The sequence below is a fragment of the Salvia splendens genome, chromosome 16, assembly GCF_004379255.2.
Source record: "Salvia splendens isolate huo1 chromosome 16, SspV2, whole genome shotgun sequence".
In the NCBI taxonomy this organism is placed as follows: domain Eukaryota; kingdom Viridiplantae; phylum Streptophyta; class Magnoliopsida; order Lamiales; family Lamiaceae; genus Salvia; species Salvia splendens.
In genome coordinates this window covers 13,698,394-13,803,725 of record NC_056047.1, presented here as the reverse complement: position 1 = coordinate 13,803,725, position 105,332 = coordinate 13,698,394, and the positions used below count along the sequence as shown (strand labels likewise).

The following is a 105,332-nucleotide window of genomic DNA, read 5'->3' as shown; positions in this document are numbered from 1 at the left end:
CCTTTTATCTTTCTTATTTTGTTCACTCTCTTATTCTTTTTCTCTTTCTTACATTGTTTACTCTCTTATTTTACTATTATAAATTTAATTTATTAAACACTATTACATAAATTATTATGTCAAAATAGAAAAGTTCACTCAAGTCGGGACGGGGCGAATTGAGTACTTTATTCAAATCAATTCAATTAATTATGCTCAATTTTAATAAAAAAAACTCATTTCACTCACATTCTATTATAAAATTAATATAAAAAAGTGGACCTCATATTTCACTTAATTTTTTCCAACTCGCTATTCTTTGTTAAAACACGTGTCCACATCAAATATGACACCTATTGTGGGATGGAGCTCCCGTTCCACGATAAGAGTCTTATTTTGCCATTTCCGTCCATCACACAATACGAGTCATATTTCATTTTTACCATAAATGGTATGTAGGCCCCACATTCCACAAATTTATTCCACTCATATTTTATTATATAATTAATACTAAGTGAGACTCAAATTTTACTAACTTATTCAACCTACTTTTATTTACATTTCTTAAAACCCGTGCCCAAACGAAATTGAACTCATATTTTTGGTAGAGGGAGTAAGTAGTTCACATAAGTGCCCATTCAATCAAACAATGAAAACTTATAACCTGGGTTATTCCATCACAAGTGATCCAATTCTTTTTTAGATAAAAAATAAAATTTTAACTTTCTCTTACTTTATTTTCTCATTCGTAGTTTATTATCTCTTTATCTTTTTTACTTTTTTCTCTTCAATTTAACTCAATACATACTATTTTCTTAAATGTCGTGCCTAAAAAAATCCATCAGTTGTCGCCTGATCGAATAGAATATTTATAATGGTGCAAAATTTATTTGGTAAGCCAATGTCTCGACATTGTGAAGAGTCAGGACTCTATATTGGGGCTGGAAAAATTACAATCTTTTTTGTTGAAGATGCAATGAAATGATCCGATCAAGAACTCTTAAGCAACAAGATGAATATTAAACTCCACCTTTGGAAGAATGAGAAATCTTATTGAAAATGATAGAAAACTTTTACAGAAGCGTGTGTCTCTCTCTCTATGCTAACAACGAGCTCTCTCTCTTTTATATGAGAGATTGAAACTAACTACCTAACACTATCTTGATCAAGTGCATGAGCTTGCACCAAATCAGTTACAACACCTTCTAACGGCTAGTTTACTAACTAACTCTTCTTGCTTCTATTCTTGATCCCCTACGCTGATGTTCCACCTTATGGCTCCATGCACGCGTCCATTATATTGCTGCTGTCTGACCAAAAACTCCAACAATCTCCACCTTGGTCACCGCAGCAGCTCAAGAACTAGAAGTCTGTCCTAAGCAAGTTCACTAGCCGACAACAATACTCAAACTTATCTCTAGTTAAGGCCTTGGTAAGCATGTCAGCCGGATTATGGGCCGTATCAATCTTCTCCACCTTAACTCTTCCATTCTCCACTTCATCCCTAATAAAATGAAGCCTTACATCGATGTGTTTGCAACGTTCATGGAACATTTGGTGCTTTGACAGACAAATGGCTCCATTATTATCACAGTGGATTGTAACTCTACCTTGCTCCACTCTAAAATCGGATATCAAACCCATCAACCACTTGCTTTCTTTCACAGCCGAAGTTAGGGCCATGTACTCAGCTTCTGTGGTCGATAGGGCCACCACACTTTGCAAGCTTGACTTCCAACAAACTGCTGAGCCGTATAGGGTGAATATGTAGCCAGTCTGGGACCTTCTTGTGTCCAAATTTGCTGCGTAATCTGAATCACAAAACCCCTTCAAAGCCTCCTTTTCATCCTTATTCCCTCATGTGAACAATATTCCCAGCTTGTCTGCTCCTTTCAAGTATCTCAAGGCCCACTTTAAAGCACTCCAGTGCTGCCTCCCATAGTCAGTCATATACCTGCTTGTGGTGCTGATAGCATGAGCTACATCCGGCCTCGTGCAAATCATCATGTACATTAAACTCCCCACTATGTTAGAGTATGGAATTAGCTCCATTTCCCTTCTTTCCTCATCACTCTTAGGCCTCTGATCCTTTGAAAGCTTGAAGTGTACAGCCAGCGGGGTAGCAGTTTCTTTCATGTTCTTCACCTTGAACTTGTTCAATGTTTTCTGAATGTAGTCAGTTTGAAACAACCACATCTTCATCTTGTCTCTATCTCTGACTATGTCCATTCCTAGGATCCTCTTAGCCACTCCAAGATCCTTCATTTCGAAATCCCTTTTGAGCTGAGCTTTCACTTTGTTAATCTCACTGATATCTGCACCAGAAATTAGCATATCATCTACATAGAGTAGAAGATACACCGACTCTCTTCCCTTCTGCCTTTTAGCAAATACGCAGCTATCATATAGGGACCTAGTGAATCCCAGCCTTGAAAAACTCTCCCCAAACTTCAGGTACCATTGCCTACTACTTTGCTTCAATCCATATAGGCTTTTCTTTAGCAGGCACACCTTTCCTTATGAGCCTGGAATCTCGAAGCCTTGGGGCTGTGTCATGTAGATTGTTTCCTCAAGATCACCATTGAGGAATGCAGTATTCACATCCAACTGCTCAACCTCCCAATTCAATCTGGTAGCCACTGACAGCAAAACTCTAATAGAATTGTGCCTAACCACTGGAGAGAATACCTCATTGAAGTCAATTGCTTCTTCTTGATTGTAGCCCTTAGCCACAAGCCTGACCTTGTATCTTACTTTCTCTGAGCCAGCCAACTCAAATTTCTTCTTGAACACCCACTTACATCCAATGAGCTTCCTGAATGCCACTTTGTCAACAAGAATCCATGTCATGTTATCAATCAGAGAATCAAACTCTTCTCTCATAGCTTGCAACCACTGCTTGCTCTCTGATCCTTTAATAGCTTCTTCATAGGATGTAGGTTCATTCAAATCCATCTGCTCTGCAATATGAAGAGCAAATGACAACATCTCAGAATCCCTGAACCTAGCTGGAGCTCTCACATTAGTTATTCTCTGTCTATCCCTGGCCAACTGATAATCAGCCAAATCATCCTCAACTTGCTGAGGTTGCTCGAACTCCACCTCCTCAGCATCACATCTGCTGGAGTTTCACAGATTTCAGTTTCTGGTTCCAAGAATTCACCTGACTCCACCTGAAACTGATCAGTGGCCACATGTTTGGTGTTATCTGAAACTTCCTCTGGCTTGAGCTTCAAGAAAGGCATAAGATCTTCTATGAAAACAACATCTCTACTCACAATCACCTTCTGGTTCCCAGCTTCAAAACACCAAAGCCTATATCCTTTCACACCCTTTGAGTATCCCAACATTATGCACTGAACTGCTCTAGGATTGAGTTTTCCTTGCTTTTGGTGTGCAAAGGTCTTACACCCGAAAGATCTAAGCCTTCCATAATCAGATTTTCATCCATACCACCTCTCATCTGGGATATCACCCCCAATACCAGAGGCTGGACATTTGTTTATGAGAAAAGCGGCTGTAGCCACAGCCTCTGCCCAGAAATGGCTCTTGACCCCGGATGAAGTTAGCATGCATCTTACCCTCTCAATGAGTGTCCTATTCATCCTCTCAGCAACCCCATTTTGTTGAGGGTTTGCTGGGACAGTTTTGTGCCTTTTTATTCCTTTCTCACAGCAAAACTGATCAAATTCCCTTGAGAGATACTCAAGGCCATTATCTGTTCTTAAAACTTTTGGTGAAGACCCTTTCTCTACTTCTACCTCCTTACACCATATCTTGAAGTATTTGAGAGCCTCAGATTTTTCCTTGAGCACATAAACCCAAACCTTTCTGGACCAGTCATCTATCACAGACATATAATATCTCCCTCCACCTAATCTCTTCACAGGAGCAGGCCCCCACAAGTCTGAATGGACATAATCAAGTGGGGAAGTGGAGGTGTGCTTACCGGTTGGGAATGAGAGCTTCTTGGCCTTTCCAAGCAGGCAATCCTCGCATACACCGAGCCTCTCTGATCCATCACCATCTATGAGGCTTCTCTGCATCAATGCCTTCAAGGTTCCCTCTGCCGGATGGCCAAGCCCGAGGTGCCAACTCCTCATGTCAGTTCTGATAATTGTGTTGGCTTCTCCATTCACCACGGTTGCTTGAAGATAGTATAGACTTCCCATTCTCTGAGCAATCATCATCACTTTAGAATTTTTACAGACTTTCATCTCACCATTCTCAGAAGTAAAAGAGAACCCCTTCCTTTCAAGAGTTCCCAAAGAGATGAGGTTTCTCTTGACTTGAGGAATATACCTTACATCTGATAATTTCTTCACAGAGCCATCATGCACCTTCACGAAAATGCTCCCAATTCCCTTGATAGAGCAAGTTTGATTGTTACCTAGCAGCACGGTTCCATTGGTTTCATTCAAATCTTGAAACCAACTTCTGTGAGGGCACATGTGGAATGAGCAGCCCGAATCCATACTCCATGAGCCCCTCTCATCCTTCTCCACAACGTTCAACACCTCGTGGATCTCATCTGCTTCAGCACTGACCACATTGGTGTGAGATGCACCTTCAGACGCTTGCTTCTTCTTCCACGCGTAACAATCACGCTTGAGATGCCCAGGCTTTTTACACCAATAGCAATTCCTACTCTCTTTGATCCCAGAGTTCTCAGCCTTCGCATCTTCTGGCTTCCTTTTAAACTTTTTCTTGCTGAATCTTTTAATGTTCAGCGACTCTGGTTGGGGATCTTGATGTTGCACACCGCCTCTTTGCAGCTCCTTCGCCATGAGTGCTGCATGAACCTCCGCTAGGGAGATAGCCTTGTCCCTGCCATACAAAATCGCGTCACGCATTTGATCATAGGAGGCAGGCAACACGTTGAGAACGAGGATCGCTTTATCCTCATCACTAATCTTGACGTCTATGGCTTCAAGATCATCAATGGACTTTGAGAAATCCTCCAACTGCTCCATGATCGACCTATCTTCAGAGAAACTGTATGAGTAGAGCCTTCTCTTCATGTATAGACGATTAGCCAGAGATTTATCGAGATAAACTTGGTCCAGTTTAGCCAAGATCGCCGCCGCTGTAGTTTCTCCCTGCACCTCCCTTAACACCTTATCTCCGAGGCACAGTATGACGGCACTATGAGCCTTCAGTTGCATTTCGTCGAACTTAGCCTGCGCATTTTCATCGAGGGCAGGTTGCTTCCCTTTCCCAGCTGGATCTTCCGAAGGAATCACGGCCGCAAGACCTTGTTGTATCAACACGGCGCGCATTTTCATCTTCCATAGGCCGTAGTCATTCTTCTCGGTGAACTTCTCAGCCTCCATTCGAGCCGCCATCTCTCACTTTTTCTCGATCGATCAACTCGCTTTCCACAGACGGCGCCAATTGTTGAAGATGCAATGAAATGATCCGATCAAGAACTCTTAAGCAACAAGATGAATATTAAACTCCTCCTTTGGAAGAATGAGAAATTTTATTGAAAATGATAAAAAACTTTTACAGAAGCGTGTGTGTCTCTCTCTATGCTAACAACGAGCTCTCTCTCTTTTATATGAGAGATTGAAACTAACTACCTAACACTATCTTGATCAAGTGCATGAGCTTGCACCAAATTAGTTACAATACCCTTCTAACGACTAGTTTACTAACTAACTCTTCTTGCTTCTATTATTGATCCCCTACGCTGATGCTCCACCTTATGGCTCCATGCAGGCGTCCATTGTATTGCTGCTGTCTGACCAAAAACTCCCACATTTTTGCTCAAGCTTTGAATATGCACAGTGTTTCCCAATAAGTTATCAGCGAACAAGATCTATATATGATGCAAAAAAAAAGAGATATATATGATGCATAGATATAACATGTATTAAATATTTTCATGATGTTTCCAGCCAAAAATGTGTCAGAATGACATTTTTGTGAATTTCTTCATACTCGTACAATCGTACAGCTCAAGTAATTTCTTCCTACTAATTTGATATTGTCAACAAATTAAATTTATAAATTAAATACTGACATAAAAGTTTTCACAATCAATATATTTATTTTGCCAAATTCAAATTCAACACATGACATTATATATACACGTAATCCATATTTTGAGAAGCATAACAAATGAAATAGGAGTCAAATTTTTAAACAATAAAATAAAATAAAATACTAGTATCTCATATATAAATCAAAATCAATTCAATTTTAACTATGTATACTATATATATAGTAATTTAAATATAAATATGTTAATGGATTATAACTTGAACATTAAATATAATAATTAAATTTATGTAAAAAATATAAACCTCGAATAATTTAATATACTCAAAATAGTAAAAAGTACTACTAATACTATATAATACTGATTTACTTAAATAAAAAATAATTTAATTTTAAAAATATGTATACTAATATCATATAAAATCAAAGAAATTAAAATCCAAGACACATGTAAGTCCAACAGATAAATCTAAACTAAATTTCATCAATTGGTATACACACACCAATACGCATAAAAGCCCACACTAATCCTAAATCCCTAATGAAATCCTTCCCTCTCTCATAACGGCGAAACCCGATCCGGCTACCTCACCCACAGCCCCGCCGCGCCGCGCCTGCCTCGCTGCTCCTGAGAAGGTCAGTGAGATCACTATGCGATGCACACATCTTTAGAGTAGTGGTATTGCACAGTGCAGTATTCATAAATTGAGACGCCAACGCAGCCCTTTCCCCCAACCCAAAATGGACTTCGCTGAGCAAGCCATGAATTTATTCGGCGATTCCGAGGAAGACGAAGACGAAGAGAACACCACCACTACCCACGCCAACAGCAATTACTCCAACGATGAGCAAGACAAAGACCAGCAGCGGAGCTCCTCCTCATCCTCCGGCGCCTCCTCCTCATCCTCCGGCGCCTCCTCCTCCGCCGCATCTTCGTCTTCCTCCTCATCTTCGTCCAATCGAAGCAGCAGCGCCGACGAAGAAGAAGAAAACGACCCCAATCGCGGCGAAGTGAGGTCTTCATCCTACAATAGCCACGATTACGTCAACAACAACGATAGTAACAGTCACTCTTACGAGCATGATGAAGAGGTCGAGGACAAGGATCTCTTTGGCTCTGATAATGAGGATTATGTCAAAACTCCTGCCAACAGTGTTCACCCGGTGCCAGGTATTTATCTCTTTTCGGCGTCTCTCCTTCTTTTGATGCTTCGATTGTTATTTTTGATCTTGAAGATATTTTCAGTACTGATGTTCGTTAGCAGTCTAGTTGGAATTTTGAAACTCAGGAGTGCCTTTTTTCAGTATTCTGTATACGTTTGCCTGATTTTCTATTGGTCTACGTGCATAGTGTTTGTTCTCAAGATTCGGTTTTAGTATTATCTATTTATCTTTCTCACTAGCTAGTAAGCAGGTTCGTAGCTCCCCTCATTGGTTTGGATATGTTTTGATGTATTTTTACCATTGAAGAACTTAATTTTTCTAGTTCATTCTTAGATTTTTGTTTGCGGGGGTTCCGGTAGCTATTGTATTTTCTGACTATAAAAACTCACTTTAATATTCTCTGTAACATTTTTGTTTTATGCATATATTATACTCCATCTACTACTATCAACTCGTATGAAACTTTTATTGAAAAGCTTTTATTTTTCTATTATCTCTGCGTGGAACAGCTGGGCCATGAGATCAATTTTGTAAAGAAAAAGTTGCTATTTGAACATGTAGCTGGATCAGATTACAGTTCAATAACTTTCTTGATTCAAAATGGTAGTGTAAGCTTAGAGACGTGTGAATGAGCTAACAAAAAGGAAAGTAGTAATAGGAATTCGTTGTGAGATATGCCTTTGAACCACTTCAGGAGTCAGGACCCAGAATTTTGGAAACCATCAACATCAAGTATTGGAAAGTCGGAGATAGGTTCAAATTTTGAGCATTCTTAAAGGAACATAGATTTTTTGTGTGTTGATTTTGCAATATCTGAAAAATTATATTTCACCCTTGTTTTCTCAGAAGTAATCAAGATAAATTTGAATGTAGTCCTTACAATTAAAACATTCTCCTTCCATAACATTTCAATGGGCACCTTATTTGGATGTCCCATTTCAATAGGCCACTACCTAAAATGAAAATTCAAATATTCAATGCATAACAAAGACTTCAACGTAATTCATTATTTACACTGCCATCGTGAGGTCCTCTTGTTCTGTCTCACCAACTTTATTAAATAAAGTTAATCTTCCTATCTCCTACCTACTTTTTGGATGGATTAACTCCCAACAAAAGTTACATTTTATTCCATATTTTAATTCTGAACTACTCAATTTCTTAACATCCACGGCCGGACCTTGTGGCCTGTTCCAATGTGACAGAGGGAGTAAGTATTAATATTATGTTATATCTCAAGTTATGTTAGAATACTTTCCTAATTGTTACTCTTCCATAACTAATTTATGCGACTTGCCTAGTTTTACCCCCCATACGTGTCATGAATAACCATCCAAGAGGAGGTTTCGGACGTGGCCGATGGCAGAATGATAGAGGACCTGGTCTCCTCCCCCGTCCCGGGCCTTATCCACAAAGGCAAAACTTTGGTTATGGTCCAAAGTTTTTCAATGGTCCTCGTGATGAACGATTTGTTTCTGAGTTGAAATTTAAAAGCGAAGAAACATTATCCAGAAAGGCCACCGTTTTTCAGGAGGTAATACTTGCACTATCCTTTTCCAGTGACGTCTAATCTTCACAAACTCAAATGCATAAGACATGGATTGTGCCTATTTAATACTTTGCATGGTATTGAAAAGGTTAATCACAATCTTATTTGTTCAGTATCTTTGTGATCATGTATGTAGACTGCGAGTCCACTTGGGGATTGGGTCTCATGATTTGTTGGTGAATGTACAACATTTTTTGGCCTGCTATTGTCTGATGCTTCAGTATTGTATACATCACTGCATGATGTGGCAGTAATTTTGTTTGCTAGCTAAGATTTTGTAGGCCTAAAATGTGCGAGAAGTGGAGTTAGTATATTGCAGATAGCCATGTGAAAAGGGCATTAGTTGATGAGGGTTGTATTTGGCTTTTCCATATTGCTGTCAATAATAAGAAGCCACCCAAAAATGTAAAAAAGTTAAGCTACTGGAAGAGGCGAACTCTATGGATTTCAGAATTTACATGGAGAATGTAATTATAACTCATAACATTTGAACTGGTGCCCTGATGGGTGTTACAGTGTCGTGCTTATTCTAGTTTAACTGTGAAGCATATTGGTGTAGATCTCTTGTTCTAGTAAGTAGTAAATATGAAATGCACATATCCGTGCCTTCATGATGGATTGTCTCTAGTTTTTCAATGCTGGCCTCTTTGATATCCTACTCACACCCAACTGAATCAAGGAAAGAAATATGAATTGTAACTGACCGGAAAAAACTTTGTTGTACAATAGTTACTATATGTCCACATGTATGTATATTGTGAAAAATGTATTTACTTATATTTTCTTATCCAAGTTAGCTTGTTTATTTTGAAACTAGCCATGTGAACTTGCTTGCTACAGTCGTGTAGAAGGTGGGGATGTCTACTTTGATGATCGCAGTTTGGTGAGCCTTCCCTTTTCCTTTCCTCAGATTTATACTACATGTTGTTTGTTGGTTATCTGCTTATCTGGGATCGTTTTTTCACATTTCTAGAGGCTTTTTAAGAGGCTTATTACCGAAGATGTTGGAACCGATCTTAATGAAGGTTTTGATACTTTTATTCCAAAGAAAGGTATGCTATATTAGAAGAGACATTTGAAATCACATCCTTACTAAGTGAAGCTTTTATTGCTTCTCATCCCGGCTGCATATATTATTATTAGCTTTTAAAAGTGATCAATTGCTTGTTTGTCATAGACCTGGGCTCTCAAGGCTTTGGTGACTTCCTTTCTACAATAAGAAACAAAAATATACCGCTTCAGAACATGCACTTTGTGGTAATAGTTTTCAACCCACCCAGCTTTCTTTAAGCTTAACAAGGTGCCCAGATAATTAACAATTTATCTTCCTTTGGCTTCTTCCCTTTGCAGACGTATCGTAACAATCTCAACAAGGTAATTTATGGTTCTTTTGGCTGCCGATGTGCTTGTCTTGTTTGGATTCATGGTAGGCTCCAAGGGACTATCCTAAATGTTTTGAATAGTTGAATTTATGTGTTAATGAAACTATTAAAGAAATCTTGTATTGTATTTTTCTTCTTCTCAAAGGGAATTAAGAATTAAGAACAGTTATAATGGCAATCTTTTTCTATCCTGTGTAGAGATTAAGCCTCATTTTTATAAAGTTAAAAAGCAATGGTTAAAGTGTAGGGCCTCGAAAACAATTTATGTGCAGAAAACAAACAACAAAACACTGAAGAACACATTTTTTTCAGATGCATGGAGGTTGTTGAATGCATTATATTCATACATAAAGTTCTGTTGCAAATCTTTGGAGCATCTGAAAATCAAATTAGTTTAATGTCTATCTCAGTAAACTTATTGTTCCTCAATGTTATGTCACACTGAATCTTGTTCTGTCAAATAGAAAGAAATAGAAAAAGGGATGTGCAATGTCACCAGACTAAGAGTAAGGCACTTGTAGTTTTTTGCTAACTCACTGTCGTTTAAGTGACCTGTAATTCCATACTGCAAGAAATTTGCGTCTTTCCAAGATTGTTTTAGGCAGAGGACTTAATATAATTAGTGTTTTCTAGGAAATTGCTTCTTTGGAGCATTTGATTACCAAAACAAATACTTTTTTTTGCAGCTCTTTCTTTTATGGAAAGATGCTTAGTACTCCCTCCATCTTATTTTTCATGGCCCAAAATCCATTTTGGGTTGTCCCATTTATAATGGTCCAAACCCCAACAAGTGTCATGCCAAGTGGGGTCCCTATAATTTATAGCCAGAAAACTGCATTCGTTAAATATGCATGCCTAGAAGTTTAGGGCCATGTTATGTGGGACGAAGAAAGTACTTAACTTTTCACTCTACTCATGCCCCCTTTCTTGTGAAAAGAATTGGAGAGAAGGAAATAAAATATTGAATGCCATCTAGGAATTTTATCATGGAAAAGGATTCGTTCCTACTAAGCTTGGTTGTGACGAGGACTCAAGCATCTAATCGTTGGAGTTATGTATATTTGGCTTGATGATAACATCACTGATTATCCACTACCCATTGTTAGACAAACTTACTTTTTGTTAAATTTAAGATAATTTTAGTATTCTTTGCGCATGTATAGTTAGCCATTCCCTCCATAGTTCTGGTTCAGCCTATTCTTAAAAGTTTCACTAATCGATATTATAGTCAAACTCAAACAAATTGTATTCATGCAGTTTCTATAAACAAGATGTCAACAAAATTCAAATACAAGATGGTCCAATTGTAGGAACATGCAACTCTTAATGGACTAGGTAGCTGGTGCTTTTCCCAATTTTCAATTTTCAATTTTGACCTTTCCTTTTCTCTATCATATTTCTTTGCCCCTCCCCTTTTTTTGGTATGCTGAGATTGTCATAGTGAAGATTGTGTTGGATTGTTGGTTTATAAACTACTAATTTGGTGAGTCACCAAAGTGAATGGGGAGAATAGAGAGTCTGAGAAAGTTGTGGTCAATTTAGAATTTGATACAAGCTTGTAGAAATTATAAGAAAAATGGCATTTTCATCTGTAAATTATACAGTAGAATTTGAAAAAAGGCGTATTCAAAAACAGTAAATCTATATTATTTTAATTATCAATTAATTTTTTATTTATGTTCAAATATTTTCTTTGAGTTCCACTGCAATTAAAATAGAAAATCTTCCTCTAGTATGTTACTTCTGCCAGTTTCTGTGTGGCAAAAGAAAGCTGTTTAGTGGTTGTATTTTACTTTCCTTTGCATAGCTTGACATCTTATTTAAGCTGATTATCAAGCTATTTAAGCTACATATGCTAACAGTGATCTATTTCCAGATTTTGGGGACTGCTTATATGAGGCATGAGCCCTGGGAAATGGGGGTACATAAAAGGAATGGAGTAGTCTATCTTGATGTGCACAAATTGCCAGAAAGACCACAGAGTGAACTGGATCGCCGAAGGTAAACTATTAGGTTCCATTTAAAAGTTTAAGCTTATGCCTTAAGGTCATTATGCTTCTTGGTTACCTCCTGCTCAATTTGGATATAGCTTGATTGTATGTTAGGGTTTCTTGTTTTGGAAACATTTCCAGAAGTTTTCCTGTCTGGTTCCTTTGCCTAATTTCACTAGTGACTGTTATTTAATGTCTTATATTTTATCCGACCCCTTTGAGATAGATGTTACTGGGGCTATTGTTTTGAGACTCTTGCCACTGAAGATCCAAGAAGAGCTGATGGAGAAGCAATACATCATGTTGATGCAAATGTTGAATACTGCTCTGTAATTAAAACAAAATTAGGAGCTCATCGAATACTCATGGGTGCTGAAATGGACTGTTGTGATTCAACTGATGAGGGTAGAAGATTCTATGTGGAACTAAAAACAAGTCGTGAGGTTGGTATTTTCTTGATTCGTATTTTTATATTTTTATGACCTTCCTCTATAGTTTGCATACCCTGGCTTTATGACTTAAAAGTCTTTCACTTGTGCTTCTACAGTTAGAGTATCACACTGAGGAAAGATTTGAGAGGGAGAAATTGCTCAAATTCTGGGTAAATACCTTGCTAATTCTGCTCATTTTTTCTGTTTCTTTAGACCGGAGTGCTTTTGGGCTATTTGGATGGTATCCGAATAATATGGAATGCTTGTGCCGTTAGCATGTATTTTTACTATTTATTTGTATTTGGTACATTATATTCTTAATTTATAGTCTTGAATTTGTAATCTGCTTCAAATTTCTAGACCCATCCTATGAAATACATGACCATTTATGAGATAAAATTTGATTCTTGATTCTAGACCACATCCCTATTCCCCAGAAGTGATTTTTACCAGAGAATTGTCCCATGGGCAATAACTTTCTGGTGGATGAAATTGGTTCTTGCATATAATAAGCCCTGAAAACTAAACTACTATCATGTTATCCTAGGACTTCAAAATTATATCGTGAAGTGTGATCAAACTTACTAAACCAAATTTTTGTACATTCTCTGTATAAACAATTGCATTTCATGTTAGATGCACATTTTTTTCTTATGCTTCTTATCAAATGGCTACATTCACATGTAAATATTTAATGTATATCTGTATAAGTGGTTGATGTAACATTAAAGTAAACATTAAATTATGCTAGACAATGACTCACATTATGTTTTGCTGATTGACTTTATTGCACTGAAAGTACCTATTTTGTGGCTTATGATTATATGTTATATACTGAAGATGCACTTGGATAAATTAATGTTTAATTCTACATATCTATTAATAATTGCTGCTGATCTTTGGTTCAACTATGTGTTTATACTCAGCTTATCATCATTTTTAACGAGTTTGTCAATTCAGAAAGTACAGTAAACTTTGAATTAATATTTCAGTACAAATTGCTGAAGTATTTATCTCCAAAGTATTAGTTACATTCTCCTTTCTAAATCATTATGAGATGCTTCTACCGCTATTAATTGGCGAAGATTTACTCTAACTGGTCAGAAGAATTACTATAAGCTAGAAGTGCTTATTGCTTGTATATGCAAATATGATGTCATGACGACATTCTCTGTCCCACTATCAAAATGGAGCACACTCATTTTGTTGTTGGGACAGTTGGAACTTGTAGCAGAACTTTTTTCCGTGTACTGAATGATATTCTCTAGGTGTTTTGTTAATGCAACTTAGTATGGTCAATGTTCCTTTATGTGAATCTGTCAGGCTGTCTTTTTATAAAATACAATATGGGTTCGTTGCCATGTTTAGTTGTGACTAAAGACTATATCTAATTTTCTCTTATTCGGTTGCCTTTTACTTAAAAGCTCTGCCCTTGAAAATGTATCTTGGCCCGTCTCAACAATATCAAGATTAAATTGTGTGTCATGATTAACTATCTTTCCCACCCCTATAACTAATTAATCCTAGACAATACCCATTTTAGCTTATATGTTGATCTATGAGTTCTTTGCGCATATGTTGATCTTGATATTCTTTATTTTTCCATTATGCTGTTACTTGCAGATTCAGTCATTCCTCGCTGGTGTACCATATATTGTGGTTGGGTTCAGGTATTGCCTTAATCTTTTTGGATGTTTCTTGGTTCAACTTTTTCTTTCATACATGGAGAGTGATAAATGAAATGGGGCCTTTTTTGTATTTAAAGATTTTGTGGGATTCTTATCTGTCTTTTGTGTTGCAGGGATGATGGTGGTCGGCTTGTTCGTACAGAACGACTTAGGACCAAAGATGTAACACACAGAGTAAAGATGAAAAATTACTGGCAGGTATGTTGGTAACTGCCATTATCTTAAATAGGCTTGGAAATAGGCCACCTATTTTCTTCCTCTTTCATCATGTTTTTCCCTTTCTTCGGCAAGTGATGGGCATGTATTGGCCTATGCATATATGCAGTGTATAACAATTATACTTATTCGTGCACCAATACTATTGTATGGGCATTTTTGGCAGGGAGGAGTGTGCTTAGCATTTGCTGATGAGGTGCTATGCTGGCTTTACGGGACAGTGAAAGAAAGTAAGAATCCCAATTACACACCGTTTGAGTTTTGACAATAGGAATTTGATAAATTGTTGGAAAGTAGTACATATATCGTCTTAGTGTATCTGTATGATTTCGACCTTCTCTCTCGATGGTCACACTGATCGTATCCTTTGATAGTCTACTTACACGTAATTTCATTGCCCCCGTGCAGATGAGGACTATATATTGCAGTTTGCCCATCCGTTCACGCGATTGGAGCTTCTTCAAGCTCAAACATGCCCCGATTCCATCACAGAGCATGTTCAACAATTGTAGCTTCGCAAAGCTGTGTCACTCTGCCTAACCGGAATCATATACTACTACTATTATACAATTTTGAACATTGTATCATATGTTAACCTTTGGGGAATCAAGACTTACCAACTGGTAGGGTCCCCTTCTAATTAAATGATCATCCTCATAATCTCTTATGCTGTCCCAGCTTCCAGAGAGATCGATTCATCTCTGAGTTTGCGGTCCCCTATGGGAGTTTACTACATACTAGTATTGATTATTTTATCGAGGAATATCTGGCTCTATTAAGTTCTTGATTCTCCAAATTTTCTACCACTGTCGTTTCTCTGAAATCTTAGCTAGCTTTTAAATTGACTATTTTTTTTCCGCTCCAAATTCAAATGCAAACTATACAGGAATAGGCCTAGTTGTGCTCAAAATCCTAAGAGCACCCACAACCGTGCTATTGCCAACGAGCACGGTTGTGGGCCCGACGCCACTATTCCTGCCTGCTCTTAGGCATGAGCACAACACCCACAGCTGTGCTCTTCCGCAAGGATGAGCACAATTCATTTTAAATAAAAACATTCCCATAACATTAAAATTCATTAAAAAAAATTGAAATAATATTACAAATAAAATAAAAAAGACATAATTAAAATCCTAAAAAATAAAAATTACATAATTAAAATTCTAAAAATTAAAAATTACATAATTAAAATATTAAAAATTAAAAATTACATAATTAAATTCGTAAAATTTAAAAAACCCACTACGCGTTGCCGAATTTCGCCCACATGTGTTTGATTAGGTCTTCTTGTAGCTCAACGTGGGTTCGGGTATCACGCATTGTGTGCCTTGTTTGGACCCTCTCACCCACCGTCGTATGCGCACCTCGGCGTGGGGGAGAGCTCACGCTTGAGCTTCCGGCTTCATCCTCGTCGTAGAAGCTAGCCGCCCTCGGTCCTTCGTCGGCTATAATCATATTGTTCAAGTACCACAGCCGAGCCGGGGCCTTCACAATGTTGAATCGGGCTTGAAGGACCCCAAAGACTCTTTCGACGTCTTTCCGCGTGGACTCTTGACGCTGCGCAAAAAGAACCCGTCTCGGGCCTTGCGGGTTGCTGAGCGTCTTCACGAAAGTCGACCACCTTGGGTAGATACCATCGGCGAGATAGTAACCCATGTGGTATGTATTTCCGTTGACGGTGAAGTCGATCGCTGGTGCTACACCATTCAACACATCATTGAAGAGGGGTGAAGAATAGAGCACGTTCAAGTCGTTGTTGGATCTGTCAACGCCGAAATATGCATGCCAAATCCATAGGCGGTAGTAGGCGACCGCCTCAAGGATAAGTGTTGGGCCGCCGCCTTGTGGCCGCTTAAGTGTTGCCCCCTCCAAACAGTCGGGCAATTCTTCCACCTCCAATGCATGCAGTCAATGCTGCCAAGCATTCCGAGAAAGCCATGGACTGATTCGTGAAGACGAAGCAACCGTTGGCAATCATCGGTGGTGGGTGCCCGAAGGAATTCATCACCGAAAGCTGTACGAACGCCCTCGCAAAAATTTTTAAGACAAAGGATTCCAGTTGACTCATCGATATGCAACTACTCGTCGAAGAGGTCGGCCGTTTGCTCAGTAGAGAGTTGTCGGATGGCACACGTACACTTCTGCAACGGCGTGATACTTTGCCGGCCGGCTACATCTAGACCTGTTTGGAAGAATTCAACACGGGCGGACAATGTGTTGACAATACGCATAAACAGGCGCTTTGACATGCGAAAACGACGCCTGAAGTAATCCGCCGGAAAACGCGGCTGGTCGGCAAAATAGTCGGCAACGAGCCTTTCGTGGGCTCCCTCCCGGTCACGATGGATGTAGCGACGAGTTGATCTAGTTGGTTGAGGAGGAGGGACGGGGGTATTCGCTGCGACATATGCAGCATAAGCGGCACGGTGTTGTTCGTAGTATTCTTGTTTTTCGCGCTCCGCTTCCGCAATAATATGGGTGAAATCCATTTGAGGTTTTGAGTGAGAGATGAAGGTGTAGATAAGTTGTATGAAAAATATGAATGAGAGATGAATGAGAGATGATTTGATGTGGAAAATGGATGATGATTTTGGGGAAAAAAAATAAAAAAAAATACAGAAAAATGGGCAAAAAAGCGGCCATTTTTTTGGGATTGGGAATTTTTTTTTTATTTTTAATCGATTTTTATAATTAAAAACCGAATTTTTGAAAAAAAAATAAAAATATTCAAATGCAACGGCTATGCCGTTGCCCAATCAGCCGTCGACACGTCACCTGCTCGCTGGCACGGACGTGCTCGATGCATCGAGCAGAGCCGTGCCAGCAGCGCGAGCGCAGCGGCGGACGACGTCTTCCGTGCCGCTGGCAAGGACGGACGCCGTCCGTCCACCGTTGTGGGTGCTCTTATGTTCACGAGTAATAGATGGCATAATGAAATATAGTTATCTAACAAGAGAGGCAAACCGTCAAGTGACCTATGCAAATCTTGTCCATGCTTCCATGGCCAATTGTGTGAAGAAAGCAAACCTTTAGGGGTGTTTATTTTGAGGGTAAATGGTCGATTTTTTTCATTGTTTGGAGTGTTTATTTAAAAATGTCTTACTACTACCATTTAGGAATTTTTGTATTTAATATCCGTTGTTTCAGTTTTGGAATAAAATGTCTGCAAAAAATTTCCAATGATTAGGACAGTGATAGCGAAAAATACACATTTTATTTGATTTGTTTGATTTTTTTTATATAATTTAAAACTATACTAGTACATCATACCCTTCCTTTACTTGAAAACCTCTTGACATGAGCATTGAAATGTCTCTCCTCTACTGGACTCTGTCAAAGGAGCTCAAGTATTGGCTGCTTTCCGACCGAAGTATTTCTCTAGCTCAACTCTATAATATTCAATCTCTATCAAAACATATCTAATTTGTGTTATCTCCAACATTTGATAAATAAAGAGAAGTATTTATCGTGCCACGCAACCAAGGGCATTTTAGCTCATCTAGGGCAAAGGGCTTCATGCTCATCTGAGAAGATGATTATGGAACAGTGTGATACTAATGTTCATGATAAATTGAAAGGGTGATGGAAATTGATTTTCAAACTAAGAGTTGGAGATTGAAACCTGCTTCAAAGTATAGCTGAAAATTGTCATTGGTTAACAAGAATTTGCAATTGCAAAGTCCGTTTCTAATGGAGAAGTGATGCTAACTAGTTAGGCCGGAATCTGATGATGATAATTCTTGCTCCAAAAATCTGGTCGTAGAGTAGACAGAATTATCTTTTAAGTGACTAGATAACTGCATATCCCATGACAAAAGAAAAATGAAGGGAAAAAGGGAAACTATATACTGATATAGCCGAAACCGGTGACTGTCAGTAGTCTAGATATAAAACTATCATCTTCACACTCTCAAACATCATCAAAATATTTTTCTTCAGCGTCTTGATTGGCTTCTTTCATCCAATGATCATCCAATGTCACATCCTCATCGATTTTTGAGTAGTCAAGATGCTGATGGTCTTCCCCTGACAAGAACTTCTGCTGCATTACATACATGAATTGCTCCATCCGATCTTGCATTTCCTCAACTGACAAACTGTCCATCACCGCAGCTCTCATCTCGGCGTTGTGATTCTGTTCCACCTATAGAATGCGATGAAACAAGCCAATGAAAGCATTAGATAACATATACAAGATCAAAATGAACATGATCCAGATTATGATCACATATATCTATCTAGGCTGGTGACTGAGTTGGCATATGATGAAAAAATGAACCAATTTCAAGATTCAACTATCTTCGGGAAAGCTAAAGAATAAACTATATGGTTTGCACTTTGCATTATAGGAGAAGTAAGAAATCTAACAATTTCAAGAAGATTTTATTAAGGAGAACATGCAAAAGCACATCAATTAGAACACCACCACAAAACTACCCAGCTAGAAGTAGAATTTTGTTGGTAACATATTTACTCAGAAAAGTTCACTCCATTGCCCGCCAACCAAATCTAACGCAGTCATAACCCCAACCTAATGTGATACTGGATGAATGGGAAAAGGCTGGGCCAGAACCTACCAATTGAGGCAGGTTCAAAGCCCGATCAGACAGGCCCTAGGTTTGGTTATTGTATTCCTTCCTTGTAGTAATTACATTGTTCGCATGACTTAACATGGAACATTTTTCAAGGTTTTTGGAATATTTCACGGTCTTTTAACTCACTATCTTTCTCCAGCGAAATCTGGATTGGACTTTTTAGTGTACATTAAAAATCCACTGAACATTTTTTTGTCATGTATCACTACAGTTTTCTGGTCCCAGTAAAACTCAGGCTATAATATGCATGTTGGTAAAACTTTGGCAGTTCTGAGTGCAACACTCTTTAAGAATCAATTAAGATGGTATTTGGCTATGCTCCTAAGCTCTTGCAAAGTGTTTGGAAAGCCTAACTACTTATAAACTCCAAAAATATATGTTCCTCAACTCCATCTTCTTCTTTTCACAATCTTATAAGCAACAAAAATAACCCTACCATGTTTTGTTATTTCTAACATGAAACCTTCCACTTTCATACCTCACCATCTTCTCTCTCAAATTCACAATTCACCCTCTAAATTATAAGTTCTATTATCCAAACATTTTGACAACTTATGAGCTCTTGAAACGTCATCTTATAGGTTGGTGGAGCTTATAAGCTGTCTCAATTAAGCTTAGCGAAATAGCAAAGTACCCTCAAAATCTTGGGCTCTCAACAAGAAGGAAGAAAAGCATAGCAATAATTATCAATAACAGCAACGGAGTAGAAAAATATAGTGCTGCAACATAAACAGTTGAGTATGAGGCGCTGAAAAATAAAATATTTTACCTCAGTTGTCTGTGAGCTCCTAGAAGGGTGGTCTAATGCCATGCATCCCACTTCCTTCTCTACTAAAACTTCTCTTTCACTACCATCTTCTTCTTCTTCTTCTTCCTCCTCCTCTTGTTCCTCTTCCTCTTCTTCTTCTTCTTGCTTTTCTCTTTCATTTCCAACCCAATCACTCTGAGCCACACCCAACCTCTGTTGCTCTCCTCTAATCTTCTCCACCAATATTGCCTCTTCTGATCGCCTCATAAGTGTTTCCGACCACCGCTCACCAGGCCTCGCCATGCTCCTACCACTTGGATCCTGAAACTTCCCCACATACTCATGATGCAGATAAGGTTCTCTTTCCCTCATAGCATCTTCTGAAAAATAATGTCCATCCACCATCAACCTATCCATATATGCTAGCCTCCGATTCTTGATCTTAGCTGACCTCGACTTCTTCTCCTTATCTGTCGGGCTCAAGATGCTCCGGAGATTTTTAAGGTGCCAATTGATTTCATAATCATCCCTCAACACGTCAAAGTGATTAAGCTCCTCCATCGACAATTTTGACCCATACCGCTCTGAATTCATCAGTTTTGGCAAGCTCAAATTAGTTTTGGTTTTTTAGCAAAGCAGAACTCACAATTAAGGGAAACATAAATGACCTAATCCCTTCCCCATTAAACGCCAACCAAAATTGATACATAAAAAGCATTCTCAGCAACACCTAATTAAATCGGATATAATATCCAAAACCGAAATTCGAGGGAGAATCAGAGTTAAAAAGTGATGAAATGAACGAGCAGAAGCATGCAAGATGCAGTGAGGAAAAGGACGCACCGAGGAAGACGGGGGCGTCAGTGGAGAGAAGGTCGAGGAGGAGGGACTTGCGCCGAGATGGGTCCGCTGCATCATCAGGTTGTACCTTGCGGGGAAAGTACAAGTCCTCGATGAGAGACAATCTGCCTGTTATACTCTCCTTGGCTTCACTGCCGATTGCAGTTGCATCACTACTGGATTTCGCCATCTCCAAACTTACTTTCTCCTTCAAATTCACTTCTATTGAAGATTAATGGAATACTAAATATTTATGGGAAAATCGGGTTTATGGGGCACTTTACACTAAAGATTACGTAAATGTACCCATTTTGTTATCTATTCCAAAAATGGGAAAAACGCCAACCACATTGGCGTTTCTATTAGTAAAAACGCCAACCTCATTGGCGTTTATCTTCGCGTCGTATTGGAGGTGTATTTTCGCCAAATACAGCGGCGGAAAAAAACGCCAATGAAGTTGGCGTGTTTTAAGCTAAAACGCCAATGTAGTTGGCGTGTTTAATTAATAAAATGCCAATGCAGTAGGCGTATTTACTAATAAAAACGCCACTGAGGTTGGCGTGTTATTCTTAAAAACGCCAATTTGAGCGGCGTGTTTCTGTTGAACCATATCCTTATCAGATCTCCCCCAACATCGCGACCCTAAACACTTTCCCTCCCCAAAACGCGAAAACCCTTCCCAAACGCATAAAAACCTTTCGCTCGGGTCGACCCGGTGGTGGATTTAAGCGTGGATATTTTGAATTTGGCTAATTCTTTCAACCATTAGTCCTTCTAATCGGTTAGTCTATCAAATTTTAGACTCATTCTTCTAAACATTAGTCTTCCAATATTTGATTGATTGTTGTGATAATATATATTGTAGTGTAATTAATATAATAGTTTGACCAATTATTATGGGTACACTAATATTTCGATGGATTATTATGATAGTATATATTTTAATGGAAATATTTTGACCAATTGTTATGCTATTATATGTTATAGTATATTTTATGGATTGTTATGATAATACATATTGTAGTGTATTTAATAGAATTATTTTGTCAATTTTTTGGCTGACTCTACATAATGATGAATGTAAAAATAATACATATTTATTTGTGTTTTACATTATTGCAGATAGTATGACGTGGTGTGTCAATTTATATTGGGGTGGAAAGATAATTCCCGGAGCAGTTATTTCGTATGATCCTCCTTTTGCTAAAGGATTCATTATGTTGGATGAAACAATTTCGTACGATGACCTTGTGGAAAAAATTTGTGAAAGGATGGGGATAAGCATATATGAAAACAATATTCAAATAATATGGAAACGTACTATATGCTTTGGATCCGGAGTCACGTTTATAGGTGTTCAACTAGAAGAAGTATGCATGCATCTAATGTTTAGTGAGAGTATGGTTATTGGAGGTGTAATTGAATTATATGTTGAGTATTCGGCAATTACTCAACATCATAGTCATCATGTCATAAGTTATGATGCTGGTACGTCAACGAGAGCCCAAGAACCATATTTTGCTGCAACACAAGATTTTGATGTTGGTACGTCTACGAGAGCCGAAGAACCATATTTAGCTGCAACACAAGATTTTGAAGCTGGAGGCGTGCATTTAGGGGATCGTGACAATTGTGATGTGGTGGAGGACATAATAGGTCCTGATAAAGCCGACTTTCTTGATCCACAATCACCTTATAATTCTGAAGATTCCGACACGGTTAGTACAGACTCAGATGGTGATCCGTCGGATGATGAACAATTTGTTGCTTCAAGACCATCCATTCCACTTGGAGAAACAGCAGTTGGAGAAACATCAGTTGGTGGAAGGGCAGTTGGAGGAAGAGTAGTTCCACAGTTCCCACAGCCTGGAATCAACTACTTTCGCACCTTACCAGGTCCATATGATAGTTTTGATCCCAAAAACTTTGAGCGTGATGATCCCAGTGTGCATTATTGGAGTGAAAAGGATCCTACCAATGTCGGTTTGCATACTAAATTTAGAACGAAGTTGGAATTGAAGGCAGCTGTGACTCATTGGCATTTGGAAAAAATCCGACAATATACAGTTGTTGAAAGTAAAGGAAAGAGATGGCATGCAGTTTGTAAGTGGCCACGGGGAAATCCGAAAGATACGTCCTTACCTAAATGTTTGTGGGAGTGCCGAGCAACACTGAGGAAGCATGATGAACACTGGCAAATTAGAGTGTTCAGCACTGCTCATACTTGCATGGGGGATCGTAACTATAATGGCCACGCTAATCTTTCGTCGGGTATGATAGCGTTGAGTGTTCGCCATCAGATAGAAAACGATCCTTGCTACAAGGTAAAAGCAATTGTGGCGGATATTGAAAATAGATTTCATGTCAAAGTTAGTTACAAGAAAGCATGGTATGCTCGGAGGACAGCGATTGAGCTTGTATACGGTGGATGGGAGTGGTCGTTCAAAGTTTTACCAGCTTATTTGAATGAAGTGCAAAGACAAAATCCTGGCACAATTGTGGAATGGATGCACGATGACATATTAAGCAATGGTATGAACAAGGTATTCAAGTACGTATTCTGGGCTTTTGGACCAGCTGTGGAGGCTTTTCAACTATGCAAACCAGTTTTAACGGTTGATGGAACTCATCTACGTGGACGATGTCGAGGTAAAATTCTTATTGCCGTTGGATTTGATGCTAATAAGAAATGTTTGCCTGTTGCATATGCCATTGTTGATGAGGAAACCAAAGAAAGTTGGAATTGGTTTATGGAACGCATTAGACTTCATGTAGCAAAGCATGAAATATGTGTCATATCTGATAGGCATGTGGGAATCATAGATGCAATGAATTCTCCCATATGGAAAGAAGAACCCAATGTGGGTCATCACAGATTTTGCTTGGTACATGTTAGAAAGAATGTTTTGCAGAATCACAAAGGTATCATGGTCAAAAGACTTGTTTGGAAAATTGGTATTGCTACCAAGAAGCGCAAGTTTAAGATCAGACGTCGTTTACTTCGAAACGTCAACAACGAGGCTTTGCAGTACCTTGATGCCGTGGAGTTAGAAAAATGGAATCTGGCGTATGACAAACACAAAAGATGGGGTGAGGTTTCCACTAATATGGTGGAATCTTACAACAATGTGTTGAGAGGCGCAAGACAACTCCCAATTAAAGCTTGCATTGATATGATATTCTGGAGGACAATAGAATGGTTCAATGACCGGTCAATTGCATCAACACAGTGTGCCACACCACTTACCCCGTGGGCGCATGAAAAGGTGTGCAAAAATGATGCAAAAGGTCAATTGCATAATGTGAGAGCACCCAACACAATTGCAGGGCATTATGTGGTTCGAACAAAGCGTCGAATTGGTGGAAAGGGCGCTAATAAGTGGAAGGTAAAGTACTTGGACTCGCACTGCAAATGTCAAAAGTGGCAGATGTGGAGACTTCCATGTTCACATGCAGCGGCAGTTGCGCGTTTTAGAAACGACAACATGCTGTCGCTTGTTGATCCCGTATACCGCACAAGTGTTTGGGTACACCAATATTCTACGGTGTTCAATCCACCCAGACACCAAGATTATTGGGCCGTGCCTGAATGGACTTTGCAATGTTCACGAGCTCAGTTAATGCCTAAAAGTCGCGGTCGATACCGTACTACTAGGATTCCTAATCAGATGGATGTCCGTGAAGCTGACCAGCCACGAGCCCGACGCCGATGTAAACATTGCCATCAACCAGGTCACGACAGGCGCAACTGCCCGAATGCTCATTCAAGGATGGATACTCAGTTGGTAGATGATGCCGCTGACGATTTTATGCATCCACCTCCACCTCCACCAAGATATGCAGTTCGAGGTCGTCATTCTGTCAGTCACACTGATGATGTCGATCACGATTTTATGCCTCCACCTCCACCAAGATCTGCAGTTCGAGGTCGTCACTCTGTCAGCCACACTGGTGGTACAGGCGAACACATCGGTCTCAGTGATGTCCCACATTCTCCACCTCGGTCTTCTGTGCGAGACGAATATTTTGGGGTTGATTTAGAGAATGTCGTTGTGCGAGAGACTCCTCCGTCTAGACTCTCAACCGCCAGAATCGGGAAGGGGATCCGTAGCTTTTTTACGCGGAAAAGGCGAGACAATTGAACGTATGCATTGTGTAATATTGGATTTCTGTATTTAGCAAGATTTGGACTAATGTATAGGGTAATATTTGTATGTACTTATATATTGAATAATGATGAAATGATTAAAAACTCTAACTGTGGGAGCGTTTTTTATAGGACACGCCGATGTGAGTGGCGTGTTTAAAGAGACGCCTACTTAATTGGCGTCTTTTCACTTTAAAACGCCAACGTGAATGGCGTGTTATTGCTGAAACACGCCAACGGGACTGGCGTGTTTGTTCAGAATGTCCGCTTTCGGCGTAGAAAAAACGAGCAAAGAAAAAACTAACTTAAAAACGCCAATGGCGTTGGCGTTTTTAAATAACACGCCAACGGGAATGGCGTCTTAATTAAAAACGCCAACGGGAATGGCGTGTTTGTTCAGAATGTCCGCATTCGTTGTAGAAAAAACGGGCAAAATATAAACTAACTTAAAAACGCCATTCATATTGGCGTTTTTAATGAACACGCCAACTGGACTGGCGTGTTTGTTCAGAACCGTTGTGAAAAAAACTAGAAAAATTTCTTCTAACTTATAAACGCCAATAGCATTGGCGTTTTTCACAAAGACTTACATTCACAAAAACGCCAATATCTCTTTATTTGCCTGTTTTCATTTTCATTTCTACTAGGAAATAATAATTCAGACATCCAAAGACTTAATCATAAAGACTTAAAATCAATGAGTTCAAATCAAATGAAAAAACATCAATATCAAATTACAGTAATATCAAGAGTTCAAATTAGTTCAATCGTCACGACGTTTCCGCATAAACAGACGCCGTATCCCCTTCCCAATAGTAGATGTAGATCTAGGGATCCTTGAGGGAGGAGTATCTTGAACAACAGCGTTCTCAAGATCCTCCTGCACAGACGACCGCGGTGGAGAAGCGGGGACATCACTGAGGCCAATATCTTCTCCGGTACCACCGGTATGGCTAATAGAATGACGGCCTCGAAGTGCAGAGCTCGGTGGAGGTGGGTCCTCAAAATCGTCATCGGAGTTGTGTACGAACTGCGATGACGACTCTCCGCGGACGGTTTTCTGCTTGGTTCGTCGTTTTGCCTTTTGCCTTATGGGTACGTCCACGTCCATTGCAGAGCGCTGCGAAGGAGGGTAGTCCATCAGCTGAGGCTCCCCGGATATCTGCAGTCCTTCTTCAACCATCCTCGAAATGGTTTCCATATCCGGACAGAAATGTCCTGTCGCAGCTCGGCCACTTAGAAAGTGGCGTATTTTGTGAAGCGTCTCCACCTACAATTTTTCAAAGTTAAGTACATATCATAATATGAATTTGAATAAGTAATCAGGGTTTAGTTAAGTATAAATAATGTACCGTAAAGTTATGAGAAGATGCGGTTTCGTGGAATCCCTCTTCAGCATGCACGCCGGGTTTGGTTAAATACACCACAGTGATCTGGCGAAACCAATTCATATATTCTTCCGTTGCAACAGGCTCAGTACTGTCCTCCAGATCAGTCCATATCGTAAAGTGTCTGTTGTCCCACTCCTGTATATAATTGGCGTGCCATTGAACCCAATTCCGACCAGCTTTTCCACGGCGATCCTGTTTCAAAAAATCAGAACCGTGGAACCGGGGGAGATCCGGGATATACGGTTGGACAATCCCGAATTGGCGCAACACTCGGTGTGGCAGGTGTGGCTCAGCCAGATTCCAACAAATAAGCGTTGTGATCGACATCCATATAGGACGACCGGCATCACAACTTTCCGGCAACTCCCGGTGGAGATAAGGCCTCCAAATAAACTACATGTGATACAAATTTTTCAAAATAATTTCCATAAAAACAAAAAACAAAAAACCAAAAACATTTTATAAATATATGAAGTACCTGATTAGGATGCATCATGGAGAACTGATCTCGGAAATTTTCAACACAATGTCCGGGTGCTTTTACATATGACGCCGGGCCATTCCATCTAAAAAATTTAAATTATGAGCGAAGAACACGAAAATTGATGAACATTAAGTTTAAAAACGCAATTAATGAACAACTTACGCGCTTGCACATGGTAGATAGTCTGTATGCACGGGATCTAGCATCCTCGGTCTAATATTTGGGATTCTCTCCCAAGCCCAAAGTTGTAATAGAGTTAAGGCTCCCCCTACATCCGTCCTCTTACCAACGGCCGCTTCACACAAATTGTGGTACAAGCAAGCAAGCGTCGCCCCACCCCAGCTATATGTAGAACACCGTTCTATATCCATGAAAAAGTGTAGGTAGAAGAACGGAATTTTATTTCCGGTGGCGTTGGGGATCATCAGACCACCAAGTAATAGCAGACAATAGATACGAGCCCGCTGAGCATATATGTAGTGTTCGTGGTCATCAGACAGCTCAATCCTCAATTGGCGCGATAAGCTCGTCTGCTTAAAAGCCATTTCCTTCAACTCGGATGCTTCCGGTATGAATCCTAGAAAATCCATACACCTGTCCGTCCAATATCCCGCGTCCGTCGGGGGGATGTAAGTTGTCAGAGCCTCTCCATCAACTTTCAGGCCCCATAAGACCTCCACGTCTTCCAGTGTCACAGTCGCTTCACCGACTGGAAAGTGAAACGTGTGAGTCTCTGGCATCCAACGTTCAATCAGAGCTGTGATAAGATGGTGGTCAATTTCTTTTGGTTTACCACACCTTAACATACCCCCAAACCCCATCTGGTCCACTATTGCCAAGACATATTGCTGGATGGGAACATCCCAAATTTTTCCTTCAAATCGTCGGCAGCGTACATCTTCGGATGGAACTCCTGCCCATATGTTGTTAGAGACGTGTTGTCTCTGAAAATATAATACAGATGGATCCGCAGGACCACATGCAAGCCGACGACGAGAGGTTGAAGATGATGCCATAATTTACCTACATAATTCAAATTCAACAATAACCAACCATAACATTTAATCCAATTTCATAAACCAAATTCAACAATAACCAACCATAAACCATTTCAATAATTAGATACAATTTAATCCAATATCACAAAATTGAACACCAACATCAAATAAGCAAGTTACACAACATTGCACATTCAAAATCATAAACCAATTCACCTACACAAAATTAACAATTTCAATTAACAATTCGCCCAACCTACCAATTTCAATTTTGCCTAACCTAACATTTTCAATTTGTCCAATTTCAATTTGACAAACCTAACAATATAAACAAATTTAACAATCTAAACTAATCAACCAAAACCCACATAAATCAAAACAATTTGCCCAATTTTTTAGCTATAAAAACCCTAGGGTTTAGGCTTATAATCAAATTTATACACAAATTAACTTAAACCCAACACAATCCAACATAATAATCAACAATAATATCATTCAACCAATCCAAAATGCATAATATTTCTACTCAATTCACAACCCATTACAAACCCTAGCTATCCACCAATTACTATAATTATGTAAAAGGTAAGCATACTAACCGAATAAAATAGATGAATTTGGGGGAGAATAGCACCGATTGATGAATGTAGGCCGAAATCACGGAGAGAAGGCGCGCAGCTGGAGAAATCGCGAAGGCTGTGTGTTGTGAGGTTTTCGCGATTTGGGGGAGGAACGCCTGGTATATCAGTCTGATTAAACACGCCACTCAGGTTGGCGTTTTTTATGATTAAGTAAATACGCCACTCCGGTTGGCGTCTTTTACAAAACGTCAATATGTTCGGCGTTTCAACAAAGAAAACACGCCATTTACAAATGCGTTTTTTTTATTTATACACGCCAACCAAGTTGGCGTGTTTAATCGTAATTACAATCCGAGAGCATACACCCAAAATACGGCACAAGTATAAAACGCCATCATCGTTGGCGTATTTACCTTAAAACACGCCAATGACGTTGGCGTATTTACTAATAAAAACGCCAATGTGGTTGGCGTTTTTCCCATTTGTGGAATAGATAACAAAATGGGTACATTTACGTAATATTTAGTGTAAACTCCCCCATAAACCCGATTTTCCCAAATATTTATATTGCTAGTATTGGTTCACTATATTATTTAATGAATTAATCCTATTTAATCAATTGATTAATTTTAAATCTGTAAAATACTACTAGTATATATATTGGATTATAGAGCGAACATTTTTTTTTCTCCAACAAGCAAAGTTCAAAATGCAGAAACGCAGCTTCAGTCTCGTACAGACCGTTGCTACAGCCGGTATCTTCTCCGCCGTCTCCTTTTGGTATTTCTTTAATCGCTTATCAACTCTCGTATCTCTCTCTTCATTTTAAAACAACTATAAATGGGGGAAAAAGAGAAAAATATGTGTTGTAATTTGCTTCGTGTTTAATGGCAGGTATGGGTTCATGTTTGGCAGAGAATCAGCGCGCAAGGAGCTCGGTGATCTGATTGAAAGCCTCCGCGGCACTGGCTCCGGTCCTTCTCCGCCCTCGCCGGAAAACTCCTAGAATGGTTACCAATTGCAACTCAATCTTCCAGAATACTAATTTTCTACCAATAACAATGTTTGTATTTAGTACTCTGTCATTTTCATGTGTATCTCATGAATTAAATGGTTTCGCCTCTCTGAGAATTAGAATTCGATCCTGGAAGTAAAGTAACTTTAGATTGATTTTACCAACATTTTACACGGGGTTTGGTTTCTCAATCTGGAGTATTGTTTGCGATTTTCCGTTGTATATGCTGCTAAACGTATACATTTATACTCCATCCGTTCCTTGTTAGTTGAGTTACTTCTTCTTTTCGGCATGAAGATTAAGAAAAAGATGTTTAGTGTTAAGTGGAGGTAGAATAAAGTAAGAGAGTTGAAAATAGAATAAAGTAGGAGAGAGTATTACTCTTTGCCAAAAATAGAAATGATTCAGTTATCTTGGAACTTCTTGAAATGGAAAAACGACTCAATTAACAAGGCACGGTGAGTATTTTATTAGAATTTGATGAGGTAACACTGAAAATTTTGGCTTAGCTCAAAGCATCAGAATCAATTTTCCAAAACACAATTGTAGAAAAGTTTCATTTTCACTGTTTTGTGATGGAGGGTAGCACAGACACGCCCTCACGATGTTGCTGTTTTCAACATCATGTTAAAGTAAAATGATTTGGAAGTGATTTGAGTTTCAGATCTCCTTGTTTGGAGTAAATATTCCTTTTTTAATTCAGGGATGAATATTTTATTCAAAAGACAGGGCTGATTGTGGCCTGATTTATTTGAACTAAGTTTTCTGAAAGGTGTTTTAACTTCTGTTCCTTTCCTCCAACACATTCTATACATGCCATGATATAAAATAATATCATTGGTATACATTTGGTTGCATTTGTACTACTGGAATATGAGGTACCGTAAAACACTGTTCACAACTTCACTATTTCATGGTAGACGACCTTGCTGTAACAGTGAAATTTACAAGTAGTGCCTGTTTTGGATATTTATATAGTAGACCATGTATGATTTTTGGAAACATTGGTCTTAGTATGCCCCTGCACTGTAAATGTACCATGTTTTTGACAGACTTAAAGGAGTAAACTCTACCCTTTGCTTTACTTACAGTAATAAATACCATCCTTAGGTACCGTACAAGTTCAATGCAGTTAGGTTGCATTTGGTTTCAGATCACTTGAGGACTTGAACCATCTTCAACGCCATATATTGTACTAGTGCAATCATCATGACAATAATGTCCAAGTCCATGCATGTTACTCTTTTGACTCAATTAATCCCATAATTCATCACTTTTGTGTTTGATTATTTTTATCAAATAACTTTCCAGGTATTTGGTTGTTTGCATTGCAGAATAATACTGAACACTATGATCATTGTTATGCGGATAATACCAAAATAGTACACATTTAACAAAATTCTACTAGCATCAAGAAAGAACAATTAGAAAAGCATTATGCAGGAAATAAATAGCCATGCCTTCCTGGAATAAGATATAAATTGGTTAGCCGTTGAACTTCTCCAGTTCTCACTGAACACTTCTGGTAGTTACCTTTAGCTCTAACCTTTGTACAAGAGTTGTGTATTGCTTTGAGCACGAATAACTCTTTACCAAATTTTAATCGAGATAGGCATGTAACCATTTTCAGTGTGACTTATGCTTGATCTACATAGATCTGTATATTCTTGTAATATTGTTTCGGTATGGCTTCTATTTTCCGTACTCATGCACCTATACATATACACATGTGCAATTATACAAGGGCTGCTTCACTTTCCTTCCTCATATTGTTTTGCTTGATAAATCCCACATACAGGTCAGTTCCGACCCTATCACTGTCCGGAAGTCTCGTGCTTCTACCACCTTCAGACATGCTTTTGACAAATTCAACCAAATTCCTCCAGTTCTCAGCTTCAAATAATCTCTTATTCATCCTTAAATAAGTAAATGCACTCAATGCGTTTCCTGAATCTGATCTACTTGTCGCCAACACTTGCGAAAATGCTCCTCCATCATACCTCTCCAGTGCATTCTCTCCTGCAAGTTCTGTTCCTGCAAGTTTAGTTGCCATCTTGACTTGCCTGACTAGACCTTCTGGCGAGCAGTTAGCTTCGTTCGGCTGCTCTCCATCCCTCATCTCCATACAAGTGAAGTTCAAGACAACACCGTGTTTTGCCATCATTCTTGCTATCGGTAGGTAGCCATCTCTATGCCTTGTATTGTAGTATCCTGCTGTTAGCTCTGCTGCGTGAGATCTTGTTTTGTAATGCCAATGAATTCCCGCCACTTTTCCAGATAGTTTGGCTCCAGTCCCTTGAAATATTATATTTGCTGCGTTGAGCATCTTTTCTCCATGGTCAAGTAGCTTACCGGAATACCACTCCATGAAAAACTGTCCATACTCACTATTCCACGTACCATCCCTCTGAAAAAAGCCAGTATCTTCAGGAAACTGGTTGTATTGTCCAGCATCATGAGGCCCTTGCTGTCCCCAGTCATCTTTCCCGATTGCCTCTGCTGCCGCTGCCAGCGAAGCTCTCATATACTGTTTTGGATTAACATGTCAGTAAACTAATGATGCATGAACACATTGAATCCATTTTCTGTGGTAACTGGTAACCATTAAGTAATTACCTTGTCATAACACTGGAATTCTCCTATTCCTGGAAATCTCCAGGTGCCATTGCTTTCTGGATAGGATGGATATCTTAGCTCTCCGCAGGGTCCCATCCCCACTTGGACCTCCTGATTATAAAAAAAGAAATTTGGAATTGTTTCAGTAGGTGAAAGCTATTGTCTGTACTCTATATTATCTAACATTAATATGTTATGAGACCTTAATACTCCCTCCGTCCACCAAAAAGAGTCCCATGGGTGGACGGCACGGGTTTCAATGAGAAATAAGTACAGAGAGAGAAAATTAGAAAAAAATGGGTAAAGTATGAGAGAAAAGAAAAGGTGAGTAGAATAGTGTTAATAATTTGAAAGAAACTTTCCATTTTTGGATGGGACTATTTTTTGTGGACATCCCAAAATGCAAAGATGATACTATTTTCATAAGCCTAGAATGATCTACTAGTCAATTACATAGATATTATCTTAAGCATAGCACATGAACTATTCGAGGTCATAAGCAATACAGTTCTTCTTTAAAGATCTTTATCGTTGGGCTTAGCTTAGTTCTTTTCAAGCGGAATTGTAGCTTCATAACATATGGAGCTTTAATGAAACATACAGAACTATTAAATCACTGAATATTAAAAAGCACCAGTTGAATATCTTGATCTTGATAGTCTCATATAAAAACCTGTGTATTCCATCTAGTCCCAACATTTTTATTGTGTAGTGGAACTCAGGTACCTTTAAAATCCTTTTCATGCTACTCCTACTCTTACAGGAGTATATGCCATTTTCTGCTATCTGAGTTTGTGGTTATTTGAAATAACACTCTTGTCTCTTATTTCATTTTGTACTACCATTGGAAATCTTAATCTTTTGAATTAGCTTTACTAATGCAATAAGCTATGTAATAACTAATAAGTGATAAGGAAAAGCTAGAATAGATTTAGAAGCCTTACCACAACAACGTCTCCAATGTAGTCCTTGAATATCTTTCTGAAACTCCTCATAAAGTCAGAATAGACTTGGATTGGTGTTCTTCCTCTAAGGACAGCTAGTGAATCACAACCCAAGGATATATACTCTGGGTTGCGGCGACCTGATTTATCTGTGTAGACAAGGTCAGGATTTTTGCTAATCTCTTCAAGTACCCATGGTGGTAGAGGAATACTGCAATGACAATGTCACAAGATAAGTTATGCTATTAGTGAAGATTCTAGAGCAGGCTTCTTGTTTGATTTGAAAATTTATGCCTTAATAAGTAGACCAGAAGATGCATATTAACTGTTACAGAGGGAAAGAGGTCATATGATACTTACGTGCAAGAATCTCCAACATTTCCTCCACACTGATGAAAAGACATGACGACTTGAAGCTTCAAGCCGATCTTCTTGACCATCTTTATGAGTTCAGCATAGCCTTCCCAATTGTATTTCAGAGGTCCATCTTTTTCTACCAGACCCCACCACACATCAACCATAACTCCTTCAACTCCTGAGCTTTTCAAGGCCATCAAACTAGCTAACATTGCTCTAGGTTTGTTAAGAGTCCCCCCTAGAGATATTGTGTCAAGCGGTAGCATGACGAAAACAGGCACCCTCAAATTGTCATGGCTATGGCTGTGAGGAACTGTCATTCCATGAAGTTTCTCCCCCAGCTCATTCACTCCTTCTGAATATGAAGAGATTCCTTCTGCCGGTGAGAGTTGGGCTTCATGCGTTGAATTCTTTGCTCGCTGCTGGTTTGACGGTGGTTTGATCTGAGAAAAACTAACTGCACCAGTGAAATCATCAGAAGTTCTAGAACTCCTGTTATCTTTAGATTTGATAAAAGAGGTGGAAGAATGAAGTGTTAAAGCCATTTTTCTCTTTTGCTGAGTTAAGAGATATGGAAAGAATGGAGGCTGCTGGTGTTTATATATAAAGATTACCAGTTGCTGACACTAACAAGACAATTTTGGTGGGCTCTAGTTTGAAAAGGTAAAAGTGCAAAAGATCAAACCAGTCGCTTTACGCTTTCAGAGTCTTTCTTGGGACGCGCTTACACTTTTCACATCTCAGAACCCTCTAGGGTGAAAGAATCTGCTGTAATTTCAAGATTTTCCTAAATAAGATGCAGGATTGCAAATATGTTGTTTGATTTGATTGTGGTCAAGCAACAGCATTTAGATGCATCATTTTAAAATGTGATGATCCTACTTTATTACTGATACTCTAACTAGAACTCCGCATGAAAGATTTGGTAATCTCATCTTTGCAGGTCCACTCAGATTATTAATATCTCATTGATGTGGTTCTACTGCTGCATCCCCTTAGTGTGGTAAGAAAGTAGAAAGTCGCATTGTTATATTACGATAAATTCTACCGTTGATGCATAATTGTTGCTGCTCACAGATTTGCATGAACAGGAAGAAAGGTTAACTCTCTTAAGTGTCTCTAATTAGTCGAATGCAGATGTTGATCAGTTTGCTTTCACTATTGTTATATCACCAGTAGGCAGTAACTAGCAATGGCGTTAACTTAGCATCATGTGTGTTTACTTCTTCAAATGATATGAAGAAAGATATTTATGAGTACCCCCAGATATTTGTTAGCATAGCATTATTTATGGTTTTGGTTGAGGGATGGTGATCGGATATTCTAATTTTTGATATTTTTTTAATGGAATCTACTTGGAAAGAGGTTAAATCAAAGTGTTGGAGTTAAATTAGCAAATGTAGCTGTTCTGAGTGTCAGCCACATCTGTTTGATGATTAATATGTGGCTTTCTTTGTATGTGCCCCACCGACTTTTCTAATTTGGCCTTTGTTAAAGAAGACACACTGCATGAGTGGATGTGAATAATCTGCAATTTTGTAATTTCTTTTGTTAGTTTGTTAAATTGTGTGTTAAGATAAGCATGAAAAAATGATCTTCTTTTGGGCTGGAATTTGTGGTTGTAGGCAAAGTCTATGGTTGGATAATTATCAGAATTCCTTCTTTGTTATTAGAGATAACTACTGCATCGATCTATATGTCTAAGTGGTGTAATTGATGGTTCTAATTGAGTTGTTCATTTTACAGGGCTCATGTATCGAACCGAACTTCAAATAACTCTTGTGATGGCTTGGTTCATTTACTACTCAAACATCTTATCCTTCAAATATTCGATACTCCCCCGCTAGCCACTCCACAGAGGATAATAGTTCTGAGTGAGTGATATGAGTTTTAAAAGAGTGAGTTGGACTTTTTCTTGTAGACTGATGTAGTATTGAATATTTGAGGATAAGATGATCAAAACATGACAACTGATTCTCTTTCATTTTATAAATTTAGAGTTGATTTTGTTATATAATTGACCAAAAACTTAGATCTTCGCACACATTTGGCATGGTGCTAGAACCTTGGACATATACCACTTAGTTTAACAAATTTCAGTTTACTTACCATTACTGTGGCAGCAGGTACAGGTTTCTCCACATTAATACACACACTATGTTCATTGTGTTTCATTATTTTCATGTCTCGAGATAGAGATGTAACAACAAATTTTTTCATGTGCATTTAAGTTTGTTATGACTTAACGAGGTTGACATTTCTTTTTTTTTTCTGAGGAATTTGATTGGTTATTCCATTGATAGGTTTTTGATCGAAATATATTCATATTAGCACAAGAGTATTGTTTTGACTAAAGTCTAAAATTGGTCTCATATATTTGTGCAAATATTTTTGATCCTACACATTTGTTAGTTTATAATCCTAAATAATAGTATATTTTGGTCCATATTTAATAACTCCGTAAAAAAATTAATGATCAACTATATTTTAACTTGATTGATGGATTAAATATCGATCAAAGCATATTGTTTAGGACCAAAAGCTAACACACTTAAAATGAATAAGACTACAAAGATTTTTATGCAAATGTACGCAACCAACTTTGGACTTTAAAACGCTATTGATTTTTACGAAATTATTAAATATGAACAAAATATATTATTTAGGACCAAGAGCTAACACACTTACTATAGTACTATAAGACAAACTAAATTTTGTTTGAATAAATGTTAGGATTCAATTTTGGACTTTATTTTTAAAATTTTTACATTAATATCTTTTGATAAAAAAACTACTGATATTTTTTAATGTGTATAGTTTATATAGTACAAAAACTAAAACAATTTTATCTTAAGTAATGTACGAATTTGTCTATAGATCTGTATTGTGGGCTTAAATTAGATAGACATTAAAGACTACAAAATAAAGTATAGATTACGTTTCAAATTTTCAATATGGATTATAACTACAAATGGATTCAAGAGAGTCAAACATGCAAAATCTAGTTGTAAAGAAAATTTAACATATGCCCCTGAAATAAGAAGAAAATAAGGTGGTACAATGGGTTCAACGAAAATAGGCGGTACAATCATATTGTTTTTAGATGGAATGAGTATTCCTAATATCAAATATCTTAGGTTCGAGTCTCACCAATATTCTATTGGTCTGAGTCCATCACATCGAATTTTCTAAATATGGCTTGTAGACTTTTGCACGAGGACATGCAATCAATATAATGACTCTCAATTTCCATGAACACTATAAAATGTCAAACTGAAAGCAGTCGTTCAAACTCAGCTGTAAGAAAGTTAGGTTTTGATGTATTGCAATGACAGCAACTCAGCTAAACTAGCAAATATCTTGGTATATTCATAAGATATTTTCAGGTAGCACTGCGTGTTGTTGTCATTCATAAGATATTTTCACAAGACATGTGATCCAACTTCACTCTGATATTTTATGCAACAATTATAGCTTTTGCAGTTGATATTTTAACGAAACAATGATATAGCATCAGCATTTGTCTTTTTCATTGCATTGGACGAGAGAGATCACATATTGGCTGAATACATATTCAATAGTATACTGTCTGGCTTGAAGAAAATACTTTGATAATACATCATTAGATCCTCACTTATTCTGACACACTAATATAAGATCTAATGTGTAGTAGTACATAACATTAATTGGTATCAGTAAGCAGCCCCAAGTAGAAGCACTTCGATGTGAATTTAAGAATCTGCGACAGGAAAAGCAGAGCCAATTCTGTTGCCGAGACGATAGCACTTGATATTCACAGGGTATGGACCAAGTTCAACATGGTTTTCTTCCTGTCCAAGATAGAAGCATAGAGTGTAGATTGCAAACTCAAATTCAGGGCTCACTCCCACCAATGTGCTTGACACCGACTTCAGAACACCATTCCATTCAAACTGAATGGTAAGCAGATGCGATTCAGAGTCCGGCTGCAACAAATGGGAAAGAAATTACAATTTTCGAAATAGAAAAAAGGGCAACAGTTCGTCTCAGTTATACAGTTGAAGATTTCTTACATAGAACGTGTGAATGCTAAACACCTGTCTGTATAATCAATCAATGCAGCACTCTCAGAATCTAGAAATGTGAGTCGATTCTGCCCTCAATGCATATATAGCCAAATAACTTCTACAGATAAAAATGATTTACATCTACTATGCCCTTAGTATTAATGATCAAGCTAGCAGTTTGTTGTTGATAAAGACATCCAACTTCAATATAGTTGGAGAAGCTTCTGGATAATGTTTAGAAAAGCAACATCCAACACTTCATCCACAACTTGAGAGATAAATAACACAATCGTAAAAAGGAAGGATAGAAAAGGATCAAAATGGCGAGAGAACAGAAACATTCAACACTTCAGCCACAGCTTATGCATGATTGTCTTAGTTATCTAGATTGGGAAACATCATTCGTGATGAGCTGAGAGCTTTAGGGAAATGGATATGGGGAATAAGACAGCTGATGGATATTCACATCCAAACATAGATATCATGGTAGACAGGGGTTTGGGCTATGCAGTTTTTCATAGAAGGGAACTTACAACAATATTTATCCACATTCCATAATCACAATTCAAGATAGTATTTCAAGATTTTATCAGTAGAGGAGGTTAGTGAAGTAAAAATCAACAGGACATTCCATAAGGTATGGTTTCATATTGCACTACCTGCTCAACACACAGAAGTTGGCTGATTGAAAGTAAATTACTTACTGTGTTCCCACGCCTTCGAGGAAAAATATAGCCCTGATAGTTAACTCTCCCCTTAGCCTCTTCTAAGTAGAACTGAAGAGAAAAAAAGCAGCAGTTAGAAGAAGATACTAAGTTATAGAATGAGCGTAAGGACATGACTGGAATTCGAAGAACTGGAGCTAATGCAAGCAATGTGGTTACAATATTCATGTGCATGGATTTAATGGTAGCAGTACAAGAGAGAGGTCATGTTTTATTTTTTGAAATTCTCAATCAATGGTGGAAAATCAAAGAGTTAGTACTCTTTCTGGTCTTTTGATTCATTAACTAAAACTATAGTATCCGCCTCGAATTACGCTATAGTCACAGAAATGATCTTCTTCTACAAAGAAATTGTCATAGTACACAAATGCATTTGCATCATCCATGTAAAAGATTTAGTAGACCAGATAACTGTAGATTGTTAGTTGTTACCTGAATCCAGTTATGAAATCCTGAGACTTCTTGCTCTCCCCGTTGTTTGATTTCTCCAACAAAAACATGCTCAAAAGCCGATGAACTACCAGATGTACCTCCTCGGCCATAAAGATCAAACCAAAAACCTGCAAGCATTCTCTTAAAATCCTCATAGTTCTCTGATATAACCCCCTTTGCTGACAGATACTTGTAAAGGTATTTAATTACAGCAGTTCGGCTTATCTCTTCTATGAATGCCTTTTGCTCTTGCTTCTCTTCAGAAGTCACAACTTCTTTGCACCCCTGCTCTGGATTATAATTATCAAGAAGAGCACAGAAACGTGAATATGTAGGCCTCCTGAAGATATCTTCGCTCAGCCAGGTAAATAAGCTCGCATCTGCCATGTCTTCCTTTTGATAAACCTTCTTTCCTTCGCCACAATCAATCTCATAATCCTTCCCAGGAACTAAGCGATTTGAATCAAGATCCCACAGTTTGTTAAGAGCCTTTCCTATATCAGCAAGTTCTTCTTCTGAGGGTTCTATGCCAGTGCCATAATCAACGTCACCTGAATATTCTTGCTCATCGATGGGGCGCTTGTAATTATTCCACTGGTTTTTAGGAACCTAAACAACAGAGATAAATAGTTCATGAAATATGGTATAACAAAATGTTTTCATAAAATGGCTACCATGTGACTATTTGTGCTTCTGTGAGACTTTCAACAAATATAGTAAGAGAATTGGGTACTCAATGAACTCATTCTATTATCTTACTATTATTCAATTTTGTGCACAAGAAAGTCACCTTCTGTGCAAATGGTTACTAAAATATAAGCATTAAACCACAAAGAAGTGCCAATACAATGCTGACTCCTACAACAAACAGACTCCAGTCTTTTACTAATATCAATTGAAACATCAACAGTCTATGTTTGTTAAAGTTCTAAAGATACCTTGTGATTCTTCTTTGAAGGCGGCTTACGGCCCACAGTCTCCCAACCATCATCATTTGTCTCTCCATACTGCAACATAAAACCAAAAGTAAATGTAAAATATTTGAAGTGAAACCTACCTTGTCAAGATATTTTGATTTCCGAGGTACTAATAAAAAGTGCCGTTTTGACTAAGACATTAAAGATGTGGCAAAGAACACAAAGAATGAAAGATATATGCCCAAATTTGTGAATTGACATATGAGAAAATAAAGAGACTAATTGTAAGTTAGGTGATCAATAAAGCTAGAGTAAGAAGGGACGAACAGTCCCTTTTGGGGATGGCCTAGTGATGCAATGAGTGGTTGAATCTAACCAATGTCTCTATAGGTATAAGCATGCCATACCATCTGCAGACAGGAGCCGATCTAAGCTCGGACCCTGGGATCATCCAGGAAATTCACATTTTTTATTATTCTAGTTTAGCCAAATCCTAGCTCCTTCTCTGTTTCAAATTATTTCATAAAATGGTGGTTTACCAGTGCACACATTGAATGTAGTAGTTGTGAATACTCGTAAACACAATAAAAACAAAAATAAAAATAAAAGAAGAAAATGAGACCTCTTGGGTTGTAGCTGCAGGGCGCGATCCTCCCGATCCCCACTCATTCTGTTCATACGTCTCCTTTCTTCCTGATTGCCGCTGCTCACTCATCTCCTTCCGCTGCATACAGTTATAGTACTACATTTACAACAATCTGAGTTCTACACAATTCAAGGAAAGAGGGGAGATTAACTACCGGCGCGTGGTGCGAGGCAGGTCTACGATTAGTCTGATCTTCTTCTTCCTGCTCCCCGCCCACCACCTGCGCAATTTAGTCCGGATCAGATCAATAAAATCTCCACAGATTGATAGATGAGTAGAAACCTCAGCCCAAGTGGATCTAGATCGCTCATCGCGACTGTCATCATCATCATCATCATCATTATCACGACCGCGATTAGGATTCAACACTGCATCAGCGAGTCCGCGTATTAAACCCTCCATTTCGGATGTGAGATTTTGCTGTGTGTTTTGGTGATGAAATGATTGAAGAAGACTCATCCAATCATGTGAGCTAAATTAATTATAGTATCTGCCGACGCTTCCTACTTAACTGTCTATTTGACTTCACCAACTAAACTAAGAAACATAAGGCATATAAATAAATGTATGCGTATTATACAGGTTATTGATTTTGTGATCCATTATTTTGCACACTTATTATTATTATTATTATTTGTGAACTTAATTGATTGATTAAAGTAGATGCAAAACTAATATAGTTGAATAAAAGTAAATGTCATATTCTAATAGAGTTTTTTCCGGCAAATAGTCTAGTGAAATTTTATTTTAGTCGAATAGAAGTAAATGTCATATTCTAATAGAGTTTTTCGGAATATTCGATGAATAGATATTATAAATTGATAAAAAATAATATTGAGTATTTAATGAATAATTAGGGATGCCAATCTAACTGAAACCCGTAGGTCGGCCCAAATAGCCAGATAAAATAGCGAGTTAGAGCTGTAATATCACAACTAGGGATGTCAATGTAACCCGAACCCGCGGGCCGGCCCGAATAACCCGATAAAAATACAGGGTTAGGGTTGTAATTTCGCAACCCGAATTTAAAATCGGGCCATTCGGGCTGACCCGTTCGGGTTGTCGGGTTAGGCGGGCTGACCCGTTCGGGTTACGGGTCGGCCCGTCGGGTTGGAGGCTTCTGCACAGCGAGCAGTTTTTATAACGGTCATAACTTTCTCTACAAAGCTCCGATTGAGGCGTGCAATATATCCACGCGAAGCTCTTTCGAAGACGAAGAGAATGATATGTATTAGAGGTTTATCAGACTTCAAAATCGCGAGAAACATTGACTCAAACAAGGCTGCTGCACATCCACATATTTTGTGTGCATTTTCTAATCAATTTTCTATCATTTCTCAACAAACATGTAAACATACCAAAATATAGAAATATAATCAAAATCATCCAAGACAACCTTCTAAAACCATGCAAAATCCAAATGCGTCAACCAACTATATAAGATCACGAAAAAATCACTATGTAGTTCGTGGATTCATAAATACTCGTATATAAAAGCTTTCTTTTAGTATATTTCCAATATAATAGTGCAAAGTGTTTTGACTTCGCTTTGTCATTGATTTATGTAGTTCGTGGATTCATAAATACTCGTATACAAATTGGCATATTTTTTTGAAAATATTAAAAGAATTAAAAATACGCATTGGCCCGAATAACCCGGTGGGTTAGCCCGAAACCCGAAGGGTTAGGGTTAGGGTTAGGGTCGAACTTTTATAACCCGAAAAAATCATAACCCGAATAGCCCGTACCCGAATGGCCCGACAACCCGAACGGGTTGGTCCGATTGACATCCCTAATCACAACCGAATAGGAAAACGGGTTAGCCCATTAGGTTGATGGGTTAAAGTTTAAATGGGTTAGCTAGGAGGGTTGTGGGTTGCCTGGATGGGTTGTAGTTTTTAATTAAAAATACTATACAAAGTTAATTTTAAAGTTTTTCTTGTACTTTTAGATTTCATTTACCTCAATTCACTAATCTTCTTCAATCTTCATTCCACATCACCACCTCCAAAGCCAATCAAGACAAAATTGGGAATGTACCCATCTACATCCTAATATATTTATCATTTTAATAGTGATTCATGTAAGATACGATTTCTAATTTTCATAAAAATTGATTATGAACAATGCCAAACTAATGACAAGTTTTCAAATTGATTGCTCTAATTCTGATTTATCTTTGTTTATGTTGTAGTTGATATCATGCAAATTTAAAAATATTGTATGATTTTAAAACTAAGAGAGAAAATATTTAAAATTTAGAATGGTTTTATAGAAAAAAAAATAATTACTAGTGTTTGTTTTCGAAAGCTTTTTGGCATGAATAGCGCCCAATAGGTTTGATCGAAACTTGGTGGATTAGAGTTACGGTTGAAAATCTATAGCCTAAAAAATCATAACCCGAATAGTCCATTAACCCGAGTGAGTTGACCTGAACCCGAACGGGTTAACCCAATTGACATCCATACTCAAATCAATCAATCTATAATTTATACGTATATAAAAAGAGTGTTTTGAGAGAAATAATCTGAAAGCTATCGGAATAATGATAAAATTATTATATATCTATCTCATTAAAAATGAAATGTGTTCTTTTTTAGATTGTCCCAATAGAAACAAACTTTTCCAAAAAAGAGACAACATCACCTCTCTTACTTTATTCTCTCTTGATTAACTCACAAAACAACACTACATGCAATCTTGTCTCTAAAAGGAATGCTTCTATTTGGTGGGACGAATTATAACTTGAATTTTGATTTGTAATGAATAAATGATTTTTTGTTTTTCCTATCTTAACTATGAATTGAATGCACATCTGAAATATATCATTTAAATTTTTCTTAACTTCATAATCATGTAAAACTTCGAATAAAATATATACATATTTCTAAAAAACATATAATTAAGAATAAGTTATTTTTAGTAGAATAATATTATTTTAAAACCATTAAAATGCGCTCGAATTTAGTTATTAAGTGATAATAATATATATATATTTTATAATGATTAGTTTAAAGATACACCAATAGATTGGGCTAGAGTATTACTTTATTTGCCCCAAGGTACATGCACTTTGCATTGTACTATTCGTTTCATGTCATCCAAGCTACTTGTATCATTTTCTTTTTTATCAAAATTTTTGCCTCTCATATCTTTATTCCTTTTTATACTTTATTCTAACATTTAAACATTAACTTTTTAAATATTATTAATATAATTGCTCTCCAATATCAAATCGTTTTATAATTAATATATCTGTGTTTATTTTTTTATTTATTTAACCATATTTTTTCTATTACACAAACTTTTAGTACTATCTATATTAATTAGTACTATATTTCAAATTCATATAATAATAAAGTAATATTAAATTAAATTTTGGAAAAATTATTAAGTCATGCATCGCACATGATGGATACTAGTAGTTGATAAACGAGTAAAAAGAGGAATGTAATTGATCATTTTTATAAATAAATATAACATTTTAATAGCCAAGAAAAAAAGTGAAAGTAAACAGTATTTAACTTTAGGACTTAATTGATTAGTGTGACTCATAAAATGTGCAATGCACAACCACTGCTAGTAATTACTCCCTCCGTCCCAACTAAGTTGAGACGTATTCCTTTTTGAGATGTTCCAACTAAATTGAGTCATTTCATTTTTTAACAAAAAAACAAAACATCCAATCAGTCTTACTTTATTCCACCATCTACTTTACTAGCATCTCTTTATCTTTCCTACTCCCTCTGTCCCCAAAGAATATGCACTTTGAGATCAACACACGTTTTAATGTAAAATTAGTGAAGTAAGAAAAAGATAGAGAGAAAAAGTAAATAAAGTATTGTTAGTGGAAAATAAATCCCAGCTCATCAGAGAGAAAAGACTTTCTAAAATTTAAAAAATACATATTCTTGAGAGGCGGAGGAAGCATTTTATTCATCTCTCTTAATTTTCAACACAATTTCTTCATCTCCGTGCCCAACAATTATGTTTTAACTTAGTTGGGACGGAGGGAGTAGAAAGTACTACTACAACTACTAAGTTTACAAAAAGTTGCCCCAACAACTAATTTAAAAACATACGGAAACATTACTGTATAAGCTGCACTTTAGAAAATTAATTATTGAGAAATCAATATCTTTACATATGAATGTAATTTTGGTAGCTCGAGGTAAAAATCGCTAGTAATAATATATACTACTACAAGCTTAACTCAACCATCAAAATTAACCGGGGGGTTTTTCAGAGTGAAATGCAATTCGTATAAAATAAACCAACTGGATATTCACAATCACAACTTTTGGATCTCCTCAAGCATCTTTCTCGCATTCAAAATGTAGCAAAAATTTTCCGAAAACCACAGCTCTACACATCCGAAATCTATGATTAGACGAAAAATATGTAATCTGAGGAAATAAAAACTCCAATTGATTTTATGTAAGAGGAAAGCCTTATTCAGTTTGAGACATCAGCACATGAATGTAGTTGGGGGTTATCAATAACCCTCTTGGGCTTCCACTCCGTTTCTTCCCGAGGCTGCCTTAATGCAATAAAATGAAGAGCTTCGCTGTTCGATTGGTAAATATGACACCCCCATGGATAAGAGTCGGGAGCTGACCATATCTTCTGTTCTTCCAATGACGTCTCTTCACAAAGAGATTCAGCTACGCAGTAGACATAGTCGAGTTCTGGCTCTGCAAAATATGGCACAGCAACACATCCAAGAGAGACATACCCCTCGGGAGCACGTGGATGCCAAATCGATACAGGATTTTTGTAGTCGTCAATACAGTTTCTCCATACCTGCAAGGGATATTAATGTGAAAATCAACATTTCATTTTCAATTTTAATTCCACTTAGCATACAACTAACGTAAAAATTAAGTAAACTTGGTTCAAACTTATATAGCCAGCCTATATGGTAACAAGAAATAGTTTACTAATGGAAGAAGCAGATTCTACTGAACTAAATCATAAATTTGATGTAATTTCACCATAGAGAAAAAGATTGTGACTTTCAAAGAGACTTCAAAAAATCGCATGATATAAAAATAAACAAAACCAAAAGTTGGCGAAAACAAAGTCTGGGTGGTTATTATTACAAAGAAGGTTTAGGGCTGGGAAGAATTCAAATCCTTGGCCATCTCTAGTGAAGGTGGAAATTTGTTGAAATTCATAAAGGCCAACAGAAATCAAACATAACTTAAGCACCAAAGGATGTCTTACCAGATCATAACCAACTGGAGAGGCAAACAATTTATCACAATTGTTATATACTGCTGCAACATTTGGTGGATGACAGCCAGGACGAGCTATATCACCAATCGATACATACCTGAAGGATAAACTGTGTTAAGCAAGGAGGGTGGTAATAAATTAATAATCATTCGAATACCTTCAGAAGAAAAGCTTTTTCTAATCATTCCTTAAAGTATAACTATTATTACATCCAAAATTTTTGGTTCCAGTAAGAGCAAGCCATAAATATTTTACAAGAGACCTTGTAAAAGAAGAAATGTAGAATATTTATGAAAGATATTTTCATATAACAACCTTCTATTATATCCTTGATGTCAGAGAAATCAGAGTACTGAGATATCAGAACTTACCCATCAGGACAAACTGGCCGCCAGATACTACAAATTTTGTCACTGCCCATGCTCTAAAAAATTGAGTAAAATTATTAGACAATAGAACTTGATTTACAAGTTATTCTACAAATTAGATAAGGATGATCCGATATTTTATAGCACTGACCTGCTTTCGGCAGAAAGTACATCGACCTTTCGGTTCTCGCTCGCTGCTCCAAATCCTTGAAAAGTTAACACTGTGTTCCACAAATTTCTGTTCACTGGAAGTGGAACCTAAAGAAGAAAGTCGTAATGATTTGATGATGGCTATATTCTTTTTATGATGTTCTCTTGCACCAACTTCTCTCCTACCAGAATATCCCTGTCTTTGGCTTGAGGGAACCTGCAGAAACAAGAAAACATTAAACAACAATACGAGCGGCATCATGGTACATATTAGCTTGATAGTCCAATAAAGACCTGTTTTTCGTTGTTCTTATGTGCCATCCACATCTTACACGCCACTGAGCAGATTCTAACTGCTTGTGGCTCTCTGTCTTCTGAGAGTTGTTCAGTGCTACACTTTATCACTCGAACAAAGCTCTCACCTTTCCTGAAGGTTTTGAGATGGATAATCAAATGAGAAGGGCTAGGGTAGCCAGCTTTGGCCAATTCCAGTGCCATGACTTCTTCCCAAGGCGCATCCCACATTATTTTGCAGGGCTTTTTATCCATCGCATCAGGGGCCATACACTTCACACACAAGATATTATGGAATTTCTAAAGGTAAGTACTTTTATGATGAGGGTTAAACTCTGAAGGACATAGGATCAAGCAATTTACCTGGAGAAGCATCACTCGCCTATTTGTCACTAAAACAATCCGTTGATAGGGCACCGCAAAGTAATCTTCATAGTAATCTGACCATGCAAATTTAGATGGCTCTTTGAATATTTCGGTACATCCCAAATTCCGACTTGCTTCAGCAAGGTAAAGTATCATCTGAAACAGAGCATGCCAGGTCAGTGTGTTCAAACAATATTCAATGCCTGTTCGCACTAGGTTCATAATTCATCATAAAGAACTCCGTTTTTCTAGTTAAATTGTAATTCTATATACGTATTCAACACCCTCTAGAATCTTTAAAAGTAGAGGGAGCTACAATTATTGTTCATAGAATGCATCCATAATATCAGTATATAAAGAATGCAAAAGTTCAAGTTTAACACTGGAAAAAAATTGTGATATCATGAGCTAGAGTGGTTCTCCAGCTGAAGGCAATTGGCATTAATCGAATCAGATACCGAATCTAAGAGAGGTGTATAATACCTGACCAAGTGCCTCCCTCTCAGAGTATTCTCTTAGTATATTGTCAGAGTGAAATGCCCGTGGGTTTCGTATTCTCTGGAAGTTTGTCTTGTTGTTTATAATCTCGAAACACCTGGAGCAACTTGCACCAATTCCATCGACAGTTAAAGAGAAAAAATCAAGTGCCCCACTCATTGGCTGTACAATAAATCCCAGGAAAGCTTGTCCAAGTCCATGGGCAAGGCCAAGAACACCATTTTGTCTGGCACTTTCTACGGGTTTCCTCACAACCCCTGACACCCCAAAAACTACACCTTGTGCAAGAGCTTCAGTTCCTTGAACAAATCCATCACCAACACCAGTAATCCTTCTTGACCACACCTTTGTCCAAAACACAAAGTCAAAGAAACATCCACATACTATTATTGAGATATACAGAATGTTTAATACCTGCTTCGAGCGAAGTTGGAGAAATTGCCCATCAGTTGACAGCTCTGCAAAACCTTTGCTTAGAGAAGCCAAAGTGGAACTTGTCATGCCAAGTACATCTACTGAGAAGATTAAATGCAATGGATTGTGGATCAGATCTCTCCATAAGCGGTTCCCAATTGCAGAAACCACAGAACTCTTCCTAAGAAATCTGTCCTTGTGTGTTACTTTCCGCAGATGAACCTGACATAGTTGAATTACAGTTGATATGGATTCATGTTATTTTAGCTTGAACTGAGAAATTAATGATTTTTGAAACAAACTGATGTTGTATCCACATTCGCCTTAAAAGGGAAACAATATTTTAAAAAACGATCACAAATAAACAAGGTTCAAGGAAGACAGAGGACAGCTGCATGAGTTTTGTTCTTCCATTGTGTCAGGATCTATAAGTTAGTGCAACTGGAACTAGTTCATCACAAAATAAGCTCAAAGCGCTAAATCTAAGGGAAACCTAGTACTCTGGTATGATTAGAGGACACATATTTAAATTGAAAAGACACACAACAACCTCAGACCTGAATTTTAAATGCATTCCCAACAGCTGAAAGAACAGGACCCCACACACCAAGAAGTCCATGAGGTCTTTGGGCTGGTGCAGTCTCCAAAGCAATCTTCAATCTTACCTCAGAAATGTCGATCAAGCTGAAACAAGGATAAGTACTCAATCACACATTTAGTAAAAGAATCCATTGTCTTATATTACTCAGAAGTAATAAACTTATATACTTTAAAGCATTAAGCTTGGACTGTTGGTATTGGAGATCTTTTGGACATCCATATGGTAGACATAAAACAGCTAGGCTCAAAAGATAGTTGAACAACCACATTAACATTTGTTTGTTCTCTCTCCTCATTAAAATATTCAACACAATACACTCAACAACTACCCCTAAAACCCCATGCCATTCAAGAAAGTTGTCATCTTGAATGAGACGGAGAGAGTAAGAAATATTATTGCCTAGAGGATTCTATTTTTCTCTTGTTTATAAATACGAACACCTTGGAGATCACCAATTGGTTTAGATCAGTTGGATTATTTTCTAGTGTTTCTGTACCCTATTTTTTCTTGTTAGTTAAGTAGAGGGCAGATAGTAATTTAAATTGATCAGGAATATTTTCTAAGACAGGTGAGGGTCGTATTATGTGGCATTTTATGCTTGGGAAGGAAGCTCATGGAGCCTTCAATTCAAGTATTTTCATGCATCTCTCTTTTTATAAATATAAGCACCCTTGACTCTATCAAGCATACCTGAAGCAACTGAAGGTACCAACAAGTGGCAGAAAGTAGATGCAAAGGGCCAGATAGCAGCCAATAGAAATTTAATTTAATTAAATGAATAAATGATACTTACTCAACGCGTATTTCAGGATCAACTTGAGTGACACCCGAAGTTTGTGGAATACGATCTAGTTGGATATTATTGAAGAAATCTACAAAAGCCCAAATAATTGGCTCATGGATATTAAGCCTCCAGATTTTATCAATTACCTGTCAACAAATAAGAAAAATAAACAATAATCTGCAGGAAACTTCACCTCTATACTGAAATTATCTTCAAAGGCAATACCCGTATGTAAACATAAGGGTAGATCTGGAGACCATCAAGGCTTTCATTGCGTATAGTAATGGTCATTTTGAACACTGGATGCTGCACGTCAGGAGTCTGGTCAGGTGCAAGAAGTACTGGCATCACTGTCAGAGGAAGCTGATTGTCTAACTGCATGTAACCAAGTATAAGCTTGAACCTGACAAAAGGGCAAGTAAATAATTTAAAAACCAGTGAAGATCACATCGCTATTCAAATATACCATTGGATCAGTACGTCTGTTGGCAGTTAAGAAAGAAGTTTGTAAAAAGAATGAGGAAATACTTGATAAGCAGATTCTCCAACATTGAATATAAGTTATCAAGCTCAAACATCAAACATATATATATATATATATATATATATAAGACTATAGGAGGAATGCTCATCTAAGTAGATGTGTACAAGAAGAATGCACATCCATGACATAATGACCAATGAGGGAAAAGGCAACAGCCAAGCAAAGTGATTATTCTGTATCATGCCAGGTCAAGTTCTTCTGAAACTAAACTATTTTTAAAGTTAACCAAAACAAAACAACAAGGTAATATTAAACCTGCTTGTTGTTCCACCATCATAGCCAGTCGAATAGGATATGAAAAATTTCTCCATGTACAAGTAGGCAAGCTCTCTTGGTCTATGGTCCATGACGGAGACACCAACAACACCCAACTCTAGTATAATCTCAAGTGGAGATCCTTGTTCTGTTGTCTTGGCATGTATATCAGTATTTCCCCAATTCCCCCCCAGCATTGGAGCTCCACTTCTTTCATTTGAATTTGTATAATGTCTGTTCATAAATCTAGCAACTTTAATATCTCCAACATTTGCAACATGGATAAAGAAACCACAGTTGTCATCAATAGAGGACACTCCAGCTTTATCCAGATCAACTTTGTAAACCCCAGTATGAATGCCGGTATAGAACTCAGCGTCAATATTTTTTTGGCCATAGGGATCCTCCCAAGAAAAGTTTACCGTTGACAGTGGCTGTAACTTAATCCAAGCATCATCACCAAATCCAGTTTGTCGAAATCTTATTATACTACCTTTCGTTCTGTTCTCAATCCTGTTCAAAAAAAATAATGAGAACAGCAGGAAAAATAAAGAATTTAAGCATCCCGTAAACTAGTGTAAATACTGTAATGGCCACATTGGTCAATGCCTATTGCCTTGGTTTCCAAAAATAAATTTCGGAGCTAATGGAGAGAGACTTGTCTAAGCACTTAAGTTAAAACAGAGTTCTCATGATTTAAATCTATATAACCAACTATAATCAGCCTCTTAATCACATTCCACTCCTCTCTGCCAATGCAGAAAAAAATACAGAAAGGTCACCGCAGGTTCCTAAAGGTGTTCATAGCACATGAGGAATCATTAAAGCTGAACGGGATGCTCCAAACTAATTAATAAGGCATGGAGAACAACAGAATGTAATCATGACAGAAGAACCTGCATAACTTTCTTGAAACATTTTGTGTGTATAGGTTCATGGATACATCCAATACATTTCATTAACCTGATCCCCCAAAACTGCATTCTCGTGAGAGATGGGTGTATGATGATTATCAACAAGGGAATATATAATATATGCTCATATTTGCTTAGCCCACCGTATGGAATAGGTTAGGAAACATTGTAAGGAATAGGGACTAGGCAGGTGGTTTCTGGATGATCAACCATACAAGGGTGCCAGCTATGAGGACTTGGATGGCCATCTCTCTTCACTCATGTTTTCCTCTCCCAATTCCACATGTGCATTCAGTGAAGCTAGTTGTAGGCGTATGACAACCAAACATCTCGAGTATGAATGGCTACTTGCAAGCCCAACAACAAGGATATCCAAGCAATGCATTAATGTTGTTGGTCGTTCTCTATTGTTTGGCAATCTGGATTCTCTTCGAAAGCACGAGTACGAGCCTCCACCGATCAAAGCAATGTGTTTATGTTTCAACTCCAGCCTTGTGGGCAAGGCTGTTTTGACAGCGAGGCAATTGATAGAGATCAAGCTAATGATCTCCATTATCTCTTGAGATTATTTTCATTATTGTGGAGATTGTTGAAAGGTTACTTTAAATGTTGAGGATTTGTTTCTTTGTTTATCTATAGGTTGATCCTTATAAATAGCTCCTCTTTAGAAGAGCTAGATATCTCGGAAAAATAAAATGTATTAGGACGGTATCAACCGTAGGCCTCTTCGGAGGATTATCTTGGCCTCTTTAGAGGATTGTTCTTCTTTTATATTTATTGAATCCCAGTTCTTGTTTTACTTCCGCCTTTCACTCCATATCACCCTCCGTCCCCCAATATGTGTCCCACTTTGACCAGGCACGGGTTTTAAGAAATGTAAAAGAAAGTGGGTTTAAAAAGCTAGTGGCATGTGGGTCCTACTTTTGTATATTAGTTTAATAATAAGATGTGAGGGAACTGAGTTAGCAGAATGTGGGACAATAAGGACCAGAAAAAAATGGAAAACTGGGACACACAATGGGGGACGGAGGGAGTATTAGTTTTATAATAAAATGTGAGTGGAATGAGTTAGTGGAATGTGGGGTCTACCTTCCATTTATAATAAAAGTGAACCGGGACTCCTAATGACGCACAGAGGGAGTATTAATTAGCATTCATAGTTCTTCAGTGTTAGGACTTTTGTATTATACTACCTCCGTCTATAAAAAAATAGACTAGTTTTACCATTTTGGGCCGTCCACCAAAATTAGACCAATTTCTAAATACGAAAATTTTTAAATATTTAAATACTACTAATAATGTGGACCCCAAAATCTGCTAACACTACTTTTCTCTTACTTTACCAATTGCTCATTAAAGCCCGTGTCATACACAACTATGTTTATTTTTTGTGGACGAAGGTAGTATAAAGGTGTATTATGAGTTGATGAACATACATAATAATTAGTCCCACTGTTTCTCACATACGATTAACATGGTATCAGGTGCAATAAGATCTACGAATTCAAAATTAGAGTTCTAACAGTTAAAATTTATTTTGGTAAAAAGGGCGGGGAGCCACCCATTCAGATTTTAAGCACAACCAGTGGGAGCCACCCGGCCAGGGAGGTGCGCCTCCATTGGAGTGACCTTTGCCTGAAGTCCAGCGGCCAAAAGCAGTGAGTGTGACTCTCGTGCATAATGCACGAGGTTTTCTGTCCAGAACCTGCTTTTTGCGAACGCAAGGGTGCGTGAGTTGCCGGGATTTGCTTCGTATGGTCTCGTTTGAATCATCTCGACGTCCGTTATCAATCTTTGTATCTGTTTGGATCAATACCTGGTTGGTATTGTATACCAGCTTCCATTTGAGGTTTATATCGTTTGATTGGTTTGTTGCAACTTGTCTTTGGCAAGTTGCTTAGTTTACCTGTTTAGTTGGGTCAGCATCAAATTGGTGTGATACTGTTTTGGTTAAGGTTCAGATTCTGTTTTTGGTAAAAGTTGGTTCTGTAAATCCTTTTCTGGTGGGAAATTACGTGCGAGGAGGAGAAACATATTATGGTCCTGATGTGGTGCCCGTGATGCTAAGAATAGCGGAAACCAAACTTATGCTTTGAATTATTTGGACTCGCATACTATACAAGTCAATCGACCATCATCATCACCTTCTGATGCGTCCAAACTTTCTTGTCACAAGAGGATGCTCCTTTGTTAACTCAAGTCACCATTTCAGCTGATGAGTATACATAGTTGCTTCAAATTCAGGAAATTTCGAGGTCTCAACTGACTTTTGTCGCTGTTGTTGAGTTGAAATCTGAAGAGGAAGAAGATATTGGAGAAGGGAATCGGTCTTCCCATTTTGAAAGCAATAAATTTGTCAATGCTGACGAGTCCCAGTTTTGAGTTAATAATTATTTTGATGCTTCTTCTGTGACAAGCTAGACATGAATATCTATGTTCTAGGTTGTTGGGGAGTGCTGGAGTTATATATGGTCATTGAGTATTAGATTTTAATAAGCTTTCCTAGTTATCTTAGTGTTAGGACTCTGGTATTATATATAGGTGCATTAAGTTGATGAATAATTGAATATACAGAAAATTGGTCCCACAATGTATTTCTCACTTATGATTAACACATCTCTATTAGCACTGAGGAATGCATATTAAACTTGTAGAAGTCTGTCTATATGAAGATGTTAGCCATTAAAAAAGTAGAGGGCAGCATACCTTATAGGACCATTAGCTGATCCAAGGCGGAATACGATTATAAATCGAGAGCCCTCCTCATAGCCTCGAATTTCTGCTCGTATGAATATCCGTGTACCATCATGTTTCATTAAGACAAGTGTGATAGTATCCTCCTTCACTATTTGAATAGGAAATGTCCAATCTGTATCGTGTAATCGTACCTATACAGTATGACCAAAATAAGTTAAACAGAGCCAGTAAACATGAATTAAACATTTAATATATGAATATTCCCACCAACCGGATATTAAAAAAACTGTGAAATGCATATGAGACTGATCTTGACATGGAGGAGGTTTACAAATATGCACGAATTCATAATCTGATTAACTACTGCCTGGTCTTTTAAGTTGTGAACTCAAGCTACTGCCTGTGAGATGTGATTAACTGCTTAAATGCAGCCATTAACATTGAATCTTAGGACTACATAATTATGCATCATTCAGTACTATTGTCAAAAGAGCTAATCATACTTAAAAGCTGAGAACTGATGCACTGACCTGAATTAGATGAGGTCCTTGTGTTTTATTATGTACAAAGGAGACTCTGGCATCTGACACCCGCAAAGTCTTAGGTTCATCTTCACTGCTGAACTTCAAGAACATATTTTGACCAACTCTGTTCGTAAACGTCATAAACGGTCGAATGGAGATTACCTAAAAAAAGACAGGCACAAGTTACACATAAAAGCAGGAATCATTTTAATGAAGAGATTTAACCACCTTTGTTGGGGCAGACTGGTACGGGGAAGGTTTTGTAGATACAAAGAGTTGCATACACTTCCCGTTGGCATTATAAGCAAAAATGTCCAGGGATCCATCCTAACGATAAAAAAAATCATGATCAGATAAAACCTAATATAAATCAAGGTGCAGAACTTTCACGCTGTTTACCATGTCCCCAAGTGGAGAAAGATCCTTAACAGGTCCAAAATTCTCTTCTCCAGAGTGACCAATAGATGCAGACAGGCCAAGAGATTTGAAGTTCAATGCAGATGCAAGTGTATACCCTTCATGTATATCCTCCTCAGTAATCTCCTCGAGAATGACCTCTTTGATCTTTTTGGTGTGAAAAGACAGTGGTTTCTTCTTCATTTTTCTAGCATTGACATCAACAAGCCTGAAACTAAGTGCCGGGCATCTTGCAACTCCGAACCAATATGGAGAATACACTTTAATAATCTTTGGCTGCAAAGGAACTTCATTGGAATTATTCTGCTCAATAATGATTTGAACAATCCTGCACATGAAAAGTATATTGCACGAATTAGTTCTGGTCCATAGTAAACGAAAAGCATAAGATATGGAGTAATAATAATTTCAAACCTTCCAGACACAGAGCTTCTCAAATTTATTGTCTTTGATGGTGAACTGTTAGGATGTGATACCAAAACGGCCTCCTAATACAAAACTATGCAAGTTAGTTACCCTTGAAATAGTCATATTTAGGAATATTTGTTCTCCGAAAGAGAAAGAAAAATGAAAAATTGATAGACTAACATGTAATGGCAGCCATCCTTTCTGGGGAAGCAAAGAGAAGTACAATGGATTTCTTATGTCAGCATCATACACCCTGACACTTTCCCCTGGACCAGACACCCCTCTGTAGCAGGAAAGAAAATGACCACTTGCTTGCATCTCAAGAAGTGAAATTTCAGCCGCAAGTGGGAGATAGTTAGCAATTGATACAGGAGGTTTAACAACAATAGTCCAATCCTGTATTGAATTAAACTGGGCATCCTTTGCAATTTCAGTGGCTTGGATGCTCAAGCAAAACCACAAACCATGCGAACTATTTGATGAACTTTCACTTATTTCAGTGCAACACAAGAGTTTTTCAGACTCCGTCAGATTGGAGACACAAACTTCTCGGATTTCACCTGATCTCTCCAAATCCTGTGACTGAGAAGATATGTCCATGGCAGAACTCCATGAATATTGGTTAGTAGCTTCTATTATTACAGGTTTCAGATGCAACAGATAAGAGGCTGACTGATCAAGGCAAGGTAAGGGAATAGGAATAGTTTCACCAGGTTTTAGAGACCCAATCATTATTTGCGACTTCAGACCCTCAGCTACGTGTCTCCTGTTCCTTGTCCACCTCCTTTGCCTAGCGCGATTCACATATTCTGGCGAACTGTATGAAACTGGCCACTTCAAACTTTCATAGTCTGGAGCATATACCCATCCATCAACTTTGTTGGCAGATGTATTATCAACATGCCATTCATCAATCCATTCCCATCCTGAAGGCAAGTCGACCCTGGACAGTTCCTGCAACACGTATGTAGTGACTAGTTAATCATTCACCATATCCAGTCAATATAACCACTTTCCTAGACAAGAAACTCACTACCATAACAGGTCTCTCTCTCTCTCTCTCTCACCACATGCCAATACTACATCTGTACATTCACAAACCCATGTTTATATAAGAGTATAGTTAACTAATGTGTATATTCACATATAGTGGCTTCAAGATAGGCAGTGAATTTGGAATCTGGAGTTAAATTTCAGATAACTTTAGGGAGAGATTGTGGCATGGACTATTCAGACCAAGTCATAAAACACAACCATAAGCTTCCACAAAGTTGAGCGTATATTGAGTGTAGAAATGGGTGGGTCACTCACCCCCTACAAGGGCCTTATAAGAGGGTAGGGTTGTCCAAACTTATAGAAGTCAATGTGGGACCAGAAACAAGGGTCTTAACACCGAGCATGATACATAGTATTACCATGTTCTCTGTCATTTAAACAAATTGACTTGAAGATGAGATATAATTCTACAATCTCATCTATATTTAAGAGTACAAAAAACATTTACTCATTATTTACCTCCTCAAAGTTGGAACATGCAAACCAACCATTAGTAGTGCTGTAATTCTGAGATTCAAACAGTTCCTCAGTTGCCAATTTACTCCCGTCATACTGAGGCATCTTCCTCTCATCACTTTCTGACTTTGCATCTGCGTTTGTAGCCCTGAGCTTGAGGCATAAATCCAGAGTAAATTCGGTATTATTACGAACTGATACCAGAGATCTAATGCTGACATATCTGTTTCCATCACATACACGGACTTCACTTGCAACCAGATTATTTCCTAGTTTCCAACATGCAACAGGTGAACCATAATTTAACCTCATTGTCGTCCATGGTCCCTCTGGGGATGTGCTAATCTGAATTGAACCAGATTTCCTGAATCCATTTATTGGTTTAGGACTTTCAGTTCCCAGTCTAGGTCGCAAGAATGCAGCACATTTGATTCTACCAACTTTTCTGCTTCTGCTTTCCAGCTGCATAACAAAGGGATATCAGGTTAAAAATGTAGCTGACAGAGGAGCTCCCACTCAGTTCTATTTGTTGAACTCCACAGACACTCCAATAACGGAAAAACAAGGATTGTCATCCATTTATGTCTACAAAAGAAAGGGAAGGGGATAAGGGAAGGGGAAGGGTCACCGAAGATTCTCTAGATGACAGCTCTAGCCAGAACTCATTCAGATCATTAATGGAATTCGAGTTGGCCTGAGCCCTAGTCAACTCTTTCAAAGAACAGGAACATGATCCAACTGCTTCATCTGCAACGCCAAATCAAAGTGAATAATCAGTTTAGAACAAGGTCTGTGAGAAACTCTATTTTGGAAATCTGAGCAAGGTTTCTCGGCAAAAGAAAGGGGAAATCTGAAGGAAAATGTACATTTAATTGTTTTTTTTGGTTTAGCTCCACATATTCCAGGACAAGTAAACAAAAGTCAGAAACAGTCGGAAATTTTTTATTTGACAAATCTATCCAGGAAATGATTGGATGCAGATAAAGCATCTATTGTTGTGGGAACTGTGCTTTATAAATATATAATTCAGCTGGTATAAGTTTATATATAATGAATATTTTCACTAGAAAAGATAACTAAAGATAAGCTTAATTTATCTCATGTGCATACAATGGTGTGTATAATGTTATAGATGAAGTGCCACTAAAACAATGTTCTCAACTTTGCAAATACACTTTATTATTTAATTGGTCATTGTTATGTCAATACATTGAGTCCATAGGAAACAAAAAAGTTACCTTTTCCAGTCTCAGTTACAGTAAATTCCAGCATGCAGCAGTCCTGTAAAACACAAAGTAAGATGTGGCCACTAAGCCGATACTCATACTGCGAATAAGAACTGATAATCTCAAATAGCTATGTCCATGGCTAGCAAGATGCAATGCCAGAAGGAGTTGATATGTGAAATATAAACATAACGGTGGAGCCAGGAGAGATATACTAAACATCAAAGCTTATTAGAGAATCACAAACGACACCAACAGTTTCAATGATCATTCAATCAGAACGGTCAAAAAGCTTTGCACAAGATATTGCCTGGCCCACGTTCACGATTAGATTATAGTACCAACTGGCACATGGTATGGGCTCAACTCAATGATTAAAGCAGGTCAGTCAATTCACTGACTCATCAATAGAGATATAAACTTCTTTAAGTATATCTGAATGTACACTTATACAAAACCTGTGATAATTACACTTAAAAAATATTTAGGGGCTTAGTCCATCTGAACTTGCAGGCTCTTTTGTTCGCACTTAATCATATGAACTCTCTTTTCTTGAAACTAAACCCCAAAAACTAGTTAATTTTGGCAGTTTGTAACATATTCCAATTGGTGGCTGACTAATCCAGCAAGATTTGCATTTTCAAGCATATTTATTTGCACGTAACATCAAACATAATATTTTGCACTTTTTTTGCTTAATAATATGAACTCTTTTTTCTTGGAACTAAACCCCCTAAACTAACATACTGAACTTCATGTTTGCACTTTTTTATTTAATAATAGGACCTCTTTTATCTTGGAACTAAACCACCTGACCCAGCGGATGACAACATATTTCCATTGGCAGCTGAATCATCCTGCAAGATTTACATTTTTAGAATATTTCTTTTGCACTTAACACTCCTAACTTGTTATTTTGATGCACATTATGCTCCAAAGTTTGGACGGGATACATTAAGTACCCAAAAGTGTTATTTCAAAGAACTCGAGGAAACAAACTGACACAGATTGGACTTTCCTTTTTCATAACGAGAAAGCTGAGAATATTCGGGCTAGCAAGTTCCTTTTTTACTCAGCTCTGGTGCAAATAGGTGTTTCAGAGGTTTTTGACTCAAAAGCAATCCACATTATAATTTGAGTGAAAAACTGGCAATAATTAAGGAGGGAAACTATGCCTTAGGGATAACTCCATTCAAAGGGAAAGACTTCCTTTTCTATCAAATCCATAAGCCATGCCCTCCTTTCCAGCACTTCTCTCAGCCCTCACCAAAGTTACCCAGTGAAATCGGGGATGGAAGGCTGGAAGTAAAATATGGGAGGTATAGGGTTTCAGGTATGGCTATTATCCCTTTCAGTCTTTTTAAACAGAATTTAGCTCTAATGGTACAGATCCGGGGATTATTCAAGATATATTTGAGCAGCTTAATGCAAGAAACGAGAAAATGCAATATGAGCCGCTAAGGGGGTGTTTACTTTTCATGGTTGATAAGATAGATGATTGAGTATTTTATCCATGTTACATGAATTCCTCTAATCCCACCTTTTGAATGGGATATGAATCAAATAAAATTATCCAAATGACAGGAGTTACCGCGGGCTTTGGGATATCCCAAAATTCCAATCCATCTAAGTAAACAAGAGATTAGCCTATACCATTTTTTATCCAACTAGGCTGATCCGCTAAGTAAACGCCCCCTAATACAATAAAGGCAATCCACTTCAAGAACTTATATGTACATGTGCATGTACTCAAAGATCCAAGTACATATGAGAAATATATTTAATAAATCCAAAAATCAACTAAATGAAGTCTATATAGCACATGCGGGAGATATACCAGCTTATGCATAATTTATCATTCAATCAGTTTAGAAACGAACCACTGAATCAGTTTTGAAGAAGAATACTTCATTCCACTTCACAAATATAATCTCTGAAGATTCAGAACCTCTTGGCTCAATTCCACAAGTTCGTGCACTTTGTTGGTTTAGGTGTGATTGACTAAGTTGACTCTGATCTTTAAAAACATGGACAGCAACACTGAATTGATGTGAGAACAGACCCTCAAGCTTCAAGAGCTGCGCAATCAAGTAATAGACAGAAGCATTATGAGAAATATCAATAACATATATGGATAGTCTGATGTTGCATGGACCCTGCAACTCATAAGAACTGAGACCCAAAGTTTTAAAAGCCTTCAAACCTCAAGGCATGAATCATAAAAACACATAAATTATATTTAATGTATAATAAAACACATAAAAACATGCTCCTTTCTTCCCATAAAAACATGCACAAACCTTTTGGGCACAAGTGTTAAGAAATTTAGTGTTGTTTGTATTGTTAGTGGAGAAAGGGTCATACTTTAGTGTTATTTGTATTGTGAGTGGAAGAAGGGGGCCACTTTAAAGGTATTGTTATGTAATGTGATAGCTTTGAAGGGGTATTATTGCAAAAAAGGGAAAAAAGGACGAATTGGACATGTTTTTATGGCACGGACAAATAAGGAATATAAGCATGTGTTTATGGGACCAAGGGAGTAGCAAATATATGAAAACACATAATTAGACAGAGAGATGTGAGAGGAGCGAGAGTACTGAATCAGAACGTTGGGTTTGCGTTCCAATTTATAGTCATTTTACCTTTAATCCTTCTAATTAGAGCTATTTTTACACATGCCACTTTAAATTGATGCTTGAAACCTAAAACGTGAAACCCATTAATTTTCGATCCACGCAAAACCCAATACGAATGGAAAAAGAAATTCATGTGGTTTTTGTGCGACTTGTGCTCCTTATAAATGCTTTCTTATACCATGTTAAGAACTACACTTGAGGAAAATCCTCACATCAAATCACTGCCCCGAAAATTGTTAACCAGGATGACAACCAACTAGTACATACAACTTGTATATGGTATCATTGCATGCTCAAGTCAATAGCTAAATCTCATTATGGCAATGAAGACGTTGAACTCAAACAAACAGCATTTCCAAAAACATGCATCAGTTATCACCAAAATGTTGGTAGGGACCATAGTTTAGAACCACATTTCAAGAATGTATGTTTTTCAACCAGAGAAGGAAAATCCATGATCAGATGATAATCACAATTAAATGCACATGCTGATAGCATGTCCATTAATTCATCGAGTGATCTGAGCGCCAATTAAGCAGTAAACTAGACTCGATCTACCGTCATTAGAAAATTTGGAGTATCGTGTTAATTTACATATCCAATCTACTTATCTTTAAGTACCCCCCTACTCCCGCTACACACATTGAAATTTAAGCAAAAATATGAAACTTTGTACTGCAACATAAGTCATCAGTAAATAAGAGTTCAGTGTTGCTCAGTCACACAAGTTAACACTCGGACACAAATTTTCCACTCATAATCCTCATAAAAATATTCATCTTCGTATGTCCATTTCAAGTCATCAGTAACACCACATGTATAAATCAGAAGAAAATCCAGATAGGAACGCACCTCAGCTTCAGCCACAATTACGGTTACCATGAGTCGGAGCTTCTTAAGAAGATCTCCTTTCAGATGAGAGTCCAGCATGTTCTTTGGAACAGGCAGTTTTAGGGCCTTCCTGTCTCCGGCTGGCATCTCAATAATGTCAGGGAGTCCCCGGACTCCAGAGGCCCTGATAAAAATGTCCTTTCCAAGCTTATTCTGGGGTACAATGTAGTGATGTTTTCTTTGATGGACAGCGGTCATTGATCTGGTTTCACTAGAGGGAGAACTTGCTTCCTGTTAACAAATTTAAGACTTTCACCGGTAATGGTAATATTATATGATAAGTCTCCCTCTCTGATGCACAGATTGCTCAGTACTCTACCAAGTTACAGACATCCTATATCTAGCACTAATGGACATGGCAACAAAAAGAAACCAAATATCTAAAACAGGAGACGAAGAAATATACCTCCCATGATTCTTGGCCATGACTAAGATTGTTCCAGCTTGCATAGGCTTGTAAAATCATATTTGCATTTGAAACAGACACATTCAGGTTGAGATCTCTTGTTGAAGTAATTCGTAACTCTGAAGCCACACCAGGAGCATTAGGATTATATTGGTACCTATGAAAAGTGAAAACAATTGTTAATGATAACCCTGCCGCCCCCAAAGAATAGATAAAGGTTAAAAAAGAAATAGAACAATATTAGATAGACGAAGGATGTGCATGAGAGAATAAAGAGACTAGAGAGGCCATGACTATAGTTACCACCATTATATCCAACAGCTTTATACGGACACACTACATTTGAATAATAGATTAAAAAATTAGGGGGAAATCGTTATCCACATCACTATGAATGTCAAATGCATGACAAAATGTACATAATGACAATTTCTTACATGCAAGAAATTACGAGAGTGAGTGATACTAAGTTCCTCTTTTAACATTTCCTTACCATATGAGGCAATATAATTATCTAGAGGACAGAGAAAAGGAAAACATGCATGATGGACATTGTAATCCCAAAGACAACTATGCACAGTTATTCCATCTGTATTAATTAGTTTATGCTACATAATTCCACCGCCAATTAGGGAAGGATGATGAAAGATTTAAACTGGCAAAAGCTTACCTCAGTGATCCATCAACTGGTTCGATAAGAGGCTCCCATGAATCATATTTATCATTGAATGACCTTGCAGCTAAAGAGAATGTAACACTCGAATTCTGGCTATCGGGTCTCCCATGCAAGGTGAATCCTATGCCACTCATAGAAATATTACAAAGTGGGACTATCTGCAGAGTCAAAACAATAGTTAGGATGGCAAGCAAAAAACAAATATAGAAATAAATAATCCGGCCCCATAGATGGAATCTATCTCTCACACATATAGAGATCTAACATGTGAAATTTTAGGAGCACAAATGAACAAGCACAGTTAAGTACAAATAGACAAGAATGAACATGTAAAGGCACAAGTCCAAGTGCATGTGAGAATGTCAGTAGACAAAAGAGTAGATGAAGACTAAACATGATTTAGGATTTCAACTCATATTCACAAGCACATATTTCATTTAAGTATACAATTCAATAAGTATATATAAAAAATATGTGAAAGCAAATCAACTTTAGCATTTAATGAAGGCTTGAATGCCACAGCATGATATGTTTTACTATTAAAGGGAAATAAAGCTGCAAACATACTCGGAACTCATGCATAATACAAGTCACGAACTTACCACACCACCATAGTCATCAAATAGTGCTGCAGAGAAAGTTCTTATTTCTGCATCGATCAAAGTATCATCTGAACCACTTGGTATGTCCGGACCACTGAGTTTTAAAGCAAACCTCTTAGGAGGTTTTTTCAATCCACTCCTCACAATGAAGGTTCCCAATTCATTTCCAACTGTCCATATGCTAAATTGTGCTTCGATATACCTGGAGTCAGATGTGTCCCACATACTTGCATCCAAAAACTGATCTGTTGAGACCATATCAGCACGAATGCATCTTAATGATGTGAAATCGGACTGCTTGGGTTTGCCTTTACTAGCAACACATCCTAATGTAACAAAACCAGGTGGAGCCTGAGGCATCCAGAAAGATATATTATCCATTTTCCTTTGCTTTTTTATTTGTCCAACAAGCTGAAAATCAGAAGGTGATTTATACAGGTCATAATCTTCTGAATCTTGGAGAACAATGCAAGTATTAGGTGGTTCATACCTGAAAAGAATTGAAAGAATAAGTATCACTTTGCACTATAATGCAAAGTAGATAGGGACTTAGTGAGGTTTAAGAAAAGGTGAGTTAGTACCCTTGAACTGCAATATCACCAAAATATACAATTCCTTCTGAAACTACAGGACGCCAGATAGATAACTTTTTTCTTGATCCAGAACCTTGGTTCCACCATATTAACTGGAAGGAAGCAACCGCTTCAATCCTCCTCCTGGAATTTACAGTTGATGACCTTTCTGATTCAATAGTATTGTTACCCAAAGAGCTAGAGCTAGAAGCTTGATCAGAGCCTTTCAGCTCTTGAGGAGAATTTTCCCGATAGCCCAAGTAAAAATGACGTAATTCATATGCTCTGTTAGTCAAACTCAAAGTGGCAGGATCAGCAGATAGAAATGTTCCAATAGAATTATCAACCCGCCAGAATGCCAAGTTTGGGCACCTATAGTCAAACCTCAAAAATCAATAAGTGGTTACACGAACTGAGAAAAGAGCATAATTAAAGTGGTCGGTTATCATAAAATTAGGATCCATTCCTTGTCACAAATATTCACTTGTAGCATACCATATTTCAGTGGACTGGCATTGTTTTCTACTGTGTGTCCATTCCCACAATCATGGTTTTTTTCCAAAATAAAATTTTGTTGTTCAGCATCTTGAACTAGCCACCTCTTCGAGGGTATTGTTAAAATATCATCAATTAATGAGAGCAGAAGGTGGCACTTTGTTACTTTTGAAATATTAAAGTACAGACTATGATCTAAGCTCAAAAGTGAAAGGTGTAAATCAGGCTTTACTCAAAAAGATATACCATACCCAGAGAATGACCCAACAACAATGCAATCTCTCAATCCACGAGGAGAAACTAAAGACTCCGAAATACAGAAGACTGAAGAAACAGGAGGCTGTGCCCTTCCTGGAGAAGCCACGCAACCCATTGCAACATAGCCTTTTGGGGCTTCAGGAAACCAAATTGAGCACACTGCTTCTCCCTTAGAGCAGCCTTCATCAACAGTCAATTCAGTAATACCTGAGCCTTCCGGAAGGACGTGTGAAGGAGGCCAAATCAGCTTAAAAGATTTTGGCCTCTTAACATGTATTAAGCTAGTATTAACAGCAACGACACCTTTAGTTGGTGGCTTGTCACTGTCAAAGGAGGAATCAAGACTTAATGTTTTTGTATGGATTATAAAGGGTGAAAGTGAGGGGAATATAGAAGATTAGAAGTTGACTAACACCGGAGTCAAATAGTCGCCAAGCACAGCAAAACCAGATGGAGCCTGAGGTCTCCACAATGTATAAACTTGTTCACTGGCAGGACCTGCATTGTACAAATTGGTAATTTGAAAGCTAAAAGAGAAACAAAATGAAATGTATACAAATAACACAGAGATCAGATACCATTCATACAATAAACTTACTTTTTATGGTTCCAATTTTGTCAAATTCTGAACATAAAACAGTTGATTTCTTTGACGTGGTTCTTAAAAATGACAAGATATCCTCTTCAACAGCCAAAAACAATCTCAAGATGCTGAATGAAAAATTCATGAATATGTCTGAAACCACCAACTTTACGTTTGTTTTTCCAGAAGCATTAGTGAATTTTACAGATGCATCAAAAGGTTCCAAAATCTTCACTCCATTGCTCTCCAAGGTTAAACCAAGAATTTCTGCATTCATTTCTATTGTATTTCCTTTTGAAATAAGCCTGCACAAGCATTGAGTAAAACATTTTCCATTATTACATTTAATGACGTTGGACATTACAGATATACAGAGTCATACTACTCTTGCATTCACATTATCAAAATAAACAACTTCAATGGTGTATATGTTATCTGCTAATCCTGGTGAATTTTCTTCTGTCAATTTCATAGATAGTAAATGCACAATTGATGTGAATGAAGCCATCTTGTATAGGATGCACATCAAAAATCCTCCAATAAACCTATCTTGTCAAATTTAGCCAAAATTCAAATATTCTTCAACAAGAAGTTGAATAAAAAGCTATTTGGTTACCTCTGACAGAGCTTTAATAGCATTTATTCTGATCAACAGATTCAACACGTTAAATCCCTTGTCCAATTTTATCAGTTAACTTTCATTATCATTATAGGCATAAAGTTGCTATAAAAAGTCAAGGGGTGGAACCAACTGATGAAGTCAAGAGAGATTTATTGATTAAATGACTGACCAACCAATTTCAATTAATAAAACTTAAAAAATCGAAAGAACAAGAAATCAGGTAAAACTCCCACCTAGTATTAAGCGGCAGTTGTTCCTTAGTAATCCCACTATGCCCTACCCATGATTGTACTAGGCTATTAATAGTCAGCTTTCAGAACCAGCCCACGGTCCCTAATCTCACACAAGTATCAAATACTCACAATTGTTCACCCCTGAGATGACTCAGCACACCACTGGTACACTCAAAGGGATGGTTTGCAAAAAATCGTGCTAACAAATACTCAGGCTTAAAGGAATATGCTAGAGTGGAATTTACTTGAGCAAAAATGGATACTTATAACTAAATAAATCTTATAGAAAATGGATTCAAGGAAGTTCTTTTGTCAATTCTGTACTATATATTGTCAAATATCAGACGTACTGGATCATTTTGAGAAGATGTTGCATACAAGTGTAATGAAGGCATAGCTGTAGAATAAGAAGTCAACTGACTATGGAACATTACCTGCAGGATGCGTCCACCTGTGCATGCAAAAGCTTGTTAGAGAGGATCTGTTCCTCTGCATTTCTTGATTTACTGTAGAAGGTGAGCTCAGGACCAATAGCCTGAAATAAACATTGTATCATCAAATCTTAAAAAGCACCATACATGTGTCCATGCAATCTTAATGACCTCCCAAACGTGTAAATTCAAGATATAGATAGTACACAGATGCAGAGAAAATAACAATTCTATGCACTAACATTATTATTAAATTCACATACCAACAAACACAACATTGAAACTGAAAGAAAAATTCGAAATATCTTCTTAGTTCCCTTTGGCAACATCTAAAAGAATGTTTGACTAAATAGCTTATTTTTTAAAAATACCACTTTTTTGTTACTTCCAATGATACAACCCTCGTTTCATTCTGAATAAATAAATAATAACATATTTTAATTTGGGACTTCCAAAAGAAAACCATAATTACAAATTCAGCACACTAGATTGCTGTATATGTCAGTTGTAAATCGACATATTCAAAGATTCAAATCGATATGTAGTATGTACTCCCGTAAATATCATAAATAAATAAATATGTTACGAATCTATACAAATAACTAGTCAAAATATAATGAAAGTTACAAAAGACCATGTTCTTATTATAGATCTATTCTCTTGCGTATCATGTGTGGGGTTTTAGAGTGTAGAAGGAGCTAGAGATTTTCTGTCTGGTTTTGATACTCAAAACGACCTGCCCCACTATACATTGATGGAAAGGTTAGATTTTACCACCTCTATCTACCCAGCTAGTCCTATTTGATCTAAAAAATCCAACCTGATTCTTTTGGATTCTGAGCACAGTGTCAGAAAAATGGGGATGGATTGTTTGGAGAATAATGTCAATTATCACTGTTGGTAAGTGTTCTTTTTTTAAGAGGATTAAATAATGGTTCCCCATTTACCGCGCGGCCATGGTAACTCAAACCCTTGACTTATTGGTTGGAGGGAAAACGTCTTACCAACTAAGACACACTTCATCGCCATTGTTGTTGGTAAGTTTGGATGCAAAGGAAATACGAGATTTTTAGATGTGGAGAACCATATGGTCATGTTTGGGGCACATTCAGGCATAAAGTAGACAAGTCGACTTCAGATACCGGAGCTTCAAGGATTTTTGGTTAATGATGTTTTTAGAATTTAGAGCCCAATGTTTTACACTAGATTTCTTCTGTTGTAACTTTTGGGGGGATGTTTACTGTTAAGAATATTAGTATCCCACATTGGTGGTATGACATAGTCTAGCTTAGTCTCTTGTACTATATATATGTGGCATATGTTGAGTAATGAACTACACCAACACCTACTACTCTTCTCTACTATGTCTATATACTTCTCCACATATATCTATAATTTATTGTTCAACATTTACATTGAGTAATAGGAGACTCATAAAAATAGTCCAACCTAATCCACCGTTTACTAGGATGGACTTTGATGGATTGATTAATTTTAGGCTTGTTCGACCATCTTGTCCTTCAAATACTCATATCTTATGTTTTACCATCTATCCTAATACTCAAAGTAAACGTCCCCTTAGACAATATCTTGTGACAATTTTTACCGAATGAACTCTACAATTTTTTAAACAATTTGAATCTGGTGATAGGAACACAAAAACTATGAGTGCAGTATACTTAGACGTATGATCAAATGATCAAAGTTAAAAAGAGGAGGATATGATGATGACGACGACGACACATTTAAAATGCTAACTTTTGAAACACAATTACCCGATGGAATATTAAACATTACTTATTATATTGACAATTGCATCTGGTGCCAAGACCTTCTTATTCTCTCTTCTTGGATAGAGGCCTAACGGAAGTAGCAAATATTTTGCTTAATATCCACTCCATATCCCCTGTGGAGACTATTTCTAATGCACCAAATTCAAGATATGCCACTGCATCTTGGCTAAACATAAAAGTGCTCTCATTTAATAAAAAATCATGCTCAATAAAATGTGAAACCAAATGTGTTTATCTAGCATTGTACCTGCAATTCAAAAACCAATTCTGAGGGTCGGGCAGAAACAGTATTTTGTGATACTGGAGTAACATGGCTTCCACCTGAAGAGTGATGAGTAGGGCTTGCATTTTCCCCATCCAAAAATACATTATCCACCTCACTAGCTGAATAGCTGCTGTTTGCTCCAAGAAAAACACATGAATCTAAGTACGATCCAATCTGGAGCAGTGGGAAAAGAGATATATCAGATGCAACTGAGCCATAGAATTTAGATAGAACAACAGAAGGGGGATCTCATTAAGATGTAGCGATGAAGTACCTTGATTGTAACATTCCGAAATTGTAGTCTCTTTCCATTCCCCACATAAACTAAAGGTTCTATACTCGGACCTGAAATATTTAATCCATGTCTATCCTTCAAATACAAAACCCCACCTCCTCCATCATATATGAAAAGGTCCAATCTATCATCATCAGCAACCAAAGGCTTCTTCGGAGAAATAGAGAATTCATGGGAGGGTTGATGAAAAACTGGCTGGTCAATTATGAGTGCATGCACAGAAGGTGAAAAGTTTGCATTATCATCATATAACATTTCCCCACGAACAGTCGGGACAAAAAACTCAGCAATGTCAAGCAAAAAGTCAAGTGCAACAAGCAACTGAGGCCTCTGGATGCATAAAGAAACAAATGTGGACTTCTCATAGAATCTGGCATCGAGAATTAGAATTGCTGGAGTGTACTTTCTTGCACCTTCCACCAAAGAATTGCTGTCCACAACATTATGATCTTTGTTATTGAGCATAGTGGCTCTATGATTGTATTCACCAACATTAGGCTTCCCAACAGCCAACCTGAGCTCCTTTTCTGTTCCTTCGCGATCATCAACAACAATCAAATCCTTAAGTGTGGTTGACAGAAAGCCTTCCCCAACTGTATTAGATTTATACAGAAGCCATACTCCACGTATCTGAGATACAAAATCTTGTTATACTGTAGAAACTAGAAACCAATAAAATGGAAAGTAACAATACAAGGGAGGTGATCAGACAAACACTAGGAAATATATTCAATGAAGAAAGTAATTGAATAATGATTAGACTACATAACCAAAAAGAAATACTATTATACTAGTAATTAAATAGCATTCAATATAATGCAAGGTTTGCTGAGGCTCGTGATCACTACATTCAGTAACTTCTGGAGAGAACTTGGGTTAGTCAGAATATCAACTTGGACAAAATGTGCATTCCAACAAAAGTCAATATATAGGAATTATTCAGTAAATAATGAAAAAATCAAAATGCTTCGTATTTATGCACTTAAACAACAAAGAATCTTGCCATACTGGCATGACACTAATATTTACAGAGACAAATCTGCTGTGTAAGATAATAACTGTAACAGTAATCCAAGAAGTGATTCTCGAGACATTCTAAGGGTTGGTAGCACATGTTTTCACACATATGGCATAACTCTTCCCAGAATGAGGTGTAATAGTCATTGTTGGCAATTGAAACTAAAAACAAAATACTAACTATCCCACATCAGTTAAAGAGATAACTGAAACCACCACTGTATAGGAACAACTGCCATCATATGGGAAGTTTAAAAGGCATCAATTTACCTGGAGTGTAGCAAGTGATGTATCCCTTGTAATGCCATAATGAAGACTAAGTTCAACCATGTCTATATGCAAAGAAACCTTAGTAGCAATCCATGATTCCTTTGGCTCTGATTTAGATTTTGCAGGATCTAAACTTCGAGTTGCGCTGGATTCCCCCACTTCAATCAAAGGGGGTGCAGTTTCGTTTTTAAGTGAAGGCACAAGATTTGGTGTCTCTGAAATATTAGATTGAGCACATTCGATGATAATTTCATATTCTTTACTGGACAAAGCTGCTTTCAATTCTTCAATCTGAAAAAAAAATTTAAGGCAGAAGCACAATGTCATTATACTAAATACAATGCAGCATCTCTAAAACTGAGGTTTTAATACCCAAAAGATCAGTACAGACAACAATCAACTAGTCAGGATTTGCAGTAATGAATGATACCGTAATCGTGACTTCTGTACTTGGAACTCTATGGAACAAGTCACGGAGAGTTCTCTGAATGACAAGAGAAACACCCTTAACATTTTGAATTATGCTTTCACCTAATACAGACCCGGAACCAACATTTAAGTTGATATCTTCAACCTGAAAAGGAGCACATTTTAGTCAGAAAATTGATCAAACAATGAAAGCAATACAGCAAACAATAGAGTTGTTGACAAGGAATTCCTCCTAACCAGGTACAGCTATTGTTTTAGTAGTTAGACCAGCTGATATAGTTTGGATATATATAACTTTTTCAATAGACCAGCGGAAGAAAGTGGTAAATGATGCCAAGCAGCACTTGCAGCAAAAGCATACAAATTATTGCACCTTCATAGGTGGAGACCTGACCCCTTACAGAAGCTAAACAAGAATATGCTATGGCAAGAGTGGGTCTTGTAAATCCCATGGATCCAAAGAATCCCAATAGATGTTCCTAACCAACGTTTAATACAAATATGTTCCAAAACTAGATTGATCAATAAATGACCAAAATTTGAAATAGCAACAATTTGCTATTGTTATTGGGAGCTTGTTGACCTGTATAGTGATTACAAGACAGTTCAAATGTTTTATTCATTAGAGATATCTGTTTCTTTTGTCATACCTGAGATATCTAAATAACTATTGAGAGAAAATTATGACACAACAAATATTTCAATAATAACAGAACAATTTATTAATAATGACAACAAGAGGATGATGGGAGCAACAGAACTATCTACAACATACTCCAGTGTCTACCGACTCTACCCAAACCTGATAGAGAGAGAATGTAAAATCTTTATCAATACTGATCAATGACACAACCTTAAACTTGATTATCCTGTATATCCCCTAGCAATTCTTCATGGTCCTCAAATTTCTAATCAAATTATTCAAATCAACCATCATAATAATAGAACTGTAGAACAATTACTTTCCATAACCCTCAACCTCAACTGTAATTTAAAACCCAAGGTTAGAAGAAACAGATCAATAACTGACAAAGGAAGCATCCACCATGTGCCTGATTCCTTCAGCTCTCTTATAATAAATTATGACAGAAAGGACAGCAAAACATTAAAAAAACAAAAAAAACAAAGCAAAAAGAAAAGAAAAGCATAGAAGGATCCATAACTTTGGAATGACATACACAACACAAATTTCAGAGCAAAGTTATTCAGTAACCATTCGGTAACATATATTACCAGTAGGCAACTTCCCCAAAGATATAGGGGGTAATTCTTTTGTTGTTCTAGAGTATAATTAACATTCCATAAGTGTTATGGACTTTTTTTTATTCCAGCTTTGGGAGAGACGCATGAGGGTCATGCATCTCCTTTTAATGAAACGCATGATGGAGATGCGTCTTTTAGAAAGACGCATGACTCTCATGCGTCTTTCAATTTTTTCGGGTTTTTTTAAAGACGCATGAGCGTCATGCGTCTTATGGAGAGACGCATGAGCGTCATGCGTCACTAGTGAACAGTCAATGTTTTCTTTTTGAACATTTTGTCTTTAACTTGTTTTACTTGGTATAGGTAGTCTTCTCCGCATAATCGTTAGCTTCTATTTTGCTTTTACAGTGAGACTTTTAAGGAACCCATTCTCATCAAATCCGGAGGAGGAATCTATAATTATCTCTACCAATTAAAATTCTCATCACCTGACAATGCACAATTTAAAGCTGAGAGCAGCAAGATTCTCGGCAAGCTTCAGATAACATGGCGTACAAATTTGGGTGACGCATGACGCTCATGTGTCTTTTAAAAAAACCGAAAAAATTGAAAGACGCATGAGAGTCACGCGTCTTTCTAAAAGACGCATCTCCATCATGCGTTTCATTAAAAGGAGACGCATGACCCTCATGCGTCTCTCCCAAAGCCGGAATAAAAAAAAAGTCCAGTACACTTATGGAATGTTAATTATACTCTAGAACAACAAAAGAATTACCCCAAGATATAGCTAAACAAAATCCTTTCTTGTTTTCCATCAGGCAAAAATAAGAAAGCGAATCATTTTGTCAATCAAAAGTTTTCTACAGATGTTACTTTCTGTAGTACATAACAAGTATGAATCACAAAAGTATCTTACGAGAATTTGAAGAATGTCCACATGCACTGCTTTCATGTCGCTTCTATTCCCACAAAACCATCTAAACTTGTTCTGAACAGTGATTTGAACTACATCAAGTTTCAAATAGCTGCAAGCAAGGACATAAGATCATGCATGTAAATTTTACAAAAAATTTAAAATATTGTTAATGCAGATAATCAGTATTCATTGCAAATTTTACACTCACTCAGTGCTGTTTGTTCTCTTGGGCATTAAAATAATGGGCTTGTTAAGAGAAAGATCCAATTTAACTGCAGGTGATCCTTCAATTTCACTTCCCGTAAGCCAGTTCTCTGAATTCGCCACTTGATCTTTTATCCAGACAACATCCTTTGAATCAGCAGGAACAAGACCCATAAAGTAACTGACAACCTGTAAATCATTTTGCCCTCCAACACTGAATACATCTTTACAATAGTCTGGATTGCTAACCCAACTAAATGAAACAATAACTGAAAGACTAACAGACCTCTTGGATAAACCGATTCAAATAGATAATTCGGACTTCAGAGAGCTGCCCACGGAGGCTATAGTTATAGCCCTCGTAATCTTCATCATCAGTATGAAATGAACAAAATTCCAGCTGCAGATTGATGAAAAAAAGTTTTTGTATATTGATGTATAACCATTGTTATAGTATATAAGATTATATTATATGCCAATTGTTGTAGAGAAGTAAAACTATTAAGAAGAAATAACAAAACAGAAAAGCTGTCTGTATCTATGTAATGTGTAAGGTTGAGAACCACAACAAATACTCCATCCGTCCACGAAAAATAGGACACATTGTGAATGTCACGGGTTTTAATGTGGAATTGGTAAAATAGGAGAGAAGGGAAAAAAGTAAGAGAAAAGTAGTGTTAGTGGAATGTGGGGTCCATGTTATTAGTAAGAGAGAAGGGAAAAAAGTAAGAGAGAAGTAGTGTTAGTGGAATGTGGGGTCCATATAATTAGTAAGAGAGAAGGGAAAAAAGTAAGAGAGAAGTTGTTGAAAACTTTCCTTTTTTAAATATGCTCTATTTTTCGTGGACAACCAAAAATGGCAAATGTGCTCTATTTTTCGTGGACGGAGGGAGTAACATTTTAAAAGCCTCGACAAAGCACAAATTAATGTTTTTCATGCACCAGTACATTACGAAGCACAAATTCTCTTTTTTTTGTTGAAACTGGTGAGTTGTTCATGAGATATTTCAGATGGGATACAGATGGAGTAGCTCAAAATCGAAAGTAAAATAAAACATGCGAATCAACAATGGCTTATATAACTGAACAGCATTCCCGACTAACACAAAAATTTATTAGTGAGCCCAAGTATAGTCACATTGACTTCAATAGAAGAATTCACGCGGTGGATATGCCTAAACTTCGAAAGTCAAGCTGAAAAAGCATGCAAAGGTATTAAAATGATAGAATACAGTTAAGAAATCTGGGCTACCTCCACAAAAGAGCTACCACCAGGATTCCTCATGTCACAGGCCCAAAAATACATATGATTGCTCTGAAGACTATCATCACTTATCCTCAGATTCCCAAGGGATGCTTTTATACTAAAAGACGAAGGAAACACCTACCAGATAGAAAAAGTAATTTTAGATACATCAAGCATAGATGTTAAATTAGTATTCAGATAAGAAGATGGCAAACAGACCTTGATATCAGTAAGAAAACTATCTTGAGCCAAGGTAGCAAGTTTAGAGTCATTTTCCTTCATTAGAAAAATCTCAGCACGTGCCATATTCAGTAGTAAATAGAAAATCACTCTGGATTTCCCCTTCCCCAACAAAGATTCTAGAGGCTCTTCTGCTGGAGCAGACAGTGGCAGCTCATCATTTGAAATTACGTTCTGCGTAGAATGTGGAACAGCAGAGGTTGAAGACACATCCCTATAGTCATTGGAGCTCTCCGCTGAAGTGTTTATGGCATCTACGAAATCCATAATAGCTAATATAGTGGGTCTACGACAGTAAAACGTCAGTGTGGAGAGAGTGACTGCAACCTGTACCCAGGGTATTCCAACTATCAAACAACAAAATACAATGAACACAATCATCGAATGAAAATAAATGATGTATTCCAACTTTCCATGGTATAAACCATAATCTTTAAACCATAAAGCATAGCTCATGCCACTAGCTCCAATGAGAATTCAAAATAAAGGTATGGGCTGGCTATACTTTATCAGTCTTGCATGTTGCAACTTATATGAGGGCAGACATTCAAAGAATTAAAATAGTAGCATCCCATCATGGAGAGTGTTAATGTTACCCAATACGTAGTGAAATATTTTGTCATTTCACCTGTTCCCTAAGATCAACGCCTAACATCCGTTCAGCCCCTCTACCCCCAGCTTGACCTTAGACCACATTTTAGAGAGACCTGCTGCTCCACATTAAATCTGTGGCTTTCAAACTAGTTGGAAACTCAAAATTGACTTCCCATACCTTTCCAAGTCCGAAGCAGTCATGCATAAGTAATTTTGCTGATGAAGGTAAGAAAGATCTTCAACTTTCAAGAAAAGCTTTCTCACCTTTCCATAACCGTTTACAGAGACTAGATAGGAAGAACAGCTTTGAAACCCAGCCATAACATGGAGCTCAAAATGTAATATGAATAAGAAGACATATAATGTGCAGGAATTGGAACAACCAAGCAATAATTACCAACTTACTTGTTTATCAACATTGGAATAAAGGGGTGAGTTCTGGTCAAAAATAACAATCTGAGCTTTGACAAAACTGTCCAGTGAATCATTTGCTCCCACGTCACCAGCTTCCATATAAGTTACTCCAAGAGGCAGTAACCCTGCAACACGGCTGAAACATGGGGCCTCCAAGTCGAAGTTATCTGTGATTATTCCTGAACTATCATTTCCCGATGATAGCGGGCTACCAACTGAACTGTTAAGATCCTCAGATGCCTCATAAAACTCATCATCTCCCTCAACTTGGCCAGGATCATTCCTTGATTGAGTTAGAATATTAACATTATCTAATATGGAAGGTGCATCTGAGCTCCTGATGAATGATCTTGCTATGTAGCAAATCTGAGATGTCCCTTTCCAACAAAATGAGTCCTCTATTTCCAAAGCTTTAAGGACTGTGCCAATGAAAATATCGCTTGCTCTCACAGACAGTTCAACCTGCATCGCATTGAATCATGCAGATCAATGACAGCCCAGTAATGCAGGATAGAGAAAACAAAATAGATTTGAGTATAAGTCTTACTTGTCCACCAATTGCTCGTATCTCAAACAAACGCTTCTCTTCAGCAAGAAGCATCTTCAACAAACTTTGATCGTGCTGATAAAGTTTAAGCAGGAGCTCAAATTCAGAGACATAGTAGATATGAGTCGTACGACATATTATTTCTCAGGAAAAAACTACATACCTGGTCACTGTAACTAAAACTTATCTTCAACTCATCAAGTAAGCCAGTTAAAAAGAAATTCTCTATTGCTGATGAATCTGTTAAATCTTGGTCGCTGGTCTCAGAGCCTTCTGAGTCGGACAATGTTTCAATTAGACCACTAATAGGAGCACTAACCTGAACATACGATTGAGAAGCCAATGAGAAAACTTCAGCAGAAAATCACATAATGAACATCACCAAAATATTGGTTCAGCTCTGAGAAATCTAAGATAATCAGAAAACATGACATTTTATCCATATGGTAAATGTTAAGAATATTAGTACTCTGTCCCACATCGGTAATGTGACATAGCCTAGCTTAGTGTTTTGTACTCTATATATATATAATGACTAATCTTAAGTGTATAACTAGAGAACAAATCTCAGCCACTCATTATCTTAATCTAATGACTAAATTAAGTATTCATTTTCTACTAATAAAAATTGTATGGGGGTATTTTGGGAAATACATGGTTCCATATTTTGAATTAGATATCATCATCGACATCAGTGAGGCTTATGAGCTCTCAATTTCTCAGACCAATTACTACCACTGGCGTCGTCGCGCCCTCCGATTCCGCACCCTCCCTTTCGCCTCTTCCCCGATCCAGTGAAATACCACCACCACAGGTCGAATCCTAGTAGCAGCGAAGCAGCGACGCCGAAAATGCCCGCGGCAATGATAATCGGCAGCGGCGGCAAGCTGCTTGGCTATGCGGTGGTGCACTTGGATTTGAGGAGTATCCTCGACGATATGGGCAAATGCAAATCCTACGCATTCGGCATATGCATACCATTTCTTTTCTTCTTCTTTTTATTTCTTTTTCAATGTTACACAGATATTTATTTATTATTTCTTTGTACTCTATACTCATACAATATTACGAATTCAAATTAAAATGCCTTCATTAAGTTTTTTATTATTAATTTCATGATAAAATTAAAACTTAATAATGCACAATAAAAATAGGAACAAAGAAGTAAGAACCAATATATAATATCAATTGGATTTATTGATAATGTTACATCAAATCGTGTCAAATGATAATATTTTGAAATTAATTTTAAGAGAAGCGGAAATAATGGTTCAATTAAAATTAAGGCAGTTATGACAAAATAAATCACTATTAGCATGATTTTACTTCACTCTTGTTTACAAAACACATCACTCTTATTATGATTTTACTTCACTCTTATTCACAAAACACATCACTCTTATTATGATTTTACTTCACTCTTGTTCACAAAACACATCACTCTTGTTCACAAAACACGTCACTCTTATTATGATTTTACTTCACTCTTGATCACAAAACACATCACTCTTATTATGATTTTACTTCACTCTTGTTCACAAAACACATCACTCTTGTTCACAAAACACGTCACTCTTATTATGATTTTACTTCACTCTTGGGGAACTGAGTTGGGCATTCATAGACAAACACAATATAAATAAAGAAGCAACTCAAATCCTCACTACGACAAGTCAACTCTACAAATCTTACAAATTTTCAAAATTCATGTACATCATTCCATTTTGAATACTAACCTCAGAAAGCAGAAAAGGAGACGCGCTTCCATACAAATTAAGACTATTTTATCCCAAGTTTTAATAGTAAATTTTTAATACAATCAACAATATTTAGAATTACGTACTGACCAAAAGTTTAAGTCCAAAACTAATATAGATGACTCAAATAACCAAATACGTAGTTGGATTCTGGAGGGCTCAAACTCAAAAATTTGAAATCATGGGAAGCTGCAATGTAAATTTTCTCTATCCTCTCTCTCTTGACATAAATCTATAATAACGAAGAAGTTAATTAGAATAGAACGCAATAGGATGGAACAAAGCATTACTTTAATATTTTTCACAAAGAAAAGATGCCATGCATCGCAACACCGAGAGGTCTAGAATTGGAAAATTTTACATAACACACCATGCACTATTTAAGTTAATGAATTTCACACACCAGTATTTATTTATACATAAATGTAGAAATATTTTAAAAATTTATCAAGTGGACAATACACATCACTCTTAGCATGATTTTACTTCACTCTTGTTTACAAAACACATCACTCTTAACATGATTTTACTTTACTCTTATTCTGATTTTACTTCACTATTGTTTACAAAACACATCACTCTTAGCATGATTTTACTTCACTCTTGTTTACAAAACACATCACTCTTATTCTGTTTTTACTTCACAATTGTTTACAAAACACATCACTCTTATTCTGATTTTACTTCACTCTTGTTTACAAAACACATCACTCTTATTCAGATTTTACTTCACTGTTGTTTACAAAACACATCACTATTATTCTGATTTTACTTCACTCTTGTTTACAAAACACATCACTCGTAGCATGATTTTACTTCACTTTTGTTTACAAAACACATCACTCTTAGCATGATTTTACTTCACTCTTGTTTACAAAACACATCACTCTTAGCATGATTTTACTTTACTCTTGTTTACAAAACACGTCACTCTTATTCTAATTTTACTTCACTCTTGTTTACAAAACACATCACTCGTAGCATGATTTTACTTCACTCTTGTTTACAAAACACATCACTCTTAGGATGATCTGAGCTTTTCTATAGCTCTTAGCATGATCTGAGCTTTTCTATAGCTTTCCACCCACGCTTCCTTATTACAGATTTCATTTTCTCCTCTCTCTATTTCTATCTCGCCATCCTTCATTTGACTTGCACAAATATTGCAAATACACAAAGCTTCCATCGTTTCACACACACACTTGGATTAGGTACGCCTGTTTGTTTGTAGCTAATTTTTTCGCCCACAAACACGCACTGTGGAGTGAAATGTTGGATCTGAACGTTGACGCCTCCTCCTCCGGCGATGAGGTGGACTGCGGCAAAGCGGAGGCCGCTACTGATTCGGTGGCGTCCACGACGACGACGACCTCCGCCAACAATAATGCAGCCGCCGACGAGGCCGATTGCAGCAGCTGGACTCGCGAGAAATCGGCCTCCACGCTCAATTTCGTAATCCTGAACAACGACGTGATCGAGATCGAGGATGACCCCGACAATGACGCCGGGAACGAGCTGCAGCTCTTTCCGATCGCCAATTCGCCGTCGCCGGCGATGGTTAGGGCGAAGTATTGGCTGAATCTGTCTGTGCCGGAGGTCGACGAGATCCATTTCAGAGTTTCAGTGAACTCTTTGTCAAGCATGTTAGCTTTCATTAATCATTTTCTTGTTATGCCACCTGCAGTTATGGCTCCACCAATTGAAATTCCAAGCAAATCTCCTGCCGTCCAGAAGGCATGGAATTGAGCGACCGACGCCATTTCAATTTTGTATGTGAAGTGACAATTATATCCCTGCCTTGTTAATGTGGAGTAAATTTGTGATTGAAAGAACTAATTTCTCCTTAAATTAGAAAATTATATGTATTAATACTAGCCCTTGATTTTCTTGATCTTGTGGCTATGATTTGTTCTCTAGTTATTTGGTTAAGGGGTGTTTGCCATAGATCACTACCCTATATATATATATATATATATATATATATATATATATGGCTTGTGTTGATTAATAAAATACACCAAATACACTACTACTTTCTCTACTATGTCTAGTTACTTTTCCGCTTATATCTATATTTTACTATTCTACATGGTATCAGAGCGGATTCGAATCCGTCTCTAGAAAATTAGGGTTTCCAAAACAAAAAGATGAACTAAATTAGGGTTTCTGCCGCTGCCCGCTCTACTATCCCCACACTGCTCTTCCGTCACTACTCTACTCTACCCGAAATTATGTTTTGTTCTGCTCTACTGCGCTATTATGCCCAAACTAGGGTTTACGGTGTTGCTGCTCTACTCTGCCCAAATTTGGGTTTCTACCACTACTATATTGCACAACTGCTCTTCTCTGCCCAAACTAGGGTTTCTGACGTTGCTGCATTCTGCACTATTATGGTTCTGCTATACCACTCTTTCCGAAATTACATTATTATTCTACTCCTACAGTTGTCCTCCTGCTACAGTTGCTACTATGCTACAACTGTCACTACTACGTTGCATCTACTACTTCTGCTCTTGCTACTCTGCTGCAACTGTTAATGCATGCATCTGCTACTTCTGCTACAGTTGCAACAACTGCCCTACAGCTGCTACTCTGCTACAGCTGATACTAACTACCCTGCATTTGCTACTCTTCTACAGTTGCTACTACTGCCCTGCATCTGCTACTTCTGCTACAGTTGCTACTACTGCCCTATAGCTGCCACTATGCTACAGCTACTACTACTGCCCTATAGCTGCCACTCTGCTACAGCTACTACTACTCTACCTTGCAGCTTTACAGCTCTACTTATGCAACAGCTGCAACTACTACTGCCCTATAGTTTCGGCTACTACTATTGCTGTCGATGTCATAGAAAGAAACATTTTTGAGAACTTTGTACCAAGCTGGACAATATAGATGTTCCGGCTTGAGGGGGAGTGTTAAGAATATTAGTACTCTGTCCCACATCGGTGATGTGACATAGCCTAGCTTAGTGTTTTGTACTATATATATGTGGCTTATGTTGAGTAATAAAATACACCAAATACACTACTACTTTCTCTACTATGTCTATTTATTTTTCCGTTTATATCTATATTTTACTGTTCTACAGTAAAAAAACATATTGTGACATGTATCTTCTTGCTCTTAAGAAGAGCACGCAATGGTTTGGAAACACAAATTAAACAGAAGCAATATTCAACTATTCCAATAACATGACCATGGAGAATTCTAAAGCTCTTCACTCGCTCGATGGAGTTAGGGTTGTTTATCTTGGTAAAAAGTTAGGCATCATGATTAATTTCTATGATCCAACTCGACAGGGTGTGTTAGAATACATTTGTCCATAGAGTATAAATTGTAAAGCAAGCTAGTGCTTTCCAAGTTCAGTTAGGACTCTTGTCTTTGCATATACGTATGTACTTTGATAGTAGATATATATAGAGAATTTTCCCCAGCGTTTTGTTCCAACTTTTATTTAACACTAGGGAGTACAACCCTGGCAAGATAAGATGGATAAGACACCCTTGACATTTTAACAAAATAAAAGTGAGATAGAAGAGTACCGGAGCACGATAAATAGCTCCTTGAAGATTGCTTTGCCAATTTTTCCTTGAGCTTTCAGAGTCGAAACGAAAAATCAGAGCACTTGTATCTTCTAAAACCTAGAGAAGTAAGATACGAATATGAAAACCAAAAGAAAACCATAAATTACAAAGTTCCATCAAAGCATTTCTAACTTTAATAAGATGTTGACATATTACCCCTTGGGACTACCTTGGAATAGGGGCGGTCAGCATCACAAACAGCCAATACATGTTCCACATTACCAAGAAGCTCAGCAGGAACTTGATATAAATGTTTTCCCCGTAAGCTAGAATGAGAAAATCACAGAATCAATCACCAATATAAATGTCAAATCACTTTGTATACTGTATATACAGCCACAATGTCAGCAGGCATTACATGTTAACTGACATGCTAAAGATACAAGTAGCTGATCACATTGATATGTATAACTTCAGATATTACAGCATTAACTCCAGATTTAGTCAGGGGCAGATGTAAAACATTAAGTGCCATCCAGGAATTTAGTATGTATCATTGGTATAGTACACTTCTCATTTACACAACATTCCTTCGATATTTTTTTCATAAATCAGATAAAGTTGTATCTTTCCATATGTAAACCTCTTATCCGCCTAAAAAAATTGTGTTAAATTACTTCGGCAAACAAACAAGAAAGTCCCAGGTGGAGACATGAAATTTTAAAATAAATTTCCTTTGAGGTCAACCAAAAAACACATTCTAGGAAAGCTATTTTTAGTTTTTGCTTCCATATAATGGGGCACTTCCTCTGCTGTGACTTTGCTTCAATGTAATCACTAAAGTTGGCCAACCTAATAGAGGATCGCAAATGCACACTCCATAGATAGATTACTAAAGAATGAACAATCAAGGGAACTAATTTAAAAGGGAAATATTAAGGCAGAATCCGGAGACCAATTCAGCAGGGAAAACATCAAGAGATTGACATAATTTTTCTTAATAATAGGCTAGCTTTTCTCTTTACTAATTTCATGCATATATAACTAAGAAACCTTTATGTATAACAAGAGGACTATAAACTGAACATCCTTGGGCTAAGGAACATGATTATTAATCTTGATTCTTGACAGCTTGGAAAGGAGCAAGAATATGACTTATTTCTTGTGCTATAAACTCTATGATGTAAATTTTATCAGCAAACAAAATCAGAAAAATTATTGTAATCTGATCATGTCCAAACCTGAAGTATTGTTCATAATTTCTTGACTCAGGAGTTTCTAGCATATAAAGAGATGGCCCAACTATACAAAAATATCTGCGCTGCCAAACAGCTTCTCTACCTCCAACACCCTGAAAAAAAGAGCTTGAATGAGGAAAAAGTGAATGGTAACAATAGTACTCCCTCCTTCTCACCGCAAGTGATTGATTTTCCTTTTTTTTTGTCCCACTACAAGTGATTGATTTCCATTTTTAGCTAAAATCAAATCATATAATTACACTTACTTTACTCTCTCTCATACTTTATTCTCTCTTTATCTCTCCTACTTTATCCTCTCTCCTACTTCATTCTTTCCACTTAACTCAATAAATATCATTTTTCTTGAATCCCATGCAAAAAGGAAACAGAATAACCTTTCGCGCAAGATGATAATGCCAGCCCACATAATCAGCTTCGTCCCATGGACGCACTAGAGCTGAATGATCTGCATCCTCCCCTTGAAAGATCTTGGCCACTTGCACTAGACGATGATAGCGTGATGGAGAAAAGTGAAACCCAATGGAGGGAAGTCTCATAGCAAGTCGTGTTGATGGAAGTGATGCAACTTGTGATCTAATCTGGAAAGTCAAAATGAAGATGCAATAACATGAACATTTGCCAATTCACTCAATTGCATGAACACTTCCAATTGATTGACACATAGTTATAACTTTTTCACCTGCTGAAGCTTTAAAAATACTCCACACTTGTCGATAACTGGTAGGAAACTGATAAAGCTACCCTTAGATAAAACATCAGTTCTATTTGGCATAGATAGGCTCCAGCTATAGTCACCATCAATAAGGAAAGCTGATACATCTCTCAAGACCAAATTGAATTGTGTATACATGTTCATCTCTTCAGGTGAAGCATATTCAGCATCATCCTGAACGTAGAGCTCTCAAGGTAAACAAAATGTACTTCAAGAGTTAGTCAAACCAAACTCAAGGCTTGAGAAACTAACCTGAGAACGAATCACTAACTTTCCCAGATCAATCAGGAGCTTTGTGGGGTGGACACTATCAGGATAGAAGTCAGTAGGAACAGTAATCTTGGGTGCTGCAATATCTAAATCCAAGTGAAACCTGAAAAAAACGAAGATTATAAATTAGCCGAAATAAAAGGTAAAAAAACTTAAGAATATACTACAATCATTCAATAATTTCATCAGCTTGAAATATTTATGAGGATACCCACTAAATACGCCAAGATTTAGTATCTAGACTTCACTGAAAACCATTAAGATGTTACTCATATTGACCTTGTGTATATCTTTGTTGGCATTCTATTTTTAATTAGCTTACTAACCCAAATTGCTGACGTGACTTCCTCTACAAATGGACAAGGGAAAGAAAAAAAGGCTTGCAGGTAGAATTTATCTTTCTAACTTTTAACATCAAATCTTATTATTCACAAACGATAGCTCAAGTTCAATATAAGATTCATAAAGCCAAATAAGACGAAATGTATAATGAATTTCATCACATAGAAGAAAATTCAAGCCATAGTTATCTATCACGTTCCTCAATGTTTCAGAATATCATGTGATTTAGAAAGTATTGTTTCAAGAAAGCATCCCTCTTATTTTCTCAATGTCGACCGAATAACAGGTATCAGCATTTCCAATACATGAATATTGGTGCGCAAAGGCTATTATCTCATAACTAAGAAGCAAGAATAGCTAGGGACCACATCAAAGCTTAAACCTCAGAACTCAAATGTCCCTCAAATACAGTTCTTCCAATTCCTCACCAAAATAATACTCCCTCCATCCCATAAAAATAGCACAATTTGGTACGGCCCAGATTTTAGTGCACAATTGGTAAAGTAGGAGAGAGAGATAGGAAGAAAAAGTGATTGGAGCACTGTTAATGGAGAATGGGGCCACCTCAATAGAGAAAAAAAGTTCTCAAACATAGAAGTGTCTATTTCTATGGGATGGACCAAAATGGCAAAAATAGTCTATTTTTTATGGGACGGAGGGTGTAGTACTCAAAAACCCTTATCAGATAATACTTCTCCGATGAAATATTTGCACCAAATAGACCCAATTGCTGCTGATGTCAAGGACATAAGTATTGTCTGTCTCTGCAACATCCAACTTAGAGTTGCATCCTTGGATTGAGCCAAGTGATGTTCTCAAACATAAGGGTTAAACAAGGCCTGCGGCTTTCTAACATTCAAAGCTTTCACCATCATCAATCCCTACTTAATTGGCAATAGCTAGTTCTGTAGTTTCAAATTATTGCAAATAACCTGATGCGGTCTTTCAATGCCCTGTTCATTTGCTTGGTCGCTGTGCGCTTCACTTCATCAATGGTCAACTGCAAGGATAATATGATAACATAAGAGATCAGAAAAGAAATACTATACATCTTTCACATAAACTGCTCCAGATAGCAAGGGAAACATGCCAGTAAGAATAATTGATAAAAGGTCATGCTAAGAACATTACTACTGCAAAGAAATAATAATAGGAAAACTTATCAAGGAATAATCCTACTGAAACAATGAAGTCCCATTCAATTTGACATATATAATTGGTCAGTTTTGCTGATAAATTATTGATCAGTTCATAACAAACAGAGAAGGTATTAGGTGTTGGGTTTGGTATGAAAGCTAGATGACACAAGAAGTAAATAAACTAGCACAATTTTTCAGCCACCCATACCCAGAAAATAGTTAGATGTAGAAGATTTGATCTTACAAATCAAAGCTGCATATACAACTTAAGAGAGAAGCAACACCTGTCTACTGGAACTATCAGAAACAAAAATAATTCTCTGTTGGATACAGAGAAGGGTTCTCCATTAAAGGAGTTAAAAATGTAAGCATTTCAGTAGCAGCCAATACTTTGAAATATCAACTTCAGTAAGCATAAATACTGATTTAAGTAGGTTGTTGGTTCAATATCTGATAATAATCATCAAGAATAAATTGCCATGATCTTAAATCTCAAGCTAAATTAATCACTCAAATTTAATACATCAAGAACAGTGCTTCTGGAAGATCCAAACTACAGCAATGTCCTTGATAGCTATTAACATTGAATGACCTCGATAACAATCTTATGTGTGTGTTTTCCATGTATACACATACATTATAAGTAGTCAAAGTTAAAATAATCCAATGTCAACAACCGTAGATAGGCTGCCATTCACAATAGAGAAAAAAATTTTGAACCAATTTTTTGTTGAGGTGTGGCAAACCAGAAAATTTAATTACCTAATGCAGACAATGTAAGTAAAATAGGATGGGGAATCTGATTAATAAAAATATATCCATACTCAATATATAAATTGGAAGGCAAGTAAACATCAGGAACTCAACAGTCTTTCAACGGTTCACAGACCTTTAGGTGAGAAGGAGCCAAATTTAAAAAGATAAAGCTAATAAAATACAATATTAATGCAAAAAAACAAAGTAACCAACGGATGGACAAAATATCCATCATCCCACCTAACTTATTATTAGTGAACTAATGTGAGAATATAGTGGTATCAGCATGAACCCTAAATTGTTAATCAACTCTACCAGCCCTTCCCCACGGTGCATTGTGAATTTCAGAATTGCATGAGCAGTATAAGCACTTTACCAAGCACTCTATGTTAATTATGGAGCCTAAAATATCTCCTACCATGTTTAGGATTTGTTTCCTTGAAGTATATTTCCTTGTGATAGATTTATTCCTTAAAAGATATTTCCTTATGGAATATGTTTCCTAGTTTGACTAGAATTAGGGCTCTCTAGTTACTTATAAATAGAGGTGCTCCCTCATTGTTAAATCATCCTGAAATTATATAGTGAAATCCCTGGCTTGGCATCGCCCCCAGACGTAGATACACATTGTATCGAACTGGGTAAACAACTTCTTGTGTTCATTCTCTTTCATATTCGTGATTGCCTGTGTTTATTTCCCAACAACTGGTATCAAGAGCCTAGGGTTTAAGAGTCAGAAATCACGATGGGGATCGACGAGAAAATTGCTGTAGAGAAGTTTGATGGATCTGATTTCGGATTTTGGAAGATGCAGATTGAGGATTACATGTACGGTAAAGATCTCTGGAAGCCTTTAAAAACCAAACCCGAAAAGATGGAACATGAGGAGTGGGAGCTGCTGGACAGAAAAGCGATAAGCGCGATTAGGCTATCGTTGTCCAAGGATGTGGCTTATCACACGACTGCAGCAAAGTCGACAAAGGAGATGATAAAGATCTTGGAGGACATGTATCAGAAACCATCAACGGCAAACAAGGTACATCTGATTAGACGATTGTTTAATTTTAGAATGCAAGAGGGAAAGCTGGTGCAACAACATCTCAACGAGTTCAACATGATTACTTCGCAACTGAACTCGGTTAATATAAAATTCGATGATGAAATTCGTGCCCTGATTTTGCTATCGTCTCTGCCTGAGAGTTGGGCTGGCACAGTGACAGCAGTTACTGCTGCAGAGACAAAACTAACAGTTGACAGAGTAAGAGATCTGACGATTGGTGAGGAAGTTCGCCGGAGAGAATCAGGATCTTCTACTTCGGGATCAGCACTGAATACAGAGCAGAGAGGCAGATCGAAGGGAAAGCAAAATCATGGAAGATCAAATTCCAGAGGAAGGAGTCAATCCAAGAAGGATTTGGATAAAGTTAAATGCTGGAATTGTGATGAGTTTGGGCATTTTAGAAATCAATGTGAGGCACCGAAGAAGTATAAGAATAAGGATCAGAAGGACAAGAAGACAGCAAACGCTACCATGTCTGATGACGATGGCGAGGCGTTGGTCTTGAGCGTCAGTAGTCCGATGGAATCGTGGGTATTGGATTCTGGGGCGTCGTTTCACTCCTGCAGCAATGTGGAGATAATGGAAGACTACGTTTCTGGCGATTTTGGGAAGGTACATCTGGCTGATGACGAGCCCTTAGATATCGTGGGAAAGGGAAACGTGAAGGTAGTGACGTCCAATGGATCCGTAATAAAACTGAATGGAGTCGGACACATTCCTGGATTGCAGAGAAGTTTGATTTCGATTGGGCAGCTTGATGCAGAAGGGTACACCGTGACGTTTGGCTGCAACAATTGGAAGATTACCAAGGGAGCTATGATAGTAGCTCGAGGTAAGAAGGAGGGTACGTTGTATACCACAACTAACTCCAAAGATTGCATTGATATTGCAAGTGAGGCAAATAATGCAGATTTGTGGCACTGTCGTCTTGGCCACATGAGCGAGAAAGAGATGAAGATAATGTGCTCAAGAGGTTTACTGCCTGGCTTGAAAACTGTTGAAGTTGGCCTGTGCGAGGATTGCGTATTTGGGAAACAGAAAAAGGTGAGTTTCTCAAGAGGAGGCAGAAAATTGAAGACACAGAAGTTGGAGATGGTCCACACTGATCTATGGGGACCAGCACCTGTGAAGTCCCTAGGAGGCTCTGAATATTATATGACTTTCATCGACGACTCTACTCGAAAGCTATGGGCTTATTTTCTGAAGAGTAAATCCGATGCGTTTGACGCTTTCAGGAAATGGAAAGCCCTTGTTGAAACTGAAACCGGGATGAAGGTGAAGTGTCTAAGATCCGATAATGGAGGAGAATATGAACTTGCAAAGTTCAAGGAATTCTGCGCCGAGAATGGAATCCGCATGGAGAAAACTGTGAAAGGAACTCCACAGCAGAATGGAATCGCAGAGCGCATGAACAGAACGTTGAATGAGCGAGCAAGATGCATGAGGTTGAAAAGTGGATTGCCAAAGAGTTTTTGGGCAGATGCATTCAACACAGCTGCATTCCTAATTAATAGAGGTCCATCAGTTCCCTTGGAGTTTCAGATACCCGAGGAGGTTTGGACAGGAAAAGAGGTAAATCTATCTTTCCTACGCATCTTTGGTTGTGTTGCTTATGCTCAAGTTAGTTCCGTTGAGAGAAGTAAGTTGGATGTTAAATCTATTAAGTGTACGTTCATTGGTTATGGAGGCGATGAGTTCGGTTATAGACTCTGGGATGAGCAGAACCGTAAGGTTATTCGCAGTAGAGATGTCATCTTCAATGAACAGGTATTGTACAAGGATAGATTGGAGGCGTCAAGTCCCAGCAGTTCTGAGCCACAAGTGGTCGAGCTAGACATCTCAAACTCGAGTGGGAGCAAGGAGAGTCAGAATGCTGAATAGGTGCTTGAAGAAGAACCAAGCACTCCACCACCGACTATTCCGCTGCCTAAATCGACTAGAGAGCGACGTGCACCTGATAGGTACTCGCCCTCTAATTTCTATTTGTTACTTACTGATGTTGGTGAGCCCGAGTGTTATGCAGAGGCAGGAGAAGGCCCTGATAAACGAAGGTGGAAAATTGCCATGGATGACGAGTTTGCCTCTCTTCTCCTAAATGGCACATGGGAGCTTGTGGAACTTCCTAAAGGGAAAAAGGCATTGCATTGCAAGTGGGTCTATCGAATCAAAGGTGAAGCTGATGGTAGCAAGCGCTACAAGGCTAGGCTGGTTGTCAAGGGATTTGAGCAACGATACGGTATTGATTATACAGATGTGTTCACTCCTGTTGTGAAACTAACTACTATTCGTTTAGTGTTGAGTATGGTAGTTGCAGAAAATCTATTGTTACATCAGATGGATGTAAAGACGGCATTCCTTCATGGTGATTTGGAGGATGAGTTGTACATGACACAGCCTGAAGGATTCATAGTAAAAGGAATGGAAAACCTTGTATGCAAGTTGAAGAAGAGCTTGTATGGTTTAAAGCAAGCTCCAAAGCAGTGGTACAAGAAGTTTGATGGATTCATGATGGAGATTGGCTATAAAAGATGCTACGCTGACCATTGTTGTTACTACAAGAGGTTTGACAAGAGCTATCTTATTCTGTTATTATATGTTGATGATATGTTGATCGCAGGAGGTGATCAAAAGGAGATGGATAAGTTGAAAAGGCAATTGTCTGAACGATTCTCCATGAAAGATCTTGGAGAGGCTAATCAAATTTTGGGCATGAGAATCGAGCGTGACAAGGCGGCAGGAAAATTGTATCTTTCGCAAGCTGCTTACATTGGTAAGGTTTTGGAAAGATTCAACATGGATAATTCGAAGCCAGTAAGTGTGCCTTTGGGCAGTCACTTTAAGCTGTCGAAGAAGGAGTCGCCGAGTACAAAAGAAGAACGCGCTGAAATGAAGAAAATTCCTTATGCTTCAGCAATTGGCAGTATTATGTATGCAATGGTGTGTACGAGGCCTGATATTGCACAAGCAGTGGGAGTAGTGAGCCGGTTCATGGGTGATCCGGGCAAGCAACATTGGGAAGCAGTTAAATGGATCCTTCGATACTTGAGAGGTACTACAGAAAGCGTCTTATGTTTCAATGGCAAGAATGTCGAGCTGGCAGATTATGTGGATGCAGACTTGGCGTCCAATGATCTTGATGGGAGAAGAAGCACAACCGGGTATGTATTTACTTATGGTGGTACTGCTATTTCATGGACTTCTAAGTTGCAGAAGACTGTTGCTTTGTCTACTACGGAGGCTGAATATGTAGCTGCGACAGAGGCAAGCAAGGAGATGGTGTGGTTGCAGAGTTTCTTAGATGAACTTGGGAAGGAGAACAAGAGTAGCATACTCTACAGTGATAGTCAGAGTGCTATTTTCTTGGCGAAGAATCCAGCGTTTCATTCTAGGACAAAGCATGTGGAGTTGAAATATCATTACATCCGACACCTAGTGGAGATGAAAATCCTGCAACTTGTGAAGATACTTGGAAGTGAGAATCCTGCAGACATGTTTACTAAGGTGGTGACCTTAGAGAAATTGAAGCTATGCATAGCTTCAATTGGCCTTGGAACTTGAAGAGAAGGTTAGGCGATGCTAAGCGGATGAAGGGATGAGATAACGAGGAAATGGTTGTTTAGGAGTTGTTAGTCTCCAAGTGGGAGATTGTTAATTATGGAGCCTAAAATATCTCCTACCATGTTTAGGATTTGTTTCCTTGAAGTATATTTCCTTGTGATAGATTTATTCCTTAAAAGATATTTTCTTATGGAATATGTTTCCTAGTTTGACTAGAATTAGGGCTCTCTAGTTACTTATAAATAGAGGTGCTCCCTCATTGTTAAATCATCCTGAAATTATATAGTGAAATCCCTGGCTTGGCATCGCCCCCAGACGTAGATACACATTGTATCGAACTGGGTAAACAACTTCTTGTGTTCATTCTCTTTCATATTCGTGATTGCCTGTGTTTATTTCCCAACACTCTAAAATATGGACGTCCAAACTAGCACCAATCACAAGTTACTCAAACCCAAATATCATGACTAAAGCAACCTCTAGCAGTGAAGAAAACCATGAGTGCATAGCACGAAGGTCAAAGTACAAACCTGCACAGCAGAAGCAGTTTCCTGGACCAGAGTCTGACTCACAGTAGCACTACTTTGAAAAAAATCAATGATTTGATTGATGGAGTCCTTCAAATACTGAACCAAACAAAAAGTCAATCTCAAAGTTACATATTGAGATGATAATGATGATGATGATAGTTGATTAAAACGAACTGCCATCTTACAGTCACATAACACGGTGACGCTTTAGCAACCAGACTCCAGTCGAGATCTCCATCAAGAGGTTTATAGCTAAAGAGAGCAACCAGTGAATCTGACTCACTTTCACTCTGTAAAGTTGAATAAAATGGTTTGGACTTACTAAACCAAGTGATACGTAAATATGTAGCACATAAATACATCAAAAAAACCATCATACCTCAGCAAGAAGACCATTTGGGGAGAGTAATCTGTATGATCCCAATTTTACATCAACAACTTGCGTCTCCGGATACAGCTTTATGCAAGACTCAAGATTATCACAGGATAAGTCAGCAAGGCACTCCTCAGAGTCCATCAGCTTTGATGCATTATGTTTCATAAAAAGCTTCAAGAACATATTTGGTCTCCGCTTGTCATGGATCAATAGTTGTTCCTCATCAGCTTCCCTGTATCCAATAATATCATTCAATCTCTTCCAATCTTCTCCAGTGAGAGCCCCCGGTTCATTTTCATCTTTAACAGGTTGATTGGTCCTGAAACAGTGGTAATTACTTATGCATATGTAAATATGCTAAGCTTATGAAATACATAAAATAAAAATAACAGCAGATGGCAGACTTCTTTACCATCCAAATGACCACCATGATTTTTTTTCTCTTTGCTTTCTTAGAAAGAGTTCTGATTCAGTTGATTGCTCCACAAACTTATGGGCTAACATCCTGTTCAAAATCAAAGCAGTGATTACAAATAATGTATGTTGGAGTCAGAAAGTGAATCCATTGAAGAGGAAAATCCTTCTAGCAAAAAGTAAGTACATTCTCTACTAGAAGATATGATGCTGAGTACAGAAGCAGTTTCAGATTTCAAAATAATTTTGCAAAGATTTTCAAATCCAGATGAAGACTTAGCAGTTCCATATTCTGCAGAGTAATTTTCTAGTCAAAGAAGCCCAATCATTTGTACATGTTGAAGTTCTACCACCAAAAATGATAAAATCATATTTCTGATTCCAAACACTGGTATATAACTAAATAAGTAGTCACAGTGAAGTAACCATTAACCAAGGTGTTTTAAAAGCTCCTAGGACACCCACCCCACCCGCCCCCCAACTACGATTTGTCTAATCCTGGAAAGGAAACAAACATCATTGCTTCTATTACAGTAAGAAACTCCAGCTTTCCAACAAAATAAATAGTAGACAAATATATACCTCCACTGAAGAATGACTTCAATATCAAGTTCCCTATCAAGTTCCTCTATCTCTTTGTTGTCATCAATCACAGTGCGTTCAAGATCTGATTTGAGTAATGCAGCATAGAGCGATATGTATTTCTTATGCAATCTAGCATATCGCAGGACTTGCTCCCATGGCAATTTTCCACTGCCAACAAAAAAAGGGACAGATAAGTTTTAACCAGTTCAAAACACAAGGGAGAATAAAACTCACAGCACCACCGCATGAGATATCATCAAAGAAGTGGAGTATATAACAGATTACAAGGTCTATCCCTTGAAATATAGGACATCAGCTCTAAACCTCTTTACTCATGCTGTTAGGAGAAGAAGTTTAAGTCGTTAATTCCACTAATTCTTTTGTTCGTTAACTAGGATAATAGGAGTAAAAAAACTCCAGAATCTACACCATAATGGACAACTAGCACCAGAAAAAAAATATTTTTGAAAAGATATATCACAACTTAATATATGTAGCACCTCTCAGTTTTCTCAAGTTGTGACTATATGCTTGGAATAAATTCAGGGTGTACCGCAAATTCACAAGAAGATGTTTTGTTCAACATAAGCATGCAGATACCAAAATGATGATCAATATTCAATTCTAGTAACTCCAATCTATCACCCAATTCCAACTTTGCCATATTCAACAACTAAACATAGTAACTTGACACTTCCTGTCGAACTTCTCTCTTGCCAGGTAATGCTCGAAATATCATTTATTTATTATACTGGGCTAATAAAAATCACAGTTCTGGAGTTTTGCTTAATTATTGGCCAGTTTTTTTCATTCGGCAACGGAAAAACACTACACAGTCACAACTAGACATCTCTATTGTACATTTAGGAAAAAATCACAGCATCTGAATCATATTAAAAGAGCCTGAACCTGGCTTTCTTCATTTGGTCTGAAGTTGCTTTGCAGGCGAACTTCCACCATGATCTTGGATCAGTTTTTATAGATACACGTGGACGATAATGAGCATATTTCAGTCTCTGATTGAAGGCTGTGAAATTATCAGCCAATTTCAACAAATCACGGTACCCATTCTGCCATTGAGTATAAAATAATTAGTTATGGGTGAAAGTGTGTTTATGTAGCTGAGTAGAGAGGCGAAAACTCCAATAACTCCAATTACAAACCTTTGACAAGCAAAGGGTCACATCGTCAAGTTTCACATCAGCATTCTGCAGTGCTTGATCTTTCTTAGTGGAAGCATCAGAGCGGTCTTTTGAATACTTGGCACTTCCACTTACTGGTTGCAAAACATAAGAGTGCTTTTCCTGATCACTCGCTGCAGGTTTTCCATCCTTAGTCCCAAATTTGAAAATCTAGAACACGCACAGATTAGATAAGAGCAGTAAATAAATTAAATATAGTCAACAAGCATACAGCAAATCATAAAAATACCTGTTCCCACTCGGATGGTAGCAAATCCTCCCATGATTTTGCAATATACCATGGCCTGATATCAGCATCCAAATAAACAGCCATTCTTTCCAGTTTTACGGTCTAAAGTTACAAACAATGATGTATTAGTTGAAAAGGTGGAAAAAAGGGAAACAAGCATAGCAGTTAGTATATTATCTTCTGAAAGACCTTTAATTCAAGTACGGTACCCTCTAATAGTATGCTTTGATGGTCGTCTGACTGCTTTAAAAAGCCGATATAACAGGCAGAAGCCTTGCATATGGATAGACACTTTAATTACAAAACAGTTCCGTCAATATAGATATTTGAAGCACTGCATTTTGACCAGATTACTGAGTTATTTATCATTCTAATTAACTATTTTAACCTAATTAACTGTTCTTTAAAAAAATAAGTACTCCCTCCGTCCCAACTAAGTCCAGGCATTTCTTTTGGGTACGAAAATTAAGAATTTTTTTTAAATGGGTTAAATGAAGATAAAATAAAAAAAGAAGAGAGAATAAAGTAGGAGAGATAAGCGAGAGTAAAGTAGGAGAGGGGATAAAGTAAGAGTGATAAGATGTTTTGATTTTTATCAAAAAAGGAAATGACTCAACTTAGTTGGGACATCCCCAAAAGGAATACAACTCAACTTAGTTGGGACGGATGAAGTATTTTTTATCTTTTTAAGTAGAATAATAATTAACTCATCAATCAGATTAATTAGAATGAAAACTAACTCAATAATTTGGTCAAAATGTAGTTGACCATTAATTTTTTATGGAACTGTTAATTATGGACCAAAAACATAATATTTGGGATCAGAAGCTAACACATTTAATATGTAGGACCAAAAAGTTTTTTTGGGCAGATGTAGAGGACCAATTTTGGACTTCGGTCTTTTATTAATGATATGAAATCTACATTACAGAACAATTTGGAAGTCCACATTGCTACTTCGATATTCACTCTCTCTCATACATCCTCCGGAGATTCTTCAAATATTCTTCTAAGGCCTAAACAGAATGCATGGAGTGTGATCCTCTATATAAATCTGCTATTTTTCTTATATCATGATTCAAATCCAACAAATATAGACTTCTACATGAACTAAGCATCATGAGTTCGAATCATATTAAATCCTTCGAAAGAGTTCCTACTTTACATAGGAGTAGACAATCATCTGACTATTACACTAAATGTTATATTCTATCATGATATAACAAATGTTCATAATTACGAATACGACTAAGTATCCTCGCCATCACTATAATTTATTGCAGCTGTTACTGTTAGTTTGCTGGAGGCATTCCATTACTGCTTCTAAATTGCTGAATTATTAAGTTAACTAAACCTTTTAGCACTCATGCCCAACAAAATATGTATATCAGACCTATGTATTTCTGCAATTATATTTAAAAAGCTAATTATAATTCATCAATCAAATCGACTACTTCTGCTATGAGCTGATAGCTTTGTTCCCTCAATTTTCATCTATTCTTACTATTACCTTTTGTAACAAGCCATAATATATGAAACAGAACATATGGGAACTTAATATTTACAAAAGCAGTCAGATGTCAATGCACGTACTAAGATCACCAGCTCATCAGCAAAAATTTCATTTAAGATGAGTCTACCGCAAGACAATATCATCAAACCAAAACATAAGATCAAAGCCAAATAATTCAATGGAAAAAGTAAGCATGCTATGCTTCATTTGGACATTGGAGTAATTAAACCTTCTGGATTCTCTCCAATGCACCTCCAGTTATAAAAGTTTCCTCCCCTTTATCATTCACTGTGAACGCTGAGAGTTTATCTAAGGTCATGCCAGCTGCAAATGGATGCCCTGGGTTACTGGAAAAATTGTTGTATGAGTGCCCAGTCAGAGGAGATGGTCAGATGATAAGAGAAGGGGGAAGGAGGGTGAGAAACACTTGGGGGGGGGGGGGCTGAAGTATCCAACACATAATTACCTCTCAAGATCTTCATATCTGATGTGAATATTTGATATGGAGAGCTTTAGATTCCCAATAACCGTATTGATTAAAGATCCAAGCCAAGATTTATTCTTGGGAAAAGAACAAACAAAGAAAGAAAAAGGTGGTCAAACTATGGTCTAAATACTTGAAGAAATGGACTCAGATAATTATACAGGTATTTTGAAACATGGTCATCAGTGGTTGTGTCACAAGTCATAACAAAACATATCCCATAAATGAATATCTATCGTACAGTTTGAAAGGAAAACATGCAAGGACCAAATCGACTACAGGGCCTAAAATATATACTACAGACATGATTCAAAAGCACTACTCTTCCCTTTTGAGGTTTAAGTGGTTGTTATTATCAGTCTACATATTACTATCATAATAACTAATTTTACATAATTTATAATTTTATAAGCATATCTGTAGCTCATAAAAAGCGTAGATTGATATCCCTAATATTAATTTACAATTTATCAAATGGATCGTCTTGCTAGACCTAGAAAACTCAAATACACAACATTATTATTTGTGCATGTGTACTGCTATTGCATGAGTAGTTGAGAAAGCCCATACCATTTCCATGTTCAGCTGTTGTTGACTCTCCAGCAGCTTCTTTTCCAATTCCTGTTCAAAGATATTTATGATTCATGATTAATAAATACTACCAAGAGATATGGAAATGAAGAATCAGAATGCAATTCTTACTCGTATACGACTCTTCTTAACTTCTTGGACAGCATCCTCACTAGATCCCTCAACCATGGTTGAAGGCTCGGCTAATAAAAAAATGCGATCTAGATAAACTAAAACTGGGTCTTGCCCAAGCCTGCTCCATGGAACCTATTCTTACAAGAGTAGAAGCATTAAAAATGAACAGGAAGGAACCTAGACCACAGAAAAAGACATACTGTATGAAGACATATACAAACTAACAAATAAATTCACACGTGTATTTACTCCAATACATGTTTCCTATGTGGTTTAACAGGACGCAATCCTCATATCAAATACCTTGCACCAATCTCAAGTGCTCCAACAAGCCCAGAATAGAGCAAATGTCAGACATTTCAGTGACCCCGGGATACAATCGATATACAAATTCCAAGAAAAGCAAACAATTCATTTAATGAGACCTATGAGGGGAGACAAAGTGATATGGTTGATCATGAGCAATGGAAATCTGATATAATGTTGGAAAAGCTCATAAGGGAACACCCTTCCCCTCCCTGTCTGATTGCTAACCCCAACAATTGAAGGAAAGCTTGATAGACTCTAGCAATTATTATCATAGACTCCTAAGTGGATGTAATAGTCAACCCACGACCCAGTCGATTTTCTTGCATACCTCACCATACTTATTAACCATATTTGGTCGACCTCCAGCACCGCTTACCTAAAAGTGTCCATTTTTTAGACAGGCATTACCAACAGCCAATCCCCCATGTTTAAGTATAGAAATAACCTACATAGAATATTGAATCCATTTGAATTAGAATATTCATATTCCATTTGGTTATTTGAGATTTTTTAAGGATGGAATTGATTCAGCTTCGGAATTTCAATGATTTCATGTCAGTTAGAAGAGAAGAGAGCAACAAGGTGAGAATGAAACCACCATTGCATAGACATTAACATTATTATAACATAAAAGGTACCTTGTTATCATCTGAATAAAATCTGCAACATTTTGGGCATCCTTAAGAAAAAATGTGCAGGTATAGCATTCATGACTACAAAAGTGGAGTCAACTTGCCACTAAAATAACACTTCAAGTTTTGGCTACAATTGGTTCCGAAAAGGAGAATTTTGATGGCTTGTCCCAGATTATAATTCAAAACATATAAATGGTTGTGTAATTCCTAATGACAAACCAAGTGCAATTTAAAAATGAAGTAGACCAAATAATCAACAATGCATATAACATATCTAAATCAAACTAATGGGAGTAGAAGAATAACTTCTTCAGATAAGGAAAACCGCCAACTGAGACACAAACCTTAAGCTTCACTGATCCAAGAAACCCAGCCTTAACCTTCACTGGTAATTTTAACGCGTTGAGTGCCTCTGGCTTCAGTTCCATGTTGGTCAGTTCTACATCACCTGTTGAATATTCAAACTATTAAATACTGCTCAATATTCTTATATTCTAACACACCAAATGCAAGTTCTTTTATTAAATAGAAATAAAAAAATTTAATTTCACAATTATGCACCATGAACAGGTAAGCATGAAATTTTTATTACACATTCATGGTAAAGACTTAATACATCCAAATATACATTACACTCCATATCTAACGGGATTGTTTTCAAAGAAACCCTCGTGACTCTTTGTGCTTGAAATTCACATTGCAAACTTCAACGTCAACATCTCGTCCTCTCCATAAATCCTCTTATTACTCCATAATATACTTAAAAGATCCCCTTACTTATTTCTAGCCAAATGAATCAACATAGTATCACTGTGTCAAACTATCCTTCATAGTTCTCAATAAGAGTCACACTTCATTTTTACCATAAATGGTAAGTAGGTCCCAAATACAACTAACTCAATTCACTCACATTTTATTATAAAACAAATATAAAAATAGTGGGTCTCATATTCCACTAAATTTTTCAACCCGCTATTCTTTACATTTCTTAAAACCCGTGCCCACAATGAGAGTGACTCCTATTGTGGGACGGAGGGAGTATTTTATAAGTTGCTACGTTATTTTATTAGTTGTTAGTCATTATTCAGAAGTAAAACAGCTATGCTGAGACGGGATTGTTCCTGTGAACCTTAAGAGACATTCTTTGTGATCCAATCACATTCTTGTCGAAGACATTTACGTAAATATCTTTAATACATCCCCAACCCTGGAATCCTTTATTAGAATTTGGTGAAGGTGGTACATTCAGAACCAAAATAAAATTGTAAATGACTAAAAGTTCCTTTGCATGTTTCTTCATCAGTGAATCCCGATGATTATTTTGAAAAGAAAATGACATTTGCAAAAACATTAAAACCCAAGCTCGAAAAAAACCTGGTTGGAAATAACTCTTAGTGCATCTTCAATAGGGGAAGAAATATTACAAACAGGGTATCTAGATTATTTGCGATGTGAAGAGCCCATATCAGGGAAGCCAAATTTGTCTATGATATCACAATCGAACAATTCAAATTACTGATTCTTAGGATGTTTAAGTTGTTTTTAACTTGATAACTACATCATATATCCTTCTGTTGCCTTATAAGGCCCTGGTATTCTTATAGCCCTTGGCAAAGAGACAAGGACAGGCACAAATCATCAGATTCTAATTACCAGTCTTGTTATCCAAGCAATACCAGATATAAGCAAGTCACAACCAGCTAATTGTATTCCTTCATTGAAGATTAAACGCCATACTATAAGAGAAAGGATAACTAGAAAGACAGTGTATGGCCTCGGCCTCCACAAAGAACATGTGAGAAGCATCTTTGAAAAATCTTGCACATGAGCAACTTACTCGGCAAGAAATTACATTGAATTTAGCTACATGGAATTAACAGGCATAAGTCTTATAGATATGATCGCCATACCAACATGTATGGAAGCATCTGAACCAAAACATTTCAACAAACGAAACACAGGAGCCAAATTCAACATCCAAATCAGAAAACAACGAAAGCACAAAAATAGTTGACCTTCCTAAATGGCGTGGGGAGAAGGCAGGGTAACACTAATCAAAAACAGCAGTTACTGGAATAAGAGTGAGAATAATAATGACCTTGCCAGACACTGATCTTGAGTGCCTCTTTGTTGAGTCCTCGGACATAGTTTCCCAAATACCTCTGCAACAGATACGCCACCTGATCCTCCAACATTTTTCAAATTTTCCCAAATTCCCTCCGCTTCAATGTCGGAGCAGCCAGGTGTGATCACATCAAATATATGAACTCTAAACCCTATAACACTAATCGCGTTGCAAATATCTATCTAGTAAGCGCGGTGCGCTGATTCGAGTAGTTGAAAACAACGAAGGCGGTGTGTGTGTGTGTGTGTGTGTGCGCGCGCTTGAGGAGAGAGAGGTTCTTTGCTTCTGAGCAGGGGAAGCCACGCACGTTACTGCAATTAGAAAAGATCGGACTCGTCCTTCGATACTTCTCTCGATTTCGGATATTTTTATTTGCATAACCGACCTTTTTATTTTCACGGATTACTGACGTAAATAAAATAATACTATGCGTTAATAATGAATAGGTTTAGATTAGTCATCCAAACTCATCCAATTACCAATGTGAATAAGTTTAGTCATCCAGTTACCAATGTGAATAAGTTTAGTCATCCAGTTACTAGTGCAGATGAAATATGTTAAGCACCCACGAAGTATCATGTCATACCACATACCAGCCTCCCAACAGTTTCTACAATCCTATATTTCTTCTTTAACTAATTTTATTTTATCCGATTTATCAAAATTAATTAAATAACACTATAAATAATAAAATTGCTGCTTTATTCAAAACAATTATAAAAATTACATTAACTAAAATTCCTTTAGTTTAAAAATTAAAGACGAACTTCAATACTGAAATATGTTGGTGTGTGTGTCCAAAAGTTTTCAATGAAATCGGCTTGGAGGTGGCCATGGGCTTGCTCTTCAAGCATAGAAGCCGTCGACTTGTGACCTCTCTAATTTATCAGAGTTAAATACTATTGCAGGAGAAGTAAGAATTACAATTGAATGGCATATGAATCTGATGCCATGATATTGTTTTGAATGAAAACATTGAAGAAAGCATTCAAATCATCCATTCAATCAATTATCATGATGCCATGATATTGCTGTCATGAATATAGCACAATTTTTTTGGAATTTTCATAATGGTTCTGTCCAAGAGGATTTTAATAAGACCCGTCTCCATTTGAACATTCCACTAAATTCAAGTAACTAAAACATCCCACTTTGGCACTCAGCTTTAGAATTTTGACATAGCTTCCATCTCACTAACATCAAATCTTAATTCTAGTTTATTGGCTAAATTCAAGAAATTAAAACATCCCACTTAGGCATTTTACACTAAAGTCATTGCAATTAACCATCTATCAGCTAGTGTACAATCGCATGAAAACAAACAAACTCAGCCTACAAATCCTGTACCTCCTCAAGGGAAGAAAATTGTGCATCGATTCTGCAAAGAGCTTGCTGATCAATTGTGACTGGATTCACCCACTTTGGCGGGGGAAAATGGATAAAGGAATCATCATTTTCCCTGCTAGGCCTAGGAGAGTCACCTGCAGCTTCCGCTTCACTCTTTTTCGCATTCCACTGAAACAACTGAGATGCCATCTCCCAACACGCTTTCAGTTCGTCGTCATTTCGTGCTTTATTTAATTTGTCAATGAGATCTGCTAGGGCTGTTACTTTCTCTCCCTGCAAAGACTTTATCTTTTTTATTGTTCTCCCCTCTCCTTCTGTATCACTGACGTCATCTGGCTTCCCTACTTTCTCCAATGCTTGGTTTACAATGTGTTGAATCCTTTTTCTCAAGTTGTCAGTTGTTGCTGGATTTGATCTTAGCTTCGACTTCAAGTCATGAACCTTTCTCTCATTGTTATCACCATTGGAATCAAACTTCTCACCAGAAGACTGCTCATTAAACTCAGAGTTCACCTGGAAAACCTCTTCCAGTAAACCAACATTTTGCATGTATCTGTCAAAAGCTTCACTCTCTACTTCAATATTTCCATCCCTAAATTCTTTCAACTTCGAGAACCTCCATTCGTTGATGACTTGTGCATCCTGAGCATGCAAACAAATAAGGAAGGATTTTAAACCATGAACAGATTATATCAATATAGAAGGTTTCTCACCTTTTTGGTCAATGGCTTCCTCGACCGAAATGAGGTCTGTAGGTTACTGAACTGCGCAAAGTTGTTAGAAAGTTGGCGAAGTCTGTGAAAACTCCTGCAAGTAATCGATATGGAAATTACTACTTAAGGATGTCAGCAACTAAAAAAAGTAACAATATGAAGTTGAAGAGGCACAATTAATCATCAGACAAACAAATAAAAGTAGGAAATGAGGTAATCTCACCCAGTCCAATGGTGATAATAATATCAAGCAATATGACACCAAGCATCTATATTTAGTATATTAATATATTTACAAAATACATCCAATAAATATAAGGGTTGGCGAAGGCAGCCAACTTGCAATAACAGTGATGCATCTTGAATAAACATGAAAGATAAAACACATGCAAGATTATGCTGAACAACTAGCTCTGCAACTTACCCTGAATGAGATGCTTCAGATGATTGCTGATCAAAGAGAGGAGAGCTGGTAGAGGACGGTTTGTCCGGAAAAGATGAGTTTCCTTTCAAAACTGCAAATACAATCATTAGTAAATGACTTGATATGTGCAGTTGAGCTTGTAATTCTGGAGATAAGAAACAATGTTTTCAGCTAACTATGTGGCCAGTGAGAAAAATCTAAGAGAACTCCATAAAAATTAGTGTCCCAGTAGGGTTCATGGTGGACCTATGTTAGATACTGTGCTTTTGAAGATCTTTAAGGGGGTCGCTAAGAATGGTCACCCTGGAACAAGCTTCCTTGAGGAGGCATTTAGGTATTAGATTCCCCAACAAATCTACAGCTGTCCATCTACCTCCATTAGTTTAGCCACTATTTATACATCCTCTTCTCTCTGTGAGAGAGAAAAGCATATCCATGCTGAATAAAATCTGCTATATGAATACTAGATCATTCAGCACAATCTCTTTATTAGTTTACTGTCACCTATCACATTTTAATCTTTCTTTATCTTGTTCACCAGTGTGAAAATCACTTAATTTAGTATCAGGCACAGTCCAATGCTGACGATACAGTAATTAGATATAGTAAAATAAAATACCACACTCAGACAACATCAGGCACCTCAAGCTTTAAATTATAGTGCCTAAATGTTGAGATAAATCTTAACAAATGGTATAGTGCAGAAGAGAATCATGAACATAAATGTTTCAGACGAGTATTCGTTTAAAAGTTTAGGATTATAGGAATCAAGATTTTAATGATCTTTTTTTCCTTGATATGAGCTTCTATAGCTTTTAATGATGAAAAACTCGCAAAAATTAATCCTAATCAAAGAACTGTTGCATGAGACTGGATTAGCATACCATGTATATGACAAGGATTTTGTGCCTTCGCACAGCAGTTCTTGCATGACTGGTACGGACATCTGCGGATTTAATATAAGAACAGGTAAAAAAATATATAAGTATCCGTTGTTGACTTTGCATTAGACAAGCATCAAGAATATTAGATAAGACGTGATGAATTAGTTATGAATAAAATTTATAAGTATTCGTTTCTTTTACACAATGGTGATCAGACACATACTACAGTTATAACCAGGAAGTTGCATCTATTATCAGATATTGTATAGCTTAGTTGGTCAAGTATGGTATATTGTGCTTGTAATCTTGTATAGATGGGGAAGGGGAAAAATCTCAGCTTCTTAGTCATGCATCATGGTGTTGGATAATTAATGAGATGAGTATTATATTTCTATAAATATCTGAATCTTATTCTGCAGTTTTACACTTATACTAGTAAGTAAGTAAAACTATTCAATTGATATAAATCCAAGTTTCTTTGTTGTTTCAACTTCACTAGGATCCATAGCATTTAAAAGGAGCTCCGGGAGACGCACACAGCAGGTGCGGCATCTTACACTAAGGGCCAAAAATCAATTTCTATCTATGAATCAATGATACCCCATCACAGCCAATCAGTCTATTTATCCCAGCCAGGGGTTGCTGCTACAATATAAACAGGAAAATGCAGGTGCCCTTCTAAAGGTGGATATCTAGGCACCCGTAAGGCCTCCAGGCACATCTCTTGGACATTTCCTATTTATTTTATTCTTTTTGGAAAGTGGGTCAATATCCAACCTGATATGTCTGAAATCAGGACGGTTTCTAAATTTTTGTTTCCTACTGATGATATGCTTCAGGTAATTAAATAAAGATTCCTTGTTTTGTGGGATCTAATTGATTAGCATACCGAATTCCTCTTTGACTGACAGCATTTTCCTTAATAAGGCACATTGATATTTTCTTGTAAATTTCTAAAATATATTTGTTATTAGAAGCTATGCATATTCTTTCATTCAGAACCACAGAACATTTTTCTCAAAAACTAGAAATATCAGTACACCAAAAGGGGAAAGTGAGAGCAAAACAAAGACTAGGGCATATGAGTACTTCTCTTAAATTTTGAACTGTTTTTTGGAATGCAGCTGCTTGAACAAGGAAAAATGGAGCCAGATTCTTGACAAACAGATAGAACCATAGAGGCAAATATACTTGGAAGTCAGAATTTCTTATGAAATTATTATGCTAATTGTCTTTTTTTTCCTGTCAAGAGTCAGATGATTTTCTAGAATAATAGCAGACAAAATTCACTTTTCATTATTTAATTCTTATAATAACACCTTGCGTACAATGGCAACCAGCATGTATTGTGTCCTCAATAACCATGAATGATGAATCCTACAATTAGACCTTCAAGCATGTTTCCTAAAGATATAAATATGGTAGAAAATGTTATCAAATAGCGGATATGGCGGCGCCATGATGCTATGGCATGGCGTTCGGTGGTGGAAACGCCATAGCACCATGTCGCTTCCATAGCACCGCCATATCCGACATAAGACAACATTGCGTGTGTACTGCATTTAGGAATGGGGCATTATGCAAGAAACATGGAGGTTAGAGTTGTATTTTATGCTTTATTAATTGTTTAAAGTGTTTTAGATGTCATATTTTAATATTTTTTATTTTTTGAATTATAAATAAATATATATGTATTATTTTATTTATTTAATTATTGACGCCATATTCGCCATGCTAATACGCCATATCTCTATGGCGGTTTTTAGGCAACCCGCCATAAGTCGCCATACGAGATTGATACAAATTACACTTATGACTAAACACACTAAGAAATAAGCTATTAAATGGCCCAACAGATGAAAGACACTGTAGTTAGTGGTTGATCAACAGCTTTAGTAGTTTCAGCTAGGACATGTATTACACGTGAACCATTCAAACAGAGCAGATCCAGTCTGTCGATTTTCTCCTTATGCAACATAATGTTTGAATTAGATTCCAACTAAGAATTTTCTAGATGTAGCTGCTATAAGTGAATAAAATCAACATCACGGGTTTCTGCACTGGTTAGAGTGGAACTACAGCTATTCTACAACATAAATATGTTAATAATTAACAAAGAACTTCACATATAAAATAGCATACTTCCGGAACACTTAGCTTCCTTATAGGAGTGACTGAATGCAAGTAGAGAGTAGAGACATAAAAGTTCATAAATTAAATTCCCAAGTGTTTTCGACCATCACCCTAGGTATGGCGAGCAATAGACTGCGGTGGTATTTTATGCCCCGCTCAAAGTTCACAGACTCTTAACATATGAGGTATAGGATGATATACGATTCTAGCCACTGACCTCCATTTTTAACAGAAAAGGCCATACTCCATAGCAAGAGTTGGTATTGATTTGCCATTTCTATTTAAAACCTAACAGCTTAGAACATACAAAAATTAAATGGAAATTCATGAGCCACGAGTAGTTAAATTGCCTGCCCAATTAGCAATTTTCTTCCAGGCTACAACATCTAATCCGCTAAAATTCCCTTGATTGTTATTCACGTATGACTAAGGTCATTCCTTCATGAATCATTCGCATTGAAAAAGGGATAAACATTGATTGACGTTACGATGCTTGCATCGTGTCAGGGTTATGCATCAACCACCACAGAAACAGAACGAAGTACAACTTCTAGGAGCGCGGGGTACAACACAGTGATGCATCAAGAAGTGGAATCTGGGAAGCGAGCTCAGAAAACCCTACATTGACTGAAGGAAGGTGGCGATGAAGAAAAAGGAGAAAGGGTTTACCTAGAACGCGCCACGTTGCCGCACTTGATACACTTGGGTTTGTTAAGGCCGCGGAGGCTCTTAGAGGAGGGCGGCGCGGAGACGTCGGCGCCGCCGCTGTTGCTCTTGGCTGGGGATGAGGCCGCCATGAAATCAGGCGGGCGATTCTCTCCGAATTCGAAATTCCAACTAAATTTGATTTTGGAATTAATCCATTAAACCAATAATAATAACATCAGGCTGAAAAGTCTCCGGGTTTATATTTCGGGCTCCGACACACCCTGTGGAATTCGGGCTCTCGATGTGGAGGGTGAGCCCGGACTATTTTATGGTTAATTTTGTTTTTTAATTTGCACATTGGTTTTACGCTTAGATGATTAGATCGATCGAGTTGTAAAATTAATCTAAATATTAAAAAAATATTTTTTTTCAAAAGAATTGTAGTATACGGTTTCAAGAATATGATATGTATGAGTTATATTCCATCGAATTTCCAAGAATAATTCAAACATAATTGGTGTTTATTTTTTTCCTCCTCAAAAGTGGATAGCTGGATGCAAAATTCAACCAGCATTATGTTTAACACGTGTCACGTGGTAATCAATTAGACATTTTATATGGAGTACTAGTAGTACTATTTTTCATTGAATCAAGTTCAATTAAAAAATAATATATTAATCCATAGAAATGCAAAAAAATATTGAATATTTTAAGTAATTTTCTTTGTTATTTTTAATAAAAGATATAACCAATTCATTGG

The 105,332-nt window shown here is 37.3% G+C and overlaps 6 protein-coding genes and 2 long non-coding RNA genes across 8 annotated transcripts; 3 read left to right on the top strand and 5 right to left on the bottom strand.

Annotated features, from left to right (window-relative positions):
- The first annotated feature begins 6,487 nt into the window (after window positions 1-6,487).
- Window positions 6,488-15,182, top strand: LOC121771546 (NAD-capped RNA hydrolase DXO1-like). Its single transcript, XM_042168356.1, has 14 exons — window positions 6,488-6,618; window positions 6,705-7,153; window positions 8,448-8,680; window positions 9,513-9,578; window positions 9,669-9,747; window positions 9,873-9,952; window positions 10,046-10,069; window positions 11,954-12,078; window positions 12,295-12,511; window positions 12,616-12,669; window positions 14,123-14,169; window positions 14,301-14,385; window positions 14,570-14,633; window positions 14,812-15,182. Exons 2-14 carry the CDS (start codon window positions 6,724-6,726, stop codon window positions 14,913-14,915), a joined length of 1,608 nt encoding a protein of 535 aa, XP_042024290.1. The 5' UTR covers window positions 6,488-6,618; window positions 6,705-6,723; the 3' UTR covers window positions 14,916-15,182.
- A 3,044-nt stretch (window positions 15,183-18,226) lies between these two features.
- Window positions 18,227-20,795, bottom strand: LOC121769784 (coiled-coil domain-containing protein 97-like). Its single transcript, XM_042166540.1, has 3 exons — window positions 20,590-20,795; window positions 19,768-20,330; window positions 18,227-18,547 (listed from the first exon to the last, which is right to left on the bottom strand). Exons 1-3 carry the CDS (start codon window positions 20,774-20,776, stop codon window positions 18,314-18,316), a joined length of 984 nt encoding a protein of 327 aa, XP_042022474.1. The 5' UTR covers window positions 20,777-20,795; the 3' UTR covers window positions 18,227-18,313.
- An 8,097-nt stretch (window positions 20,796-28,892) lies between these two features.
- LOC121771802 lies at window positions 28,893-29,469 on the top strand. Its single transcript, XR_006044216.1, has 2 exons — window positions 28,893-28,942; window positions 29,082-29,469. It is a non-coding gene; the product is annotated as an uncharacterized LOC121771802 (long non-coding RNA).
- Window positions 29,470-30,538: 1,069 nt separating this feature from the next.
- Window positions 30,539-33,672, bottom strand: LOC121771800 (beta-amylase 3, chloroplastic-like). Its single transcript, XM_042168687.1, has 4 exons — window positions 33,123-33,672; window positions 32,763-32,973; window positions 31,819-31,929; window positions 30,539-31,729 (listed from the first exon to the last, which is right to left on the bottom strand). Exons 1-4 carry the CDS (start codon window positions 33,662-33,664, stop codon window positions 30,938-30,940), a joined length of 1,656 nt encoding a protein of 551 aa, XP_042024621.1. The 5' UTR covers window positions 33,665-33,672; the 3' UTR covers window positions 30,539-30,937.
- A 313-nt stretch (window positions 33,673-33,985) lies between these two features.
- On the top strand, window positions 33,986-35,131 carry LOC121771801. Its single transcript, XR_006044215.1, has 2 exons — window positions 33,986-34,122; window positions 34,866-35,131. It is a non-coding gene; the product is annotated as an uncharacterized LOC121771801 (long non-coding RNA).
- Window positions 35,132-36,627: 1,496 nt separating this feature from the next.
- On the bottom strand, window positions 36,628-40,400 carry LOC121772495 (poly(U)-specific endoribonuclease-B-like). The gene is made up of 7 exons (XM_042169621.1): window positions 40,168-40,400; window positions 40,040-40,105; window positions 39,862-39,963; window positions 39,261-39,329; window positions 38,323-38,931; window positions 37,870-37,941; window positions 36,628-37,084 (listed from the first exon to the last, which is right to left on the bottom strand). The coding sequence occupies exons 1-7, from the start codon at window positions 40,342-40,344 to the stop codon at window positions 36,851-36,853; spliced, it is 1,329 nt and encodes a 442-aa protein (XP_042025555.1). The 5' UTR covers window positions 40,345-40,400; the 3' UTR covers window positions 36,628-36,850.
- A 3,582-nt stretch (window positions 40,401-43,982) lies between these two features.
- On the bottom strand, window positions 43,983-98,774 carry LOC121771392. Its single transcript, XM_042168175.1, has 64 exons — window positions 98,397-98,774; window positions 96,643-96,746; window positions 95,352-95,486; window positions 95,220-95,270; window positions 94,632-94,726; window positions 94,395-94,512; window positions 92,653-92,754; window positions 92,385-92,573; window positions 92,131-92,291; window positions 91,219-91,389; window positions 90,635-90,727; window positions 90,226-90,541; window positions 90,032-90,136; window positions 89,847-89,942; window positions 83,736-83,803; window positions 82,444-82,564; window positions 82,159-82,365; window positions 81,854-82,057; window positions 81,462-81,571; window positions 80,450-80,546; window positions 80,239-80,337; window positions 75,097-75,252; window positions 74,934-75,008; window positions 74,378-74,848; window positions 73,358-73,705; window positions 73,145-73,276; window positions 72,179-72,292; window positions 71,897-72,081; window positions 71,689-71,797; window positions 69,571-69,714; window positions 69,141-69,431; window positions 67,833-68,483; window positions 67,541-67,732; window positions 65,504-65,604; window positions 64,230-64,519; window positions 64,045-64,129; window positions 63,625-63,954; window positions 62,888-63,250; window positions 62,307-62,796; window positions 61,699-61,862; window positions 61,029-61,185; window positions 60,584-60,853; window positions 58,976-59,173; window positions 57,108-57,150; window positions 56,498-56,616; window positions 55,873-56,331; window positions 54,538-55,311; window positions 54,364-54,437; window positions 53,932-54,277; window positions 53,761-53,859; window positions 53,539-53,694; window positions 53,018-53,199; window positions 49,398-49,910; window positions 48,824-49,001; window positions 48,608-48,744; window positions 47,771-47,897; window positions 47,214-47,435; window positions 46,785-47,144; window positions 46,299-46,457; window positions 45,936-46,208; window positions 45,643-45,858; window positions 45,495-45,547; window positions 45,112-45,220; window positions 43,983-44,688 (listed from the first exon to the last, which is right to left on the bottom strand). The coding sequence occupies exons 1-64, from the start codon at window positions 98,491-98,493 to the stop codon at window positions 44,341-44,343; spliced, it is 13,002 nt and encodes a 4,333-aa protein (XP_042024109.1). The 5' UTR covers window positions 98,494-98,774; the 3' UTR covers window positions 43,983-44,340.
- Window positions 98,775-99,617: 843 nt separating this feature from the next.
- LOC121771253 lies at window positions 99,618-104,914 on the bottom strand. The gene is made up of 5 exons (XM_042168035.1): window positions 104,594-104,914; window positions 101,792-101,853; window positions 100,908-100,998; window positions 100,484-100,577; window positions 99,618-100,412 (listed from the first exon to the last, which is right to left on the bottom strand). Exons 1-5 carry the CDS (start codon window positions 104,719-104,721, stop codon window positions 99,756-99,758), a joined length of 1,032 nt encoding a protein of 343 aa, XP_042023969.1. The 5' UTR covers window positions 104,722-104,914; the 3' UTR covers window positions 99,618-99,755.
- Window positions 104,915-105,332: the final 418 nt, after the last annotated feature.

Excerpts from the sequence above, each read along its gene's own strand:
- LOC121771800 (XM_042168687.1), bottom strand. The coding sequence starts at position 33,664 with ATGGCTTTAACACTTCATTCTTCCACCTCTTTTATCAAATCTAAAGAT. Across the intron at positions 31,930-32,762 it reads ACATTGGAGACGTTGTTGTG|GAGGTCCAAGTGGGGATGGG; the intron begins GTAAGGCTTCTA and ends TTTTATAATCAG. Across the intron at positions 31,730-31,818 it reads AATTCCAGTGTTATGACAAG|TATATGAGAGCTTCGCTGGC; the intron begins GTAATTACTTAA and ends AATCCAAAACAG.
- LOC121772495 (XM_042169621.1), bottom strand. The coding sequence starts at position 40,344 with ATGAGTCTTCTTCAATCATTTCATCACCAAAACACACAGCAAAATCTC. Across the intron at positions 39,964-40,039 it reads CTGCCTCGCACCACGCGCCG|CGGAAGGAGATGAGTGAGCA; the intron begins GTAGTTAATCTC and ends AACTGTATGCAG. Across the intron at positions 37,942-38,322 it reads GATTTCATAACTGGATTCAG|TTCTACTTAGAAGAGGCTAA; the intron begins GTAACAACTAAC and ends TTTTCTCTTCAG.
- LOC121771253 (XM_042168035.1), bottom strand. The coding sequence starts at position 104,721 with ATGGCGGCCTCATCCCCAGCCAAGAGCAACAGCGGCGGCGCCGACGTC. Across the intron at positions 101,854-104,593 it reads GGCAACGTGGCGCGTTCTAG|ATGTCCGTACCAGTCATGCA; the intron begins GTAAACCCTTTC and ends TTAAATCCGCAG. Across the intron at positions 100,578-100,907 it reads TCTGAAGCATCTCATTCAGG|GAGTTTTCACAGACTTCGCC; the intron begins GTAAGTTGCAGA and ends GATTACTTGCAG.
- LOC121771546 (XM_042168356.1), top strand. The coding sequence starts at position 6,724 with ATGGACTTCGCTGAGCAAGCCATGAATTTATTCGGCGATTCCGAGGAA. Across the intron at positions 9,953-10,045 it reads TTCAGAACATGCACTTTGTG|ACGTATCGTAACAATCTCAA; the intron begins GTAATAGTTTTC and ends TTCCCTTTGCAG. Across the intron at positions 12,670-14,122 it reads AGAAATTGCTCAAATTCTGG|ATTCAGTCATTCCTCGCTGG; the intron begins GTAAATACCTTG and ends TGTTACTTGCAG.
- LOC121769784 (XM_042166540.1), bottom strand. The coding sequence starts at position 20,776 with ATGGCGAAATCCAGTAGTGATGCAACTGCAATCGGCAGTGAAGCCAAG. Across the intron at positions 20,331-20,589 it reads TGACGCCCCCGTCTTCCTCG|AGCGGTATGGGTCAAAATTG; the intron begins GTGCGTCCTTTT and ends TGATGAATTCAG. Across the intron at positions 18,548-19,767 it reads GGAGCTCACAGACAACTGAG|GTGGAACAGAATCACAACGC; the intron begins GTAAAATATTTT and ends CGCATTCTATAG.
- LOC121771392 (XM_042168175.1), bottom strand. The coding sequence starts at position 98,493 with ATGTTGGAGGATCAGGTGGCGTATCTGTTGCAGAGGTATTTGGGAAAC. Across the intron at positions 65,605-67,540 it reads AATTGGTTTTTGAATTGCAG|GCTATTGGTCCTGAGCTCAC; the intron begins GTACAATGCTAG and ends TGTTTATTTCAG. Across the intron at positions 64,520-65,503 it reads CAGGTGGACGCATCCTGCAG|GCTTATTTCAAAAGGAAATA; the intron begins GTAATGTTCCAT and ends ATGCTTGTGCAG.